The 143,202-nt window shown below is 38.3% G+C and overlaps 9 protein-coding genes, 2 non-coding genes and 1 pseudogene across 17 annotated transcripts in view; 4 read left to right on the forward strand and 8 right to left on the reverse strand.

Annotated features, from left to right (window-relative positions):
* Positions 1-4,221: 4,221 nt before the first annotated feature.
* lemd1 (LEM domain containing 1) lies at positions 4,222-13,256 on the forward strand. Its single transcript, XM_051662705.1, has 10 exons — positions 4,222-4,587; positions 7,773-7,884; positions 8,280-8,417; positions 8,563-8,627; positions 8,957-9,019; positions 9,268-9,375; positions 9,864-9,959; positions 10,039-10,125; positions 11,557-11,621; positions 12,434-13,256. Exons 1-10 carry the CDS (start codon positions 4,396-4,398, stop codon positions 12,729-12,731), a joined length of 1,224 nt encoding a protein of 407 aa, XP_051518665.1. The 5' UTR covers positions 4,222-4,395; the 3' UTR covers positions 12,732-13,256.
* A 444-nt stretch (positions 13,257-13,700) lies between these two features.
* LOC127420247 (N-fatty-acyl-amino acid synthase/hydrolase PM20D1.1-like) lies at positions 13,701-18,423 on the forward strand (annotated as a pseudogene).
* A 4,882-nt stretch (positions 18,424-23,305) lies between these two features.
* On the forward strand, positions 23,306-36,527 carry pm20d1.2 (peptidase M20 domain containing 1, tandem duplicate 2). The gene is made up of 13 exons (XM_051662644.1): positions 23,306-24,238; positions 24,477-24,563; positions 28,860-29,095; positions 29,188-29,274; positions 29,875-30,008; positions 30,112-30,231; positions 30,394-30,469; positions 30,621-30,682; positions 32,664-32,742; positions 32,841-32,912; positions 33,154-33,319; positions 33,441-33,540; positions 33,651-36,527. The coding sequence occupies exons 1-13, from the start codon at positions 24,019-24,021 to the stop codon at positions 33,778-33,780; spliced, it is 1,569 nt and encodes a 522-aa protein (XP_051518604.1). The 5' UTR covers positions 23,306-24,018; the 3' UTR covers positions 33,781-36,527.
* Positions 36,528-38,504: 1,977 nt separating this feature from the next.
* Positions 38,505-50,031, reverse strand: LOC127420389 (acidic mammalian chitinase-like). The gene is made up of 11 exons (XM_051662653.1): positions 49,917-50,031; positions 49,807-49,833; positions 49,503-49,707; positions 44,979-45,035; positions 44,718-44,883; positions 44,245-44,369; positions 43,877-44,000; positions 42,041-42,223; positions 41,814-41,930; positions 39,863-39,995; positions 38,505-39,726 (listed from the first exon to the last, which is right to left on the reverse strand). Exons 1-11 carry the CDS (start codon positions 49,942-49,944, stop codon positions 39,452-39,454), a joined length of 1,440 nt encoding a protein of 479 aa, XP_051518613.1. The 5' UTR covers positions 49,945-50,031; the 3' UTR covers positions 38,505-39,451.
* Positions 50,032-53,389: 3,358 nt separating this feature from the next.
* Positions 53,390-81,158, reverse strand: LOC127420366 (neurofascin-like). Of its 4 annotated transcripts, XM_051662588.1 has the most exons (29): positions 81,046-81,158; positions 78,650-78,734; positions 75,126-75,193; positions 70,966-71,084; positions 70,761-70,866; positions 70,069-70,259; positions 69,845-69,967; positions 67,118-67,288; positions 66,665-66,776; positions 66,041-66,225; positions 64,407-64,538; positions 64,182-64,325; positions 63,967-64,078; positions 63,559-63,722; positions 61,603-61,750; positions 61,383-61,507; positions 61,158-61,259; positions 60,838-61,050; positions 60,631-60,707; positions 58,172-58,397; positions 57,477-57,592; positions 57,089-57,299; positions 56,883-57,005; positions 56,627-56,800; positions 56,405-56,536; positions 56,184-56,250; positions 55,824-55,835; positions 54,981-55,016; positions 53,390-54,727 (listed from the first exon to the last, which is right to left on the reverse strand). In XM_051662588.1, the coding sequence occupies exons 4-29, from the start codon at positions 71,081-71,083 to the stop codon at positions 54,496-54,498; spliced, it is 3,552 nt and encodes a 1,183-aa protein (XP_051518548.1). In that variant the 5' UTR covers position 71,084; positions 75,126-75,193; positions 78,650-78,734; positions 81,046-81,158; the 3' UTR covers positions 53,390-54,495. The 4 variants fall into 4 exon arrangements, with proteins under 4 accessions (XP_051518548.1, XP_051518545.1, XP_051518547.1 ...); XM_051662585.1 differs by lacking the exons at positions 78,650-78,734; positions 81,046-81,158 and adding an exon at positions 77,411-77,573; XM_051662587.1 differs by lacking the exons at positions 78,650-78,734; positions 81,046-81,158 and adding an exon at positions 75,325-75,455.
* A 7,502-nt stretch (positions 81,159-88,660) lies between these two features.
* On the reverse strand, positions 88,661-90,621 carry LOC127420417 (uncharacterized). Its single transcript, XM_051662699.1, has 3 exons — positions 90,070-90,621; positions 89,629-89,817; positions 88,661-89,397 (listed from the first exon to the last, which is right to left on the reverse strand). Exons 1-3 carry the CDS (start codon positions 90,223-90,225, stop codon positions 89,206-89,208), a joined length of 537 nt encoding a protein of 178 aa, XP_051518659.1. The 5' UTR covers positions 90,226-90,621; the 3' UTR covers positions 88,661-89,205.
* A 2,119-nt stretch (positions 90,622-92,740) lies between these two features.
* On the reverse strand, positions 92,741-104,532 carry LOC127420378 (nascent polypeptide-associated complex subunit alpha). Of its 3 annotated transcripts, none has more exons than XM_051662637.1 (8): positions 104,447-104,532; positions 103,466-103,541; positions 94,370-94,455; positions 94,078-94,155; positions 93,831-93,977; positions 93,418-93,546; positions 93,120-93,242; positions 92,741-92,857 (listed from the first exon to the last, which is right to left on the reverse strand). In XM_051662637.1, exons 2-8 carry the CDS (start codon positions 103,533-103,535, stop codon positions 92,843-92,845), a joined length of 648 nt encoding a protein of 215 aa, XP_051518597.1. In that variant the 5' UTR covers positions 103,536-103,541; positions 104,447-104,532; the 3' UTR covers positions 92,741-92,842. The 3 variants fall into 3 exon arrangements, with proteins under 3 accessions (XP_051518597.1, XP_051518596.1, XP_051518594.1); XM_051662636.1 differs by lacking the exon at positions 104,447-104,532 and adding an exon at positions 104,341-104,359; XM_051662634.1 differs by lacking the exons at positions 103,466-103,541; positions 104,447-104,532 and adding an exon at positions 94,858-96,379.
* Positions 92,959-93,035, reverse strand: LOC127420614 (small nucleolar RNA SNORD59). Its single transcript, XR_007893829.1, has one exon. It is a non-coding gene; the product is annotated as a small nucleolar RNA SNORD59 (small nucleolar RNA).
* LOC127420612 (small nucleolar RNA SNORD59) lies at positions 93,625-93,702 on the reverse strand. The gene has a single exon (XR_007893828.1). It is a non-coding gene; the product is annotated as a small nucleolar RNA SNORD59 (small nucleolar RNA).
* A 2-nt stretch (positions 104,533-104,534) lies between the features above and the next one.
* LOC127420368 (tuftelin-interacting protein 11-like) lies at positions 104,535-113,491 on the forward strand. 2 transcript variants are annotated; one of them, XM_051662597.1, is made up of 14 exons: positions 104,535-104,595; positions 105,215-105,427; positions 105,658-105,814; positions 105,908-106,061; positions 106,228-106,355; positions 107,635-107,790; positions 107,880-108,071; positions 108,509-108,823; positions 109,056-109,162; positions 109,249-109,417; positions 109,516-109,759; positions 112,495-112,637; positions 112,747-112,912; positions 113,020-113,491. In XM_051662597.1, exons 2-14 carry the CDS (start codon positions 105,219-105,221, stop codon positions 113,379-113,381), a joined length of 2,502 nt encoding a protein of 833 aa, XP_051518557.1. In that variant the 5' UTR covers positions 104,535-104,595; positions 105,215-105,218; the 3' UTR covers positions 113,382-113,491. The 2 variants fall into 2 exon arrangements, with proteins under 2 accessions (XP_051518557.1, XP_051518555.1); XM_051662595.1 differs by having other exon boundaries at positions 104,537-104,696.
* Positions 113,492-113,643: 152 nt separating this feature from the next.
* Positions 113,644-120,559, reverse strand: LOC127420394 (DNA primase small subunit-like). Its single transcript, XM_051662662.1, has 13 exons — positions 120,368-120,559; positions 118,592-118,749; positions 118,088-118,194; positions 117,871-117,944; positions 117,616-117,752; positions 115,586-115,644; positions 115,358-115,472; positions 115,106-115,192; positions 114,840-114,975; positions 114,612-114,681; positions 114,361-114,467; positions 114,136-114,234; positions 113,644-113,991 (listed from the first exon to the last, which is right to left on the reverse strand). Exons 1-13 carry the CDS (start codon positions 120,474-120,476, stop codon positions 113,972-113,974), a joined length of 1,278 nt encoding a protein of 425 aa, XP_051518622.1. The 5' UTR covers positions 120,477-120,559; the 3' UTR covers positions 113,644-113,971.
* A 14,122-nt stretch (positions 120,560-134,681) lies between these two features.
* Positions 134,682-143,202, reverse strand: part of LOC127420408 (rho-related GTP-binding protein Rho6-like) — a 14,248-nt gene continuing 5,727 nt past the window's right edge. The window contains exons 3-5 of the mRNA XM_051662686.1: positions 136,226-136,335; positions 135,991-136,125; positions 134,682-135,886 (exon numbers count right to left, since the gene is read on the reverse strand). Of these exons, the coding sequence (XP_051518646.1) occupies positions 135,641-135,886; positions 135,991-136,125; positions 136,226-136,335 (491 nt within the window). The 3' untranslated portion in view covers positions 134,682-135,640. The remainder of the gene's footprint in view (positions 135,887-135,990; positions 136,126-136,225; positions 136,336-143,202) is intronic.

Here is a 143,202-nt window from a genome sequence, read left to right on the forward strand (position 1 = left end):
GTTACAGCCCGTATCCACTAAAGGCTTGATGTGTACTCCCCTTGACACTCACCGGTATTCTATTCGCTCTGGCTCAATCGGGGGCAGCCCGTGGAGTGTTGGGGACCTGGACCACAGTTCCCAGCTCTATTACTGGGCATTAGTCCCGGAAGTGCCCTGGATCCCCGCAGCAGAAGGCCGGCCCAGGCTTTACGTCCACATCTGTGTCGGCGGGTACATCCACCTGAGGGGGAGAGTGACGAGACACCACCGGTGGCAGGACAAACCCCCACGAACGAGGAGCTGGCTTTGGCGGCAGGTTTCCATGCCTCCGGGGTACTGGGATGGGCTGCAGTGAAGGAACAGAGTGAGAGGAGAGAGGGGAACACAGGGGGAGGGGAGAGAGAGAGTGGGAGGACTCTTCCGCTCTCTGATATGCTGACATATGGTCCTCCGCCAGTTGGATGGCCTCCTCCAGCGATGCCAGGCGGTGGCACTGGACCCACTCCACTGTTCCTTTCAGTAGACGACGGATCAGCTGCTCCAGCACTATGAGATCGATGACTCCCTCGGCATCGCGGTCCTCAGCCAGCAGCCACTTCCGGCAGGCGTCCCGGAGCTTTTGAGTAAAGGCAAAGGGGCAGCCACGCCCATCCATCTTCATCAACCGGAAGAGTCGCGGCCGGGGCTTTTTCCTGATGTAGTAGGCTCCGGATCACGTGCCGGTCCTCTGCTTGAAATTGGAGCACCTCCTGGAATCGGCGATCCTGGTCCTGGCGTAGCTCAAGCAGGGCCTGATGTTGTGCATGGTGCATACTGGCGAGAGACTTGATGACTTCCGCCAACTGCAAGGACTCCATGCCGGCGTATTTCCTCCAATTCTCCCGGGTTTCGGCACCAGTGTAATGTTCAATGATGGGAGGGAAAGGAGGACACAGGAAACTTGGAACTTCAACTCAAAGGTATAACTTTAATTCTACAAACTCAAAATAGCTTTTCAGCATCACACTCATTAGATCATGGTTTTGTATAGTGGTCTCTTTTTGACTGGTAGCTCTATCTCTCTCTCTGCCTCATCTCTGGCGTTGTCCCCTTTTTTATCGCTCTCCCCAGTGCTTACTGCAATCAGAAACAGGTGTTAGACATTATAGTGCTCAGGTGTAAGCACCCTTACCGCTTTCTCTCTCTCCGGACGAATGCTCGACCACACCCCCGCCGCCAAAATAAACAAAACTTTCGTCGACTTTTGCTGCATCCCACAGCGTGGCACAATGAAGAAATATGGAATTTTGGTCACAAACATGGTGGCGCAGTGATATAGTGATGTCACATGAAACAGGTCAATACTTCAGTCAGACACTGAGTGTCCTGTGTGACACAAATCTCGTCATCAGCAGAGTGCTCGAGCACTGAACGCGTGCAGCCCGATTTTTCTAACCGCGCATCTTTGAATGTGCAGACTGCGCATTTGCTTTGAATTATTTACACTAATTAGTGGATCCACAAGGTGGCAATACACATTTGAGCCATTGCTGTCACAAAGAAAGGCTAGAAGACATAATCACCGGTAAATAACGAGACGAAGGTAAAAACAACAACAGTAGATATGCACATCAAGAGCTCGTGTGTGAGGAGGTCAGGAGATAACTGCATTTGTATAACTTGAGTCTAAAGGAATATAAAGACATCTTTATGAGTCTAAACTCCTGAAGAGAAATTGTCCAGTAACTCATAGCAGTCGTAGCATGCATGCGCCAAACATCTGAATATGCGTACACTGTCAAATGGAGTATACTTTGACAGGCTCGAGTTCGACTGTACGCAGACGCTGAGCATTGACATTCACTTTTGGGAAACACAGCCCTGGTACGTTGCCTTGTCTGAAAAACAAATTGCCGGTTCAAAACATATGCTGCGTCCGAATAGCCGTACTTCCCTACTATATAGTATGACAAAAACTGTATGCCAATGGAGTAGTATGTCTGAATCTACAGTATTCATGAAGCAGTAAGTAAGATATACCTGGATGACCTACTATTTCCAGCGAGATTTTTAAGTGCGGATCAACTGGACACTTTATGATTGTATAATCCCTCGGGAGCAGAGGTGGTCACGTTCAAAACACTGGATTTGAAGAAATGGCAATGAACTGAGAGTCGGGCAGCTCTTCTCAACTGTAAGTGATGAATATACCAAGTTAACTGTTCCTTGTGCTTAAATTGTACTTGTTTGACAAAACCAGAGTAGATTATTTTTGCGATTGTTGTTCTTACGCCATATATTCGGGTCTTTAGATAATGCTCATGTCACCTGAATGAAGTATGTCAGACATATATTCATACAACTCGCATGCAAACCTAAAAGAAACATATGTTTTGCTGGCAGATAAGTGCATTCTTCATCAAATACAGTACGTGGTATTGATGGGTCTTTCATGAACTAATCTTTAATGTGACTCAAAAGAATGAGTAGTCTGAGGTGCTTTCACACTGGCATTTTAGTTAGAAACAGAGCACTGTTCGCATGAATAATTGTTAATATGAAAGCTGTCATGCGGACCTGGGAGTGCACAGTGGTACCGAACCCGAGACTACAGGAGGTGGTCTGAGTTCGGTTGCAATGGAACTGTAGCGCGATTCGCGTGAATGTGAAAGCAACTCGGACTCGGGTACGCACTCGTTCAGGAAGTAAATTAACCTGCGCATGCGTTTTAGCCATCTATCTATCTATCTATACCTCTTATAAATACTATATATATATAAATACTATTATAGGTTATAAATATAGGGTATAACAGGAGATGACAGTGGTGATAACTTCACCTTGGACACGAGTGAGTAAGCGTGCAGTGTAAACAAAGATGCAAATGATGGGGGGAGATGGGGCACCGGGAACAATCGCACTCGGAATCGGACTGCAGCAAATGTGCCTAGTGTGAAAGCCCCCTCTGAGAGTGATTCGTTCATTTTGTGTTGGCCGCCTCCGTTTGTTCATTACGTGAAAACTGCATAATCGCTGTACAGGAAACAGAAATGATCAGTTCACCTTTCAACTCTTTTGGTTTGAGTTGTTCGTTCTTTTGTCATGTGACAGTCATATACGCTATGCATTGCACACACAGGAAACAGAAAGATTAGTTCACCTCTGGAATCATCTTGTCCAAGTCATTCGTTCTTTTGTCACGTGACATCGCATAGCGTATACGACTGTCACGTGACAAAAGAACGAATGACTTGGACAAGAAGATTCCAGAGGTGAACTAATCTTTCTGTTTCTCATAATTTGACCTTGGCTGCATTATCATTTTTTCCTTATTGTGATTACAATAAAAGTTTGCGTTAATAGACGTGTTGGGGGGGATTTGGCTATTGAAAATGTAACATTTTAATTGAATTCTGTTCAAATTAACAAAATAACTTGAATAAAGATTCGTTCATTTTGCTGAACGAGACTCAAAGATCAAAGTCAGTAAAATGATCCGACCTTCCCATCACTGGCACGCGTTTCCGGATGCAGTGTGACCGCCCCTTGTTTTTTGTTTTTTCAGGTAGGGAAGTGTTTTGTTTTAATTAGCTATTACATTTATCTTTATTGTTGATACATTTTTTTAATTCAAGCTCTGGTCTAAATAATTGTTACGAGAAAAACATGGAAACACTAACGATAAAATTATGTGATTCTCCTTGCAGTTGCCATTTCGTTGTAGAAATGGCGGGAAAACACCGAACTTGTGACGTTGTCACTATTTGGCAGAGGACCTCATGTCAGCACGCGGACATTTGAATACTATCCAGGTAAAATTAAACCACAATTTGGTGCTATTTTTGTTTTGTTTTTTGTTTTGTTTTTTTTTCCACTTTGTCCATAGCAATTACACACCTGAATCTAGCATGGCGAGTTTCTTAAAGCGAAATGGCAAAAACCAAAGGGAATGTAACACGTGTAATAAATTCACGTTAATCTAATCTGTATTTGTTAAATACCAAACCTAAACAATCTAGCTTTTCATTTAATGCCTAAATCAACCGCAAGCCACTAATTTGAAAACCCTAAAATCTTAGACAACCTCACTTAAATGTTGTTTGATACTCACGTATGACTTAAATGGTTTCTGCTTGAAAATGGTTGGTTTTAATGAATTGTTTTTATGGTGGAAAGCGTCTGGCTTTTTAAACGAACCATATGCATGAATGGATCAACGGGATTGTCTGAGCTGTGTAAATAGTGAGGCCTCTGTGTGATGAGTGAACAGCTGTTGGTGGCACGGCTGTTTGGACTTGGAGAAAACCAGTGAGCTGCCTACCTATAGACCGCCTCTTTGGAGGAACAGCCGACAGTTAATTCAGTGGTGGACCATTGGAAATAATTTTAAATTGTATTAGCTAGCTCTCACGCCTGCTGCAGTTTCTAACTGACATGCCGGTGTTTGTGGAAGACCCCGCTCAGTTCTCCAAAGAGAGACTCAAGTCGGAGCTGACAGCGCATAATGTGGAGTTGCCCCCAGCGGAGAGCAAGAAACACGTATATGTGGAGCTATATCTGAAATACGTGAAGAAAAACAGCACTGATTTCTCTAGTGATGAAGAGGAGGATCACCTTAATGACAGCGTGAGTTAAAGAGACCAGCCGTAGAGGTCACATTATTAATCTTCATTCCCGAAGACAGACTCTCTCTCTCCTTGACAGTGTTTTGAAATGTAGTACACTATCTCGGATATTGCAGACTTTTTTTTTTTTTTTTTGTCTTAGGATTCCCCAAACTGTTTTCTATGCACAACCATTTGTGTATCCAACGGTTGCTCACAAGGTGGCGTGATTGAAGTTGAATGATTTGTGCCGTGAATATTCATACCCATATGTTCTTTGCTTTCATGCCAACACAAAGCTGTCAGGGAATTTGTAGGTCATTGGCTGTCAGCTCCCAACTGCAATGAAATAAGTATGCATGTGTGTCAAAACATCAAAGATTTTGCAGTTCTGTTAAAATTGGCATTCTTTTTTTTTTTTTTTTTTTTCTGACATTGAAACATGAGTCCAAAGAGCTGTAGAATTGGGCTCCAGCTGTCTCTCTCTCTCTCACACACACACACACACACACACACACACACACACACAGAAAGTAACTGATCTCTAGCAGCATGCAAGACCATTGCAGGTGTGTGTGGGTCAGGGGACCCTCAAAGGGGGCTGGGGAATCTGGGTCAGAGCCATCTTATACTCAGGTGTCAAATTCTTAGTATATGATTAGAAGCACTGAGCTCACTTGTCTGTACATGATGACCAAAGTGTTGTCACCCTCTTGCAACACGTCTTTGCTTGGTGCATGAGTTAGCAGTTTCATTTCTATACTTAAACTATGTTAGGGGTGTTCAATATGGCCAAAACATCTAACATTTTAGAATCTTATTTTAATTATAATCTATTATTATTATGGTGTGGATCAACTGTGCATGTACAAGATGTTTAGAATCTGTTTGGTATGTGTAGTAAAAACCAAGATGTTTGAGCCTATATTTATTTTTTACAGCAAGTGCAATAGCCTCAATAGTTGTAATAGCTTCAAACCATCAGTTTATGCTGGGGTGATAGATTCAAGGAATATTATGGGTTTAGTACAAGTTAAACTCAATCATAATTTTGATTACCAAAAAAGTGAGGCACTTATAATGGAAGTAAATGGGGGCCAATTCATAAACTTTAAAATACCCACCGTTTCAAAAGTATTGCCACAAGACACAAGCAATGTCATTGTTGTTTACATGGTTTTAGTGTAATAAAATAGAATACTAACCATTTATTTGTAAAGTTGTATCCAATTTTAAAATTTCGTTGCCATGACAGCGTAACGCTGTAAACCCTAAAACGACCGTAAAAACGATGATTTAAACAACAGCTCAAATAATACACAAGTTTTAACAGAAGATTTAATGTAAGTGCTTTTATACAATTATAAGCTTCACATTTCTGCCTTTTAAGCCCTCCAAAAATTGGCCCCATTCACTTCCATTTTAAGAAACTCACTGTAACCTCGATTTTTGCTTTTTTTAAAGGAGGTAATCAACACCGTGGCACAAATGCTGTTGAATGAACTTAACTTGTATTGAACCAGAAATATTTCTTTCAAATACACACTGTTTCAAAAGTATAGCCACAATATGTAAGCATTATACACGCTGTGGCAAACAACATTGCGCCAAACACCAGTCCAAGTATACAAAGATATAATCCAATTATCCAGGTGCGTAGATCCAAAAATATGCAAACGAAAGGAATGATGAATTCGCACTCGAAAACGGGCTAAATCTCACATCAGTTTATTTCTACAGAGGCCCCAACAGAGTAAAAAAAATTAGCAAAAAAGTGCCAAGTGCAGAAGCAAAATGTTTTTGGGTTTACCCCTTCATAAAAATACCTATGAGCACACACCTGCAATCATTTATAGTACAAGCCTTTACCGTAAACATTCTAATATTAAGCATGTAACTGGTTCAAACATCAAAAGTCAAGACAAGTAGTTGTATATGTTCCAAGAAATAAAAACACATTACATTTTAGGATCAAATATACATTATTTCCAATTGATATAAAAACAATATGTACATTGATATAGTAAGGAAATTTTGTACAGCCCCATTGTTTCTAATTTTCATCCATTAAATAAATAAATTGATGTGAGATTTAGCCCATTTTTTAGCCTATTTTATGTCTTGGTGTACTCAACATGCCACAAATGCTGTCGCTTGAGCTTGTTTTGTATTGAAACTGGAACATTGCTTTAATGCAATACAGTGTTAATGACTCCGAACAGATGGCATTTCTGTGATATTACATCACAATAATGCAAATTGCTTTTTTTTGTTTATTAATTCACTGTCAAATTTCTCAGTACTACTGTAAATTGAGAACATCATGAAGTTATCGTAAGCCATCTTTACACTGCAAAGGTGGCACAGAAGCTGCATCCGAATTGGCATTTGGGTGTATTTACACAGACTGTTTAATGCCGCTCTGAGATGGCATATTGCATTTACACAGTGATTAAAACTGCATTAGTACTGTTCTGAGATTAATGTTTTAAATATAAAATTATGAATAGACATTTTAAATGAAAGAAAATATTAATTTTAAAAATTAAATTAAATTATGAAATGTATGCTCTATCATGACTACAACAAATAAGGCTTCTATGATGCTGCATTTCATTTACACAGAACCAAAGCAGCATCAGAACTACTTCTGATAATCAGGGCTGAGGTGGGTCAGAGCAGCCATCATTTAGTCTGGCTTTTAGGCTCCATTGCATCTTTACAAATAATTTTGAGCAGGCATAGAGCAGTCCTAACTTGGCTGTGAAACTTTCTATGTGGACTTTGTACATACTTGATTTAATGAGATTTAAATCTTTTCTGTGCTTCTGGACTTAAACTAGTTTTTAATCATCTACTGTAAGACACAGCAAAAGTTTTTGCTCAAGTTTGCTAAAAACCGAAGAACTCTCTTTAGCCTTATGGCTTGGGAAACTACTACAGCAGCTAATATTGGATGTGGGATGTGACCCCTTTTCAGAATCTGTCAATGCAGATGCGAAGGCAGAAAAAGCCTCAGAACAAGAGTCTGTTGAGGATTGCGAGAATGGAGGTTCACCCTTTGGCAAGCTAGTGTCAGCGTATGTTTATTAGATTATGCTAAAATGTGCTGATTCCACACTGTGCTGTGATGAAGTGCTATAATTTCACTGCCTCAACAGTATTTTTGATTAAATAGTGTGATGTTGTGTGTATTTCACTGTACAGTCAGAGGAAGAGAGAGAAGAGTCATTAGTCATGGCAGACCTGGGCTTACTGACTGATGATCAGCTGAAAGCCAAACTGCTCCAGTATGGATTCAAAACTGGACCCATTGTAGGTCAGTCCATCCAAATTAAAGACCTTTCCTTTTAAAATGGAAAAATAAATAAATAAATAAAATGGGAGAAACAATCTGCATCAAGCAGAATTGCAAAAAAGTTTCCCAACATTCAATCTGTCTTCCATTTGGTCAGGCAAACAGATAGTCCAGCCAGCCCATAACTCAATCCACTGGTTTTGAGCCAGTGTTGTTGTGCCAGGTTGGGTGGAAGGCTCAAACAAACAGAGCTATGTTTTGATCGTACCCACAAATGGCTTGCTTACTGTATAGTTGACAGCACATTTAGCTGGGATTGGAGAAAGTGTTTTAACTTTAAGAAAACTTTTAACTCTCTGGCATATCAGATTGTAAAGAGTTTATCTGTCTTTAAAAATGTTGTGTGTTGTGAACAGCTTCCACTAGAGCCTTATATGAAAAGAAGCTACACATGCTGATGGACTCTCCAGCACAGGCATCACTGCAAAGGGTTAATGGCACAGCTGATGGAGGCCAGTACTCTGACAGCGAGGAAGAGGAGGATAAGGAATCTGGTAGGCAACAGCATTGTATGACTCCCAAATGGTTTTTTCAGCCTTAAATTTATTTTTATTCATTTTATTTTCTGTAATGAGTTTTTGTTATTGTACTTGCTGGTAATACATAATTTTTTTTTTTTTTTTTTGTATGTATCTGTAGAGTCTGAGATTCTTCCTGAAATGGTGTCCAAGACTGAGAATGAGACCAGCAAAACGACTAGCAGAGTGAGTTCACGATTCAGCATACACCTATGTTCATCTTTATCTTAACTGACTGCTCATCTATAAGTGTGTTGATCATTAACATGGATAGCTGTCCTGTTGATCAAATCTGTATGTGCAAAGAGGTCAAACAGCCTGCTGTCATTCACTTTCTTTGTGTAACATGATAAATTATGAATGTGGCTGATGCCTAGAGACGGACACTGTTCATGTAATTTGATGGAATGTAATAATGGAATTTCAGTATTGTGAATAATGGCACCAATTTATGATTAGAGTCGGTATGACATTAAATCATGATGTATGTTATACTGTGTTTTCTGATTCCACAGCTGGGGAGGTTCTGTCAGAGCAGAGATTTTTATCCACAGTGCTTTGTACCCTCTGGCGGAATGGTAAATGTACATTCTGAACAGTCTCTTCTTATACGTTTCTGCAATGGATAAGGGGCCAAAGGCACAGATTTTGATTCTTTCACACACTGCTCTGCTATGTAAAATAATATCAGATTCACGTGACTGTTTGGTTTGATTCCATTGCACTAAATGATTGTGGGGTTTTTGCTATTACAGCTGATTGAGTCATTTGTCAATCATTTGTCATATTGCTTCATAAACACAGTTTGGCCCTTTGTAACATGCAGGGAAAGACTCAGCACAAGTCATCCGACAGCAGCCAAAATGGGTCTTTGGTTCAAACTGGGTCACCGTACAGGTCCTTCAGCATCTCCCAGATGGTGGAAGAGGGGAGTGTGTGTGTGTTGAGAATGTGTGAACTAAGAATATCAGTAATTTTGCAGCCTCATGGCCATGGCCAAATCACAGTTGTGCTGATATTCAGTACAATAACGTGATTGTGAGTGTTCTATTACTTTTATTTTTAATTTGGCCAGTTAGGTTTTTTTTTTCCACTAACAAAAATGATTCCAGAAGAAGCAAAAGCAGGATCAACAGTTCCGTGTCGCTGAGCAACACACAGACTAGCAGCTTGCCTGGAACACCGCAAACACAGACAAGCGAAGTGATACAAACAGTGAAGCATCCCAGTATCAGCGTTCTTGGAACTCCACTTGACAAATCAGATTAGAGGACCAGAATTAACTGTTGTATGACGAAAGTTATGGGATAATTGTCAATGGTCCAGTGTATAGTATATGTCTAGTACATTTGAATTTGGTTTGGTTACGTAGTTTTGGGAGTCTTGTGTGTTGTTGTGGGATTGTACTCATTTTGTCTGCAGATTGAGAACAGATTCAGTCCTCAGTCACAACACACAGAGATTGAGAGGAGATCCAGTCAGAGAACTGAGCTTACGGTGGACAGCAGAGCCCTGCGGGTTTGTGGCCACACACACAATAACTTGTCTACAACAGCAATGCTCAACAAATCTGACAAAACTCTGCTTTTCTCATCAGAACTTCATGAGGCTGGACAAAAACACCATGACTGGCAGATCTCTGTGTTTAACACCTCAATCACCCCATCAGAAACAAACTGTCACAGTAACTGCTTTTTTCCCCCTTCAACCTTACTTCTCTCTCCTCAGGGTCTGTCTTTGTTTGTTTGCACTGTTTCAGTGGATGTTTAATTCAGCAGACATACTGCATTGCCAGAAGTCTAATGGGCTTTCACACTCCTCCTCTGTCCTTCGGGAAATCCCTCTGAATTCTCTAGCATTTCATTTTTATTATTGCTTCATTTCCTTTCCAGATCTGAGTGTTCTAACTTGAGTGAAATGTACAAAGACAAAACCCAAACATTGGCATCCTTCTTTTTATTTAATAGTTTTTAGACAGTCTGTTTTATTTTCTCTTTTTCCTCCTGATTCAAAGGCAGGCTGTTGAACAAAGGTACTGTAATGCATAACCATAGTGAGTCTGTCAGAGGAAAGTGCTCAGAACTCATTTGAGTCATATCAAAGGGCTTGCTTTATTTTTTCTGACACTCATGTGCCTTAGATCCTGTATTGTTGAGCTGCTGCTGCTGTTCTGTGTTTTCACTGTGTCCATCTTGCTTTTAATAATTTGTGTATTTTCCACATGCCAGCTTTTTTTTTAAATTTATTTATTTTTTTTAATCTGTCACATTTTGTTCTTGAGACTGGGCTTGTATTCCTCTGTCCCTTTTCATTCTATCCTACAAGTTTTTTGTGACACCTGGTTCACTCTTTTTCTCCCATACCCTTTCCATGTCTTATGCAAGGTGTACTCTTTAAAAGACCCAATGAAATTGGTTGAGGATTGTAGTTTTCTTGTGTTGATGTATTTCCTATTAAAATAGAAAGTTTGGGCAGAAAGTTAAACATGATTCGCTCTGCTTTTGCTTCTCAAAATTAGGTGATATATATATTTTTTTTTTTTTTTTTTTTTTTTGGGGGAGTGGAGTATTCACCCCCAAAGGCATCAATATTTTTTGTCAATTTTCCCAGAAGAGACAGACCAAATTTAAATGCTTATACCTGCTAATTTCAATAAGCCTAATTTTGTCAGCTTTTATGAATACCCTAGCACATAGATGGCCTCAAAGATGACAGAAATGGACTAAAAGCCACTAAACTCCTAATTTGATTTAATTGGTCATTTAAAGGGATAGTTCACCCAAAAATGAAAATACTATCATGATTTACTCAACCTCATGGCATTCCAAACCTGTATGACTTTCTATCATGGCACACAAAAAGTAGGCAAATGTTAGGGACAGACAACCTTTAGTCACCATTCACTTTCACTGTATTGAAAAACAATACCATGAATTGTGAATGATGACTAAAGCTAGCATAATTTCAGTCTAACACTTGTGTTCTACAGAAGAAAGTCATACAGGTTTTGAACAATATGAGGTTGAGTAAATTATGTCAGAATTTTTATTTTTGGGCTGAACTATCCTTTCAATTCAATGTGCTTTTCTGATTTCATCTGTGTTTTGGCCTCCAGGAACCTGCAACCGATGTTCTTACAGAGATGTTCGCTGGCACTGTCAAAACTCCCACTGGAATCTAGTGAGTACCACCTGTGAAATTGTTAAGGCTAGGGTATATAACAGACGCATGTTTTGTTTTCGGATCTTTAGTGTTTCCACTCGCAACGGAGTATGATCTTAGTGGATAATGTGATGTTTAGCATATTAAATTTGTTAAAAAATAATCAAAAAAGCATGTGGCTCCATAGTGCTGATACTTTAGACATTGCCTCACTCATCAAATTTTAAGGTGTGGATGGATGTTGTGAAACTACACCACTATCACTAGGTAAGCTGATATAATTTTAACTTCGAGTTGTGAAAGCCAACAGCTGCACAAGGTGAACTCATTTTTGCTCCAACCTACACTTAAAATGGTTGTTGTTCTCCATCTTGAATAGTCGTATTGGTAGTATCTTGTGGAGACCCGAACCAGACAACAGCCCAGCGGCAACCATGGCGCCGACCAGTGTTTAGTCAGGAAATCTGTGGATACCCAAAATATACTCCTTTGACTGCGAGCCCAAATGAACACGTTTGACGCATGCCCACTATGACTCCTTTGTCACACTGTTTTTTATCACAGTCTAACGGCACATGCATGCGCAGACGATGCGCATAGACGCGGACTCCACATGCAGCCTTGTTTTTTGAGACACGTGGACAGTCCGCGTCTTTGCGCATCATTGGTGCATGTACCTGCCGTTGACTGTCCTAAAACACTTTGCACGAGATGTACCGGCACATGGAAATCCGAAGTACACTTTGGCCTATATATTTTTTTTAAATTATTTGATCAGTAATTTTGACAACCTATTTTCATTCTAATGTCTTTGTTTTTCCTGTCTCCAGCGCCACGAAGAGACGGCCTATAAAGGGAGCCGCAGGCCGTCCTGTGCAGTTTAAATACCAAGATTTGCCACTACTGAGTCCCACTACACTGGAAAGGCAGGAGATTCAACAGCACCTGGTGCCTTTGTGGGTTCAGACCGTGGTTTTTCTACTGGTGGTGTGTCTGTTCTGCCTCATCTACTTGTACATGAAAAAGCCACTCTTCAATCCGTTTACTGCTCTGCTGGATGGTCTACATGAAGAACCTGCTTTCATATCCAACTCGCAGGCCACTCCCGCAACTGATGCTCCAGCTTAGGTTAACTATACTGAGAAGATACTGATGCTTTAAGAAGTTATGGAAAGATCAGTTCCTTCTAGTTCATCTCAGGTTCTATTCAGCTAAGCGTCCTCTCTTCTGGATTTTAACTTCTAAATTCATCTCTGTTAGAAAAACTGTGTGTAATTGCGTTTACGAAACTTCCTGCTTAAGATAATCATCCTTGTGAACTGGTCTCAGGAAACTTGGTATCATTAGTCTTCATGAAATTAAAGGAGCACTATATCATAGCATCACTCAGATGCAGCATTTTTCTTACCACATACATTGTGTATGTTGTTGTAAGTAGTACTGTGCATGGAGTGTATGTTTTGCCTGGTTGATCTTTTACCAGATATATGTATTTTATACAGGTTGTTTTCCCCATTTGAAAGTTGTTTGGGTTATATGTACTGATGTGTTCATTCAACCTGGAAAACTTACTGAACTCTTGATGGAACATTGAATTCAATTTTAAAAATTGTGTACTGGGTTTATTTGTGAATAAATACATTTAAGATTAAGTCTGTGTGTGTGTGGTCAGTGGCAAAGATTTACAGTTTTGTTTTTTTTAAACAAATATTTTGACAAAGTAGAATATAACTAGGTATGGAAGTATATAAATGACAAATGTCTTTGGAACTGAACTGCACTAACTGAAAAAAAAATAATCACTAAAGTGCTTGCATTTTGGGGGGGATGCAATTTCACATGGCTGTATATTTAAGCTGTGAATATTTCAATTGATCACTTCCCCATTAAAAATTCAATAATAAATATAAATCTTCCAAAGTTTAGTTCCAAAATGTATATATTTTTTTCATCTTTATTATTCAATCAGTAATATTCGGTCCATTATATTTCACTTTGCAAATTCACCTCTAAAATTACCACTTTGTGGTAAAGCCTAGTAGCAGTGAGTGAAGATTGTGCATCTGTACTGCACCCTGATCATGCAAAGATAGTAAGATGACTGTCATTCCTACTGAACTTACTGAAAGTTGAAGGCCAAATTCACTAAGAGGACACTTTTAAAGTTTTTGATAAAGTTTTTGATTAAGTTTCAGTTTTGTTTCTTGTTATAGGTCGGACATTTTCATTTAAGGTGAACACAAAGCTTGGACAATGGGAAAATACAACCACCATTTATCCTGATTTAAGTCCTGAACAGGGAAAGGAACTGCTGGCAAATTTTAAAAGTAAAACACAAACTACAAAAACTACAGTCAGTATTTGTCACAAATGTATACCCTTTCCCATCCTTTATACTTTTTTGTGAATTATTTGTTTGAGGGAGGCGTTTATTATGTAGCATTTATAGGGGTATTTGTTATTATAATGTGTAGTTGATATACACTATATTGCCAAAAGTATTCGCTCATCTGCCTTTAGATGCATATGAACTTAAATGACATCCCATTCTTAATCCATAGGGTTTAATATGACGTCGGCCCACCCTTTGCAGCTATAACAGCTTCAACTCTTCTGGGAAGGCTTTCCACAAGGTTTAGGAGTGTGTTTATGGGAATATTTGACCATTCTTCCAGAAGCGCATTTGTGAGGTCAGACACTGATGTTGGACGAGAAGGCCTGGCTCGCAGTCTTCGCTCTAATTCATCCCAAAGGTGCTCTATCGGGTTGAGGTCAGGAATCTGTGCAGGCCAGTCAAGTTCTTCCACACCAAACTCGCTCATTCATGTCTTTATGGACCTTGCTTTGTGCACTGGTGCGCAGTCATGTTGGAACAGGAATGGACCATCCCCAAACTGTTCTCACAAAGTTGGGAGCATGGAATTGTCCAAAATCTCTTGGTATGCTGAAGCATTCAGAGTTCCTTTCACTGGAACTAAGGGGCCAAGCCCAGCTCCTGAAAAACAACCCCACGCCATAATCCCCCTCCACCAAACTTCACAGTTGGCACAATGCAGTCAGACAAGTACCGTTCTCCTGGCAACCGCCAAACCCAGACTCGTCCATCAGATTGCCAGATGGAGAAGCGTGATTCGTCACTCCAGAGAACGCGTCTCCACTGCTCTAGAGTCCAGTGGCGGCATGCTTTACACCACTGCATCCGACGCTTTGCATTGCACTTGGTGATGTATGGCTTGGATGCAGCTGCTCGGCCATGGAAACCCATTCCATGAAGCTCTCTACACACTGTTCTTGAGCTAATCTGAAGGCCACATGAACTTTGGAGGTCTGTAGCGATTGACTCTGCAGAAAGTTGGCGACCTCTGCGCACTATGCGCCTCAGCATCCGCTGACCCCACTCTGTCATTTTACGTGGCCTACCACTTCGTGGCTGAGTTGCTGTCATTCCCAATCGCTTCCACTTTGTTATAATTCCACTGACAGTTGACTGTGGAATATTTAGTAGCGAGGAAATTTCACGACTGGACTTGTTGCACAGGTGGCATCCTATCACAGTACCACGCTGGAATTCACTGAGCTCCTGAGAGCGGCCCATTCTTTCACAAATGTTTGTAGAAGCAGTCTGCATGCCTAGGTGCTTCATTTTATACACCTGTGGCCATGGAAGTGATTGGAACACCTGAATTCAATTATTTGGATGGGTGAGCGAATACTTATGGCAATATAGTGTATGTGTTATTTTCCTGTTACTGACAAAAAAATAATAATTCTCATGACCACGTTTACATGCAGAATATTCGGAATTGTAATTTTGTCATATTTCGAATATGTAGGCCTATGTGTCGTGTAAACGTGTTAACCCAATTGCCTTAACCAGATTATATATTCCGATTACTAGAATAAGACATCTGTCATTTGGCTATATGAATTATAATTAGAATTATTTAGTTGATTAAATTACTGCTTAGAATAATTATTAATCAGTTGGAAAAGAATGTACATGCTTATGCGAATGCCGATTACCATGTAAACAGAAATATACTGATGGTCCAATTCTCATGCATTCCGTTCATCTCTCTCATAGAGGCAATTCAGATTCCCACAGTGTCATTTTAAGAGACAGCAGAACACGAGCGCCCTGCATGAATTTGACCTGCTGCTGAGAAGGGGTGAGATTCTTAGATCCAGCACCAAATGAGCAATGTTCTCCAAAGCATGGGACCACTTGCTGTTAATTTCTTGATTCCTTTTGCGTGATATTGATGATATTAATTTGTTGTGTTTCTCACAGTCTTCCCAAAGGTCTTCTCATCCAGCCTTGTACAACATGAAGCAATATCAAACTACAGCCACCTGTTTACAGTGTCAGGGAGTGATCCCTATTTGGAGCCATATATGCTACTGGCACACAATGATGTGGTGCCAGCTGATGAGTTGGATGGATGGGACGCTCCCCCTTTCTCTGCACAAGAGATCAATGGCTTTGTTTGTGGGCGAGGGACCATCGCTGATAAACAGTCCTTGATGGTATGGTGAATAAATAGCAGTGAAGTGTGTCATTTCTGTGACTTTAGCGACACCAAACAGAATAATGATTATTTTACAGAAACGGATAGTTATGCCCCAAACTCAGGCCACTGGTTGAGCCAATGTTGCTGGTCAGGATGCTCAGACAAGCAGAGAAATGTTTTGATAGCGCTACAGTTTTACATGTTTTTTTTGGGGGGGAAATCAACCTACAAATTTACTTTGCATATTAAGCTGAGATGGAAGTATTTTAACACCTTTAAAACAATGCTACGTGTTCAGTGCAATCTCCTACTAACTGCAATAATATGTGCTCTTAAAGGGGATCCTTCAGGTGATGGAATATCTATTGGAACTAGGTTACACCCCACAGCAAAGCTTCTACATTGGTTTGGGTCATGATGAAGAGGTCGGTCTCAGGGTCATTTCTGCACAACTTCAATATGCTAACCATAATTTAGCAGAAAGTTTCTCTTGATGCAGCCGTTTATTAATTTCTCAGTTACTTGGCTTACATGGTGCAGTAAATATTGTGAATCTGTTGAAGAGCCGTGGGGTGACGCTACAGTATGTTTTAGATGAAGGTCTTACAATTATGGATGGTATTGTAGATGGCCTGGATGGACATGCCATTGCCCTGTGAGTCACATAATTTAAGGAGCAACTGCAGTAATGTAATCATTTGATATTATAGTGTATAATGTATGCCTGGTGTTTGTGTGTGTGTCAGTGAGAAGAGCCAAGCCACAGTAAAGCTGAGTGTTATTAGCACTCCAGGACATTCATCCATGCCTCCTAAAGAGAGCAGTATTGGCATCTTGGCTTCAGCGTTCAGAAGGTCAGAAGAAACTTCTAAAACACTTTAATATTTAAAACCTAATTTATCCCTGTCGTTTGCAAAACATCCTCAAAACCACTGTGTTACACCAAGTTATAAAGTAAGCTAAAGATAATTTAGCCTTTTTTGTCATAACCTTTCCCAGTTTGGAGAAGAACCGGATGCCCAAACTCTTTGGCCATGGTCCTGAGCGTGCCACATTTGAGCAGCTGGCACATAAGGTACAACAAAACATATCACAACACATCATGCATTTCACTTCTATAATAACTGAATTGCTGTATGTACAAAAAGCTGTTTCTCATCTTTTGTTTTGTAGTTTGGCTTGCCTCACAGAATGGTCATGGCTAATCTTTGGCTTTTCTCTTCACTGCTCAGCAGGTAGGCCATATTGCCTTTTTCACTCACTACAGTAGCTAATGAGTACATGCACTGATCTGTGGTAAAGTACATTCTCACTACATTTGCAGTATTTTGTAAGGACAGCCTGACACAAATGCCTTTGTGAGGACAACTACTCCTGTCACAATGTTTAACTTGGGTGTAAAGGTGGGCTGTAATTCACATCATTCTTATGACATGCACATAAAATCACTCTAAGCATAAATGTATATGTCTGATTATTTCTCTCTCTGTCTTTGACAGATTAATGTCATGCCAGCATAAGCTGAGGCTTTTGTCAATTTTAAGAGGTCAAGCTGTTACCAAAACAATGGTTTTGGCACATTTAGTTACTCTTTTAAATTACTCAATAAGTTGTTTATAGATTTTCCTTATTCCTTTTGAAGGTTCTGAAGCTGATTGAGTCCACCATATCAGATAAGCATGTAAAGGTGGAGCTGGCTGACGGATTCAACCCACTGCCCATCAGCTCCTATGATGAGCAAATGTTTGGGTACCAGATCATAACAAAAATGGTGCAGGACATTTTTCCTGAGGTCACCATGACCCCTAGTAAGTCAGTCAGCATTGTGCACGAAGAACTGATATTTGCTCCCTCTGCAAAGAGCTCAAGGGGCTTAAATGCTCTTTACATAGATCATTGACTCTTGAAGAGCCTGCCTCTACTCTTAGTTTTGTCAACAGTGTTACTCTATGATTTCCTCTCTCAGGTATTTGTATTGGCAACACTGACAGCCGTCACTACACAGAACTGTCTCCAGACATTTATCGTTTTGCCCCGTCATGGTACAAACCTGGTGATTCTGCAATGTAGGACACATGGGAATGCCACTCATGGTGACGCAGCAGGCAGACTCACATATGATAAAGAACTTCAAAGAACTAAACTGTTTGCACTCCCCCTTTAGATTCCATGGTGTGAGTGAGAGAATCGCCATTCAGAACTATGAAGAGATTGTGCTGTTCTACTTTCAGCTCATCCAGAATAGTGACATCAGAAACCTGTCATCACCTCGCACCTGACATAAATTGATCTCTTGCTGTGGTGTTTAAGATGAATTAACTTGAATATAAAATCTGTACAAAATGTTTATATACTGTAGACATTATGGCACTTTCTCAATAAACATTTATAGTATTTGCCTCTATAAATCACATCACAAGGCTGTTGTTGAACAGAAGTTTTTGGTTGTTGGAATGTTCCATGTGCCTAGAGTCCACCTTAGTCAAGTCCGAGTCTTTAAACAATCGAGTCTGAGTTGAGTCCGAGTCCAAAAGGGGCCGAGTCGGACTCAAGACCGAGTCCATAACAGTCCGAGTTGAGTACAAACAAATCGGTTCATGAATCTGAATTAAAACTGTAACCGTAAACTCAACATCAATATTTTAAGCTTATTTTAAACTTCACAATTAAGAAAAACAGTTTGTCAATATAAATGTAACAAAAACACCTCTGTTGCCTTTCATATTCACATTATGATTAGTATCCTGCTGAACAAACTTCAAAGTGGTTTCAGAATGAAAGCATATGCTTTAGGTGTATGACAACAAAACTGTCCTTCAACACACGTCTTATTCTGCTGACATTTCAATTATTTGTTGCTTTTTCCCCTCCACTCAAACATAGACTAAAGAAAATGAAAGCTGCGTTAGTCATTAAAACCAAGGTTATGTTTCGAATTTTAATTTAGTTTTTACTTCATTTTCAATCTGTCAATTCAATTTAATTTAGTTTTATTTAAAATTATCCCTATTATGGTTAGTTATATTATAATAGTCTATACTGAGATTTCTTTCTGAATCTTTTTTCTCTATCTGCCGACTGATTTGGGAAAATACAGTACATACAAATGAGTCAACACAGTAGTAATTAGCACTCGCTGAGAAGTTACATCTCACAATTTGACTGCAAATGCTACATCCAAAAACACTGGAAAAGCCCACTGCTAATATTAGGGCCATTTTGTCATGGACATTATTTTCTAGTTAATTTGTGTGAAAACGCACAATGCAGGACAGTTCTGTGTGCTGCTCGTGTACCTAAATCCCTGATGCTTCCATGTGCATCTCGCAACTGCTGCTGCAGAAGATTAAAATATATATATATATATTTGATATTTGCTTGAACGGCAGCCACGTTGGTCTGCAATCAGTCTGAAATCTTTAAATACCAACCAAAGAAAATTTAACTGAGCTCTTATTTAACTGCAAAAACATGGAGAATAATAATTTGAGTCATAAATTTAACAGAATTGTCCTTCAAAATTGTCAGAGATGTAGGCTAAAAAAGAAGTGCATAAGTTACCGGGTGGTTTATACTAAAAATAATTTTTCAAAAAAATAAAAATGTCATAACCAACTAAATTCATCTCGTAACATGAAGTTTAGCTTCATACACAAACTCTGTCATCGAATAATACATTTATTTTATAGTCTATAATTAAATTAGAAACAAAATATTTCACTGCTCAAAATATCCTAATATTTATTGTGCATGGTTGAATGTTGTGAATGGTGGACAAATGCTGTAAAAGAATGTATTTTAAGCAGCTTGTAAATGCTGTTTATCTGTTTAGAGTTGCTCTCTGCTTTAGCAATAACCCTTTTTCCCCGACTATTTGAAAAGTTAATTCATCAAGCTATTGTGGACCAGTTCAAGCTGACAACACTGTGTGGACCACAAGAGACTACAGAAGCCTACATGTGTAGATACATAAAATAATTAATATCCAATATTAATACTATTTTATATATTTTTATTTTGATGTGCTGTTTTTAGTAAACTTTGAGAGACATAATGTGGGTGACTTGACTCAATGAAGTTCTTGATTTTAAGTTTTTAACCACAATGAAACCGCAATGCAAGCACCGTCTTGGCTGCACAAACGCCACATGCAATTTTACCAGTTGTCAGGTCCCGTGTCATGTAAAACTGCCTTGTTTAGTTTCTATTACACTGGATACATACCCGTCTTTATGTTTTCATCATGCCAGCTACCTCGATAGTCGATGTTATACAGTAGTCTCTGTAGTAACATTCAAGAGTATCAGTTGATTGATGAGTGTGCCTGTGCACGTGCGAATGTGTGTGTGTGTGTGTGTGTGTGTGTGTGTGTATTCTTAAACACAGTGAAACAACTCTGGCTACATCTACGACTTCAGCGGCTAATACAGCTGCATGCAGACAGAGATGTGTTCGTTAATTTCTGTTTTGTTATTTTTATTTTCATTGCATCACAAATGTCATGGACTCAGCTGGACTCGGAAAAAAAATCCAGAGTACCAAAGGCTCGAGTCCGAGTCCAAACTAGAGGACCCCAACTCTACATGTGCCTTTAAGTGCCTGATTCAGTTTTGAAAATCCCTGTTTATTTCCTTAATTTACCTGAAATAATGTGAAATTGCATAATAATGAAGATTTACTTCAAGGATGAGTGCTTTTTATTAGGTACTGTAGGTTAGGTATTTCCCCTGGATGAGGGATATACTAACATTTCGATATGTTTTATTTTTAGTTAAATTGTCTTTATACAGCTCACTGATTCTGTGGTCAAAGTGATGTTTAGCCATGCCGAGGCAGTCTGTGAGCTGGCCAAATTACAAGGTTACCCGTACAATATCACTCTATCACTGTGAAACATGTAGATAACCGATAAGTTACATTACCTGCCTTTCATTTTCCTACCATGGAATGGTAGGAATAGCCTGGTCTTCTTCCAAATCTGTGTTTCCCAGTTGTTATTTTAACCCATTAATCCCAAAATTTCCCCAGTTGAGTGGGTACATGCAATCAAAAATGTTATATGAAAAAATTAAACTTGATTTCATTGCGTTCTATCCATTTAAATTTGTAAAATAGAAGTTTACTTAATACATTTGAGTTGGGACTACATGAATACTTTTTGTGGTATTAATTTAGCATTGATAAAACTGGGCAGGGGTTTAAATTTCCAGCATGGGATTCAAACAGTAGATTAAATGTTAACATTAAATGTTACAGTATTTTATGTGGATTAAATAGTTTTTTTTTTTTTTTTTTTTTTTTGTGGATTTATGTTGGAACCAGTGAGATTAAATGGGTTCATTTTAAGAATTCACAACTTCAAAAGGACAATGCATGCATTACCCTGCCGTTTTGATAGCTGTATGTGTTGAACAATGGTACTCCCAGTATCTTTACTTTTAACGTTTTTTTTTTAATTTGTTTTTTTTTTTTTTTATTTAACAATCAGATATGCTGTTTACTTGCTATTTTATTTAAGCTTAATGTTTTAGTGTTGCTTTACATGATGTTAATTCCTTGGCAAGTCACAGTACATGCAGCTGCTATTGAAGACGGTCCCTGCAGGGCATTTTGCGAATGAAGGACCTCAGGTCAACTGAGTCTGCATACATCCTTTCGGGCTTGCCAACACAGAACTCTGCTTTTGTGGTTTCCTATTGCAGGTCTTAACAGAATGTCTTAAGTACAAATAAGAGGAACATGCAGGTTATTACATCATGTAATATTTCGCATTGGTAGTTTGGTGTCATTGTTTGTTGTATTTTTGACTTTGATATGCCACAATGTCAGTGATTAAAAATCATAAGTTAAAATATGAGATGTACTAGTATTCACTTGTTTATCGAGCTGGCTGAAGAGAGGGTTGTCGCCGGGCCCACAGAACTATCCTTCAAGGTCATTAAAATTGATATAACAGATAAGGACTCGGGATAAGGCAAGTTGTTTTGAGTGCCTACTGACACAACCTTTATGTAGTTTATAACCTCTGTTATGTATTTTACCTTGTCTCATAGCCCTCCTGGGTGTCAAATTCCACTCAATAATTTCTCTTGGTTGCAGATTGAAATTTCTGACCTTCAATCCATTAAGGTGATTCTGAAATCATTAGACTACAATGTTACGGCAGATTCAACGGACTGTATGCAGTACTGCGGTTTCACTTTGTACTGTTTTTTTTATTTTTTATTATTACATGAGTTTGAATGTTAACCTGAGTCTTTGGTTGACCTTATATGGAGTCAGCATCTCAGGTAGAATTCAAACCCCAACCAGTCAGTCATTCATTTACTTTCCTGTTGCTTGTTACCTGTCTCTAGTTGCCTGCAATGAATCTTATAAAACATGTCATCTATGCCTGGGCTCAAGAAGAGAATCTTGTTATTAAATGGTCGTGTTACTGGCCAGAGCTCTTTCCTAACTTGAAGGTAGAAAAGCGCAGTGGGAAGGATGACTATCCAGTGGAATCCAGTGAAAATAAATGAAACAGTCAATGAACTAAATAGTCTTATCTAGGAAAACATCTAATGATCCACAGTTTATTTTCATAAAGCTTGTGCTAATTTGTAAACATTTACAAAGAACTGAGATTCATTTATATTAATGTATTAATTTGCTGTATTTTATTTGTATTTTTTATTTTATTTATTTATACATATTTTTTTTTTTGTCGTGTGTTTGGTTATTTATACATACTCCTTTTTCATGGGGGCAATTTACCCCCAGTTTACTGAAATTTTAGTTATATATACACAATAGTTATCAAACTTTCACACTGAATACTTTCTGTAATTATACCATTTGTTATGTCAAAGCACACTATGACATAATTTTTTCTTTTCCCCAATTTGGAATGCCCAATTCCCAATGTGCTTTTAAGTGCTTGTGGTTGTGTAGTGATTTGCCTCAGTCCGGGTGGCGGAGGACAAATCCCAGTTGCCTCTGCATCTGAGACCGTCAACCCGTGCATCTTATCACATGGCTTGTTGAGCACGTTGCCACGGAGACATAGCGCGTGTGGAGGCTTCACGCCATCCACCGCGGCATCCGTGCTTAACTCACCACGCACCCCACCGAGAACAAACCACATTATAGCAACCACGAGGAGGTTACCCCATGTGACTCTACCCTCCCTAGCAACCGGGCCAATTTGGTTGCTTAGGAGACCTGGCTGGCTGGCTGCTAGTTTGAATGCCCTGGGATTCAAACTAGCGAATTCCAGGGGTGGTAGCCAGTGTATTTTACCACTGAGCTACCCAGGCCACAATGACAATACTTTAAAAGTATAGTTTACCCAACATTTTGCCATTGCAGTCTCTGGGCACGATCATGATTTCAAGCTCGATTACACTTCCTAATGATTGACGCACGGGCAGAGCACTAGATGGCGCTATAGGAAGTGTAATCAAGCTTGAAATCATGATCGCCAAGAAGACTGCTGTCAAGATGTACAGTGAAAAAGGAGTTACATTTTGGCCTGTTCTCACCCAAAACCAACTGGATCGCTTCAAAAGACATTGATTAAACCACTGGAGTCTGATGGATTATTTTTATGTTGCCTTTATTTCCTTTTTGGAGCTTCAAAGGCCTGATCACCATTCACTTGCATTGTATGGACCTACAGAGCTGGAATATTCTTCTAAAAATCTTCGTTTGTGCTCAGCAGAAGAAAGAAAGTCATGCACATCTGGGATGGCATGAGGGTGAGTAAATGATGAGAGAATTTTCGTGTGTGGGTGAACTATCCTCAGTATGTGCTCAGTTCTATTCCGAACCAGCAGAAGGCGCTCATGCTGCATCATCGGCGGGGATATTAGATAAACATGGACTCTGATCATGAAATTAGTGTTATTCTTACTTCCTGAAACATGACAGGCCACAGCACAAGATGGAAAATATTTATGTTTTTGAAAGTACTGCTGCTAAGTGTTGTATTTCTGATAACAGTTTTGTTTCTTGTTGCCGCCGTGAGGACATTTACATATGATGCGAACGCAGGGCTTCAGCTTGGAAAATGGGAAAATACAACCACCATTTCTCTTCATATAAGTCCACAACAGAGAAAGAATCTGCTGGCAAATTTCAAAGGTAAAAAGCGAAGTAGAAACACCGATGAGTCGGTCATTGTGCACACAAACTCCAAATGCTTACACCTAGTTTACAGACGGAACACTTCACATCACGTGAATGGGTTTATCATGCGGCCAGTTACATACAGTCAACAGATATGTCTCGAGCTCTGCATGTTGGTGATAATTGCTAATGTACATGTTCTTGATACAGTATTTTGGTTGCTTCTCATGCCTTCTTTTAATTTCATTCATAGCGGCAATTCAGATTCCCACGGTGTCATTTACCGAGACAAATCTGAACACGAGCGCCTTACGTGAATTTGACCTGCTGCTGAGGAGAGGTGAGAGATCCAGTACTTTTCCCAAGCATGGGAATACTTTTTGCCAGGGTCCAATATATATATATATATATATTTGTTTGTTTTTGCAAAACCTGCCAATGTCCAGTGAAGTTTACCTGTCATAAATAATTCTTACTCATCATAAAACTGCGTTTTGCATAATTTCCTTAAAAATATATTTTTGGTCGAATGACAAAGTCATTATTTTGCCATTTCCCTCATATTTAGGCAGGGGTGCCTTTAGGGTTTTTGGGCCTCCTGACAACTTTGCACTCCAGGCACCCTTTTCTTTTCGAAACCAGCACAATTTTTTTTTCTTTTATCATTAAAAATGATCATTATTAATAAATGTGAACATAATCATGATTGCACATTCAAAAAGAGACACTAAAAACAAATTTGAGTTTGAAAAGTTCATGAAAATAACTTAATGCATTTAATAGTAGTAACTATACAATTAAAAGGACATAAACATTAGAATGTTTGATCATGTCATTTTAGTGAGTGGAAATATTGGATTTTTATTTTTAAATGTTGATTTAAGTAATCTCTTGGAATATCTGAAGATAAACACCCCCACACAACACTACGCACAACACTACGTGCCAGGATGTGTGCGAGTCCCGCTGCGCTGTACAAATGGGAAGCGCTTTTGGGATAAACCCCTAAACATCTTCAGGATCATCTTTTATTATCAAGGAAGAGCAGTCCTCCAGTCTTCTAACCAGTGCAATTGGCCATTTACAACAAAATCATGCAGTTCAAGACTCAAGACTTGGGTGTTCTGCCGGGCCCCCTGTCTGTTCAGGGCCTTAGAATCGTTCTAACTTTCCCCCGTTACGGTGCCCCTGTATTTACGATATGATATGACACACATCATTATATTATTCATTCTCTCCAAACTTCTCTGTCACAAAAACATTGATATCCATCATGGTTTTGTTCCTCAAATGTTTTATTTTGTGTCGCCATATAAAGTTATGACTGAAGTTATGACAATAATACAAAAATATAGTAAAAAACCCTGTTTGTTAAACAGAAAACTTTGAGTAAATGTTAGGCATGTGACAGAACAGCAAGCCAATCACTGACCTTTAATCTGTAGAGCGCAACAGTGCCCACTAACTTTTAATCCGTCTGGGTTCCGTAAGTATTTTCGCCATTTATTTTTGGCATAGACTTTTCATAAAATCCTCCATTAAAGAGTTCTAAGCCATGAACCAAACCCACCAGCTCCAAGGTGAATCACAACATTATAATCTTTGATTTGAAGCAAAAAAGTATTTGAAAATCGGACAAAAAGACAAAAGTACAAGACTGTGTACTTAACGTCTTTCACGAGGGCACGAACTACAATCCCGTGAAGCGTTGCAAATGACATAAATAAAAACAATGGAAATATATAAAACTATTGATTTTAGGTTGTTTTAGGTACATTTATTACAAAATATTCTGATATCTATAAATATATAGTTTAAAGGTGAAGGGAGACAGACTCGGTTGCGTCATTCATAGTATGGTGGGCGGTCGTTCCTGAGCTTGTTTCGCGGGCTTTGTTGGCCACGGTTCTCTTGACTGGTGGATCTTTTTCTGCTGGACCATGGGTAATGTAGTTGTTTACCAGGAGTATGGAGACAATTTTTAAACATGAAATTGAAATAATGCAGACTGATGGCTTCAATGGAAACATACACTATATTGCCAAAAGTATTCGCTCATCTGCCTTTAGATGCATATGAACTTAAGTGACATCCCATTCTTAATCCATAGGGTTTAATATGACGTCGGCCCACCCTTTGCAGCTATAACAGCTTCAACTCTTTTGGGAAGGCTTTCCACAAGGTTTAGGAGTGTGTTTATGGGAATATTTGACCATTCTTCCAGAAGCGCATTTGTGAGGTCAGACACTGATGTTGGACGAGAAGGCCTGGCTCGCAGTCTTCGCTCTAATTCATCCCAAAGGTGCTCTATCGGGTTGAGGTCAGGACTCTGTGCAGGCCAGTCAAGTTCTTCCACACCAAACTCGCTCATCCATGTCTTTATGGACCTTGCTTTGTGCACTGGTACGCAGTCATGTTGGAACAGGAAGGGGCCATCCCCAAACTGTTCCCACAAAGTTGGGAGCATGGAATTGTCCAATATCTCTTGGTATGCTGAAGCATTCAGAGTTCCTTTCACTGGAACTAAGGGGCCAAGCCCAGCTCCTGAAAAACAACCCCACGCCATAATCCCCCTCCACCAAACTTCACAGTTGGCACAATGCAGTCAGACAAGTACCGTTCTCCTGGCAACCGCCAAACCCAGACTCGTCCATCAGATTGCCAGATGGAGAAGCGTGATTCGTCACTCCAGAGAACGCGTCTCCACTGCTCTAGAGTCCAGTGGCGGCGTGCTTTACACCACTGCATCCGACGCTTTGCATTGCACTTGGTGATGTATGGCTTGGATGCAGCTGCTCGGCCATGGAAACCCATTCCATGAAGCTCTCTACGCACTGTTCTTGAGCTAATCTGAACGCCACATGCACTTTGGAGGTCTGTAGCGATTGACTCTGCAGAAAGTTGGCGACCTCTGCGCACTGTGCGCCTCAGCATCCGCTGACCCCGCTCTGTCATTTTACGTGGCCTACCACTTCGTGGCTGAGTTGCTGTCATTCCCAATCGCTTCCACTTTGTTATAATACCACTGATAGTTGACTGTGGAATATTTAGTAGCGAGGAAATTTCACGACTGGACTTGTTGCACAGGTGGCATCCTATCACAGTACCACGCTGGAATTCACTGAGCTCCTGAGAGCGGCCCATTCTTTCACAAATGTTTGTAGAAGCAGTCTGCATGCCTAGGTGCTTCATTTTATACACCTGTGGCCATGGAAGTGATTGGAACACCTGAATTCAATTATTTGGATGGGTGAGCGAATACTTTTGGCAATATAGTGTATATGGTAGGTCTGTCTTTAAAAGTTTCTAAGTTATCGTTTAAAATCAGTTAGTGTATAGAAAAAATTAATGGGATTTTTACTTCCGAAACCAGACTGTTGCACTCTATGTGACCGTTAGGATCTCTTTGAAATGATTCTCTCACGTCGATTACCTCAGATTATTATTTGAAAATAGAGAGGGTGCAACTGTCAGTCTGACATTGTAATATATTATGATGACAAACTGGCATTTAATTCAGTTTTTTATGTTCTCGCCAAAGCAAATTTTTACTTGAATTTGGCTCTTGGTCAGTTTTAAAGGAGTTGCTAACCCAAAATGAAAATACGGTCATCATTTACTTATCCCCATGTTGTTTCAAAGCGATATGATTTGTTTTTCTCTGTGAAACACAAAAGGCAATATTTTGCAAAATGTCCAAGCTAGTCTTTTCCACACAACATAAGTAGACAGTGACCAGAGGCAGTCAAGCTTCAACAAGGACAAAAAAAAAAAAAGAAACTATATAAAAGCTGTATGTAGTATATACCAGTGGTTCTCGACCAGGGGCTTCAGCAAACTTCCTCAAAATGACTTAAAATTATTTTAAATGAGTTAATAAGCTATAATCTGTCATTATTGTCATTATTACAGCAGAAGTACAGTAAGGGTGACTTTCAATAGTTTGTTGGGGGTTGGGGGGGGACTTGGGGTCAAAAGGGTTTAGAACCACTGGGTTCTACGATTTCTGCACTTAAGTTCCAAGTTTAAATTTATACAATAGTTTTGTGTGACGAACAGCCTAAATGATGTTGATTGATGTCATTGACGTCAAACCTGATGATGTTATGCACCTGAGGACCAAGTTTTGAATGTGTGCCAGATTGAATGAGATTTGTGCGCTCCGGAAGGGAAGATTTTAAGGGGAATAACGATTGAAATGTTGGTCTGTTCCTCACACAAGCTATTGTAGCCTTTGTCTTCAGAAGACTTGGAATATAGTGCTGGAGTCTTATGGGTTAATTTTATGGTGCTTTTTTGTCATTTTTAAAGCTTAACAGTCACTGTCTGTCAACTTTCAAATGGAGAGAGCAGCTTGGTCATTCTACCAAACATATTTTATGTTCCATGGAAGAAAGACATCATAATGGGTTTTGAATAAGATGTGGGTGAGTAAGTAATGATCCCTTTTAGCAAAGAAGTGTCCCTTTAAACAATACGATTTCAGTACAATTCAAAGCTAATTTTTGCTTGTAGTTGACTAGTGTTAATTTGGACCCTTCCTGTTGCTAACCTATTAATTGCTCTTGCATGGCTTAAGTATGAAATGTGAAAATTCCACGAGAGGTTGTGTTATTTAAGATTTGTTTCTTTCTAGTCTTCCCAAAGGTTTTCTCATCCAGCCTGGTCAAACATGAGGTGGTGGGCAACTACAGCCATCTGTTTACAGTGTCAGGGAGTGAGCCAACCCTGGAGCCTTATATGCTGCTGGCACACATCGATGTAGTGCCAGCTGATGAGGCGGATGGGTGGGATGCTCCTCCTTTCTCTGCAAAAGAGCTCAATGGCTTCATTTATGGACGAGGGACCATTGACAATAAACAGTCTGTGATGGTATGGTGAATCAGCAGGGCAGTTCTTCTTTAAACAATAGTACATGTGTTTAGTCTTACCTATTCTAACTGTAATGATATGTGCTCTTGAAGGGGATCCTTCAGGGGTTGGAATATCTGTTGGAGAAAGGCTACACCCCTCGGCGAAGCTTCTTTATTGGTTTGGGTCACGATGAGGAGGTTGGTCTGAAGGTCTTTTCCACAACAGTGTGTCATTACCAGTATGCTAACTGTAATTATCCTGGGTCATCTGGTCAAATTATGTCATTTATCAGAGGTTTTATCGAAAGTGACTTTATGGACAGTCCCCTGGAGTACAGTGGTGATGGCTCATGGATCACCCACTGTAAAAATTTATTATTACAGAAAAAGGATGTAAAGATGCTACAGTAAAAACCTGTTTACTAGTTAACTGTAAGTGAAACAATGATATTATTTTTTAAAAGACTTCACTTGTAGATTTACTGTAATATATATATATATATATATATATATATATATATATATATATATATATATATATATATATAATATGTACTGTATAAAAATTCTAAGGAGGTAAGAATTTCCTACATTTTCGGTAAAAATTTATAGTATAATTTATTTCATAAAAAATATACTTTAATGTTAAAATACTATTACAATTCTGCATTTATGAGTAAAAAGTATGAAAAATAAACAGTCAACCTGTGCACCACAACACCACAGATGTCAGGTTCTTTTTTTTTTTTTTTTTTTTTTACTATAGTATAATTTTTTTAATATATTTCATTTTGTTAGGTGAATGGTTTACATGGTGCAGTGAATATTGTGAATCTGTTGAAGAGCCGTGGGGTGAAGCTGCAGTATGTTTTAGATGAAGGCCTAGCAGTGCTGGATGGTGTCATAAATGGTCTGGATGGACCTGCTGCTCTGTGAGACTATATTATTTTGAGTAATTCTACTAATGTAGCTATTTTATTAGTATATGTATTTTTAGTAAGTGTGTATTTTTTTTGTCTTGTGTGTATTTTGTAGAATAGGTATCAGTGAGAAGGGCCAAGCCACAGTAAAGCTGAGTGTTATTAGCACTCCGGGACATTCATCCATGCCTCCTAAAGAGAGCAGTATTGGCATCTTGGCTTCAGCAGTCAAAAGGCAAAAAGAACCTCTAAAACACTTTAATATTGTGAACATTGAAAATTTAAGTCCAATTAGATTAATTAATTAATTTATTTATTTTATAAGTTATTTTCAAAACAGTTGCATGACAGCAGTATGGAAGTATGTAATTTTATTTTTCATAATAACTTTTCCCAGGTTGGAGGAATATCCGATGCCAAGACTATTTGGTTATGGTCCTGAACGTGGCACATTTGAACATCTGGCACATAAGGTAAAAATGATTAAAAAAAAAAAAATTTAAATAACAAACAGGTTTTGAATGTCACAACCTGTATTATGTTTTACAGAGCACCCCTATAAATAATAAAGTGTTTTATGCATTTGTAATAGACTTTATGCATGTCTCTTCTTTTGTTCTATAGTTTGGCTTGCCTCTCAGATTCATCATGTCTAATCTGTGGCTCTTCTCTCCACTGCTTGGCAGGTAGTTAGCACTGATTGTCTTAACTTCCTGAGACCTGAGTGTGACTGCTGTGTGCATTTTCCATTTCCCTTTTTGATTTGTAACTAGTAGCACATAATAAACAGGTGCTACTAGTTACAAATCAAACTATTTGCTCTAAAAATATTCCTAGAGCAAATAGTTTTCCTAAGAATTGATGGCAACATATGTGGACAGCGGGACTAAGTTGTGAATTTGTAAATAATACCAAGCTATACAAAGTCTTTTTCAAGATTTTATTCATCAAATGTTTTGTTGAGTTTTGGTTATTCATGTTTTTGAGACATTACAGACATTACATCAGAAATAAGCATAAATAATTCAGATTCAAAGTAATGGACAGCATCATCCAATCACTGCCAACCATGTTAAAATAAAATTATACATGATAAACTCTGAATCTATGTACTGCCATGTCTGCCAAACATGTTGAGTGGTCCAAACATCATCTGCAGCCTGAAAATGAACTTTTGGTTGAATGCACTTAGCTGCATAGAAAGCTATAGGATGCTCCCTATTTAATGATGGACTTAACCTCCAGTGTGCTGTCTATCTGCACTGGTCTCAGAACAGTTCGAAAAGCACCTTATTTTCCTCCTAACTCCATATAAAGCCTCTGAAAGCAACATTTTTCAGCTTTTGGATGAACCCATTTATTCTCAATGTGATCATGCATAGTAAATCTAGGATTTTTAAGGAAAAAATGCACTAATGTACAGCAGCATGGCGTTTGGTGATAAGTCGCTCAAATTAAAAAAATGGCATGTCGGATGAAACTAGAGACTATTCTTTTGACTCATACAGCTTTCAGTGTAAAAACTTATTTAGCCTTCTTACCAGATGTAGTTTTGTTGGTGTTTCTCTCAAAGACAAACTCCACTTTGATCACCGCCATGTTGTTTTGTCACAAAGTTTAACCCTTTACTGACAGCCCAGAGTGTCCTGAACTGAGATCTGTTGGTTTAAATTTATTGAAATTCTGCATTGCATATAGTGAAGCCAAAATATAATGTCCACGTCAGAGTTTCTGCTCTAATAAATATTGGTGCTGGCCAACTTGTTCGGGAGTAAGTTTGCCAGACAAATTTGAAAAAAATCTGGTCATCTCATTTCGGTGTTTATTTTGCAGTGTAAATGCGATGGACTATGCATAATAATATGATACAGGCTAATTTAAGACACATTCAAGTCAACTGAACAATAAACGTTTGTTCATTATAACTGCTTTTTCATTCCCAAAAACCCCCCAAAAAACGTCCGTCATGGAATTAGCATCTAATTTAAAAAAACATTCAACAACGGGGCAAAACTAAACTAAACATTCATTTGCCACATATCTTTTCGTTTATAAAGAACTATTGAAAAAACAAATCGTTTCGTTATGTCATATAATTTCTCTTGGCTAATTACCTTTGCTAATTTCGACTATTTTCCGTCCGATTTTTCATAGCACAATAGTGCTTTGATGCCAAAGTGAAGTCAAATGTGTTCAGTGTTTCCCTACAACTTGAGATTCCCATAAGCCTGATGTCCTTCTCTCTAGAAGACAGCAACGCAAGGTATTAATGCGATTCTGAAGTGAGAAGCTTCACTGCGGACATGTAAGATGGGAATAATGCAGGCTGCTTATGTTAGTATGCGGGATAGTCACGGATTAGGACTCCAGAAGCTTCGGGAAAATTTAAACCTCAGTGGCAGTGAGGCACTGTTATCAATGCATGGCATCACACTGTACACTTGTGGTATCGATAAAAGGGGTTGCTGATGGCATCATGCTAATATTTTCACAAGATATTGTGTCGGACATTGAATTGTCGGACATTAAGATATTTTATCGGTCAAAAAACGGTAATTACGCAGAATCGCGTACACATGCGTGAGGTTAATACTCACTAAAGTAACTTATGTCATATCATGATATATCTTTATTTACATCTGTGGCCCTTTCATATTGCACTTGCAGGGTGTTGGAGAGAAAACCTGACACAAATGCTTTTGTGAGGACAACAACCGCTGTCACCATGTTTAACTCTGGTGTAAAGGTGGGATGCAGTTTTTCTGCTTGTAACTCAAAGTCATTCTGAGTTTTAGCATGAATAGAGATTACTAATTATTTCTCCCTCTCTGGCTGCTCTGACAGATTAATGTAATCCCATCATATGCTGAAGCTTTCGTCAATTTGCGTATCCACTCAGCCCAGACATTGCAGGAGGTCAGAGGTCACCCAGTAGCCACAGCAATCATGTTGACTCATTCAACCAGCTCTTAAGCTGTTCAAGCTCTTCAGATAGCACAAGTTCATAGATGAACTATTTACACCTTCTCAAACCAGTTTCAGGCGATTCACTGTCATCAAACACTATGACTATAGTGAAATTTTCAGTAACAAATGTAATTATATCCTAACTTAAAAATGTTCATTGTTTATTATACCCCCTCTTTTCCATTTCTAGGTTCTGGAGTTGATCGAGTTCACCATATCAGATGAGCGTGTGAAGGTAAAGTTGGTCAATGGATTTGACCCACTTCCCATCAGCTCCTATGATGAGCAATCGTTTGGGTTTCAGATCATAAAAAAAACGGTGCAGGGCATGTTTCCACAGGTCACTGTCGCCCCTGGTAAGTCTCTACGAAGAGCTCAAAGGGCTAAAGTGCCAATTACATAGATCATTGACTTTTGAAGAACCTGACTCTACTCTTAGTTTTGTCAGCAGTGGTACTCTATGATTTTCTCTCACAGGTATCTGTGTTGGCAACACTGACAGCCGTCATTACAAGGACCTCACTCGAGACATTTATCGCTTTGCCCCGTCATGGTTCAAACCCGGTGATCCTCAAAGGTAGAACACAGGAAAATGGCTCTCTTTGTGGAAGAGCACACCTTCTTATGTAAACAAACTGATGGAGTTAACAGTTTTTATATGTCTAATTAAGCATATTCATCCTTTAGATTCCATGGCGTGAACGAAAGGATTTCCATTCAGAACTATGAAGAGATTGTGCTGTTTTACTTTCAGCTCATCCAGAATAATGACATCAGGAAGTTGCCATTACCTCACAGTAGCCAGCATGAGTTGTAAGTGTGGTGAGGTGTTACTTACAGCGATCTCTGAAAAGACCCAGTTTTTAGACACTAAGCTGAGGAAGCTTTGCTTATACAAAAAACACAAAAGAATTACAGTCTGTAGATAATTACAAGATCTAAATGCTTTAAGGGTCTAACTTTTTAGTCATAAAGGTTCATTCTTTCAGTCCTTGGCAATATTGCTTTTAAACACACAAAAAAATACAAAGGCTTTTATATCGCCGTTTATCTTTACTGACATTATGTATCCAAACAGAACAAATCTCTTTTTCTCACCCCAACAGTTGCAGTTGGATTCATAATTCAACACTATGTATTCCTACTTGAACTCTATTATTATCTTAAATTCTAAGTAATGGCATGGTGTCATCCACAATTTGTATTTACAATGCAATACGATGATTACTTATACAACATTAATGCTACATTCGTCCACATTAATCTAGATAAATTTGAAAACACATCTTTTTCTCTACGTTTTGGCCTTCCGTACACACTAAGACAGCATTTTTGTCCAGCGAAAGTTGATTTTTCCGAAAACGCTCTCCCAAGTGGATCAATTTGAAAATGTTGTCTTTGCGTTGTAGTATGGACAAGGAAAACTGAGATATCTGAAAATGATGATGTATTTGTTGTGATGTGATGCAGTGATGTGATCCATTTAATCAAAACAATCAAGATGGCGGCCCTTGTTGTGCCTGCTTTCCACTTTGATAGCATTGTTAAAGATAAATGTTACTTTGTACAACCTTCACATTGCATACCTTCAAAGATGATGGGAAGTTTACTCGCAATTGCTGTCCTGGTGTCGTATTGATTTTTCATTCCCTATTATGGTTATGTTTAGGGATAGGAGTAAGGGTGGCCTTTAGGGATAGGGACCAATGACTCTCTACTATGGTTAGGGTTAAGGGTGGGTGTAGTAGCGGCAGGGTTCGTACAGATCCTTGAAAGTTTGGCAAATTCTTGATTTTCACAGTTAGGTTTTCAAGGTTTGAAATATGCTTGAATTTTGAATATGTTCCTTGAAAATGCTACGAACCCTGTAGTGGGCTTTAGGGATAGGGACCAGTCAAGTAGCAGGAGTAAGGATCTAGTGTTTCACGGCCACGCTTACGTTTTTTTTTTTTTTTTTTTTTTTGTATGAGCAGTAAGGGAATTTAAGTATTTTCAGACATTTCAGTGTGACAAGCTACATTTGGAAAACCTTTGAAAACTGCAGTGTGGACTGAGAGCATTTCTAAATGAATTAATGTGGATGTAGTCTTAATCTGTTGGCCGAATGACAAAATAAACATAAGTAAACAACACTGACCATGACCAAAAGATAGCCTAAAGCCCAGTAAAACACTAGACGTTCAATCAAAACATCAGTCAAAGTCCATATGTGACTGTCCGCCAACACATACACTGAACAAGCCAGCTATAGAAATGAATCAGACAGGAATGGGCATTATGATCATGAGTAAATCATTAATGAGTGATAATTAGTTGGGCATTTGTTTTTGTTTTTTGATTGCCACTGTGTTTAAAAGTGTTTTAGTGGGGACAGGCGAAAAGGGGTTCAAATGGACTTCGTAAAACTGAAAAAATTACAAATGCCAGCTACTGTAAGGTATTTTCTGAGGAAAATAATACAGGTTGAACAAACATCTTGCCAGTTTACTCTGTTTAGGTGCTCTTCAAAACATACTGTTAATATCTGACATACTAATACATTTTTGTTTGAAAATGCATTGATTTTGCTACGTTTACACCACTGTAATGGCATTTTCCTCCACTGAAAATGGAGACTTTTGAAAATGTTCTTCATAACCTCTTACTTTGGAGAACGAAAACTGAAAACAAAGTTTTCAAAGAAAACTGATAAGTGTGTACGTGGCCTTAGAGATTTGGACCGACCTTCTGAACAGAGTGATCTCAGACATAACTTGAACACTTTCTATAGTTATTATTCACAAACATTTTGCATTTGTGCAGATTTGATTGAAGTTGAACTCTGTGGTACATTTTCAAATGGATGCAGTATGTTCCAATAGAAGATTATAATTACATTATCAAAGTTGTGACTGAAGTGCTTTATTATTATTACTAAAATCTTCCAAAATAGTTAAATAATGTTGTGAAATGTTTAAAGTGTGGCTCTATAAATATTTTTGTTTTTGCCTCTGGATATAATTTTCATCACAAAGCTGAAGCTAAAAGGAGATAGGGTATTGGTTGTTGAATGTTTACTGGAGCACTATTACATGTGTACCAATGCGCTTATAACTACCAAAAATCAGTTTGTTCAAAAGATCCGACAATGCAAGAAACCAGCTTTTACATGAGACTTGAAGTCATCAGATTATTCTCTGCTTTTGGCATCACAATGTAAACAGGCATGTGTACAACACTTTTGCACATTGATGGTAAGAACTCCGGTAAAGGTGTTTACATGCAATGCAAATTCAGGATAACAGGTAAAAATCTACCTGTGTCAATCGGGTTTTGCTTAAACCATTTATGGCATTTAAGGTGTTTACATGACCACACATATTGTCAGCTTACTAAGCATAATCAGTGTATGATCGTGCATGTAAACACTCATTGTTACCTTGAATCCCTACTTTTGTTTTGCACTAAACTGATTTGTACTGAAATAATAGAAAATTACTGTAAATGATTTGCTTTGATTAATTGAACTTTCATGATGCATAATAAAGATTTTTTTTCTTAGAAACATGTTGATGGGTGTTTTCTCTCATTTTTTTAAGGGTACGGCACATTCTAACATTTTAATGTGTTTTAAATTAGATGTAGGCTTTTTTATGTGTAAAAATTAGCCATATCACAAGGCTAGCAATGCAATCCCACTCAAAATGTGAAATAAGTAATGCTGTGAAGATTAGACTTATTTATTCAGGTTAGTTTTAATCAGACAAGTTTGACTTTGCTCCCTTCCTAAAATATGTATGTAGCATAATATTATTGTAAGAAAGATCTTTGTATTATATTCTCAGCTGTCTATATGGCATTTGAAAACAGTTCAAGTATTAAAGGGATAGTTCACTCAAAAATGAAAATTCTCTCACCAATTACTCTCTTTCATGCCATCCCAGATGTGTATGACTTTCTTCTGCTGAACACACAGATTTTTAGAAGAATATTTCAACTATGTAGATCCATACAATGCAAGTAAATGGTGACCAGACCTTTCAAACTCCAAAAAAGCACTTAATGGCAGCATCCATATGACTCCAGTGGATTAATATACAGGTGCATCTCAATAAATTAGAATGTCGTGGAAAAGTTCATTTATTTCAGTAATTCATCTCAAATTGTGAAACTCGTGTATTAAATAAATTCAATGCACACAGACTGAAGTAGTTTAAGTCTTTGATTCTTTTAATTGTGATGATTTTGGCTCACATTTAACAAAAACCCACCAATTCACTATCTCAAAAAATTAGAATACATCATAAGACCAATAAAAAAAACATTTTTAGTGAATTGTTGGCCTTCTGGAAAGTATGTTCGTTTACTGTATATGTACTCAATACTTGGTAGGGGCTCCTTTTGCTTTAATTACTGCCTCAATTCGGCGTGGCATGGAGGTGATCAGTTTGTGGCACTGCTGAGGTGGTATGGAAGCCCAGGTTTCTTTGACAGTGGCCTTCAGCTCATCTGCATTTTTTGGTCTCTTGTTTCTCATTTTCCTCTTGACAATACCTCATAGATTCTCTATGGGGTTCAGGTCTGGTGAGTTTGCTGGCCAGTCAAGCACACCAACACCATGGTCATTTAACCAACTTTTGGTGCTTTTGGCAGTGTGGGCAGGTGCCAAATCCTGCTGTAAAATGAAATCAGCATCTTTAAAAAGCTGGTCAGCAGAAGGAAGCATGAAGTGCTCCAAAAGTTCTTGGTAAACGGGTGCAGTGACTTTGGTTTTCAAAAAACACAATGGACCAACACCAGCAGATGACATTGCACCCCAAATCATCACAGACTGTGGAAACTTAACAGTGGACTTCAAGCAACTTGGGCTATGAGCTTCTCCACCCTTCGTCCAGACTCTAGGACCTTGGTTTCCAAATGAAATACAAAACTTGCTCTCATCTGAAAAGAGGACTTTGGCCCACTGGGCAATTCTCCTTAGCCCAGGTAAGACGCCTCTGATGTTGTCTGTGGTTCAGGAGTGGCTTGACAAGAGGAATACGACAACTGTAGCCAAATTCCTTGACATGTCTGTGTGTGGTGGCTCTTGATGGCTTGACCCCAGCCTCAGTCCATTTCTTGTGAAGTTCACCCAGATTCTTGAATCGATTTTGCTTGACAATCATAAGGCTGCGGTTCTCTCGGTTGGTTGTGCATCTTTTTCTTCCACACTTTTTCCTTCCACTCAACTTTCTGTTAACATGCTTGGATACAGCACTCTGTGAACAGCCAGCTTCTTTGGCAATGAATGTTTGTGGCTTACCCTCCTTGTGAAGGGTGTCAATGATTTAGTCTTCTGGACAACTGTCAGATCAGCAATCTTCCCCATGATTGTGTAGCCTAGTGAACCAAACTGAGAGACCATTTTGAAGGCTCAGGAAACCTTTGCAGGTGTTTTGAGTTGATTAGCTGATTGGCATGTCACCATATTCTAATTTTTTGAGATAGTGAATTGGTGGGTTTTTGTTAAATGTGAGCCAAAATCATCACAATTAAAAGAACCAAAGACTTAAACTACTTCAGTCTGTGTGCATTGAATTTATTTAATACACAAGTTTCACAATTTGAGTTGAATTACTGAAATAAATGAACTTTTCCACGACATTCTAATTTATTGAGATGCACCTGTATGTATTCTGAAGTGATGCAATCACTTTCGGTTAGAAACAGATCAATATTTCAATACTTATTTACTATAAATCTCCACGTTTTACTTTAAAGTGGAGATTTATAGTCAAAAAGGACTTAAATATTGATGTGTTTCTCACCCACACCTATCATATAAAAGACATGGATTTAACCACTGGAGTCATGTGGATTACTTTTATACTGCCTTTGTGGGATTTTTGGAGCTTGAAATGTCTGGTCACCATTTACTTGCATTGTATGAATCTACTGAGCATGATCCATCCATATTCTATAGCCACTTGTCCTATATAGGGTCGTGGGTAGTGCTGGAGCCTATCCCAGCTGTCTCGGGCCGAAGGCAGGGAAACACCCTGCACAGGTGGCCAGTCCATCACAGTGCAGACACACACAGACAAACACATTCACACTCTTACCTACGTGCAATTTAGAGTTTCCAATTCACTTAACCTGCATGTTTCTGGACTATGGGGGAAACCCACACGAACATGGGGAGAACATACAAACGCCACACAGAGAGGTCCTGGGTGAGCTGGGACTCGAACTAGAGACCTTCTTACTGTGAGATGACAGTGCTACCCAGAGTAAATGGTGAGATCATTAAAATTTTTAGGTGAACTATCCCTTTAACACAAAACTGTAAGATTTATCAGTGAAGTGTGTAATTTCTGTGCCACTAGCGTCACCAAACAGAATTGAAAAACATACTGTATATCACTGTATAACATTGTGCACATTAACAAAGAGAGCTACATTGCAGACTTAACAGTCTTAACATTTCCATTGCAGAAGTCTTACAGTAATACACACTGGATTACATAGGATTAATTCTCAGGCCAGTCACAGCACATGCAATTGACATTGAAGATGGTCCCTGCAGGGCATCTCTGTACAAATGTCCTTCCATTAACACACTGTATGAAGGACATCAGGTCAGCTGGATTTGCAAACATTCCAACCGGCTTGCCTACACAGAGCTCTGTTCTAGGTGGTGCTGTTGGTTGAATATAAGGTCTTGTGGAATGGGATGCAGCAGGAGACGCTCTTGTTGAAGTTTCACCAAGCTGATATGTTGTATTTGGAGGTGGAGGAAGTAATTCTGGAGGATAAGATGAGCATATTATAGGACAGAGGTGGGTTATTTGATGTTTCCTCTTATTTTTCAAATCAATACTCTGATTTATATTATCTTACTTAGAACTTAGAAGGCAGTCACACTAATATAGATTATTTACCAGTATTAAGAAGAGTTTGGAGGTGGCTGATGAGTGGGTTCTTGCCCTGCCCACAGAACTGTCCTGTAAAGTCATCAAGATCCAGAGTCCAGACAAAGGCTCCTCCAAACTTATTCTCTTTTAGGTAGCGCACCTGAAGAAGATACAGTTGAAGTCAGAAGTTTACATACACCTTAGCCAAATACATTTAAAGTCAGTTTTTCACAATTCCTGACATTTAATCATAGAAAACATTCCCTGTCTTAGGTCAGTTAGGATTACTACTTTATTTTAAGAATGTGAAATGTCAGAATAATAGTAGAGAGAATGATTTATTTCAGCTTTTATTTCTTTCATCACATTCCCAGTGGGTCAGAAGTTTACATGCACTTTGTTAGTATTTGGTAGCATTGGCTTTAAATTGTTTAAATTGGGTCAAACGTTTTGGGTAGCCTTCCACAAGCTTCTCACAATAAGTTGCTGGAATTCTGGCCCATTCCTCCAGACAGAACTCGTGTAACTGAGTCAGGTTTTTAGGCCTCCTTGCTCGCACATGCTTTTGCAGTTCTGCCCACAAATTTTCTATCAGATTGAGGTCAGGGCTTTGTGATGGCCACTACAATACCTTGACTCTGTTGTCCTTAAGCCATTCGCCACAACTTTAGAGGTATACTTGGGGTCATTGTTCATTTGGAAGACCCATTTGCAGCCAAGCTTTAACTTCCTGGCTGATGTCTTGAGCTGTTGCTTCAATATACACAACATAATTTTCCTTCCTCATGATGCCATCTATTTTGTGAAGTGCACCAGTCCCTCCTGCAGCAAAGCACCCCCACAACATGATGCTGCCACCCCCATGCTTTACGGCTGGGATGGTGTTCTTCGGCTTGCAAGCCTCACCCTTTTTCCTCCAAACATAACGATGGTCATTATGGCCAAACAGTTCAATTTTTGTTTCATCAGACCAGAGGACATTTCTCCAAAAAGTAAGATCTTTGTCCCCATGTGCACTTGCAAACTGTAGTCTGTAGTCGTTTTACTGTGGATATAGATACTTGTCTACCTGTTTCCTCCAGCATCTTCACAAGGTCCTTTGCTGTTGTTCTGGGATTGATTTGCACTTTTCACACCAAACTACGTTCATCTCTTGGAGACAGAATGTGTCTCCTTCCTGAGCGGTATGATGGCTGCGTGGTCCCATGGTGTTTATACTTGCGTACTATTGTTTGTACAGATGAACGTGGTACCTTCAAGCATTTGGAAATTGCTCCCAAGGATGAACCAGACTTGTAGAGGTCCACAATTTTTTTTTTCTGAAGTCTTGGCTGATTTCTTTTGATTTTCCTATGATGTCAAGCAAAGAGGCACTGAGTTTGAAGGTAGGCCTTAAAATACATCCACAGGTACACCTCCAATTAGCCAATTAGCATATCAGAAGCTAATTGGCTAATTGCCTAAAGGCTTGACATCATTTTCTGGAATTTTTCAAGTTGCATAAAGCCACAGTTAACTTAGTGTATGTAAACTTCTGACCCACTGGAATTGTGATATAGTCAATTAAAAGTGAAACAATCTGTTTGTAAACAATTGTTGGAAAAATTACTCGTGTCATGCACAAAGTAGCCACAACAAATTATTTTAATATTTTCTGGAAAATATTAACTTTATATTAATTTAACAGTATATTTCTTCTCTACCCAATATTAAAGTTTTCTATTAGATTATTAGAGAAATTGTCAATTCTGTTAAAAAAAATATGGTTCAAAAGCAGCTTTAAAGGACATATTGTCATTCGACCAGGGTTGTCTTTTTCACAAAATTATATGCAGATTTCTTACTGTTAAAATACATAAATACTCCATAGAGACCCTAGTGCCCTATTGAGGACCCCTGTTTGAAAACCCCTGATTCAAAGCATTTTGTCAGAAATTGCAAACATTTTATGTAGTTTCTAACCCATCACATATTTTACCTTTGTCTCAAAGCTCTCCTTATTATCAAATCCAACCCACTCCTGTCCTTTGGCTGCATATGGAACTTTCTGATCATTAATCCATTGTGTGGTGGCTCCTTGAAGAAAAGTACAGACCTAAAAGAAAATGATTGGCCCATAACTATTGTGATTTTAAAGTTATTGCAGACCATAAATATGTCACACAATTAAATGCATGAGTAGGAAAATGAGGCTGAAGGTAAGACCTCATAGTATGACCAGAATCCAGCCTCCCTGGTGTATGTTCCAGCTGAAGCAGGACCACTAGCTGGAGCTCCCACTTCACTGGCTGTGGACGACAGATGAAATGTTCGCCCATATACTGCAAACCCCATCCTTAACTTCTCAACAGGGGCACCCTGATCTCTCCAGTATTTCATTGCAAAATCCTGCATTGTCATGGTGAATCAATTATTCATTTTGCTCCCAGTCACTTGTTCACAGCTTCCTGCTATTTGCAATCACTCACAGTGTCATTCACATTTCAATAAGATTGTTACCATATTTTTTTTTAAAATTATGACAACCTACGAATGGATTACTTCTGTTGTTTATACAAATGAAACATTGATAGAAGAAAATATTAGAACATAATATTATTCACCTTAAGGGCACACTTTATGTCATGCACATTCACAGATGTTATATTCAGGTTTGGGGAGTAATGCAATACATATAACGGGATTACGTATTTAAAATGCAAAATATAAGTAACTGTATTCCACTACAGTTACAATTTAAATAATTGGTAATTAGAATACAGTTACATTAAAAAAGTATTTTGATTACTGAAGAGATTACTTTGCATTTTATTGTCATTTGTTTCATTTAATGTTTAGACTATTCAGTTGGAAAACATTTATACATATAATTGATGTGATCTGAGGATCTTTTGAAAAGTGGTGAAACACTTTCTTATGATGGGTTACATTCATACGAGCACTTTCACACTGTTGTAAGTGAAAAGGTGGATATGACATCATTGAGGAACTTTCCCTTGGGAGCTTTATAGAAGAGCTACATAATGTTTCTACAGCTAAACAAAAAACAGTTAGAAACACTTTGAGAGATGAAACATAAATCCAATAAATACACGATTACATGCCTTGTCAATGCAGTTAGGATATTTTTACAAGAAATGCTAACCAATGTAGCCTTTAACATTGTATAGAAAGCTACAAATAATATATTTTCTGCCTCATTATATGAACTGAATCCACATATGTTCAGAAAAGGATGTTGTTGTGTACACTATGTGGAGTTTTAAAGTTTGGACCAGCATAAATAGTTAACCTTGTATAAATTGTAACATTTAACTTTATGCTAAGCTAAAATGCTATTTCTTTCCTTTACATGCATCTGTTACCAGGTGTGATTATATTTAATAATTAATTCTATATCGAAAATGCACATTGGATTCTTATTCAGAATTAAATATTGTTTTTCTGTAAAAATATCTAAAAATCCTTAAAACAAGAAACATTTACTTCAGTAGCAAAATATTGATATTTGATATTTTGGCTTTTTTTTCAGAGAGTTTTTTTATTATTATTTATTTAAGTGAATTTTCTTACTTTAGTTACTTGTTTATAGTCAAAACAAGTGAACAAATCTACCAGTGCTGAAGAAGTAATCCAAAGTATTTAGAATACGTTACTGACCTTGAGTAATCTAACGGAATACGTTACAAATTACATTTTACAGCATGTATTCTGTAATCTGTGGCGGAATACATTTTAAAATTAACCCTTCCAACCCTAGTTATTTTTGGAGGCTTAAGGGTTTATTGGGTGAACTATCCCTTTATGTCGTTCCAAACCTGTATTACTTTATTCTATGGAACACAAAAACCTCAGTCACCATTAACTTTTACTCTATGGGGAAAAAAAAGATGCAATGAAAGTGAATAATGACTGAGGGCGACATTATGCTTAACAACTCCTTTGGTGATCCACAGAAGAAAGAAAGTAATACAGGTTTGGACCAACATTGGATTTCATTGAGGTTTTAAATTGAAAATAAAAGGTGTAAAGCCTTCTTACTGTATTAAAGTAGATCATGTCCCCTTTATCTCCACTGCCACGATAGAGAGGACTGTTGTGTCCAGTGAACCTTTCCCATGAGCCATGGAAGTCATAGGTCATGACACTGATGAAGTCCAAAAACCTAAATCACCAGTGATCAACTGCAAGTTTATACATCAGTCTGACTTTAAGAAGACATTCAAGAAAGAAATTAGGCACACTGTGTGATTTTTGGCAATCTGCATTGCATGGATCTGCATTTAAGCTAGTCTGTCTGAAGTGTAAAGATATGATTCAAAGTGAACAAAACTAACTATGAACATTTTTAGTACTATACCTCAAAAAACTTCTAAATAAATAAAATGCTTAAACTTCAGAAGACATACTTAGCGATTTCTGATATTTCATAACCGGTATCAATGGTTCCTTTCCCAGCAGCCACTGCAGCAGTGAGCATGAGTCTGGAGTTTCCAGTGGCTTCACTCTCTGCCTTGTAAGCTTCCAGGAGTTCCTGTTATGGCCAAATAAAAAGTATTTTTTATTTCTTTGTATTCAAATAAATCTTTTCCACTGTAGTAGTTTATTTTGGAACATACATTTGAATTATAGCCTAAATGCCAGGCTAATTGTTTCTCTGATTCTCTATTTTCCTAATTATTTTCTCACTGTCTTAGATACCCCTGCCAGCACACCAGCATAAAAAACACAACATATGCTGGAGTCCAATGATGGTCTTATTATAATGACTCAAACAGTCAAACTATAAAAGTGCAAATCATAGTTTGATGTTAAAAGTCACCTCAGAATTCATTGTGTGAAGCTTTGTACACATAATACAAAACTGTAAATGCTGAAGTACCTTGCAAAGCAGAGTGAATCTTTGCTTGTCCTCTGGAGGACTTCCACGGGATCCAGGATATTCCCAGTCAAGGTCCAGTCCATCAAATCCATGAGTCCTCAGAAAGCTGATGGAGGACTGTATAAAAGTCTGTCTGTTTTGTGGTGTGGACACCATGGCACTAAACCTGAAGTGATGGCAAGAGGCTCCATAAAAAATAATTAAACACAGCTCTATTTAAAACAGATCCTTCAAAGCTTGATATTCAAGCAGGACACTTACTGAGCTGTGCCAAAATTCCATCCTCCAACAGCCAAGAGTGTTTTCAAGTTGGGATTTCTATCAAATCAAATATTTGTATCATGTGGACTGAAATGCTCTCTGACAAAATAAAATCACAGTCAATAACTTTTCAAAATCACATATTACACAATACCTGCAGCATAAGAAACATGGTAGCAAATAGTTTTGTTAGCTTGTATTCATTTAGAAAGATTAGATAAGCAAGACAAATAAATCAGGTTAAATAACATGTAGAAAGGCAGATAAACAGACATACATTGTACATGTGGATAGACAGATACACAGACGGATCGGACGGACGGACGGACAGATAGATAGATAGACAGACAGACATTTACTTTGTTGGTAGACAGATAAAGGTACTGTATCTCGTCAAAATAGGCATGTTTTATCTGGTCAGTATTTATGCAGTATAGCAAAAAACAATACGTGTTACAGCTATACTATGTTTACCCTACTGCTAAATAGGACTAAACACCCCTGGAATCTGAAAACATACATAATAGGGGAGACCAGGGTTGGTTGGCACACTTTTCATACTTTGTTGAATATCTCTGGCGGAACAAACGTTAAGATGCCCCAAGTAGGTGCAAATGAAAGCTTAAGTTCTTAGATAATAACACATTCAATGTTACCAAGTATTTACTGACTTCTGTTAATTAATGCTCAAATTTATGTTGTGCATTTGGGTAAAAGTTGGCACACTATTAAACACTATAGTTTTAAACCAGGACAACAGAACAACACATGTTTGTCTTCTATCATTAATATGATTTATTTTATTCATGATTATGATTAATATATTCAAATGTACAGTTTGGAATATGATTTTTTTTTTACTTATATAAACTTTATAAATAAATATTAGTGCTGTCAGTTGATAAAAAATTTTAATTGCTATCAATCATATAATTTTTTTTAATTAATCGCGATGAATCGCAGATTTTGAAAATGCTGAAATTTGCCACCATATACACCATATAAATGCATTTCCATAGGAAAGAAAACAAAACAATATGTAACAACATAATGCTTTATTAAGTCCTATACAGTATAAAGATAGAAATGCACTAAAATAGCTACAATTTAAGTAACATTAAACGTTTCACAAAGTCTAATTAGGAGTTTGACTAATTGAAAGAACAAGTCCCCCCATAGGGTAAATATTCATTGCAATGGGCATTAAATCTCTTAAAGTCTCATCCTCCAAAATATTAATCATCCGGTAGGCTGTGGCTATCCGCTTTGTTACAGCAATCGTGAAGCTGCGTTCATGATTCATGCCAGGGCGTCAACGCCAGCATCAAGCGCCGCTTTGAACTCCACATGAAAAGCGCTTGCAGACAAAAATGTGTCATTCTGCGTTTTGTTGATAGTTACGACTTGGCGTGTTTATGTGGTAATTAAAATGCAGCTTACATAGGCTGAAAAATACTTGATTTCTATCACAAGTCATTGGGATTGGGCTTGTTTTGTATATCAAATAGCACTAAGAGATCCTTTCTCCATCATTTGATCACTGACAGGAACGTGCTGTTGCTGTGTGTGTTGTGTAATGACACCGGGTGGATACATCGCAAAGGTTCCTCCCTTCCAATAAGTGTTTATGTTGGTTTATGCTGTATTAACGGTAAATGAGTTAATCGCAATTAAGAAAAATGAACACTTATACTTTTTTTATTAATTGCATGCGTTAACATTCATTCTGACAGCTCAAATAAATACATAAATCTTTACTTAAATACATTTATTTTATATAAATGTAAAAAAATAACATAAATGAAAGGAACTAATTGAATCGTTGGCTTGGCTTGAACTGTGTCTATGTGTAATAGGCCTTATTATAATAAGTATTATTATTATTATCATTACACATTATTTTACGTTATATATGTGTGTATTTAGAGGTATTAAATCAAATCAAATCAAATCAAATCACTTTATTGTCACACAGCCATATACACAAGTGCAATGGTGTGTGAAATTCTTGGGTGCAGTTCCGATCAACATAGCAGTCGTGACAGTGATGAGACATACGCCAATCTACAATAAACATCAAATTAACACAACACAATTTAAACATCTGTTATACATAATTAAACTCGACTTAAAACATCAAATTAACACAGCACAATTTAAACATCTGTTATACATAATTAAACTCGACTTAAAACATCAAATTAACACAGCACAATTTAAACATCTGTTATACATAATTACACAACTTAAAACATCAAATTAACACAACACAATTTAAACATCTGTTATACACAATTACACTCAACAATATACAATAATAACATACATTGCACAGTATACAATATGCTGTTTTTGTTTTTTGTGTTTTTTTTTTTTTGTTTTTTACTATATAGATACTATATAGATACACATTATTCAATAAAAATTAAAATATATATGAAAAAAGTATATATATAGAATGTACAGTATTGTACTGTATTGACATTCAGGCTGTCGGTTGATAGTCAGTTGTTAAGAGAGACATAATATAATGACAGTAATATAATTTATGACAGTCCGGTGTGAGATAAAAGAGTAATAAAGTGCAGGGATGATGTATTTTGATCGTGGGAGATCAAGAGTTCAGAAGTCTGATTGCTTGGGGGAAGAAGCTATCATGGAGTCGGCTGGTGCGTGTCCTGATGCTGCGATACCGCCTACCTGATGGTAGCAGTGAGAACAGCCCATGGCTCGGGTGGCTGGAGTCTCTGATGATCCTCCGAGCTTTTTTCACACACCGCCTTGTATATATTTCCTGGAGGGAGGGAAGCTCACCTCCGATGATGTGTTTGGCAGTTCGCACCACCCTTTGCAGTGCTTTGCGGTTGTGGGCAGTGCTATTGCCGTACCAGGCGGAGATGCAGCCAGTCAGGATGCTCTCCACAGTGCAGGTGTAGAACCGTGTGAGGATGTGGCGGTTCATTCCAAACTTCCTCAGCCGTCTCAGGAAGAAAAGGCGCTGATGAGCCTTCTTCACAACGACTTCAGTGTGGACGGACCATGTGAGTTCCTCAGTGATGTGGACACCCAGGAACTTGAAGCTGCTGACTCTCTCCACTGGTGCCCCATTGATGGTGATGGGACTGTGTTCTCTGTCTTTTCTTCTGAAGTCCACCACAAGCTCCTTTGTCTTACTGACGTTGAGGGAGAGGTTGTGCTCCTGACACCAGTGTGTCAGAGTGTGCACCTCCTCTCTGTAGGCTGTTTCATCATTGTCAGTGATCAGACCTACCACCGTCGTGTCATCAGCAAACTTAATGATGGCATTGGAGTTATGTGTTGCCACACAGTCATGTGTGTACAGGGAATACAGTAGTGGGCTGAGAACACAGCCCTGCGGGGCTCCAGTGTTGAGGGTCAGTGATGAGGAGATGTTGCTGCCTATTCTAACCACCTGGCGTCTGCTTGACAGGAAGTCCAGGATCCAGCTGCACAGCGAGCTGTTTAAGCCCAGAGCCCGGAGTTTCTCATCTAGCTTGGAGGGCACTATGGTGTTGAATGCTGAGCTGTAGTCTACAAACAGCATTCTCACATAAGTGTTCTTTTTTTCCAGGTGGGAGAGAGCAGTGTGTATTGTAGATGCAATGGCATCATCAGTGGAGCGGTTGTTACGGTAAGCAAACTGCAGCGGGTCAAGATTGAGTGGTAATACAGAGCAGATGTAATCTCTGATTAGTCTCTCAAAACATTTGCTGATGATGGGGGTCAGAGCAACAGGACGCCAGTCATTTAAACAAGTTATTTTCGATTGTTTTGGAACAGGCACAATGGTGGATGTTTTAAAGCATGTGGGGACTACAGACAAAGAGAGGGAGAGGTTGAAAATGTCCGTAAAAACACCAGCCAGCTGGTTCGCGCACGCTCTGATGACGCGGCCCGGAATGCCGTCTGGACCCGCGGCTTTGCGGATATTCACCCGTCGGAATGATCGGGTTACATCCGCTACAGAGACGGAGAGTGAACTAACCTCTGTTAGTTAGTTTACCTATTAGGTTGGTAAATAGGGTGTATGAAGGTTATAAATTATTATCTATTCTGTTTTTATACCCAGTGTGATAACCCACCTTAAAATCAACGTGCCAGTAAACCCCACTCACACTTTTTTGATAACTGATGTTAGCCAGAAGTCATAGCTTATCACAGTCTTACAAATCTTATATCAAAAACTAGCTGATACCCATCACTATTAAATAATATATATGTATTTAAAAAGTCTTTCTTGGTATTATTTCTATAACATTTTAAGCAGATAAGTTTAATTTTTGTTTTGAAATAGATCAAATGAAAAGTTGTCTTCACAATAACATATTTTAACATTCAGATGCCCTGATAGAATCAATAAGTGTAGGTCAAGAAAGTGAACATTTAGATGTTACACCTTTTTGAAAATAATTTCAGAATGACCAGAAATTAACTCTGTGCCTACCAACCCATTCTCCCCTACATAACATAACTGTAGAGTATATAACATCAGATCATACATACATTTTCTTCAGTCCATTGAAAGATTTGTAGAGAGTTTCATCATTCCATTCATAGGTGGTCAGCTTATTTGCCTGATTAATAATGGAAAATGCATAAATTAAATGAGTGCAAAGGTGTGGATCCACATTAGTTGGCAGGTACTTGCCGACATCAGGTCTGTACTGAGACCAGTTTGTAAAGTAGCATATTAGCTGGGTGGCCAATCCTGAAATTAAAATAATAATAATGTGATTTAATATGAAATAATGTGAAATGGAGAGTATTATTTAGTTTTATGAAACAACAAACTAAAAGAACAACTTACCAAATTGACACAATGCCAGGGAGAGGCCTGAAAGGAGAAAAAATTAAATGAAAACAAATAAATAAATCATTACATTGACAATACTTTGTGTAAGATCAAGAATCACCTACCAGCTAGAAAAACAAATTTGGCCATCATAAAGTGACAGTTGCAAGAAACTATCCACTAATGCTATGTAAAAGACGAAAACAGTGTTTATATTGTTTCCTCTAACCCCCCACACACAATCCCTGCATGATACCAATGATTAACCAAAACACACAAGAACGCAATTTCTCAACAACAAAAAAAAAAACTCTTGCACCATCATCTGCCCTAGATGGTGTCAAACATCACATGTTCGGGGGAATTTAATAACAATAAAAAGGGTTTATTAGTGGACCTACTGTAGCGCCATCTTAAATTTTTTATGACTATGAGGCTGAGATATACGCGTATAGTCTCTTCAATGGATTGTTCTGTTGTTTAAAGTGTTTTGGATTGTTCTGCTGACGCAACATTGAAAACAAAAATACCTTTCAAAGAAATTTCACTAGTTTTGAAAAATTAAGTGTGTTCTATGAGCTTTTCAGTGCATAACACCGAAGAGATGGCAAGTCTATCCTTCACAGCCTCGTTTTCATTCACGCCAAACCTCAAATGACAAAACTGTGCATTAGTAGGTACATATGTTATGATAGTAGGACAGTATTTGGTCCATAGTTTCACCCAAAAATCAAAATTCTCTTATCATTTACTCACCCATATGCCATTCCAGATGCGTTTCTACTGCTGAGCACGAATACAATTTTTAGAAGAATATCTCAGCTCTGTAGGTTCATAAAATGCAAATGAATGGTGACCAGAACTTTGAAGCTCCAAAAATCACAAGGCAGCATAAAAGTAATCCATATGACTCAAGTGGTTAAATCCATGTTCTCTGAAGCAATATGATAAGCGTGGGTGAGAAACAGATCAATATTGAAGTACTGTATTTTTGTATTTTTGTACTGTATTTAAGTATTTTTGTTGTTTGTTGTAACAAACAAAAAAAACAACAAAAAATCTCCACTTTCACTTTCAAAATGTTAAAGGTTGTGAAAGTGAAAGTGGAGATTTATATAATAATAATAATAATAATAATAATAAATAAAAAAATAAAAAAATTAAAATAAAAAAAAAAAGTCCACTGTTTCTGAATAAAAGATCCTTATTTGAAAATTGCTTTGGATAAAAGCAACTGGTTAATGTAAATGTTATACCACAAGTTTCTAATTACCTATTTTGTTGACTAGAAATTATTTGAGATTAGTTTCATCTCAACTTTTTTTTTTTTTTTTTTTACAGTGAATGATGAAACAACTGTAATACAGTCCTTACCAATTATTCAAAATACAGACAAATATTCTTGCCATTTTTGAACTACATAAAAACTATTATTAATTAGCTACTTAAAACTTCACATACATTTTTATAAAAAAAAAAATATATGATATATTTATATGATTCATTTATCTGATTATACTGATTTTATCCTGTTGTCACACAACACAAATCTTTACAATCAGCTTTCATCAATAGTGTATGATACACTATATCATATTATTATATAATATTTGATATAATAATATCATATCTATTCCACTTCTGAAAGTTATAAAAAGTCAATATCAGTGTTAGGTATTTTCTTTATCTTTTTGGCCCAAATTAACACAATTTCTCACAGCTGCCACATTTCTTGTCTTTGTAGTTAGAAACCAATAACAGCTGGATGAAGTATAATTATAACTGTAAATCACCTTAACAAAGAAATAATCTCTGCTTGACACAAATTAGACCTGGTTGTTAAAGTCCCATGGTCATTGGAGACTGTCAACTGAATTAGGCTTGCAAAAATTTAATTGCAGAGGATTGGTATTTGATCAACTGATAATAGAGTCTTAAAAACTGCTTTAATCATTTAACAATTAAATTAGAGAAGTTGCAGTGTTGCATAAATGTGATTATCATAAAAACAGAACATGACAACATTCCACCCCACAGATGGTGAACTTACTCCCCTTCTCTGGTTACAAAATGTGCTTTTAAAAATGTAACACCACACCACAACTAAACTAAAAATAAATGACATTCATTCAGTTTAAACTGTATGGGTTTAGAACTCAATAGAACATTTAGCAATAAGAAAATGTCACAAGGACATCACACAATGTTCTTAATTTAGCACAGGAAACATGACTCATGGATGAATTATATCTTTGGACATTAGATCATTTCACATGATTATTAGTATAGGTAGTGTAAGACAAGCCTTTTTCTGATTCTTGTGAAATTGTATTTCTTGAGCTTAATAATATTACACATACACTGTGGATTTTCAGTGTTTGAATTCAAGTATGAATGCATGTGTTTCTACACTCACTGGCCACTTTATTAGGTATACCTGTACATCTACATATTCATGCGATTATCTAATCAACCAATCATGTGGCAGCAGTGTAATGTATAAAATCATGCAGATATGGGTCAGGAGCTTCAGGTAATGTTCACATCAACCATCAGAAAGGGGAAAACATTTTATCTCAGTGATTTCGACCGTGACATGAATGTTGGTGCCAGACGGGCTGGTTTGAGTATTTCTGTAACTGCTGATCTCCTGGGATTTTCACACACAACAGTCTCTAGAGTGTATAGAGAATGCCGCAAAAAAACAAAAAACATCTAGCGAGCGGCAGCTCTGTGGGTGAAAACGGCTTGTTATTGAGTTCAGAGGTGAATGGCCAGACTGGTCCGAGCTGACCAGAAGGTGCCGGTAACCCAAATAAACACACGTGCTATGCAGAAAAGCATTTCTGAACACACAACACGTCGAACATTGAGGCGGTTGGGCTACAGAAGCAGAAGACCCCTCCGGGTACCACTACTGTCAGCTTGGAACAGGAAACTGAGTGGGCACAGGCTCACCAAAACAGTAGATGATTGGAAAAACATCGACTGGTCTGACAAATCTGGATTTCTGCTGAGGTACACAAATTATAGGCCCACTGCAGTCTCAGTTTTCCGTTCTTGGCTGACAGAAGTGGAACCCGATATGTGGGTCTTCTGCTGTTGTAGCCCATCCTTCTCAAGGTTCGACATGTTGTGCATTCTGAGATGCTATTCTGCTCACTACAATTGTACAGAGTGGTTATCTGAGTTACTGTAGCCTTTCTGTCAACTTGAACCAGTCTGGCCATTCTCCGTTGACCTCTCTCATCAACAAGTTGTTTTCATCCACAGAACTGCCACACACTGGTTGTTGTTCTTGTTTTTCCCCGCACCATTCTGAGTCAATTCTAGAGACTGTTGTGCATGAAAATCCCAGGAGATCAGCAGTTACAGAAATACTCAAACCAGCCTGTCTGGCACCAACAATCATGCCACGGTCCAAATCACTGAGATCACATTTTTTCCCCATTCTGATGGTTGATGTGAACATTAACTGAAGCTCATGACCCGTATCCGCATGATTTTATGCATTACAATGCTTTCACATGATTGGCTGATTAGATAATCGCATCATGAATAAGTAGATGTACAGGTGTACCTAATAAAGTGGCCGGTGAATGTATGATTGTGGTTTGATGGTCAGTGGACAGTTTCTATACATATTGTTGAAGATTTAGGTCAGTTTGCTCTGCCATCTGGTGGAAAGTATAAGCCTGTCAGCCTTGTGATTCTAGCAACTGGAAATTAGGTCAAGTCCAGTTGATCTAGAAAATAATGCTCTTCGGTTATATCACAGCACTGTGTCTTTCAGAACGCAAAATGCACATTCATGCTACAGTTACAAACAGCTCTGTGTGATAACTGAATCATTGTTTACGCTAACATATCTAACTCCAAATATGGATCACAAAAATGCAGTTTATCTGTGTTTGCCATGATAATACGTGCAACAATTATTGAGCAGATGTTGCCTTGAGTGATACTTACTGCAGTTATGACAGTCACTTCATTGATTTCAAAAGTTTTAATAACACTGCAACACTTATGATAGTACTCTTACCAGATTACAGACTAAAATATACAATGAACATCATGCAGCTCATACTGTGATATGCATGAGTTTAAAACAAGCAGCTGAAAGTTAGACTGAATTCTGTCTAAGAATATATGGTCTGTATTCTGTTAAGGTAACCTACCATTACTACAAGGAATTGCAGTACAGATACGCAAACACACATACAGAAAAACATGATATTGTTAAATGTAAGATTAGCATTAGTTTAAATTATCAGTGATATCAAACACTGGTTATTTAACAAAGTATTGTGGGAGTTCGGTACATCCAAGATTTCTACAGATATCTGTGTAAGTAAATGTCTAAATTGACTCTGAATGTTATTTTGGAAAATGCGTGAATCAGCCACATCTTTTCTGTCTTCTTATCAACATGATAAACACATCAGGACGTCCTTGTCTGGCTTCCCCTCACATGATTTGTGGATTTTAAAAACAAATCTGATTGGTGCTTTTAAATCCCCAGAAACACAGCTTTACTCAGCTTAATGGCCAAACAACTTCTAAACACACATTTATACATCATTTCCAGCCTGTCCAACGAATAAAACATAGTCAGTTTACTCTCAGTCTTATATTGTGAGGTCACCTCAGCTGTGTAAAGGCAGTTTATAATGGTGGGCATCCCACCATTATCTCATGATTTCTCTAAGCAAAAGAGTAGATGGCCACAGGAGATGTGGGATCAGAGTTGTCATGGTACAGGCTCCTGTCTATGTTCCTCTTACTGACGCCTGTGTATTCTCCGATGAAAGAGCCATCCTCGTTAAACTCAATCTCTTCCCCCTCTCCATACTCCATGAGGCTGTCGTCACTGTTTGTTCTCCTCCCAATGTGCTCGGTCACAGCTTGACTGCGTCCTTGTCGACTTTCCTCCTCACTGGTGCAGAATACAAATTAAAAACACACATACAGGTATTGCTGCACAATCACACAGCGGGGTTCAGAAGTCTGCGATTCCAAATGTTATCTATCTAACCTCAAATGGTTATGTTGGTAATATAATTTGTAATGGAATAAATGCATTAAATTAGATAGATTAGATACTTTGGTGCATTGAAATGAGGTTGTGAAGGAAGTGAGGTGATATTATTCCACTCTGACTGTAAAACAAACCGTAAAGTGAAACATACCGTCTAGAGTAGGGCAGGGTGGTCACTCGTGTTATCCTGCAGTAGATATTAAATTAATAAAGTTGCATTAATGTTCAGTATTGTGTGGAGAAGCCAATAGATTTACTCAGTTTGCCTTAATGTTGAAGCCAAATACAGAAATATAGCATAAAACATGTAACCTTCTACTGAAGTCAATACAAATTTGCAATAAAAATACATTTAAAATGTTGTACGTTCCTATGTTGAAGGAATATTCTGGGTTCAGTACAAGTTAAGCTCAATCGACAGCATTTGGCATAATGTTGATTACCACAAAAAATTATTTTGACTCATAAAAAAAAAGCAAAAATCACTGGGGTCAATTTTGGAGGGTCTAAAAGCAGAAATGTGAGGCTTATAATTTCATAAAAGCACTTACATTAATTCTTCTGTTAAAACTAATGTATTATCTGAGCTGTAAAGTTGTTTAAATCATCACTTTTGGGTTTTAGGGTTTGTTGGCATTACATCATCATGACAACGAAGTTGTAACATTGGCTATAACAGAAAAGGTAAGTAAGCAATTTCATCACACTAAAATCATGTGAACACACATATTATGTCTTGTGTCCATACTTCTAATACAGTGAGTATTTTAATGTTTACGGATTGGCCCCATTAACTTCCATTGTGTGCCTCACTGTAACCCAGATTTTTGCTTTTTTTAAAGGAGGGCCAAGTCAAAATTAATTTTGTGGAAATCAATATTATGCCACAAATGCTGTTGATTGAGCTTAACTTGCACTGAACCCAGAATATTCCATTAAGTCTTGTTTTAAAGAAAATAAGAGAAAAAAAAATTTACACTGATATGTATCATACCTTTCAAGAGACCTTCAGTGGTCCAATTGCAAAAGGCATGGGGGGAGGGGGGGGGAATAAAGGAGGAATGAAAAGAGTGAGAGATGTTTGATGAATAAAGGGATGAATTGGGAGGGGGCAGAGGGACAATTATTGTGGCATACTGTACATACTCCTAATCAACCTGTGCAATTATGATAATGTTATGATGTAAATTATATGATTAATTACAGTTTTCATGTACTTTGAGTGCATCACTGAAAAAAACTTTGCCTGTAGTAAATACAAGTAAACTTAAAAAAATCTAATGAAAAAGGGATTTTGGCTCGTTTGTCTTCTGTATTGTCAATTTATAAGAGGCTGCTTTTCAAACAAAGTTACCTGTAATCAAATGTTCCATTCTCCCTATCATCCATTGGTTCCAGTGCAAAATCCTTTTTGTCCCGCACTAAAACAAAACAAGACAAGACACACAAAAAAACAAAAAACAAAACACAAAACAAGATTTATTTTGCCATGTATCTTAGGTGCTTCTAATAATATGGTCAGTTTAATAGATTGTTTTGTTTTTTGTTAGGGTGATCTCTCTCACTTCAGTTTACCTGGGTACTTTCCTCCTCGACTCCTCTTGATGAAAAAGACAATAAGCATGATGAGGACCAGAAGAGCAACCGCACACATCAAACCAATGAACCAACCCTGCGTCACAATGTCCACTTGCTCCCTTGTGTGCTCTGTTTACACAAGAAAACAAACAGACATCTTCAAGAGTTAGGAATCATTTTCAGAGAGTTTCTAGGTTGATCTTGTGAATGTTCTCTTACCCTCAGTTGTAAAATGGGGTGATTCCTCTGTGAACGCCTCCCCGACCCCAACCTGGGTCTGAGCTGCCAGTGAGAACTTGTATCGTGTGTATCGGTCAAAACGACGGAGTGAGAAGTAGGTGATGTTTGGAGGAATATATTCCACCTGGATTCTGTCCCCCAAGGTGATGTTTACTACAGAGGGAAACTCATCAGTGCCTAACTCATTGGAATTGTAAGTGCGTTCAAGATTATGTGATGTGAGTGTAAGACTCACGGGTCTGGTATTTGAGGATATATCCAGTCAGAATGCCATTGGGTTCTGCGGGTTCTTCCCAGTCCAGGTAGATGGTGTCGTAGTGCCTGTGCATGATTCTGAAAGATCTGGGAATCGATGGCACTAGAGTGAAAGGGAGATGCATTTGGTCAGGGCCATGTCTGTGTGTGTAAGATATGTCAATGTCAGGCTGTTCAGTTTCATACCTCCTTCAGGCGTCTGAAACTCAATAGTGTGGCTAGGCGGACCTTCATAGCGGTTATTGGCCACTACAATATAAATCCTGTAGTTACTATAAGGAACGAGACCAGTCAGGGTCCCAGACAGACGTGGTCCATTAGCTTTAAAACTTTTGGTCTTAATTCTCCTGCTCAAAGTGTGCCAGGGCAGACGACTGCTCTCTCTCCAGTAGTAAACCTGAGAAATCAGCAACAGCTCCATCACTGGCCCATATCATTGAATGTATGGACATTATTTGAACTATGCAGGGAAGAAGCCACAAATCCTTCACATTTTAGTAGCTAAATCTTACAAGTACAATGAGTGATAAATAATTAAATCATCATTATAAATGTCCATATTTTCAAGTCTTACTTTGTACTCCTTTATTTCACCCATGATGTCAGCACGTGCCACTGGTTCCCAATGGACTGTCAGCTTTGTGGTCTCAATGTCTGATACCCACAGCTCAGATGGGGCAGCAATAGGACCTGTTCGAGAAACCCAATTTGAGAGAAGCATTGACTGCGAGTTCTTTCTTTAACATTTCTTTATGGAATAAATTTACATTTTCTGTAAGTTCTGAACTTAAGTGCTTACATAAGGGGGTTTTTGATGTTCTGATACACTACAAAAGTATGTAAACACTGGACATCCCCTTCTAATTAATGGGTTTGGCTATCGCAGCTACGCTCATTACTAACAGGTGCATAAAACAAAGCATACAAAAATCTGTGTGCGTGTGTAGATTTCCGCAGATTTGTGACACAAATTTCAATACATCCCCTGCAAATCCCAGCCGCCATATTCCAACATCTAGTGGAAAGCCTTCCCAGAAGAGTGGAAAGTGTTATAGCAGCAAAGTGAGGACGAACTCCCTATTTATGACCATGGATTTGACATTTCATTTTTAACAAGTACCTATGGGTGTGGTGTTCATGTGCCAACATATAAAATGTAATGTGTTTTGGTGAACTGAATCTTGTGTTTTGTGTTTTTGTGATGTAACAAGCAGTGTTTTGACAGTTTCTAACCGATGTTTTGAATTTGTAAGTTGTGATGCAACTTACGGTCCTCTCCAGAGTAGCCAATGACGATAGGGGATTCTGGGCCAGATCCAAAGAAGTTGATGGCCTGAACTTTAATCTCATAGGGTGTGAAGGTGTCAGTGTCATAGATGATGTAGCTACACCACCAGTATGTTGTGTAGTTCTTCCACTCCTCCCTTGAATCCCTTCGTCTCCACCAAACCATGTAGCCCAGTTTTGGGCCATTCCATTGTCTGTACTCTAGTGGCTATAGACAGAACAAAAACATCACAGTAAGGGACTTGCCAAGGGCAAAATGTGAATAAAAATGGTCTTTGTCAAGTAAATAAAACAGTTGCTCACCAGTGGCCAGCAACTTTATATGGAACTGCAACACAATACATGGTTTGAAATATTTCACCTAAAAAATAAAATTCTCTCATCATTTACTCACCCTCATGCCATCTTAGATGAGTATGACACAAACAAAGATTTTTAGAAGAATGTCTGTAGGTCCATACAATGCAAGTGAACGGTTATTAGGCCTTAGAAGCTTCAAAAATCATATAAAGGCCACATAAAAGTAATCTATAAGACTCCAATGGTTAAATCCATGTCTTCTGAAGTAAGCAGAAAGTTGTTGGTTCGATCCCCACAGCCACCACCATTGTGTCCTTGAGCAAGGCACTTAACTCCAGGTTGCTCCAGGGGGATTGTCCCTGTAATCAGGGCACTGTAAGTCGCTTTGGATAAAAGCATCAGCCAAATGCATAAATGTAAGTGTAAATGTAAGTGATCCAGTCGGTTTTGAATACTTCCTAGTGCTTGACGCATGCACAGAGCGCTAGATGGCGCTAGGAAGTATTATTGAACTTAAAATCTTGATCGCCAAGAAGACTGCTGTCAAGATGTACAGTGAAAAAGGAGTTACATTTTGGTCTGTTCTCACCCAAAACCAACTGGATCACTTCAGAAAAGATTGACTGACTGACTTTATCTACTTTTAGGAGCTTTAAAGGCCTGATCACCATTAACTTGTATGGAGCTACAGAGCTGAGATATTCTTCTAAAAACCTTCATTTGTGTTCAGCAGAAGAAAGAAAGTCATACACATCTGGGATGGCGTGAGGGTGAGTAAATGATAAAATAATTTTCATTTTTGGGTGAACTATCCCTTTAAGTTGAATTGTAAGAATAATAGTCTGACCCTAAGTAACCGTGTTCTGGTCAAAACTGACCGATTTACTTTTTTCTTTCGGAAAACTGTATTTCATCCAGTTGGAATAAAATTCCATGACTTTGTTCACACAGGGCATCTGAACAAACACATTTTTAAAGATAATTTTCATAAAATTTTATTGGTTTTATTTCACTTTGTTACACCTGTGGTGTTCCCAGTCTAAAGTGACTGGCCACTGGAAATTAATAGATTAGACTACAAAATACAGAAATATTAAGTGTTCAGGAGCATCCAAATGAGCACATATGTGGATATGTGTTTGCACACACAAAGTCCTCGGACTTGTGCGTGCACACACACACAACGTGTGTTGAGCGCCCTGTTATGCATCATATTTCCATGTACACTCTTTGAGGAATATTTCAAGATCTCCTTATGATATTATGTTATGTATGGGATTGTTTGAATAGGGACAGTCTGCTTTAAGTTACGATATGTCATGCATTTTACTAATTGAGACCTTTCCAATGATATATAACACAAGGCTATCTCATCTTTTTTGTTTTTACCAACTCTGAATATATTTGTTGTAATAACAAATTTGCAAATTATGAGAACAAAACTGTTTTTTTGTTTTTTTTTTAGCCAATTAAAAGCATTATTTAAGAATTGGTAGGATCGGCTATATACATTGCAAAGTCTAGATTCTAAGCTTTAAAATGTCACCTATTTTGTTTAGATCAAGCAAGAGGTTATTATATAATTACATAATTATAATTATTTTTATTTTCAACAGGGAGTGTCTCCCACTAGCCTGGTATAAGTTCAGTTCAATGAATCCTTCTATCAATAAAAAATATATATCTTTTAAATATGTAAAAAAAAATAATAATAATAATAATAATAATAATAAAAGATTTAATGCAATATCTAAGGATAATATATGCAATATAAGAGATTTATTAACAATCTTAGTGGACTGGTCATTTTTGACTGGGAACACAAAAGGTGTTAGCAGAAACGAACCCAACACAAGGGTTAGTTCATCTCTGGTACCTAAAGTTTTTTTTTTAATCTAAAACGCCATGTAGCAATTATGGAATATTTCTGGCATTAAGCCACCAAAACGAAAATAAGAGGAACAAAACTATGAGTTTTCCCATTTCCTGTGCCAGTTGCAATCTCATCTTGTATATACACTGTGAAGAGCATTGCATTTCAAATCATGCACACCATGTAAAACTTTTGTTTCTGAACAGGCAGGGTTTCTGAAATAATAAAGAAAAAAATGATTGGCATCCATCAATCATCTGTCCATCACCTCCCAGCTGATTTCCATGTTATTTCTGAACACTCCACTCCCCAGTCCTTGGATGTTTCTTGGAATGGCATCAGGCACTACAGACATAAAACACACTTCTATAATATTATAATAATAACAGATCTATATTGTACGCCCATCCAGCTAATATGAAGCAGTAGACCTAAGAACTGTTAACAGAAGCTCTTATTATCTGAAATGACCTACCAGCCCCACCAGTTTGGTAGTATGCAGATGGCCAGCTGGGTTTACTGGGACCTATACCATTTACAGCAATGACCCGGAACCGGTACTCTACAAATGGTGTCAGCTGTAAAACGACAGAGTTTAGGTTGCCAGGGTAACCGGTCAGGTTCTTCCAGCCACTCGGTATCAGCCAATAGTCAGCAAGGAGATCTTCGGTATACTGAACCAAGTATTCTAAAAGAGAATTCATACAATATCACATTCTTGTGAGGCTATATGGTTGTATAAAATATATATTTTTTAATTGTGTGCACACTAGGATTAATCTCTGTATTGTATACCTTTAATAGGACTGTGATTGCTCAGTCCTGGTACCCAGGTGAGTCTAACACTCCTCTCTGAGGGGTCAGACACCTCTAAATCAGTGGGGGGGTCTGGACGGTCTAAACACAAAAGTATACAGCATGTACTGTATATGCATTTCTAAATTACCACAGTTTACATGCATACAATTGTGTGTGAGTATATGTATGTAACAGAGAAAGAAAGAATATACGTGTAGGTACCCATCACTGTGAGTTTAGCTGAGGCAGTAACCTCCTCCAGTTCACTTTTAACTCTGCAGGTATATATGCCTTCATCCCTTCTGTACACATCAGCAATGCTCAGAGAATCCTCATCCTTCGTCATCCTACAGAACACACACACATAATAGTCAAAAATATTATCTTTTAATTCAGCAAATTGTTTCAAGATGGCCAGAAATAACAGCTCAGTTGTGTTTACCTCCTTCCCAAGATCAAGAACTTCTTGTCTTTAAGCCAAGTGACAGTAACCTTCAGAGTCGGATCAAATTTAATCTTACAATCAAATCGAGCCAGACTCCCTTTTATGACTACAGCATTGTGCGGGGCACTGATAATTTTAGTGGGCTCTACAAAATAAACACAGGTTTAATCTATTAACAAGTATTTCACTTTACACAGTATTTTAAATAAAATAAAGACAACCACAAAATAGATTTTGATTTTTTTATTGAAATAAAATTCGAGAATAATAATATACAAATAATATTAAAATTCAATTTTTATTTCATTTAAACTTGATTGGTTAATTAATTAAGATTAATTGTCTCATTTTATATAATAAACCAATTATACATACCATATTTAGTTCTGTCCTTCTTGGATGTTTAACATTGTAAAATGAAAATTCTATTTTTGTTTTATTTATTTTTTTTACATAATTAAAATACAGTGGCAAGAAAAAGTAATCATTCAAACATTCACAGTGAAGTATGTGAACTCCTAGACTAATGACATCAACAAAAGCCAATTAGAGTCAGGAGTTGGCAAACCTGACATCAAATTAATGAACCGAGATTGGAGGTGTGGGTTAAAGCTACTTCGACTTATAAACAGCACTCAAACATTTTTTGTATGCTATTCACAAGAAGCATCTGCCTATGTGGACCATGCCTCAAAAAAAAAAAAAAAAAAAAAAAAAAAGATCTCAGAGGAACTACGATCAAGAACAGTTGCCTTGCATAAAGCTGGAAAGGGTTACAAAGTTATTTCAAAGACCTTAGATATTTGTCTGTCCACAGTTAGACATATTGTCTATAAATGGAGACAATTTAGTACAGTGGCTACTCTCCCTAGAAGTGGCTGTTCAGCCAATATAACTCAAAGGGCACACCTCAGAATGCTCAGTGAGGTAAAAAGAATGCTAGAGTGACAGCTTAAGACTTGAAAGTATCATTGGAACTGGTTAACATCTCTGTTCATGAGTCTACTGTACAGAAAACATTAAACAGGCATGGTGTCCATGGCAGGACACCACGAAGGAAGCCGCTGCTTTCCAACAAAAACATTGCTGTGCGCCTGAAGACCACCTTGACACTCCACAATGCTACTGGGAGAATGTTTTTTGGACTGATGAAACTAAGGTTGAATTGTTTGGGAAGAACATGCACCACTACGTATGGCGTAAAAAGGGGCCCGCATTCTAACATGAAAACATCATCACAACGGTGAAGTGCGTTGGAGGAAGCATCATGATTTGGGGCTGCTTTGCTGCTTCGGGTACTGGACCACTTGCCAACATAGAGGGAAAATGAATTCCCAAATTTATCAGGATATCCTACAGGATGTCAGGGTGGCTGTGAGCCAGCTGAAGCTCAGTAGAAGTTGGGTGATGCCACAGGACAATGACCCAAAACACTTAAGTAAATCCACTACAGAATTGCTTCCAAAAAAGAAAATCCACTTTAGAGATGCTGTGGAATGACCTCAAGAGAGTAGTTCACACCAGACATCCTAAGAATATGGCTGAGCTGAAGCAGTTTTGTAAGGAAGAATGGTCCAAAATTCCTTCTGAACATTGTGCAGGTCTAATCCTCAGCTACCGGAAATGCTTGGTTGAGGTTATTGCTGCCAAAGGAGGATCGACCAGTTATAAAATCCAAGGGTTCACTTACTTTTTCCCACAGCACTGTGAATGTTTAATGGGATGTGTTCAATAAAGACATGAAAGAGTATAACTGTTTGTGTGCTGTTAGATTAAGCACATTGTGTTTGTCTATACTTGTGACTTTGATGAAGATGAGATCACATTTTTCGACTAATTAATGCAGAAAACCAGCTAATTCCAAAGGGTTCACATCCTTTTTTTGCCACTGTAGATACTAAACTCAAAATTTATATCTGACATTTCAAAGCCACATCTGTACCAGAGACTAACCTTTGACCTCCAGTTGAACCTCCTTCTCATCTCGTCCAATGACATTGCTCGCAACGCATACATAGGTTCCCTGATCTTGTAGCTTTGTGTTTCTGATTTCCAATGTACCATTTGGAAGAACACTGTAATGACCTGTTTCTAACATACCCATTCCTCCTTTTGACCTTAAAAAGCACACATACACACAATATATTGAAAATATTGTCTATCCAGTGCATTTCCATAGTCATCTTTTCTATTTGTAAACATCTGCATTGCAAATCGTACATTTCCATGCTACCCTGTGTTACAGACTTTTGTGTCTGTCATAGTCTTGTGATATGTGACAAAAGTGAAAATGACTGACAAGTTTATATAAAGAACTGACTTAAATGTTGGCAATAAATGACAAGACAAAAGCACAATTACCACCGTAGGTCAGGCTTAGGAGAGCCAAAATATGGGCAGTCTAAAAGAGTATGATTGCCTTCTGTCGATTTAACAAGCTCATCTCTGGGTCCCAACAGTCGTGGTTTCATATCTACAGACAACAGTCAGGTACAAGCACTGGTTAAAGTTAGTGGTACATTAATATTCTAGTTTCTTTTTTTTTTTTTTTCAATTCAGCCTCTTCTATCTCTTACCCATTACAGCCAAGAAAGCATTTGCCATGATATAGCCATACTGGTTTGAAGCATTGCACTGGAACACAGCAGCACTGTCTGGAACCACAGACTGAAATGTCAAAGTGTCTCCTGAAACCTGTCTGCCTGGACTCCTAGGGGCATCTGAAGTGAACAGAGAGATTGTGTGTGTTAAAAAAGCTTTCAATTGCAGGTGTTTTCGCATAAATTTGTTTTTTCTCTCACCTATGATAGGCTCTCCATTAACCAGCCATTGAATCTGGGGCCGAGGAATTCCATCAGCTCTACAAACTATACTACCACTGTCATCACGAGACAAAACCAGACTCTCAGGTTTCTCCACCCAGAATGGAACCGCTGCACAAGTTTCAGATTCAGAGAAACACAGATTAAATTGAAATTGGATATTAAGTTAGTTCTTCCCATTCTTAAAAGTGCACTCAATAATTTTTTCCTCATTAAAAATGCTTAACTCCTAAAGACATGAATTGTAATTTTACAATATATGTAGGAAATCACGACCACTCACATTAAAATGAAAACTCTAGACATAGCAGTAGAAAAGCTGATTTATTCTTCATGGAGGGGGTCCGCACATGGGGGCTGCCATGTTAGAATCACATGACCAGCCGAATACTACTCACTTAATCTCAGTAACCATCTTGTTATTTGACACATTCACTCATTGATTAAAGTAATCATGACTGACTGTGAATACTACATTTCTACAACGGCATCTGAAACTGAAAACTAATGATTTTAAATGATGCTGCATCCAAGCCGCTAGGTGTCACTGTAAGTCCAAAATGACACATAGACAAAAGTTACTGAGTGCACATTTAAAAGGATAGTTCACCCCAAAATTTAAATTCTGTCATCCTTTACTTACCCTTATGTCGTTTCAAACCTGTATTACTTTCTTCTGTGAAACACAAAACGTGAATTTTTGAAGAATATTCTAAACTCTTTTCCATATCTTGAAAGTGAAAGTAGCTTTCTCGGCCAAACCGGGCCAAATTTCAGTCTGTTCCTCACACAAAGCTCGTATGGCTTCAAAAAACTTGGATTATAGTGCAAGAGTCGTATGGGCAACTTTTATTAAACTTTTATGGTGCTTTTTGTCATTTTGGAGCTTTATTTATTGGTGTTCCATGGGAGAGTGAATTTCTTTATTTCTTTATTTATTTTTAGCACCATGTCAGCAACAAGGCTATCCACATGGCGAGAACAGATTAAATATCAAAAAACATAAAAATTAAATAAGGAATTTTAGATTTATGTTAGACAGAAACTCTAAAATATTTTTAGGTGATACATTTTTAAAAATATCTGTTAAGCTTGTTTCTGAATAAAACCTTTGTCTAATAGTATTAAAAACAGCGCAATCCAATAAAATCTGTTTAATAGTCAGTATAGTCTGACAGGGAAGACATGACGGAGGTTCTTCACCTTTTAATAAAAACACATGTCAGTCTTCAATGACCTATTCAACACCTAGTATATACAATTTGATCATGTCTATTTTTCAAGTTAAAGAAAAGATTATTGGTTATACTAGGGTTTACTTCATAAAGCTTATTGTTTTTACATTCATTCCATTCCATCTGCCACCTGTTAGAGATATAGGAATTTAGTAAGGGTTTTAGGTCTGAGGGTGGAATACTACACTCTGTGATTTCTAGAGTAAGGGCTTCCATGGGAGAGTGAAAGTCATATGGGTTTAGAACAACATGAGGGTGAGTAAATGACAGAAATTACATTTTTGTAGAACTATTCTGTTAAGGAAAATCCATATTTCAATGAAATAAGTCAGTAGTGATCGATATTAACGATTATAGTAAAGGAATAAAGTATTCTACATTTGACCCTGACAGTGATGACGTGGTCCAGGCTGCCCATCCTGTTTGAAGCAGTACAAATGTAGTCTCCTCCATCGTCCATGGAGATCTTCTTTATTCTGAGTGTTTTATTAAAGTTCTCCAACTTCTTTTCAGCCATGGACAACTCCTCCCAATTTTTGGTCCATTTGATGGAGGGAGTTGGACTACAACATAAAAGAGAGAATCAGTATTGTTTTAAGTTGAGTCTTAAATGTTGCCGATTAAAGATGTCTTATAGAAATTAAACGTTAAAGGAATAGTTAACCCGAATGTTCTGTCATCATTTACTCACCCCTACATTGTTCCAAACTCACTTTTTCTCTGCTGTGGAAAAAACGTGAACTGCCACTCTTTTCCATATAATGAAAGTAAAATTCAAAATGTACGTTTTGTGTTCCACGGGAAAGAAAGTCATTCAGGTTTGCAATGACATGATGGTGAGTAAATGATGACAGATTTTTAATTTTTATGTGAAATGTTTCCTTCATAGAATTCAACTGCTCTAAGAACATTGCCTTTAAATTATGACAGAGATGATTTCTTTAGATACTCTGCACCATGCCTTCTTGACAGATATTTAACCAAAAGGCTTTAAAGACTCACACTCCAGCAGCAAAACACTCCAAAACAAGTTCTTCCCCCAACATTGCGATCATTGTGCTGGCAGTTCCTTTGGGTTTCATAAACTTGGGTGCTGTATGGGCTGCCATGCGAGCTAAATAAACAAAGTAACACACCTGTAAACGAAGAACTCCACACTGAATAAAGGAGCGCTCACAAACTGCCAAACCAAGCCAAAGCATGATTAACTTGTTAGTAGATCAGTAATGGCCTGCTGAGTATTTACCATAAAGAGGCATAAGAAAGAGTCCTAACTCACCACTGTATTAGACTGTTAGATGGTTTTAATCATTGTTCATCTGCAACTGAATACACATAACCATAGACATAGAGGGAGAAATATTAGATCAGCCATTTTAGACCCAAAATTGTAATTCAAAGGCAAAATCAAAACCCAGTGTAATTATATTTAAGTATGTAATTGAGCACACAGACCTGTGAGCACCTGTAGGATGAGAGGTGGTTTCTGTTGGATGGTGTTCGTAAAGGAGAAGCGGGCAACACAGACGTAGTTTGTAAGAGCGTCCTCTGCTACGATACTGGAAAAGTACAGATCTCCATTCTTAGCCATTGATACTCGACGATCCTGAGGGATAGGTGCCATTGCTATGGAATAAAGAGAAACTTGTGGGTAGTTGACTTATGAAATACTTTGGGAAGTTGAAATGTCCTGCGATGTGACATGCACATCTAAAACTGTTTTAAACAGCATTTTTTCCAATTCTTTTATAAAATTGTGTATGCAGCTTTAATGACCTCATATTAATTGTAAGACGAATATTTGTACTTTCATTCATACTAAAGGACCATTTAAAATGAACTAGTGAATGCAAAAAGGTGATTAAAAATTGTGAAGTGCTTAAAAAAAATAAAAATAAAACGGTGACCAGTTAAAGGACTCAACTGGTTAACAATTGGTTTTGCTTCAGGACCCAAATTTTACATTGGATTTCAAGTAGTGACCCAACACAGAAAAAAAAAATTGCCTGTATTTAATGTATCCTGGGTCGTATTTTCTTTTACCTTGCATTGTTTTGTTCATGGTTTTTAAGGTCATCAAGTGACATTATTATTGTTGTTGATTTCAACAACAAAAGATGCACAAGTCCCCACCCCTTTAAACATTGATGGGCCTATTTATTTATATGAGCCTATGATATTTAGTATCAGGTTTATTTCCTAATATCAAACATAATTTAAGCAGAACATATTTTACACTGGAGGGAAATTTTTTCCATTAGTCTTTGGATGTAGAAACTTCAACTACAACTGGCATAGTTGTAATGAAAATGAGGTATAATAGATTCTAACTAAAATACCACAGTTACTGTTACTACTGTAAATTGTGATAAATTTGAGTAATTTTAGTAAGGCTGGCGCCACAATCGAGTGAAAACCCGGCTTCAATCGCACCTCGCAAATGCGCATTTCAGATGAGAAGCATCAGTGACGTGCACAGAAGGGGGGCAGCAGGGGCACAAGCCCTGCCCCTTTCGTTAACAAATCTAAAAGTGCCCTTTTGGTCATCCAGAAAAAAAGAAGAAATTGTAATAATTGAATTAAAATAGTTAAATAAAACACAATTAAAATCTCGTAATAATCTCACAATAACATTAATAAGGTATTATTATTATGAGATTTCTTTGTAAATCGCGGGTGTATTAAAGAAAACGAAGCGGAGTTGCCTTTAATAGTGCGTGCAGATCGGGGGCGGATTCTAATCACAAGTGATCCTCCCAATGCCCTACTCTCTCTAAAGTGCAGAGCCCTTGAAGTGGGTACTCTGAAGGAAACATGGCATTACTGTATGAATGTACCCTTTGCTAACAGCCTTGATGAAAGGCCCTCCGAGAAAAGATTCATTTTCTCACTTTAGATTTGAACGAGCTTTCGAGTGGTGTCCCCTCCCGCAGTAATGCCCTTCAAGGGAGCAATAAATGCTGTTTGGAATTCACCCCGGAACATCAAAGTGCCGTTACCTCAGACGAGTAACAGGTCAGATAAAAAGTCCACTCCATGTGTTGTGTTGTATGTTCATCAAAATAATAATATTGCTATCACATTTCCAACATTGCACACTTGCCGTGTAGACAGATTTATTAATTATAATGGGAGGGGTCGCACCACTTTCAGTGTTAGAAGTTCAATTTGTCTTTCAGTGAATACTGTCATAAACTGAAGGAGCTGTCTGATTCAGCCAAAGTGAAAGCAGCAGAGATGACAGGATAAAGTGAGGGAGCAGAGATGAGAGAAAGTGAAGAGTGATGAGACAAGAAAAACATTAGAGCCCTAACAAAAAAAGACACTGTGCCGTTACCAAGGTAACCATGGTACATATTGATTATTCATATTTCATGATACTGTCATGGTACTCCAAGGTACTTCAAAATATACCATGGTTTTACTATGACACATGTCACAAACAAGGGATTATCACAGACCATGTCTGAAAAAATATATAATAATACCATGAAATACCATGGTGCTTTTTGTGAGAAATATAACAGAATAGGCTATTACTTGTTATATATAATACAAGAAATGTGTATATAATACAAAAAAAATGGTTAAATACTCAAAAAACAAAACAATAAAAATAGTTAAGTATATACAATTACTACTCATTAAAAAAACAAAATCATTGCCCTTTTTTATCCTTCTGCTCCTGTCCCTGCTAAGGTCTGTACACACCACTGAGAAGCATATTTATTTTGTATAAAGCATGGAATGCGAAATTAATATAATTTAATTTGCACTGGTGTCCTGAAATGACGCTTGGGTGGCTGCCGAAAAATGTTCAATGGAGAAAGAACCATGGCATTGTTCTTTCCCTGCTGCCCATGACCCTATCGAACCGACCTGCGACCTAATTTTGGGTCGCGACCCACCAGCTGAGAAACACTGACCAAAGATATCCACTTTCTCTTTTACATTCATTTAAATTTTAATTCAATATCTTTTTGTTGAAAAAATCCCATGGACACATATTGTGTCATAAAATTCTTAAAGATGAAGAATGGTACAACAGATACTAATAGTTCTTCTTACTTCTTGCATGCTTACTTCTTCACAATGTCAGTGGTAACTGTATAGCACAAACTTTGGCTACCACTTTGGCAAATTAATGTGTTTTATATCATAATGATTGAATGATCTACTCACTGCTGTTTAGCCAGTAGGTGTCAGGTTTTGGAGGGCCTACAGGAGGGTTACATGGAAGAATGAGTGGAAGTCCAACCACCACCGAGACTGGTTCCAGATATTCTTTCAGCCATGTACGGGCCTCTGAGTCATACAAAGACATGTACATGACAATGACAAGTTGACAGATCAATGGACTAATTGATATTAATTGTTGTACAAGCAAGTGCATTGTAAAGGCTTACTGGAGACACGTAGGTGGATGTGACTAGACAAAGCCGAGCCAAACTCGTTAGTTGCTGTGCACTGATACAGGCCCTCGTAGTCATCAGGGCGACCCCAGAAGAAAATCTCCAATGTGCCAGAACGCCTCCTCATGCTGACCTGAGGATCCCGCGCTACATTTAGGTAAACTCCATTACGTGTCCATGTGAAGCTTCATACAAAACAGAGGTGAGTGTGAGGAAACATAGGCACAATTATCCAAAGTCATACTGAAATGCTCATTATCTGTGACATACATGTGATACATTTTATGAACTTTGTGTCCCTTAAAATCAGTCAATATTTTAGCACTGTCAACAGATAGTGGGATACAAAGCATGAGGAGGCATAAGCCAGTTTATTTGGAAAGAAAGATCTATTTGGCACAATTCTAGGTTGGTAAAAAAAAGTCCTACAAGTTCTACAAGGCAGCCAATGAAACAATTTAAAGGTATGTGTGATGTGTTCTTTTGTTGCTCTTAATCTGCGCAGATAAATGTTTTTTCTTTTTTTTTTTTCCAGTGCAATCTTGTGAAAACCAGACAAGAGTCCCTTTCCATAGTCCAGTTTCTTAGTGATAAAAGCATGCATCAATCTCTCACTGCCTGCTTCTGACAATGGCTGCAATTTCTGAAAATTTCTGTTGATCAGAAATCAGGTGTTGGATACTCACACTGGAGGTGGATTCCCTGTTGCCTCACACTCCACTACAATGGGGTCAACTGGATCTACAATGTAGTCTTGAACACTCTCTTTAATGATCATTGGAGGCTGTCTGACTGTGGGGACATAAAAGTGTTACATTTTATCAAATTAAAAGACAACATACTGTATGAAGGTAAATAATGGATTGATGCAGAACAGCTACATTGCCTCACCATCAGGTGGTATTTCCATTGCTAAAATCCATGTTTGCTGTAGAATAATTAGTATAGCAGGAATCCTCCAACATTTCAGAGCTCTCATCTCTGCTGTGGACATCATCTGCCTTTTCATGCTATGACAACAGAGAAAATGTTAACACCACTTCTAAAACCGCAACAATGTATTCAGTACTAACCCAACGCTTTTCTTGAATCATCTTGTTTGAATGTATACCATTTTATAGCCCACAACATTTGTAAATTCAATCAATTGCTGTTGTTTTGTTTTTTTGGGGGTTAATGGTGGACTACACTGAAAGTGACTCACTCAGTTTATCATGGCAAAAGATCTGGAAATTAACATACAAATACTTTATTTCTAATAAAATTAAGGAACTAATTTACAAAATAACTTAAAGGTACTATCCAGTAAATGCCCCATCAGAAGATTTATCAATACTATATATGATAAGTGTATCTTTTGCAACACATCAGTTGAAGACATACAGTTGAAGTCAGAAGTTTACATACACCTTAGCCAAATACATTTAAAGTCAGTTTTTCACAATTCCTGACATTTAATCGTAGAAAACATTCCCTGTCTTAGGTCAGTTAGGATCTCAATTTTAATAATGTGAAATGTCAGAATAATATTAGAGAGAATGATTTATTTCAGCTTTTATTTCTTTCGTCACATTCCCAGTGGGTCAGAAGTTTACATGCACTTTGTTAGCATTTGGTAGCATTGGCTTTAAATAGTTTAACTTCGGTCAACTTCTCACAATAAGTTGCTGGAATTTTGGCCCATTCCTCCAGACAGAACTGGTGTAACTGAGTCAGGTTTGCAGGCCTCCTTGCTCGCACATGCTTTTGCAGTTCTGCCCACAAATTGTCTATCATATTGAGGTCAGGGCTTTGTGATGGCCACTCCAGTACCTTGACTTTGTTGTCCTTAAGCCATTTTTCCACAACTTTAGAGGCATACTTGGGGTCATTGTCCATTTGGAAGACCCATTTTTGACCAAGCTTTAATTTCCTGGCTGATGTCTTGAGATGTTGCTTCAATATATCTACATAATATTCCATCCTCATGATGCCATCTATTTTGTGAAGTGCACCAGTCACTCCTGCAGCAAAGCACCCCCAAAACATGATGCTGCCACCCCCATGCTTCACGGCTGGGATGGTGTTCTTCGGCTTGCAAGCCTCACCCTTTTTCCTCCAATTATAACGATGGTCATTTTGGCCAAACAGTTCAATTTTTGATTCATCAGACCAGATGACATTTCTCCAAAAAGTAAGATCTTTGTCCCCATGTGCACTTGCAAACTGTAGTCTGGCTTTTTTATGGCGGTTTTGGAGCAGTGGCTTCTTCCTTGCTGAGCAGCCTTTCAGGTTATGTCATTATAGGACACATTTTACTGTGGATATAGATACTTGTCTACTGGTTTCCTCCAGTATCTTCACAAGGTCCTTTGCTGTTGTTCTGGGATTGATTTGCACTTTTCACACCAAACTACGTTCATCTCTAGGAGACAGAATGTGTCTCCTTCCTGAGTGGTATGATGGCTGCGTGGTCCTATGGTGTTTATACTTGCGTGCTATTGTTTGTACAGATGAACGTGGTATCTTCAGGCGTTTGGAAATTGTTCCCAAGGATGAACCAGACTTGTGGAGGTCCACAATTTTTTTTCTGAGGTCTTGGCTGATTTCTTTTGATTTTCCCATGATGTCAAGCAAAGAGGCACTGATTTTGAATGTAGGCCTTAAAATACATCCACAGGTACACCTCCAATTGACTCCAATTAGCCTATCAGAGGCTAAATTAGGATTTACATCATTTTCTGGAATTTTTCAAGCTGCTTAAAGGCACAGTTAACTTAATGAATGTAAACTTCTGACCCACTTGAATTGTGATATAGTCAATTAAAAGTGAAAAAATCTGACTGTGAACAATTTTTGTAAAAATTACTTGTGTCATGCACACAGTAGATGTCCTAAACGAATTCCCAAAACTATAGTTTGCTAATATGAAATCTGTGGATTTTTAGTTTTAATGACTTCAACCTAAGTGTATGTAAACTTCTGACTCCTGTTGAACATTATTCTGTTTCTTTTTGGATTGACTTAAAAATAGACATGGCAACACAATTTTTCAAAACTACATTTATAACCATGTGATATATTAATTTGTTTAGAAAACCCATATATTTCAGAAAACAAGAAATAAGTCCTTAATCTCCTAATTATATATATTAAAAAAATAAATAAATAAAAAACGTTTTATATTCACAAAGCAAGTCAATCAAAAAAGTCTTCTTATAATATATTTTGCAACACCGATCTTAAGATTTATACTGAAGCCCTTTCAAATATGACAACACGAACCCCTAGACTTATGAAAACTGTGAAACTTTTAAAGTTTTTCAAGTTCATGTAATTGCCCTTTTATTTATTTTACCTTTATTTTATTGTATTTATTATAACGGTCTTTTTTATAATTTGTTTAATTGTACACATATTTCTGTATTGTGTACTTTGTTTAAATTTAATACACACTGCAGCTAAATAAGGTTGCCAGTTCACCTTCTAGTGCAGTTCGGTCTTTTACGGGCATAACTGCATTCTACAGCCGAATTAACTCCGAAAAATTCAGGTAGTGACAACCGCATTTTCATAAATTCCACGTGTGTACAGAACCGAACTGAACAACTCTTTGTTAATGACGCGATCAATAACGTGTGTGAGATCTGTCTTCTCGCAAACAGGGGTATGTTTTATCGCTCATTCATATGAGTGTGTCTTTCCCCTGTAGTTTCTCTCATCAGCCATGCGGTCTCTTATCTGTCCATTATACAGTCCAGATGACGCGCATAAACGAAACACGACGATTATGTTGACGGCAGCTAACTAAACATTGCCAGATGATAATACGGCTCGGGAGTATAATCTCTTTGCTTAGAAATGACGAACACAAAACGGGTTAGACTGGTGGCATTTATGTTTCTTGTTCACAGGTGCAATTGCGGAAGTAATTCCTGTATTCCGTACAAACATGGAATAAAACATTTAGGGATTTGCTCCCACATTTAAATGCGGTTATCACTGCTGAAACTTTGTGATGTGTACACTCCTCGTGTGATTCATAATGCAACGTTTACGGAAACCCCGCCCCCATCCACTGTCCGCAACTGTGATTTGCTGCCCGTGATGTATCTATTTGCAAATTTAAAGGGATAGTTCACCTAAAAATGAAAATTCTCTCATCATTTACTTACCCTCATGCCATCCAAGATGTGTATGTCATTTCAGTGCAAGTGAATGGTTACCACAACTTTGAAGCTCCAAAAAGTAAATAAAGGCAGTATAAAAGTAATCCTAATGACTCCAGTGGTTAAATCCATGTCTTCAGAAGCGATATGATAAGTGTGGGTGAGAAACAAATCAATAATTAAGTCATTTTTTTTACTACAAATTTAACTTTAAAGTGAAAGTGGAGATTTATAGTAAAAAAAAGTATATTAAACCACTGATTCGTACAAATTAATTTAATGCTGCCTTTAAGTGCTTTGTGGAGCTTCAAAGGTCTGGTCATCATTTACTTGCATTGTATGGACCTACAGAGCTGAAATATTCTTCTAAAAATCTTCATTTGTGTTCAGCAGAAGGGGATGGCATGAGGGTGAGTAAATGATGAGAGAATTTTCATTTTTTGGTGAACTATCCCTTTAACGTTTGCATCAATGCATCAAATTGCAATGTGGATGAACAAATGACCAAAAACAAACCAAAATTATTATCGTATTCTTAAAGTATTGTTTTCATGACTTAGATAAGAATTTCCCAAAAGGCATTTGTTGCCAGAACATTAATCTGGATAAACAAATTTTACGAAATTAGAATTTTAAGTGCCTTTACATTAATAATTTAAAAATGCTGCAAAATAGGAGTCTGCCTAAAATAGCCTAATTTACAAAAAGCATTTCACTGTACGAGCTTTAACTAGATTAAAATGATAATTTCAGATGATTTCCTAATTTGAGAAAAAGTTATGTAAAGCTACTTAAATTTTATGAAATGCTGGTGAAAGACTACTGCTTTCACATTCAGTCTAAAAACACCTCCAGTTACATACATTTAGCAACACATATGTACTCAAACCTAGTCTGACCTACCAGCTGTACTGTAGTATCCAGGATTCACAAAATCTTCTTTATCTGTGCCAGCAGGTCATTTTACAATGCTAAAAGAAAATCAAAATTGTATGAAAGAAATGGTAGCCTACCAGAAATAGTATCAAAATCAAATAACTGTTCATTATATTACACAAAATTACATGGTTTTCAGCAAAGTAGTACATTTTGAGAAGGTTACCTTTTGCATCTGGCCTGCAGATTATTTATGGTAATTAAGATGCCATAATTTCAGCATATCCTAAAAGTAGAACTCAACTTCCAAATGTTTTTCATTTGTATTCTAACAGGTCCAAAAATGATGAATATCTAAACAAATGTTTCCTGTAATGTATATATCTCCAACTAACATCACTTTTCATTGTCTTCATCCATTTACCCACTCTCCCCATTGACCATGAATGATGCTCCACCCCTACATCTCTCCTCGTCACATTCTTCTTCTCTCTCTCTCTCTCTCTCTCTCTCTCTCTCTCTCTCTCTCTCTCTCTCTCTCTCTCTCTCTCTCTCTCTCTCTCTCTCTCTCTCTCTCTCTCCACCTCGCAGCATACCTTTAATCACATCCTTCAACATCTTCAGCTAACACTAACATTGTGGTGTCTTAATACAACAAAGTACAGCAGAGATGAGTTGGGTGAGAGTGAAAAATGCTTTATAATAGAAACAGTGACTCAATCAATAAATAAGAATTAATTGATAGAGTATTTTGTATTAGTAGATTTGTATCTATTGTTATTTTTTTATATCTTATTATATTTATATTAGCAAAAACTTAAATAGCCTGTACTTAGCTCAAAGATATTTAGCATTCTTTTTGATTATGACATCAGTGTGTGGGCCTCATTGTTTGGTCCTGAAAAACGAAGCTAACTCAATGAAAGAAATGTTTGTTTCTCTGTGAAAATTTCAATGCAGTCATGCGACTCATGACTGCACCTAAATGAGATTTAAATGGTTTTTAGATTATGAGTTTTCGATTTTAGAAACTAATGCCCTTTTGATTCAATAATTCAGGCATCCACCCTTTCAGTAGACTTAAATTGTATTTTACTGTAGAAAAATGTAAAATGCATTCATGTGAGTTATAATGGTCCAGTAAAGAAACAGATCAGGTAGTGAATAAGGTCTATGTCACAACGTCACAGAGGGCAGAGCTTGTCTCAGGAGAGTGGATGGGGGTGGAAAAGGATCTCAACCACTGAGACACATTCCCAACCCACAACAGCGCTCAGGCATCCAGGGACACATAAAGTACATTTCACTGTGCATATACAGTTGTACTGTACCCTCCACACATTAGCTAATAAGATACTGAGTGTCATGAGAGAACAAAAAAGTTCTTGAGTCATATCACTAAGTGAACAGAGACATGAGTATGATCTAATTCTGGTCATGTTCTCTCGCCCTTCAGAATCCTAAGCAGTGCATCTGACATCACCAGCGTTGCAGTGCCATGCACCAAACTGTACAGCGCAGGGCATGGGCCTGAATGAACTGCTTCCTCCAGACACAGGACAATGAAACCTCTGTCCACATGGACACAGGCTGCTAGTTCTGTTCTTACAGAATATCTTTGAGGGTTTTATCAGTTCAGCATTAAAGTGGCACTGCATCTTGATTGAGAGAGCAGATGCTTGTTAACTTTTCATGAGACTTAAATCTTATTTGAGTCTGAATGTAAACATATTTGTATAATTTCAGAGCACATACTAAGATGTTGGATTCTGGCAAAATAAACGGACAATTTTTTTTTTTTTCAAATGTAATGTTTTAGATGACTTTATGTTTTTGACTATTTGTGAGCAGGTCAGCAGTGGTCTTAGCACATGCTAATGGCTAACAAATAGTCAAAAACATACAGTCATCTAAAACATTACATTTGAAAAAAAAATTTGTTCTGTTTATTTTGCCAGAATCCCCCATCTTAGTGTGTGAACAACAGAAGACAATGTCAACAATACAGACACATTAGCTTCCTTAAGGCCATTTTAAAATGTATGCTATTACTAATTAACATAACATCTGTAAATAATGTGCCTGTATTGTTGACATTGTCTATTGTTGTTCACCTTTAGTTAACACTAAGCAGCTGAGCTGACTCACAACTCTCCTGAAGTCAGAGAGGATGATGGAACTATAATGAAACATACTGTACAATGTTTATCGCTCTGCTTTTACACCCAGTCATGGTGAAATGAATATTGCTATTTTCTCCATATATAGGCATATTTCTTTACTTATTTCCTAAATGAAGAGGATGTTCTTACCTGAGTTGATAATTCAATAACCTCAGTGTTCAGTACAAATGGAAAAGCCTGTGCCGTTTATATCCAATTTACTATTGCACACTCTGTGCTGTGGATGTCCATGTTTTGTCTTCTAAGCCATGTCAAACTGAAATAAAATAATTTGGATTCCAGAGAGAGAATTTTGTTCAATTGTTCCAGAAAAGAAACAAAGCACTTCAAATAGCAAATAAGGGCTCTGCTTACTGATGTTCCAGTCACCACTGGTCACATGAGTGATGATGACCGTGTGGCTTTTTCAGTCCATTTAAACATTGAAAACAAAAAAATTACAAAATTCACCAAGGTTAGTATCTGTTACTAAATTAATTACCATCACACTGTCACCACGGCAGATACAAGCAACAATGTTAATTGTTTCTAGCATCTTTAATGGCACTAAGGGAGCCTCTACAGGATTTACACAATGAGTGTCACAGTAACAGTATCTGAACTTTGTATGGGTAACATATTAGGTCCTGAACAATAATTCGACTTTAAATTACCCATTATCTGTTATTTCATTTTAGAGAAATGAAAAGATTAAAGAGACAGTTCACCCAAAAATTTAAAATCTCTAATAATTTACTGTCCCTCATGCCATCTCAGATGTGTATGACCTTTTTTCTTCTGCTGAACACAAACAAGCATTTTTAGAAAAATATCTCAGCTCTGTTGGTCCACACAGTGCAAGTGAATGGTGATCAAAACTTTGAAGGTCCAAAAAGCATATAAAGGCAGCATAAAAGTAATCTAAACAACTCCAGTGATTAAATCCATATCTTCAGAAGCGATATGATAGGTGTGGATGAGAAATAGATCAATATTTATGACTTGAAGAGCTGCAAACTTCTGGCAAACATTTGCAGCAAATCACAAGCTCATTTACATGTGAAAATATTGAGTTTTTGTTTGTGCCAAGTTCGCGGCAAAACTGCCATGAAGTCTTGATTTTTTTAAGGGTTACCTCATAACGTGTGAAAACGTGCCCCGTTATCACAAATGGTCAATGTGTGTTCAATGTACTATATATTGTTTCCGGGGCAACATAGGTGAAAATGTTCATAGGTTTTTTGTAGTCCAAACTTTAAGGTATGTGGCTATAAAGAAATTGACTTAAGAATAAACCTAACCTGAGAAATATTTACTAAGTGTGACAAATAGCCCCAGATCCCCATTTAGGTCCTGTATATGTGTATAGCTTTTTTCATGTATTTTTACCTGTGCTAACTCCACATATAGTTGATAAACTAGTTTTCCTGTTTCAGCCTCCAGCTGTTCGAGTACTTGAAGTGGAACTATCCCTCTGTAAGGCAGAAAGCATTTCTAATGAAAAAACATCTATGCATAAACACCAATTTTTGTACTATGAGGACACAATAATCATCTTTATTCTGAAAAACTTGAAATACTATAAAAATGTTCACAGATATTCTTTATAATCTAGCCCTAAAAAGCTAATTGTAGAAGATGTATTATGTCATATTTGTCCAAATTACAGCACTCAATTGTATCAGGATGTTGAACATTCAGTAATTGTATGAGGATTCCTACTTTATCCCACCTCCATCAATAGAATCCACTCTGATCCCACAACCTGGATCTACAGTACATAGCTACTCAGAGCTAGAGTTCCCTATTGGCTTCCTGAAGTTTTTCATTCATCCAAAAGTTCTGGCGCCTTCTAAGGAGGTGCAGTGCTGCTTTTTCCTGGATTTCTTTTTTTTTTTTTTCTTCTTATCTCCCCAATTTGGAATGCCCAATTCCCAATGCACTCTAAGTCCTCGTGGTGGTATAGTGACTCGTCTCAATCCGGGTGGCGGAGGACGAATCTCAGTTGCCTCTGCGTCTGAGACCGTCAATCCGTGCATCTTATCACGTGGCTTGTTGAGCACGTTACCGCGGAGACATAGCACGTGTGGAGGCTTCATGCTATTCCCCGTGGCATCCATGCACAACTCACCACGTGCCCCGCCGAGAGCGAGAACCACATTATGGCGACCACGAGGAGGTTAACCCATGTGACTCAACCCTCCCTAGCAACTGGGCCAATTGGGTTGCTTAGGAGACCTGGCTGGAGTCACTCAGCAAGCCCTGTATTTGAACTCACGACTCCAGGGGTGGTAGTTATTTTTCCTGGATTTAAAAGAAAATCAATAAAAATTAAAGCTGCAAGCAGCGATGAACAGGCCCTCGCACCCTGGTGCACGTTGGGGCTGCTGTGCCAGGGGAATGTCACTCCAAATTTTTTTTTTAGCATTTTTTAGCACTTAAATGTTGTTAAGAGTGTATCCCAGTGTAAAACTTGTCATTTCCTGTTGCCAGTAGGTGGCGCTATGACTATAACTGAATATTGGCATATAGAAGTGTTCAGGATGGGACTCTTATAAAACATATAAAGTTTGGAGCAGATTGGACATTTTATGTTTGAGTTATAACAACTTCTTGTTTCATGGACATCAAACTTTGTCTGGCCGCCATGGACAGAAAAAACTGAAAATCTTCAGAAATGGCAAAAAACTGGTTCTAAGAGACTTTTTTGTACATGTTGACATGTTACATATGCCTACCGATTTCCTTACGTGTAAGTGAAACGTAGCGTGAGGGCTGCTTCATTGAAATTTTGTAAGTGGCGCTTTCGAGCCATTTTGCCACAATTTATTCCAAAACCAGTATCAGATGTAAATTTGAGTTTTCGAGCATGTTTAGGCCTCAAAAATGTGACTCGTTTCATACCGAACTTTGTCAGGCCGCCACGGACACGCCCTACAACGAAAACTCAAAAGCTTCTCAATTTAACATCAACAAGGCCTTTAGATTAAGACTGACTAAATATAATGTTGATCTGATTAAATCTCTGGGAAGAGTTTGTTAAAGTACAAGATCTGGAATTGGCTGTTGCCAGTAGATGGCGCTATGACTATAACTGAATATTGGCACGTAGATGTATTCAGGCCGGGACTATTATTAAACATGTGAAGTTTGGGGCAGATTGGACATTGTATGTATGAGTTATAACAACTTCCTGTTTCATGGCGAAACATCGTATTTTGTCAGACCGTCAAGCAGAGAAAACTCAAATGCTTTGCAATTTAGCATCGCCGAGGCCTTTAGATTAGAATAACCAAATATGAAGTAGATCTGATGAAATATCTAGGAGGAGTTCGTTAAAGTACGAAACCTGGAAATGGCAAAAACTGAGCAAAAATGTAAGAAAAAAATAAAAATGGCTGACTTCCTTTTGAATTTAGGGCATGGGTCCAAGAGATATTTTTGTAGGTATTGGCATGTTACACATGTGTACCGATTTTCATACATGTAGGTGAAACTTAGTGTAAAGCGCACATTGTTGAAAGTTTGTAGGTGGCGCTATCGAGCCATTTTGCCACACCTAATTCTGAAACCCATATCAGATGTAAATTTTCGCCACTTCTGATGCGTGTGCAAAGTTTCATGAGTATGTTTAGGCCCTCAAAAATGCGATTAATTTGGGGAAAAAAATAATAAACGCATAGAAGAACAATAGGGTCCTCGCACCATCGGTGCTCAGGCCCTAATAAAATCCGAATTGCTACAGTTACCTACAGAGTTCTGAATTAAGTGAAGGTGTATTGTACCTGCCACAACACAGCCTTGCATGCTGGGTGCTGAATGAGGTGAACATTCAGTTCCTCCACACAGGAAGTGATGGATGAGGGTACCATTGCTTCTTGTAGGCTATTAAGTAGAACTCTAGCGGTTTCCTCTGCCTTCCTCCTTCCCAAAGCCTAGAAAACAGAGCATGTTTGGCCTGCATTGAGCCAAAGCAGACAGGCTTGACAAAGCAGGTCAGCAAGGCTTACCGTTTTATACAGCATGGCCTCTGGAGCCCTGGATACAGCTGTGGTCTGTTTTGTTCAGTTTAGGTTTCTCAGTCCATCTCTTCCTCCTCTAAGACTGCAGATCCCTTGAAGTAGTGGTTGATATGGCTGGTCATGCAAGTGTAATTTTCCCAGAAGCATGTGGTCAGGCTTCTCATGTGAAACAGGCCTTTGGGCAGAAGTGGCAAAGTAGAGGTATCCGCGCTCTCTAGTGACTGGTCCAATGAAACAGAAGACATCAGCATTTGTGTCTCAGTAAGTGACATTTGATGATCAACAGAAGCTTTCCTTTGGTTGTGGGGTGATTCTTCAACAGTATCTGCTACGTTTGCTCCAAAGTATCGGTTGATGTGACAGACAAAGTGGAGGTATCCTTCCTCCCAGGAACTACACACATAGTTATTAATCTTTGCTGCCAGTGTTCTTGTTGGTGTGTTGTTGTCTATGTTTTGCAGTTCCGTTTCCCAATAAAGATCACTCTTATTACCTACAACTCTTCGCTTTCTACTTCTAGACCTTTTGAAATCATCATCTAGTGACACCTCCATATGGATATGTTTTTCTGGACTTTGAAAGAATACAGAGTTGTATAAATATGATTGGCCACATAGTTATAACTCTCGCTAAATCTGGTTAATTAAGTTAATTAAGTGTGGTAATGTCTCGGTTACTTACGTAACCTCGGTTCCCTGAGACGAAGGGAACGAGACATTGCGTCCTTCCACATGACCTAGTTGAAACTTCTCTACAATAACGGCAATAATCTAATATTGGCTATGGTGTTTGAGCCCCGCCTTTTTAGGCGCAAAGCTGTCTGCTATAAAAGCATGTGTGCAAACACCATTCCTCAGAAATTTCTGACTGAGGGACAAGGTGCGCATCGCTCGCACCTCAGCGTTCGCAATGCCTCCGAGACGTTCCCTTACGAATCAGTACACTTGACACTGCATGCTAACGCATATGTGGAACAGTATCCCATCATGGCGCACTACATTCCTTTTGTGCGTCCTCCATAGCACACAAAGAGTTGATCAGACAGACTGATCTGGCAGGTGCACTCAACGTATGTGTGTAGCGCCCACACAGGGCATAACAAATGCAAGGATTGTTCCTCATCCAAATTAAATGGAGGAGGAAAGAAGGCTTGAAGGTGAAACACCTGCGCCCTGAAGGGCGTGGTTAGACCCTTAGGCACATAGATTTTCTGGGTTTGGCAGTGGCTTTTGAAAGACCGGGGCCAAACTCCAGACATGAATTTTCAATTGATCGTGCATGTAAGTCACTGACATGTTTTACTGAGACCAGAGCCAGCAGTAGTGTGGTCTTAATGGAGAGCATGCGCAAATCAACAGAGTCCAAAGGCTTGAAGGGGGGCCCTGCGAGTGCTTTTAGGACCAAAGTTAGGTCCCAAGTCGGGACTGTAGCCGGTCGAGGTGGATTTAATCGTCTTGCTCCTCTAAGGAACTTTATGATTAAATCATGTTTGCCTATAGTGGTGCCGGCTTCAGATGCGTAATACGCAGATATAGTTGCCACATAAACATTGAGCATTGATGGAGTGAGTCCTGTGTCTAATCGCTCTTGAAGAAATATGAGAATTTCATGTATGGGGCAGTTTACTGGGTCTTTGCCATGTGAAAGACACCAATCAGTGAACATATTCCATTTTAGAGCGTAGAGGCGTCTCGTGGACGGTGCTCTGGCCTGTAAAATGGTGCTCATGACTGAATGCATCAGTTCTGGCGCGTTAGCGTGCTCCATTCAGGGGTCACACATGCAGGTTACACAGCTTGGGCTGGGGATGCCAGATTGTGCATTGCGCCTGAGAGAGCAGATCCCTCCTCAGTGGTATTTCTCACGGTGAGCTGTATAACATCTCCATCATTTCCGGAAACCATGGCTGATTGGGCCATTTCGGCGTAATTAACAGAACTGCTTCCATGTCCACTCTGACTTTGTTGATGACAGAATGATGTAGGCGCACCAGGGGAAGCGCATACTTGCGTTTCGCCGGCCATACGTGGACCCGTGTGTCATGGCGACATATACACACCACTACTGTTGTGTTGTCCAAACGAATCAGAATGTGTTGATTCACAATAACGGAATGAAAGTTACCGCAATGCACATGAAAATTAAAAAATTAGGTATAGTAATTGATACTATATAGTTCACAGGGCTGTCTTTGTTTGGGCCACGACTTGTGTGGCTTTACCAGCAGCTCGGCAGCGACATTGGGCGGCGCTGAGGCAGCTGGTGTGGGATTTTTAGCTGGGCGCTGGACCAAGACAGCCGTTGTGATGAAGTACTGCTCCATTTTGGCATAAAATGTCTCATAGCCTGTGAGATCTACGGGACACGGTCACTTGATGGCGTCTGAACTGCAGGAACCATTCATTAAGGCAAGAATGTGTAGGCTTCTTTGGAGGAGACCACTCGATATCGAGCTCTTCGACCCCCCTTGAAATGATGGTCATCTCCTTGTCAGTGGCGCGTACACGCTCCTCACCCTCGCTGGGGGAAGGGGCGGTAGCTTCATCCACTGACCACTCGCCTGATGCAGCAAGAGACATGACATCGTCATCATCCCAGCGTCAGAACGAGACGAGGCCGTGTGCTCCTGCGGATGGCCAGAGCTCATCACGCCAGTAATGTATTGGAATAGACGTGTTTACATGAAGATTGAGGGGCTCGTGCGCCGTGTGTCAGCACAAGGACCACCTCAAATTCATCCTGCTCGACCTCGCGGCCCTAATATGCCTCCTTGTGTGATCCCTGGGGTGTCACAAAAGAGGCGGGTGTAAGGGTGCGGGAGGCTGAATTGTCCCTCAGAACGAGGGCGATTCATGAGCGAAGCATCTTGAGACTAATGCCCTCACAGTGAGGGCAGTCTGTCTCCATGAGAGCTGACTCTGCATGGGCCAGACAGTGAATGCAGCTCATGCTGATCTGACGACGGGATGTGCCTCTCACACAAGGAACACTTACGGAACGACATCTTTAAAAAGACGTGAACACGTAAACAACTCTTCTGAGTGATATATATATATATATATATATACACACACAATATAACAATATACAATTGCTTATAAGGATACACAACTGTTGAAGCACTGCGGGGAATCAGGATGCTTAAGGGGCGAGGCACAGTGATGTTTGTCGGAACACTGCAGGGAAGCAGAGAGTCTTCTCGTTGCTGTGAAGATCCAGCCCGTTGACTCGTGTAGTCAATGGTGAAGCAGTAGAGGGCTTCTAGATGAATTGTTGTCTTGAAGGAAGAAAATTATGAGGAATTTTGCTTTTATAGCAGACAGCTTCGCGCAGGGCTGAAACACCATAGCCAATATTAGAATATTGGCATTATTGTAGAGAGGTTTCAACTAGGTCGTGTGGAAGGACACTCCCATATGCATTAGTACGCAATGTCAAGTGTACTGAGTCCTAAGGGAACTATGGTTTAATTAAATCCCATGGTTAAACTATAGTTAATGTTTGTAAGGGTAAGCAAAAGAGAAATCTAATAATTTTCTGCTTAGGCTCACAAATGTTAAAAAAATAAATAAATGACTTGAATTATGACTAAAAATTATATTTTAAATTACCCATTTTATCCCAAGAAATCGAGAGAAAAAAACCCCCAATTTAATAGAAATATCGGTACTGGTATCGGTATCTACGATACTGGACTTGAAATTATTGGTATCAGATTGAAAAGAAAATAACTGGTACTGCCCATCCCCAGGGAGAAGGACCTGGCTGCAGCCTGCAGAATGAGGCATGGCTACATATGGGGCGGAGCTGCACGTGTCGCCCCGCCCATAACATAACATTCATCTTTCATAAACATACATGATAGGAGAGGTGGTCGTGGTTGCTGGTTATCATTGTTTGAGAGATATTGAATAGTTGAGCCAAACAATTTGATTATAGTGCTTGCTTGTATGTGATATTCAATCCTAAATTCCATGGATTTTATCCTACGTTAAAAGAGAGGAACAAATCAGGATTTATAAAGGCTGAAACTGACGTGAAAATGTTCTTAAACAAATGCCAACTGAAGATCATGCATATGTGTTTTTTGTGTTTGGTGCTCATGCATTATTAACAGTTATAGCATGTATGCTTCATGCAGTATGCCTTACTTTCCGCTGTAACTGACTATTTATTGACTGGCATTGGTTTCTGTGTGCATGTCAGTTAAAAAGTAATTCTTAGGCTGACGATATAACGCACACATTTTTGGAGCGAGGATGAGAGATAATCATTTACAATCCTTCAAAGAAATGAATATGAATCAATATTGAATATGAGGGAAAGCACCGCAACTATCTCAAGAATGGAATAACAATTTTCATCAGTTCATCAGCCTCTTGTTTGCTATTGTTGATGGCATAAATTAAAATGACTAAATTCATTAAATGCAGAGTAATAAATCCAGCAGATGCAGATGGCGTGCATAAAGCAAACTTGGTCAATGAAAGAAACTGTTATTATTCATGTAAAATAATCACTCATGATGATGAGCTGTTATGGTAGAAACGGGAAACTAAAAGTGCACAACTGCTCTCTGTTTATTCGAGAATTGCATACAAGCACATGCCTTATGAACGAATGATTGAACGAACGAACAACATGGGTTTTGTATTCTGTCCTACCAAATATTAGGGTATTTGAAAATACGTTTATATGACATCTTTATAACTTGTGTGAGAATTGGAGTGTAATTTACAGTTAATTTACAGTAGATGGTGCTGTTGGTTTTGATAACTCATATGTTGGGTCATAAATTAAAATGTTTCTATAGCAACACTGATACAATGTTTTTATTTTCACTCTGTGGTGATATTAAAAATTAACGTATTTTATAATTAATATAATTCATATTTAATTTCTCTAACCATGCGTTATAATGAAGGCTTTGTGCAATTGCACAACTTTTTGATTTACAGATTTGAGCGAATCAGTCCTACTACATTTGTTGAAATGACATGTGAGGTACAACAGAATTTCATATCACTTAAGAGCAACAGAACTAAAATGATCAGGCTACACTATCTCCTATCATATAGGCTACACCAATAAAAGATGACCGAGCCAATGAGAGTAAGTTATGGGCGGGGCGACACGTGTAGCCACACCCCAATGTGTTGCCCCGCCCCGTTCTGCACACTGCAGCCAGAGATACTTGCTTTTTGCTACAATCTAGTGGTGATTTATGTTTGTACGCCCCCTCCTGGTTAATTAAATACCATAATACAAAATGTGTCTTTCCCATTAGTTATAAAACCACAAAGTGATTCTGCTCCAAGTGAATAACTTGTAATCAATTGTAAATCTTTTTGTGAATGACAACATAACCATGCTCAGAACTTTCATTGAAATAGGGCACTAAAGGGTCAAAAGAAGGTCAGAAAAATATGAACCCCTAGTCCATATTTATAGTTGCCTGTTGGGTCACATGGCAGACAGGAGAGAGGTGCCACTCTTTGCTTCTCTTTTCTTTGTTGTGATTTATGAGGATTGGCAGGGGACTTTATGTCACATTGTGCACACACAGTTCCACAACAGGTCAATTTCTTTGTGCTTAGTCATGTGGAATCAACAAGTCCTGACTTTAAATGCCAGGCATACTGAAAAACTCAACTTTCTAATTTGTTCAGCATGTAAAATATTAAGGCTTACATTAATGAATGCATACTAAAATTAAATGAGTATTTAGACACATCTTTTAGTATCCAGAGTTATCTTGTTGTTAACAGACATGTATTCACCATGAACTTTAATTGCACTAGTGTTCCATCGGTTACTTGAAGAATAAAGTATTAAAAAAATATATTTTCTATAATAGAACAAATATAATAATAAAAGGTGACTGAAATTTTAATGACTGATAGAAAGTAGATAATACAACTGGCATTAATGCACCAACATTCAGATAAAAATCTGTGTATTCATACTTTGGGATATCAAGGGTTACTCAATGTGTGCAGTTGTGTTTACAGTCCCTTTGGAATTAACAGGTAGTTTATATTGTTTTAAATATAAGTTCTGATTTTGAATTCTGTAAAGTGCAGTAAAAGTTTAAATGTGCTCATACAATGATCAACTTGTATTATAAGCAGCATATTCTTAAACAAGACAGAAGGTCAAGTTGGGCAGCTTGAGTTTAGCCCAATGCAGCAATGCACACTTAACCTTGAGGATGACTTTGAGGTTTGAAGCCCTTGCAAACGAACTAAAGATAATTTGGCTCTCTCCTCTTCTTGTGACCTTGTCTTTAAAGTTTGAAATTGATCACTTTCTTTCCAAAATACACATGCATTGCTTGTTGTCACTTGGATGACTTCCTGTGGGGTTTACACTTGTTACTGTTGTGGTTAAAATTCTGATCCCACCCTACTCTGTGGTAAGAATCATACTGGTCAGTTTATAGTTGAGAGCAGCTCAAAACCTGTGGCCAGCCCCCATTAAAGCACAATTTGTTCTTCTGCACCTAATGGTTGATCGTGCACCTTCAGAGTTCTTATAAGTGTCAACACTATGATGTTATTATTACCCTCCCACTTTGAATAAATTCCTGTATACACGTCACATTGGTTTTAATAGTTTAGATGCTGAGGTAATTTTGATTGCTATGAAGCTCATGTACAAATCCACATGCAATGTCATGACATGGACCATTCATAATTTACTGATATATAGGCCTATGTATATATGCCATAACTGCCTTGCTAAATTTAGTCCTACATTGAGAAAATATTGTAAAGGCTACAACACTTTCACTACGTAACAAGCACAAAAATTGGACATTAATGTTTTTACACAACAAAGAACAGCTATTTTACAATGCTATAACTATTTAGATCATCACCTGTCATTAATGATAAATTTGTACTGCTACAGCTATTTTAAAATCAAACTTTTCAAAATGTTGCTAACAATCTCAATAAAACAATAAAATACAGTAACTAAACCTGTGCTGGTGATGTAAAGTTTGGTAGACTGGGTAAGTGTACATATTTAGTAGCAGGGACTAAGAACGAAATGTTTTTCATTTCGGTTCGTTCTGAGCAAAAACTGTATTTTTAAGTTCCGGTTCAAAAGTTCTGCAGCCTACTTTCCAAAAGGTTACCGGTTAGAACAAAATAAAAGAACAGTTAATAACGTTCTTTTTAAAAGGACAGTACTCTGCGCTAAGGTGGGGGGGGTGAAATACCAGTTGCAGTGTTGCCAGATCTCGCAAGAGAATCAAGCAACCTGGTCTGGAAAAACAAGCCCAAAATAAGCCACTTGCCACACCAAAATAAGCAATTAAATTGTTTTCCTGTATGGTGGATTTATCAGCATAGAAATCATAACAAGCAGTTAATTAACAGTTAAGTATAATTTTAATTACAGACCTGTAAAACACAGCAGCAAAATCTGTATTGCTTCATATCTAACAATAATTCAGTGAAGACTTGGAAACAACTGTGAAATGTCCTTTTTTTTTTTTTTTTACCTCTAATAATGTTTTCCTTGTATCTGGATCAAACGTGCATGTATATGTAGTAATTATACATAGTTGTTAAAAAGGTCTTTATCCACAGAATCACTCCGGAACAATTGAAAATAATTTTGTTCCTGTTTTCGGTTACGTTCTGCAAAACATTTCTCATGTTTTCAGTTTTCGTTTTCGTTCCTTGAACCGTTTTTAGTGCCTGTTTAGTAGGCTACAGATTTCAGATCCTTTTATTTCATTAAAAAAACAAATTGAAATTACTTATTCTGAGCACATAAGATATTTACCTTTTATTCATACTCAAAGTCCTGTAAATATCAAATGCAAAAAAAGAAAACTGAATCACTGTTATGAACAATAGCTCCATTTACATATCATTATAGTGCTGAGTCCATTTTAAAGTGCTCTGACCCTTATCTCTCTTTTTTTACACAGCGCCCAGTTGTGCAGCCTTCTCTGCCGGTCCACTTCAGTCTGTTTCTTGCAAACACATCATAGGCTCGGTCCATTAGAGGCCTAATCAGTGGGAGAGAGATGAACCTGCCAAGCCAATCCAGACCCACTGCACTGTACATTACTGTGAAAGCTGGCACACCACGGTGAATCTGAAATAAGAATAACACACAAAAGCACTGAAGGATATTAAAGATTTTAAGCACAAATGTTTAATTGTAATAAATAAATAATAATACAATTTTTTTTAGGAGAACCCCTCTTCGAAAGCAACTTGTTTAAAATTCAAACGAAGAAAACAATCCAACATCCTGTAATGCATACATTTCTATAGAACCCTGAAACTTTTTACATGATGAAGAGGAAAATATTCTTTCACTCACCTTGTTATTCTTATCAATGACAGTCATTTCTTCCATTGCCGTCTCATAACTGACACTTTCATATTTACTCCCATCATATTCTGGCAGTGAGATGTCCACAAAATGTACTTTATCTGCTCTGTTTCTTTGAAGAAACTGAAGAAAGCGGATTTCTTTCACGCATATTGGGCACTCTCCATCATACAGTACCTATCTCATGAAATAAACAGGATATTTAACAATACACATGGCGATAATGCTGGGTCTTGAGCTCCAGACTCAGAAAAGGAAAAATTGATAGCAGTTTAGTTATTCCTGGGCTTCTTCCAAATTTTCATGCACAAGGAAGTCCAATACAAGTCTATGTGTGAGCATAGCATGCAACTAAACATTTAGAGCCCAATGCAATTGGTATACTTTAGTATATTGATATTTATCATTCCAACAGAAGCCAATTCTCACCCGTATGTTTTCAGAGGAGCCTCTCTGATGACTGCAGAGCAGCCGCTGTGAAGTAAACACGCTCGTCCTGGATCTGATACAACGTAAAGCTCGGAACCATGATGTGCTGACAGTCATCTTAATCATACAGTGCCCCGAGTGAGAGGAAATTTTCATCTACAGTCTAATAATTGCACATATGGAGTCACATCATTCACTGACCTGCGCAGTTTCGATGCATGTTAGCTCGCTTGCTAAGGTCACGCTTTTACACAACACGTTTAGGTAACACACGAGCTGAGTTTAATTAGTTCTCATGTTTGTGTTTATGCAAGTATGTGCGCTGGAGGCAATTCAACATTCATTGTGGTGCAAGTTTAATTATTGTAGGGCTTTGATATGCCATTCATATTGCTCAAACTACACGTGAAATCTTGTTCCGACTGTTCCTTATTGCTGGATGTTTTTCCAAAATAAAAGTCCTTTTAACACCATTATAGTCTTCAAAGCGTCACCAAAATCTATTACATATTACAATTTAAACACTTTGCTGATTTAGGGCCAAGCAAGAACATTTATGTATTTTCCCTTATCGCCCTTGAAAGTGTTTCCAGGAAGCCAATGATTATAAAAATGTCGATTTTTAAGCATATTTCCTTTTTGGGACGAATTTCACGTGACTAACAAGCCGTGACACACGCACGCACACACACACACACGCACACGCACACGCACACACACACACATATATATATAAAATAAACGTTCTCTCACTTTCAACTGCTTTTACTTTCAGCAAACTTACCATGTGTAAATATTTGTATGAACATAAAGATTCAACAACTAAGGCATAAACTGAACAAGTTTCACAGACATGTGACTAACAGAAATGGAATAATGTGTCCCTGAACAAAGTGGGGGTCAAAATCAAAAGTAACAGTCAGTATCTGGTGTGGCCACCAGCTGCATTAAGTACTGCAGTGAATCATCTCCTCCTCATGCACTGCACCAGATTTGCCAGTTCTTGCTGTGAGATGTTACCCCACTCTTCAACCAAGGCACTTGCAAGTTCCCGGACATTTCTGGGGGGAATGGCCCTTGCCCTCACCCTCCGATCCAACAGGTCCCAGACATGCTCAATGGGATTGAGATCCGGGCTCTTCGCTGGCCATGGCAGAACACTGACATTCCTGTCTTGCAGGAAGTCATGCACAGAACGAGCAGTATGGCTGGTGGCATTGTCATGCTGGAGGATCATGTCAGGATCAGCCTGCAAGAAGGGTACCACTTGAGGGAGGAGGATGACTTCCCTGTAATGCACAGCGTTGAGATTGCCTGCAATGACAACAAGCTCAGTCCGATGATGCTGTGACACACCGCCACAGACCATGACAGACCCTCCACCTCGATCTTGCTCCAGAGTACAGGCCTCAGTGTAACTCTCATTCCTTCGATGATAAACGCAAGTCTGACCATCACCCCTGGTGAGACAAAACTACGACTCGACAGTGAAGAGCACTTTTTGCCAGTCCTGTCTGGTCCAGTGAAGGTGGGTTTGTGCCCATAGGTGACGTTGTTGCCGGTGATGTCTGGTAAGGACCTGCCTTACAACAGGCCTACAAGCTCTCAGTCCAGCCTCTCTCAGCCTATTGCGGACAGTCTGAGCACTGATGGAGGGATTGTCCGTTCCTGGTGTAACTCGGACAGTTGTTGTTGCCATCCTGTACCTGTCCCGTAGGTGTGATATTCGGATGTACCGATCCTGTGCAGGTGTTGTTACACGTGGTCTGCCACTGCAAGGACGATCAGCTGTCCTTCCTGTCTCCCTGTAGCACTGTCTTAGGCGTCTCATAGTACGGACATTGCAATTTATTGCCCTGGCCACATCTGCAGTCCTCATGCCTCCATGCAGCATGCCTAAGGCACGTAAATGCAGAAGAGCAGGGACCCTGGGCATCTTTCTTTTGGTGTTTTTCCAGAGTCAGTAGAAAGGTCTCTTTAGTGTCCTAAGTTTTTATAACTGTGACCTTAATTTCCTACCGTCTGTAAGATGTTAGTGTCTTAACGACCGTTCTACAGGTGCATGTTCATTCATTGTTTATGGTTCATTGAACAAGCACGGAAAACATTGTTTAAACCCTTTACAATAAAGATCTGTTAAGTTATTTGGATTTTTACAAAATTATCTTTAAAATACAGTGTCCTGAAAAAGGGACGCTTCTTTTTTTGCTGCGTTATTTATATATATATATATATATATATATATATAACAAATTGCTTTAAACAAATCTTGCAATTCTGCTATGCTGGGTCTCTGAGGGTTAAGTTTTGTGAAATTGGGTCCTAAAATGAACCTGTGTGACCTTCTCCCCATTGTATGAATGCATTTTAAATATTTGCTAAATTGTTAGAAATATTTTCACTATCAGTAGATATTTCAGAAAAAGTGCCTTAAGACAACCTTGACTGGTCATCTTTATTTTGAACAATTAAAATGTTAACAAAATGTAAAAAAATCTATCCTCAGACATTAAGAAATTAATGGTAGGGCCGGCTATTTAGGTTAACATTTGCACGTTTATTTTCCCTTGCTTTATGCAAATAATGTTTTTAGCTTCTCATGATAAATGTACCTTATAATGATAAATATAATTTACATCAATACAAAAATCCACTAAAACAACAAACTGAATAATTTCATCAAGCCACACCTTTATTTCTCTTGGGTATAAATTGTACAAACAATAGTGTAGATCAAATCAGCAACATCTTAGCTTGACCCAGTCCCTGATCTCTACATTGTCAATTCCTGTGAAGAAATACAAAACATGAAACTGAGCAAGACAACTTAATATCATGACATTGTATTTAATGCATTAATAAATTAATGCAAATGCACTATATATGAGCTCTTCTCAGAACAGATGAATTGGCTCCAGAAAAAAGTCAGAAGAACGAAAGTCATACTGTTAAATCATCACAGAAGAGTTTTTAAATTCATGTGAAGTGTAAACAAAACAAAATAATGCATTTTATTGATTTGCCTAAATTGGGATATATTTAAAACTCACCATAATAGCATTGACAATGTCATTATTGTTATTCTTCAGTGCACGCACAGCCTTTGCCCTGGACACATTGGCCTGTGACATCACTAGCTCAATGTCCTTGACCTCCACTCCAGTCTCATCAACCTGTAAACAGTTAAAAATGACTCAGTAAAAATAAATTCATTCTTTTATCATTTTAAACCAATATCAAAACACATACATACAGAGCAAATAAATCATTTCAATGTCACTTAAGACAGCAAAACCTTTCATGAAGTCAGCGGTTATATTCTGCAATAACAATGGCATTAGCTCTCACCTCTTCCTCTTCACTCTCCTCCTGTACTGTGGGCGTCTGTGTGTTTTCCTGGATGTTTGAAACAGCTTCTCCTTGCACCTTGAACTTCTCTGCAGCAGCTAACTGAGCTTGCTGGGAAAGGTCTTCAATCTGTGAGGAAAATAAACCATCATGATTTTAGCTTGCTTTGTGAGGCTCAGTTAGCACCACCATCACTGTAACGGTTTCCTCTCTCAGGACAGAATTTTTTTGACTTCATCAGTCTCAGAAGAACGAAAGTCAAACTGTTTAAATCATCATAAAGAGGATTTCTAGCCTAGGTTAAAAGGTAAAGTTGCCATGTAGAAATACAACTGTTTTCAGCCACAACAGGGCTAATAGCTTAAGAAATGCACTCCAATATTAAACTACTTAAAGTAGTTTTTTGTCTTTACCTTGGCCTCACCGAAGACAATGTATGTATCTGAAGCTGGACTTTTGTAGACATCTGGTTTGGTGATGACAAATAGAATGTTCTTGGACTTGCGAATGGTTACCCTAGTAACGCCAGCAACTTGTCTCAAACCCAATTTGGACATGGCCTAGCAAAGAGAAGGTTAAAAACAGTGAACGTATTCATTATGAAGAATTAGAAGTTATGAGATTCATGTAGTTTCTAGGATTCTTGGTGGAATGGCACACCTTTCTGGCTTTCTTCTCACTTCGGCTTTGTTTTGCTTTGCTGACAGGTTCCTCGTCAATTTCAGCAGCAGCTGCAAGCTATGGGAAAAAAAACAGTTTCAGATCAGTTTCATGGAAAACCCTCAATTGTCTTAACTCTCCCCTAATCTCAAGATCAAAGGAAATGATTTCTAACGGTGAAATTAATAATAAGTTATAATTTCCACGTGTGAGATGAAATAGAAGTGACCAAACTGCAACGTGTAGATGCGGGGGGGAGGGGGTACTTAAACAAGCTGATACAGTGACTTACCTGTGCCTGTTGTGTTTGTGTCTGTGCAGAGTCCTGCTCCTCCAGCTCAGGAACAGATTCATCACTGTCAGATTCAGTGCCAGACCCTAAAACACCCAGAAATATTTCAAATCTTCAAACTGGGAAAACTGTGAACATAGTTTTTTTTTTTTACACAATTTTAAACAACCTGGAAGACGGAAGTAAAAGTAAATGACCATTCCACTTCAGAATGAGATTATATAGTTGATAAACTCAAGCAAATCCCATTTAATTATTGGCCCAATGTCCCTTTAACACCCAAACTGAAACTCTTCTGAAACAGACCACTGTTTTTGTTAAAGGACAACCAGTGATATATGCCCCAGAGTGCATTCAACAATCCAAAAGCATTTATATATATATATAAAATAAAATAAAATAAAATAATAAAAAAAGCCTATTTGGCAATATACACGAACACAAAATTAAAAAGACAAGGAAACAGACAGACAGTAAAGGAGAGATACCCTTGTCGTTCCTGATGACTGGCTCCAGTATGGATGGGGGTTTAACTGGTATGGGGACATGGGCAGGAGGAGCCTCACCTTTAGAGTTGGGGGCAGTCTCAGCTTTAGGGGGAGCCTCCACTTTAGGGGCAGGGACTGGCTCCACTTTAGGGGCAGCTTTATGTACATGAGTAGGCTCACTTTTAGGGGCGGACTTAGCTTTAGGGGCAGGGGCTGGCTCCACTTTAGGGGCAGGGGCTGGCTCCACTTTAGGGGCAGCTTTATGTACATGAGTTGGCTCACCTTTAGGGGCAGACTGAACTTTAGGGGCAGTGTCTGGCTTAGCTTTAGGGGCAGGAGCAGCCTCCGCTATAGGGGCAGCGGCAGCCTCCACTTTAGGGGCAGCGGCAGCCTCCACTTTAGGGGCAGCGGCAGCCTCCACTTTAGGGGCAGCGGCAGCCTCCACTTTAGGGGCAGCGGCAGCCTCCACTTTAGGGGCAGCTTTATGTACATGAGTAGGCTCACCTTTAGGGGCAGACTTAACTTTAGGGGCAGTGTCTGGCTCAGCTTTAGGGGCAGCTTTATGTACATGAGTAGGCTCACCTTTAGGGGCAGACTTAACTTTAGGGGCAGTGTCTGGCTTAGCTTTAGGGGCAGGAGCAGCCTCAGCTTTAGGGGCAGCCTCCACTTTAGGGGCAGCTTTATGTACATGAGTAGGCTCACCTTTAGGGGCAGACTTAACTTTAGGGGCAGTGTCTGGCTTAGCTTTATGGGCAGGAGCAGCCTCAGCTTTAGGGGCAGGAGCAGCCTTAACTTTGGGAGCAGACTCTTTATTGGTAGCGACAGGCTCAGTTTTAGGAGCTGCTGGAGTTACTACAGGGATTGTGCTAGGTAGCATGGGGGGGAAAAAAGGCATTGTAACAGGATTCTCAGGTGGTATGAGTGGTGGGAGATCATCATCTTGTAATACTGAAGGCGTAACCCAGGGAGCTGGCTTTGGGGTGGCCACAGATGGTTTATGTTTTTGAGACTCTGCTTTGCTCGCAGGGGCTGGCTTCACGTCTGGCACTGGAGCAGGGCCAGGTTTAGCTGCTGCTGCTTTTGGAGGTGCAGAATTATTGGGTTCTGAAACCGCAGTGGTTGATACTTTTGGAGCCTTGGGAGCTTCAGCCACTTTAGGTGGACTGGAGGCCATATCTGCTGTAAATGATTTGGGTGCAGGGGCAGCAGGTTTGGTGTTGACTTTAAAAGCCACAGGAGCCACAGCAACTTTGGGAGAGACAGGGGAAACAGCTGCATCTCCAGCTGGTTTTGCTACCGCTGGTGCTGATATAGCAAGAGGTGGCAGAGCTGCAACTGGTGCACACTCTTGAGCAGACTTAGTGGTGGTGGGAGGTGCAACCAAAAGCTCATGTTCGGCAGGTTTGAATATTCTTTGCTTTTTGTTGCTTTCCCTGTTTGCCAGCCTTTACAACCTTGGGAGCAGTTTGGTCAGTTTTTCCAGTAACTGGAGTGTCAGCTGGAGGAGAGGCCAGGGGGGAGCATGGTGGGGTAGCATGAGGGCCAGAGGCAGTTTTGGGAGAGGTGGGGGAGCTTGAGGAGGCAGATAAAGAGGAGCGTTTCCTGCGTCCAGCAGGAACAGGTTTAGGAGTAGTGGTGTGAGGAGATGTAGACAGCTTGAAGTTAGTCTTGCCCTCTTTAGGCTTTGCCTGAGAGGGAACAGGGGTCACAGCAACAGGGGGAAGCACAGGACCAGCAGGTGTGGCTAATGGAAATAAATGGGCTAGAGTGATTTTTTGGTAATCACAAAGTTGCATGGTGTAAATCTTCACACGCATGCTGATTATGGGGGATGCCTTCAAGAAACTGCACAAAGGCGTTATATTGCACCACAAACCTTTTGCAAAATGATGACAAAACACACCATAAATATGTGGTTAGGAACTGTGAGTCTCTGTAAACATGCATGTACCAGCCACGAATTGTCAATGAACCACAGTACCTAAAAAAAAAAACTATTAAAACATTCATATTAAATAAGTTAAACTATTAATAACAGAGTATTTGCCAACACATCCAAGTCCAACTGACCATTACTGATGAAGTACTAAAAAAAAAAAATTGCAAATGTCAATCATTCATTTTTCAAAAGCAATTGCAATATTGCCCATTCAGCAAATAAAGATGTGAAAGATAAGTGTAAAGAAAGTGAAACCGTAAACTCAAAACTGGGTGGCCTTCACCATTGGGCTATTTCACTAGCACATAGGCAGATAAGCTAACTCCAAGAAATAATAATTAAAAATAAAAAACCTTAAAAAAATAAAACTGTATATTTGTGTGTATAAAAAGTGCAATGAAATGTATAGATATTTTTTAAAGTGCTTACAGAAATGAACTGTGTGGAAACAAATCTGATAAAAGTCTTACGCTAGCAGCAGGTCAGACTTTTAAATGACCCACCTGAAAAGTGTTGAGGGATGGAGGGCAGTACGTTTAGAATGCAGTTTTGTCTGAATGGAGAGGGCTGTGACAGCATTTAACATTAGAATAATTTCTAAAGAAAAAACTGGTATTCCATACCAGACTTCTTAAGGCCTGTTCACAACAAATCTGTGATGATTTTGCGAGACGAACAAATGCAACTAAAACTATTTCACTCCTGTACAGTAGGCGGTGCTTTTGTTGTACCAGCCTTCTGTCCACACCCTCCAGCTGAGATTAATATAATAAACATTTATTTTCCTAATTTGGCATAACTGTCATTATGTTCTTTCCATGATGTTTATGCATTTGAGGAGTATATAATCTGTGTTTTTTTTATGCGAGTGAGGTGAGTAAAAAGCACTGTTTCATATTTATTTTCACAAATATTTTGCTACAAGTAGGTCTATATTCCAGACTCCCAAACCCACCTTCTCTTTTTATAATGCCTGGATAATATAACACAAGGTACAGTGATATAAATGGAATGTGGAACAATGTACATCGAGAATAACAGTATAATATAAAATATGATGCATATTAAAAATATTAAAAAACACTGCTCACTGTGTTTTCTTTATTGCAATACTTTGTTACATTTTCCTTGCAATAAAAATAGCAGTGTTGTTCTGCAATTTGTTTGTCTAAAACAAGGACATTGAAATTCATATTACATAATATACATTAAGACAAAATACCATAAGCAAACTTTCAAAAACAGACCGGGTTTATGTTTGCAGTACAAGTGTTCATGAATTGTAACATTTAGAAGTATATAATTTTCTGGGAGTGTATCAACTGCACGTCCAATGCCGGTGTTTGCCAGTTGATTAGTGCCACCAACGCGCTGGATTGAGCAGCTGCAGCGACTCTGGGGAAAATAACAAAAAGCTCTTTTCTCATTGGTCAGTCAGTTTTCATTGCAGTCTGAAGAAAAATCTGACCACTCTCAGTGACCTTCTGATTTTTGGTGGACGATTTGTCAGACCCGCTGTGAATAGTGCCATCGGAATACATTGTTACCGTTCAAAAGCTCGTTCGGAATGAACAATCACACCAGAAAAATGGGTTTGATGTGAACAGGCCTTTAATTTGCAAACACGCAGTTAACTGCATCTCCTTTCCTCCTCGTAAGGATCGATATGCCTTTTGCAAGTACATTCCTGAACGTAAACAAATCCCTCCAGAAAATACCACAGAAATCAAACCTCTGAACCAACACAGTATCTAAATTTATCTGCATTATCAGAATGGACAACAATAAAAATAAACAAATACAAAAAACTATTCAGTTTTATGTAAAGGTTGAAATAACTCAAATTTTGTTAAAGGTTAGGACAATGTAGAGTTGATTTGTCATGCAGAATTGGTTTATGTTCCATGCACACAGATGTAGTGATGCACAGGTTCTCAACAATCACACCTTAACTTTTAGTGCAATACTAGTCAGTGCAGGCAAATCAAACTCTTGGGCTAGTTCTTGGGTCCTGGTCTAGCCTTTAATATTTCAAAACCAACTAATGTTCTCAGTATATATCACATAACCAATCAATGTGCCTGTACTTAACCAATTCATGTAGCTTCACAAAACTACACTAGAGTGCTTGTTTGCTATGATAAACAGAGCTAAAGAGTGCATCATTTAAATCACACTGACCTAAAAATACAATAAAACTCTTGGGATGTGTCTCAATCAGCTCCCTTGTTCAGTAGTCAAGGCACTGACTAGGAAGTCAGACATTTCTCTCATCCATAGTGCACATGAAAGGGAAAGAACTTGTACATTTTAAGCTTTAATATGATTAAAAATACACTCCTTTGTATTTTTATTTCTTAATCCATGTCATTTATCTTTCATAACACTGCACATTTTAATACATCCCATGAAAATGCACAACTGTGTCATTTAAACAGCTTTTGCTTTTTTGTGTTTGCTTTTGTAGTTGATTAATACCAGCTCTGTTTTAACGTGCAACTTAATAATCGTGTTGCAGGTAATTGAGTCATAAGTGCCCCATTGTTCACTGTAGCTATGTGCAAAACTACCAATTTTTATAAGCGATTAGTCGTCAGTTGTTTGAACGACTAGTATATGTTATAGGGTCATGAAACACTAAACTACATTTTCTGAGATGTTATCAGTGTTACACATGATAGAAGACAAAGTATCCATTATTTTAAATTTGAAGACGAAAGTGGTTATGATTTTTTGTGCTATTTTCCTCTTCCGGGTTTAAAATCAACATTGAGTCAACGTCACACGTTGTGACGTGTCCCTGTATATAGTGCATCGTTGCGTCATCAGTGTCTCATTAATGAGACTGCGTGGCCTTATCCTATGAGAACGGGCTGTCTCATGATTCTTCATTAAACCATGTGACCAGCCTCGGTGTCAGTTGACAGAGTTGATAGTACCGACGCGAGTCCCCACCGCGCGCTGCTGACAGAGGGACAGGATAGTCTTTCAATCGTTGCCAAAACCCTTTAAATGAATGTGCAGCACGCATCTATTAACATGAGTGTTTTGAGATGTGCGGTGAGGTGGACTGTCTCTGACTGGAGCTCATTTGAGATGCGGTTTATATTGATTGTCCCAGACACACACACCCTGTCAATCCATCCATCCTTAATGCAAGTGTGTTAACCGATCTAAGCACTTATATTTGTGAATTAAGTTCTTGGAATAAGTCTCAAAAGTTACGTGTAAAAAAACATTCATATATTTTGAATACAGAGTACATATGGATTGGGATTTATTTGTGCATTAAATTACAGATATAAAATGACCAGTGTGATTCTGTGTACTGTATTGTGAGCTTACAAAACAGTGTTTACTTTATTTGTACATTCTGTTATGAGCAATTGTGAGAATCTTTGATGCTGATAACTGCATTAGTGAAATAATGCTGAGTGACTAGATCAGACAGCTGTGTTCCTTCCCTCACTCCAATGGCTGTATCTTTTGAAAATGTTTTGAGAACTCAACTGTGCTGAAACAGGCGGTGTTGTGATCCTTAAAGGGGAAAAAATGGACGGTGTTCAACGTATTTAGTTAGACTTAACTTTGCCAGCTATACAAATCTTACAATTTTTCATACTTTATCCTGATATTTAGTAAGAGCTGGCATGGGCAACTGAGATGACAGATAGCTCCTCTCTTTCTCCCCTGCCCCACCCCACCAACTAGGGGAGGGAGGGGCCCTTGTACTCACAGCTGTCCACGCCCAGTTGAATTGCATTTTTCAAAATGGTTGTGAGATGGACTTGAGCTGAAAGAGGACTGTTTCATGACCCTTTAAGGATAATGTAGAATTAGGCTCTGTTATGTTCACATGACCTCGATCAGACATGTTTCAGAGGGATATAGGGATGCTAAGCGCAGCACTTTAACATGGTAACAAACGCATTTTCAAAAAACAGAGTAAATAACTATAACATCATATTGCACACAACTATCCAAGTAAGAAAAGTAAGAAATAAGGCTCCAACACAGAGCAGCACAAAACCAATTATGCGCATGCTGAATGCAGAATGAAGTGCTTCAATGTAACTGGATCGATCAGGGCGATCCTCACTGCACATTCAAAAGCGCAGAACTGCAAGATAATATTGCGGCTACACATCAAGTTTGACTTCAAGCAGATTAAACCTTTATTTACTGCAACTATTTATTTAAGCAGTGTCAGACAGAATCAGCAAAAGACTTCAAAGGAATAGTTCACCCAAAAATGAACATTTGCTGATAATTTACTCACCCTCAGGCCATCCAAGATGTATCTGAGTTTCTTTCTTCAAAACAGAATTTAAGATTTTTAGGATTTCATTTCAGGCCTCCTCCTCTAAACAATGCAAGTGAATGTACTCCAAATAAAGTTTTTCTGCACCCAAATGATTGATTATTTTTAGAAACAAAACAATACTTATATACTTTTTAACTACAAATGTTTGCTTCCGTACATCTCTGTGACGCCCGCTAATGAGAGGGATGACGTAAGCTCGTTGGTAAGGTCACGCATCACGTGGAGGAGCAGACAGGAAGCGCGTCATTGTCTACAAGAGAAGGAGAGCTGTACAAAAGTTAAATTGTCTTTGCTGTAGATTTGTATTTGTATAAGTGTATTGTTCAAAATGGTCATTTGGCGTGTGTATCCTGGATGCTTCCTCCTTCAGAAGCCCCAAAGAAAATGCACGCTGGGAAAAATATTAACTTTTCATCGATTGCCTATACGTGATCATGATCGATTGAAGCTCTGGCATATCACACTGAACCTGGATATCAGTACACCCCTACATTCTCTCAAATATTGGAGGGTGTGCAGTGAACATTTTACCCCTGAGGATTTCAGACCATCGAAAGAAACAAAGGATCGATATCTGAATTCATCGGCTGTGCCCGTGCTGTTTTTCCAGCAAACTCAAGTATGTGTGAAAACTGTGTCATTGTCACGCCTTCCTCGGGCTCTGCACCTCCCTCAGTGCTCACTCGCTCATCACTGCCTGCATAAATATCTCAACTTCATGCCACTTCACTATCAAGTCTCACACAAAGGACTCGCAGTGTTTATTTACCTGTCTGTATTTGCTCTTGATCTTCGTCGATATCTGTTTAGTGCTTACCCTGCTGTTTTGCCTGTTACCTCTTCTTCAGTTCTGTAGACATCAACCTTGTGAAACCCTCTTCAGTTTGAGAAGCTTCTCTTCTGTGTGATATCACCTGTACCATTGATCTCACTGTGTAAACCCTGTGAATCTCAGTAAATGCTCTTGCACTTGGTTTCACTAACTACAACTTGTGTGGCTTGAATTCCTGACAGTCATATAGCCTATATATTTCTGCTAAAGAACAAACACAAGTAGATAACGCAATGGCATTGCTCCGAAATAAAGGATGGTTATTTACTGCAGTAATGTTTTTTTAATTATTATTTGGAAATTATTTTTAATTTGATTTTATATTATTTTGAAATTGTTTTAGAATGTTTTGGTTTGTGAACGGCGCTTGGTCTGTGCAAGTTTCTCTTGTAAACAATATCTCCTCCTCCACGTGACGTGTGACCTTACCAACGAGCTTACGTGATCCCTCTCATAGAGCGCACGTCACAGAGATGTACGGAAGCGAATATTTGTAGTTAAAAAGTATAGAAGTATTGCTTTGTTTCTAAAAATAAATCAATCGTTTGGGTTCAGAAGAACTTTATTTGTCGACTGGAGTCATGTGGATTATTTTGATGCACCCTAAATATGCATTTTGGACCGTCAAAAAATGGAGTACATTCACTTGCATTGTTTAAAGGAGGTGGCCTGAAATGAAATCCTAAAACTCTTAAATTCTGCTTTGATGAAGAAACTCAGATACATCTTGGATGTCCTGTGGGTGAGTAAATTATCAGCAAATGTTCATTTTTGGGTGAACTATTCTTTAATCTCTCCACAGGACCTCAAAAATACTGGAGCATTACTCACAGAAGAGGATTTAACGTCCGACAGTGATTGTCTTGAATTATGTATTGTACATAAAAAGACTAAACCTAAAGCATTAAAGATACGAAACTTCTTGCAGAGGGTTTTACCATGCTGACTGTAGTTCAGTGTTAAGCACAACAAGTTCTCCTCATGTAAAAACGTTCTCCAATAAGTCACGTCTCTCAATTAATTTGAGAAATGCGTCTCCCATTAAAACCACCACCACTAAAAATATTAATGTATAATTAATTGCCAAATAATTGACAAGTCAGTTGCTGGATGTCTTGATTAGTTGACCACCCTGCCACAACCCTAGTTATGAGAGTCAACACCCTTGCCAGTGCCTGAATTCGTGTTCACAATATACTGTTCAGGAGCGAGATGAGACACACCCTAGTTGACTCAAAAAGCATCTCTGCTTAAAAAACATGACCACTCCAACCAGAGGAACTTGCTTTGTGAAGTCTCTACAACAGCTGGTAGATGGCCAAAACTGGAATGTCAGAAACAGGTGCGAAAACACAAAAACCAAACTGTCCAATCTTTCAATAGCCTAATTGTATTATATGGAGAAAAACTGCCCAATATATATATATATATATATATATATATATATAGCTCCAGGACCCTTTGCACAAGCCACATTTAATTTCAGACATGCACATTTAAAGATAGTACTCACCCGTCTCAGCCTGTGGCTGCTGCATCTCCTGCTCCGTAACAGGGACAGTTTCTGTGGCTTCGCCTGGCATTCTGGACTGCAACAGAAATACAAATCATTACACATGTTATATGGATCTCATAAGTGAAGAAAATATGTGTCAAACTTAGATGGCTTTTCTAAATTAAGTGTAGCGACGCACTAGGCCTCTTCCTGCTAGGCCTCTACTGTCTCACAGCCTGAATTAAACACACATAATACCGATCTTACATGATAACATTTCTCAGGTCTCCTGCACAGAGACTCTGAGTTCTATCAAACGTTCAAATGCAAACTAGAACATATTCAGTACCACAACTACACAAAGGAGCAGTGGAAGAAGCCATTCAGAGGTGCGCGTATAGTGTGATGGGCATTCTCACGTGTGTCACCGAGAGCAGCACTGTCACGCCGCCGCTGAATGAGACAAACTCAGTGAGCGCAAATGAAAACAAAACAATGTGGACTAAAAAGATAAACGACCTCTGACTCTGTACAGTCAGTGGCTCTGTACAGTCAGTGTAATACTTTCACAGTATGTGCATATTTCTATCCTAAGCATGTTATTCAATGGCTTGTTTAGTTGGCGAGATAAACTTTCCAATCAGTGATTACTGGCACACAATGCAAATTCCATTTGTCTTTACGTTACATTAATTTACCACAAATATCACCATAGTTATTTCTAATAGGATTTTTTTTAAACAATGTCCTAGAATTACAACGATTTGTTACACACAAAGCCCCCAGCTCGTAAGAGAGAAGGCAGCGCGTCTCGCTTCCCCCATTTTGAAGTCAGCTGGTTGTCTTCATTAAAGTATTTCCTCAAGAGACACACCAAATAAATAAATACTTACCATTAGGCACAGAGGGATAGTAAGGCATCAATACACGTACAGTTTGAGGGGTCAAAGGCGCTTAAGCAACATTGGATGACAGTAGATTTAATACAGAAGTACTCACTAGTTCAGGGCACAGGATCCACGATGGCGGTAAGAGAGGATATCTGACTACTGCGTCGCTCTGATGTCATAACTCTGCTTCCGGTACGAACAGGAAGTTTCTCTAGAACGCGCTGCTTGCTTGCTGGCAGAGAGAAGCCACATATTTAGGTTAAATGTTGTTTATATGTTTTTAGCGCTCAGTTATTCAAACACAAAAGTTACATCGGTTGATTGAAATAGCAGAAAATAGCACAATAACTGTTTTAAAGGTAGGCAGGTGTTCTTGTTTACAGCAAATATCGCCGTAAATGGCAGTTCAATACTAAACTGAATAAATGTAGCGTTAAAAACGTTCACATGACGTACTAATATTATGAAAACACTCACTTTTATCCTATGAGTATGAGTTAAAAGACACAGCGTGCTGTCTTTGTTTTTATCCAACAACATATTAGCCTTTCCAGAATCGTACATCTAATGTTTTGTTTCATACAATGTGCACTCGTATTGCACATCCTATTTATCTTACTAAAATTTGGCATTTGTACATGTTTTGTATTGTGTGTCTTGCCAGATGACGATGGTGTTTTCCCTATGTCTTGAACACAACATTAGGGATTTATTGTCCTTACCACCATCACATTTGGCTTGCTCACTGGGGGTTTAAAGGCACGAGCTGCTTTGAAACAATATGCATTGTGAAAAGTGCTACACAAAAATAGTTTGACACTGTACCTATTTTGCTATTTCACATTAATCACACTTGATGGATCTTTTGTCCTCACAGCGAGATGTCTATGTCCCATTTGTATGGGCGGAGGGGAGATGATGAGGGGGAGGATGGTGTGGAAATTGAAAAGTTTGAGATCTCTGAGTGGGACTTGGCCAATGAGTTCAACCCAGAGAGACGGAGGCACAGACAGACGAAAGAAGAGGTGACTTATGGGATCTGGGCTGAACATGACTCTGATGATGAGAAGCCCAGCTTTGGAGGCAAGAGGTATGGAGCCGTTGTTTATAATGAATGTTTGAGCTCATCAAACTGTTATGCTGTCACTTTCATTGCATCTTTTTTCCATACAATTAAAGTGAAGGCTGTCAGTCCATAACATTCAGCCTAACATCAAGAATGAACGTCATACAGCTTTGGAAAGACATGAGGGTGAGCAAGTGACTACAAAATTTTCCTTTTTCAGTGAACTAACTCTTTATATATTTGTAACCACATAGATCGAAGGACTTCTCAGCTCCAGTAAACTTTGTGAGCGCTGGCCTACGAAAGACTGCAGCTGAAGAGAAAGCAGAAAAGGAGGATTCAGATGACTCCAACCAAGATGGAGATACACCTCCTCCAGCCCGCACTTCTGCTCCCAAAAAACTCCAAACGGTACAGTGAGATGCCTATAAGTCTTACACAGCCACAAGTGTTTGGTATTGGACTCTGGGCCATGGAAATATGTCTTTAAATTTATTTGTTCAGGGTGGGAGATTTAAGACATCCCAGATGTTTGCTGGTGGTATCAGGGCTGGACAGGACCTGGGAACCTGGGAGAAACACACACGAGGCATTGGCCAAAAACTCCTGCAGAAGATGGGCTACGTTCCAGGAAAAGGCTTGGGCAAAAATGCTCAGGGTAAAGCAAATCAGTCCAAAGCCTTTTTTTTATACCTCAGACTGATTCTGTCTGAGTACGGTTAGCTTATAGTGAATTATGGTATGTTTCATGTTTTTATTGACCTGGATTTATTTAAGGAAATCTTTTTACAGTATCCTGATATGTGATTATATTTTGTCTGCAGGTATTGTGAATCCAATTGAAGCTAAGGTGCGGAAGGGGAAGGGAGCGGTTGGTGCGTATGGTAATGAAAGGACTCGGCAGTCCTTACAGGATTTCCCAGTTGTAGACTCTGAGGAGGAGGAGGAAAAAGTAAGTCAACTCTAAAACAGGAGTGGTTTGGAGTTAGTTATTTTGGGCCGTCTGTGCCAGTGTACAGTGTAACTAGTGCCTAAACTAATGGCAAGCATAATACCAAAGTTTGAGATTGACCATATTTTTACATGACACAAAAGCACTTTTGCTATTAATGATGATGACTGCATCAAACTGTATATATATATATATATATATATATATATATATATATAACCAACCCTTATATAACTCAATAAATATTATTGGGGTGGGTAAAAATATAGATTTTCCGATGCATTGCGGTCTTCGTTTGATCGATATCGATTCTTAAATCACAAGAACATTCTTTTACTAAGAATGTTAGCAACCCTCCACTACAATGAGAGGGAATCGCTCGCATTAGAAACTACATTTTGTCATATGTGAATAAAATGTATATTGGCAACTAGCTGGTAAATGTTTAGATTTCACTCACCAGTGACTTCAGTGATTGTGTAGTATAGTGGTGAAGTATTCAGCAGCGAAATCCTTTCACTGATGTTGAGAGTAAAAGTGTTTCCGTATAATGTGTGTCCAAAGACGAGATACACATGACCCATTTGTCATTGAATAATGTCTCTTTTATAACCCTTTCTGTTGTTTACAGTCAGTTGTTGATCAAAAACACAAAAAAATAAACATTTAATTCTAATCAGGCATAGCACAGATGAGATATAGCTGTTTGAGTCTCTATCATTAACGTGCTCATTTACAGATGATGTTTACAGAAATTCCAGTTTTCTTAAAGAGACAGTACTGTTTTTCAACATGTTTAACAAATCAATGTAAATAGTACAAATTATGTAATTAAACAATAAACATGTAACAGAAATAAAATATGCAATACAGTATCATATTTATTGATTGAATACATGGATTTGTTCATTTTTAAAAAGCTAAAATGTGATAAAAATGATGAAAAATGAATAAAATATAATTGGTAACATCAATATTTTCATAATGTACCTAGTTAGAAGGTCCCCTGTATAATTAACAGCATTAGCTGGGAGATTTTTTTTTCATATGTAAGAGAAAGGGACATTATAATGGAAATATACCCATAAAAATTTTAACGAATCAAGAGCGTGTGAATCGGAATCGAACTGAGAAATCTGTATCAATACTCAGCCCTAGAAAATATAGTGATATACACCATTGTTTAAACAAAACTGGAAAAAATGACAAACACCAAACCATCAGAACATTTATGTCTAGGCTCAAATCAACACTTTTTATTCTTAACTCTCTTTTGCAGGAATTTCAGCGGGAGTTGGGGCAATGGCGTAAAGAGCCAGGAGTGGCGAAGAAAAAGCCTAAATATTCTTACAAGACCGTGGAACAACTGAAAGCTCATGGCAAACTGGCCAACCAGAGCATGAGCAGACCTGCTGGAGAACTGGCTCAGGTCAAGGTAAGAGTGCATCAGGTGTAGAGTAATGGTCAATAAACACTACAATACATTGCACATTCAACAATTAACCCACCATACCTCTGTTTCAGGTGATAGATATGACGGGCAGGGAGCAGAAGGTGTACCATAGTTACAGTCAGATGAGTCAGAAACATAGTGTCCCAGAGGAAGCCCCTTTGAGTGTGAGCACACAAGAAAAGAAGAGCTCTGGCTTCTCTCTGCCAGAGCTGGAACACAACCTCCAACTTCTCATTGAGCTCACAGAGCAAGACATCCTACAGGTACAGAACTCGCACAAACAAAACTGATCTACTGATGAAATGGGCAAAATAAGATACTTTGTCAGTATCAGTATACACTACATCAGTGGTTCGCAAACTTTTCAGACCAGCTCCATGTCTGAGGAGATCAGTCCAGGCCAACAAATTACCACCTGATGCTCGATTCTAATGGTGAAAAAGTTATATTAAATTGGTGGTGAATAGAAATTATAAACAAAGCATGGAAAAAAATGGGATATTTGTGTGGTGTACCATTATGTCAGACACAGTGAAATCATTTCTGTTACATATTTTCCTCCTAGCAGGACATTTAATATAACCTTTAACATCTTCTAATATTTAAATGCATAATTTGTTTCATATTAAGTGCCTTGTTTTTGTCTCTGAATGACACATCCAACAAATTCTGAACAAAGTACTTTGTGTTAAATGTGTAGAGTGCTAGGCGTCTGCAGCATGAGAAGGACACTGTGGTGACCCTTACCCATGAGAGTGAAGCCCTGCAGGGCAGGCTGGCAGAGGAGGAAGAGGCTCTTTGTCGGTTAGAGCGGGTGCTGGACCTGGTGGAGCGTTTTGAAGTGGGTGAAAAGGAGTGCAGTCCTAAGCTTAACCTTCAAGAATGTGCTACGGTCTTCCAGCAGCTGCAGACAGAGTTTTATCAGGAATATAAAGCTTTGGGATTAGGAGATTTAGCTGTATCTGTAGTGCATCCTCTGCTGAAAGAGAAACTCCACACATGGGATCCACTGAAGGTAAAAACTTCAATCACTACACTGTCTATATCAGTCTTATAGTAGTCTTTTAATCTGATAATTGATAATCTGTTTGATTATATTACAACTATTAAACGAGCAGTACAACAATAAAGTTTTTTTTGGCTTCACCACAAAAAATGATACATTTTATTATTATTATTATTTCTTTCTGTATTTTGTGTCCACCCTGTTTTTAAGCACTGAACTGTTTATCTGTCTTTATCTATAGGATTGTTCAGATGGTTTAGAGGAAGTTGGTCAATGGAGGGCCATTCTTGAGAGCTTACAGTCTCTTCACGGCGGACCAGACCCTTCTCAGATGGACCCTTACCACAGGTAATCCATGTGTGAGTCCTGTATATGTGGTGTGTCTGTGGATATGTAAGCAGGTTAGTTGAGCAAGTCCTTTTCTGTGGCTCCAGGTTGATATGGGAGGTGTGGGTTCCCGTCATGAGGAGCTGTGTGTCTCAGTGGCAGACCAGAAATGTGGGGCCCATGGTGGACTGTGTGGAGTGCTGGGCCCCTATGCTACCACTGTGGATTTTGGACCATGTTCTGGAGCAACTTATTTTCCCACGACTACAGAGAGAGGTTTGTGTTTTACATTTGCATCTGACCAATTTACATTGTGTATTCCCTTATCATACTTGAGAATCTGAATCTCTCTCTCTCTCTCTGTTTTTGGATAGGTGGACAACTGGAACCCACTGACAGACACAGTTCCCATCCATTCATGGATTCATCCCTGGCTGCCCCTGATGCAGGCCCGCCTTGAGCCCCTGTACGCACCCATCCGCAGTAAGCTCGCCCATGCCCTACAGCGCTGGCACCCCAGCGATTCCTCCGCCAGACTTATTCTGCAACCCTGGAAAGATGTCTTCACACCTGGTGCCTGGGAGGCCTTTATGGTCAAAAATATCGTCCCCAAACTTGGTATGTGCTTATCTGTTAGACTGTCTGAATTAGTGCTGTAACAACTAATTGCTAAAAATCTATAATAATCGCTAATGAAAATAATCGATATGTGGCGTGCATGGAGAAGCTCTGTCAGTGCCATTATTTTGCAGAAGTGAAAAATGCATTTTCATGCTAAAACTCTGAGACAAACTGAAGTAGAAAAAAATCACGACCCAAGTTGTCCAGTGCATGGCAGCACTTTATGCTAAACACTTTAAAGATCACATGCATTCAGTTTAATGTGGGCCGGATGCCATTAATGTGCTCAGAGGTAACACAGGAAATAAAATTAGGCTCTTATCCGATTAACCGAAGATTAATCAATTCTCAAAATAATCTTTAGCTGCAGCTCTAGTCTGAATTTACATTGTTTGTGTCTGGGGTGACCAGACATCTCGATAAAAATCGGTCCTGATTCGCACTTTTGACTGTCCTGATTTTCCAAGCCCTGCATTCCAATGGAGTTACAGTCTGGATGCCATTTATCCCGATAATTAGTCTTTACTTTTAGTGTTATAAATGTGTAGTGAGTGGGTGATCTTTGTTCTTTGACCCATTAATAAAAGAACAACATTTGTTGCTTGCTCAGAATATTGAGGGGCAAATTGAAAACATCCAGCGTGCAGTGGTGTAATTGCGCCAATGAAGAAACAACAGAAATAATTTTATACATGCTCAAATTTTATTGGCTACCATCCGTTTAAAATAATTTAAACCATCTAGTAGCTTATTAAAAAAAAACGTACTTGCGTTTGGAAATCTGACTAACCATTTCCATTATGTCATCTTATAACAGTAGGAGAACTCTTAAAGAAATGTTCCAGGTTCAATACAAATTGAGCTCATTCGACAGCATTTGTAGCATAATATTGATTCACAAATTTTTTTTTTTTACTCGTCCCTCCTTTTCTTTAAAAATAGCAAAAACCTTGGTTCCAGTGAGGCACTTATAATGACTGTAAAAATGATGATTTGAACAACTTTACAGCTCAAATAATACACAAGTTTTAACAGAAGCAAGAATGCAAGTGCTTTTATAAAATAAGCTTTTTGAAAAAAAGCCACATTCACTTCCATTGTAAGTGCCTTACTGAAACCCAGATTTTTGCACAAAGTCTTTTGAGCTTAACTTGTATTGAACCCGGAATATTCCTTTAAAGGGATAGTTCACCCAAAAATGAAAATTCTCTCATCACTGATCACGTTTATATGCACGTTCTTACACCGATTATGCTTAAGCCGAGAAAGCATGCGGTCATGTAAACACAATAAACCACGTTTCTCTATCGGCGTCAAGGCCATAAACTACTTATGAATAACCCGGTCGACACGGGTAGATTTTTGCCCATTACGCCGATTTTACGTGCAATGTTACCCGGTGTTCTTACCGGCTCATCCAATGTGCGCACATGTTGAGCGCATGCCTTTTCATGGTTTGTCGTCAAAAGTAGAGAATAACGCGATTATTTAAAATGTCATGTCAACGTGGATCCCTTGCCTTGTCAGAGCTGATTTTAGAGAGTAATCAGCATATTGGTGTGCATGTAAATGTGCTCATTTACCCTCATGCCATCTAAGATGTGAATTACTTTTTTCTTCTGCTGAGCACAATAACTTTGCTCTGTTGGTCAATACAATACAAGGGAATGGTGACCAGACCTTTGAAGCTCCAAAAAGGGTATAAAGTCACCATAAAAGTAATCCACACGACTCCAGTGGTATAATTAATGTCTTCGAATACACTTCTATTACTTGACGCATGTGCAGAGCTCTAGATGGCGCTGTAGGAAGTGTATTAGAGCTTGAAATCTTGATTGCCAAGAAGACTGCTGTCAAGATGTACAGTGAAAAGGAGATACATTTTGGTCTGTTCTCACCCAAAACCAACTGGATCGATTCAGAGGACATTGATTTAACCACTGGAGTGATGTTTATGCTGACTTTATCTGCCTTTTGGAGTTTCAAAGGCCTGATCACCATTCACTTGCATTGTATGTACCTACAGAGCTAAAATATTCTTCAAAAAAATCTTTGTGTTCAGCAGAAGAAAGAAAGTCATACACATCTGGGATGGCATGAGGGTGAGTAAATGATGAGAGAATTTTAATTTTTGGGTGAACTATCCCTTTAAGCTGACTTGAGCAAAATGTTTGCTTTGTGTTGGATTTCAACATCAACATGAGAGTTAAAGTTTTGACTTAACTTGTGTGTTCAAAGATTAGATGCATCCAAGCCATAACAGCACCATCTTTGATTTTTGCTGCAAGGGATTGACTTCAAATTCTTCAGTGGGTTGTACTGTTGTTTAAAGTGTTTTTGGATCATTTCGCCAACAAAACGTTGAAGAATATCTTTCCAAGAAATTTCAGTAGACAAAAAACTCCAAACAACATGAGTTGTGGAAAATTAGATGCAATCTAGGAGCATTTTGATAGATTTATACAGTGCATGTAATTGAAGAGACTGTACGTCTATCCCTCACAGCCTTGTTTTCATTCCCGTCAAAAATCAAAGATGGCACTGCTGTGAATGTCAATTGTCAATAAACAATGCTTATTTAATCTCCTTTCTGCTCTTTATAAGCTGTTGTAAATTAATGCAAAAATATTTACTTAAAAAAAAAAAAAAAAAAAAATCACACCAGGCCAGATTCAAACTCGTGGTTATTTGGTCACCGTAGTCTGTGTGAGTGTCTAAACTTTGTGTTGCAGCTTTGTGTTTGGGCGAGCTGGTGGTGAATCCTCATCAGCAGGTGTTGGAGCCATTTAACTGGGTGATGGACTGGGAGGGCATGCTCTCTGTCTCCACCATGGTGGGACTTATGGATAAGAATTTCTTCCCCAAATGGCTACAGGTCTATACATATTATGCTAACGATAATAAAAAAAATAAAAAAAAACCTGATTGGTATAATGCCTGAATATGGCTTGTATTTTAAGGACCTTAACATTTTCATGTTGCAGGTGTTGTGTTCCTGGCTCAGTAACAACCCAAACTATGAGGAGATCACCAAGTGGTATCTGGGCTGGAAGAGCTTGCTCTCAGAGAACCTGCTCAGTCACCCACTGGTCAAAGACAAACTGAACGAAGCTCTCGACATTATGAATCGTGCTGTTGCTTCTGGACTGGGTTAGTCATGCATGCATATTTACAAAAAACACAAAAGTGTGTCATTCTACCTTCCCATAAATCTATACTGCATATGAACCAATTTTCTATTAAAACTCTTTTTGCAGGTGGGTTCATGCAACCTGGGGCAAGGGAGAACATTGCATACCTTATTCAGACAGAGAGAAGGAAAGATTTCCAGTGTGAGGTGCAACCAGAGCGCTGTGAAGTGGAGAATTCTGTTCCACGCCCACCAGGCACTGCCCAAGTACTAACATCTGTACCCACTAACTTCAAAGATTTAGTCCAGACCAAGGCTGAGGAGAACGGCATTGTTTTCATGCCACTTGTGGCCAAACGGTATATGGGCAAACAGCTATTCACATTTGGCAGAATAGTCATCTACATTGAGCGTGGAGTGGTTTTCGTGCAAGGTGAAAAAACTTGGGTTCCAACATCCCTACAGAGCCTTATTGACATGGCCAAATGAGACTGATGCTGTATTGAGTGGTATTAAGACAAACTTGAGTGTTTAACTATGTGTACTGCTGTTTTATACATTAAAGAACTGGCTTTGAAATAAATTAGTGCTTAAATGAACCTAATGCTTGACTGTATTGTATTAAGCTACCAATCACTATGGCAAATTTGGCCTAAATCCAAATGCATTGTCACAACAACTACTTTCACTTGTTGTTTTGGCCTCCATTTCACAAATAATTGTAATTATTGAAAAAGAGTGTGAAAGCAGATCTTGAACAAGTTATTTTAATGAACAAAAATCAGGAAATAATAACAGAAAATAAAGTTACAAATATTAGAGAATGACATGAATAAAAAAAAAAAATCATATATATATATATATATATAAAATGTTTCTCTTCTTTTTCGAAGAGAAACTGGAAATATTTCATAATTTCAACAGTTTCTACAAGATCCACCAATGGAAAGTTTCAGAGTCAAAAATTGCCTTAGTTCTTAGTTCTAAGCATCTATATTCTAAAGCAGAGTGAGCAGACCAAAGTGTAAATGTGTTCTGCTGAGCTGCTGATTCCTTGTTGTAAAGTCCCAGCTCTTCACTTAGAACTCCTTCTGAAGATCTGCACAAACAATTCAAAGTGATTCCAGTATGTCAGTCTCACAAGCAAGAGCCACCAAGATCCAACTTGCTCATGTAAAGCCTGAAACAGTATTTTTAGGTGATGAAATGCAGAGGCAGAACTGAGGCTTATTTCTGAACTCACCACTCTTTCTTAACATCTCTCCTTTTCGAGACCGAGCCATTTCCTCCAAAAACCGATCGAGGATCTTGACATACTTGGCCAAGCTGGTGCGCTTATAGTCTGAGTGAATATCAACAAAGGGTGCCTTTACAAATAATCAAGAAAATGTTTAGAACATTGCCAGGAGAATTAGATACCTGTCTTCGGAACTACAGGGTAAATATATGACAAAGCTTGAACCCTCACCTCTGATTCTGCGGTGTTCTCCAGCATCTTGTTCATTCTCTTTGTCCCGAATTTCATCTTCCTTACCTTCATCTGCTCTGGGTTTCTCCAGCTCCTCACAAATCAGACTACAGATAAAACAGTGAGTCATCACTTATTAAAGATAAAAGTGCTTCAAGAATTTCAGTAACCATAGCAGATGTGAAAGCAGTCGTTAAATCCAGTTGTGTAATGACCCAGCAAACATTGATACTGATATATTCTGTATTTACCTTATTGTAGGCACCTCAAAAGGATCAAATGTGTCCAGTTCTTTCAGATCAATTGGCACAGAGATTCGACCTGAAGACAGTACAGATGAATGTGTTTGCTGTTGTTAAACCGAAAGCTGAGAACGTTACGCATTTTTAAGAAACCTGTAATAAAAATGTTCTGAAATAAAAGACCATAAAATAAAAGTGCTGTGCTTTTGTTTGTTCGTTCTCCCTTAAGGTTCTCACCTGTCTTGGGGTGTACACTGAATGGACTCTTCAGTAAGTGGTTGACTCCTTTACTGACGTTTACATCCAGGCGTGGGTAACAGTACTGCAGCATGATCTCCTTATTGAAGTACTGTCCACCCTTCCTACTGCTCGACTTCACAGGCACACATAAACAACCAAAAAAATATTCTGGGAAACTGAACTGTATATTACGCGTCTACAAAGAAGAGATCCAAATGCTGGCACCAGAGCAGTTTTATGTAGGATCATTAGGCTCATATTACCCTTTTATTTTCGACCAAAGTACAGAGTATGTCCCATCGCTTCATTGGGTTCTTCTCATTCTGATAAAAAGTCATCAGCTCCTTTCTGATATGTGTAGTCAGACTTAAAGAATAACAGACATCTGGGTTCCTCTTATAAAAGAACCAGTTATACCAATCAAATCCTCATTTGGGTCATAATGAAACCCTTCACAATGTGCTAAATAAAACATGACAATCACAACTGATGAACATGTTTAATAGGAATGAAAGGATATCTTCAGGTAGCAGACCGAGCACTTTGTCTACACTCTCCTTACTGCCCAGTATGTCCTGTCCCACAATGGCATACTGTGGAAAATAGCGTTCCACGACAGTCAGAGAATGACTAAGAGAAAGAAAGATAGGGAGGGAAAATTATGCACTTAAAGTTTCTATATATCTGGACCTATATACTCTATCTGGACCATGCATAAGAAGGTGGATGCATGTTTTCTTTACCTAATGAAAGGATGGATTGGATCCGATAGCACAACTTTCCTCACCGTCTCCTCACCACCCTAAAAACATACACATGACACTACTTAACCCTTACACTCATCAATAGACAACCCTGTTCCATCTGTTTGGGTCAAATTTGACCCGAAACATCAAATATGGAACCCCTAATTTTTTTAAAGAAATGTTATAAAACCATTTTCACTAAAGTTTAAAAAAACAAAAGTTATGCATTTCTTTTGGGATTTTATGGTATTTGTGACCTTTATCTCTAAAGAACTCAATTACTCCATTCATGTCCATATAAAAAAGCACATTTTATGTTAATTTCACTTCAATAAAAAACATTTCAGTAAACTGAAAGTTTGTCAAAACATCAAAATATGTCAGGCATCGGGGGTCTCTGGTGATATCTGCAGGAATGAAAATAACAATTACATGAAATGACAACTATGGCTAGTAGATGGCTTCAGTGCTCCATGCATTGGCTGATCTCTATACTGTAAGCCAATGTTGTAACAAACTTGCTGTAACCGATGTTTAATGGAATGGTATGCAAACATGTTCCTTCTTCCTGAAAGATATCACTGAAATAAGTGTCCTGAGATATCTCACCAGTCTCTGTGACACCACTAGACTGTGTAAACAGCAAACAAAAATGTGGCCACGGACACATTCGTTAATCAGCCAATCAGAAGACTTTTGATGTGCTTTCTGCCTGTCTGTCATTTTGTGTGTTATAAAAGTATAGTACTTCAAGCAGCTCATTCAGGTTTAATGTCATATTCACATTCATAACAGTTGTCAGCTGAGGGTGCTTTGTTGCTACTGTTGTGTTTGACAACCATGAGAAGGTGACGGTCTCAACGCTTTCTTTGGAAGGCAGTGTTTTGGAAAGAGGGGGCATGTCTAATTCAACAGCCAAGTCTTAAGGAAGTTCCAGAACGGCTTAAATCGCTTACAGCACCTTTAATTTCTAGATATTTTCACAAGTTATGCACTGGATATTTATTTAGACATGATAAAAATCAATTATTGGTAAAATGGTAGCATTTTGTTTTAAAACCACTTGTGTTGAAGTGTGAGATTTTGCAATTATGCCACAATATGCTTACAGTCAAACCTGACCATGGTGTGCAGCTCCCACACCCAAGTGTAAACTTTCTCACAGTGGGGTCAGACTAAGACTTTGATCTGACCTTGAAGTGTGTGTGTGTCTGTGTTCAGTATTTTGGCTGATTGATTTTTATTTGACAAAAGTAAAAAAAAAAAAAATAGCTCCATTATAGTCTCACCCATGTACTTTGTGTGTGTTCTGCACTGAAGGTGTGTTATAGTCTCACACCTTCATTTCTTTTTTTTTTCTTTTTATCCCATTTTCTCCCCAATTTGGAATGCCCAATTCCCACTACTTAGTAGGTCCTCGTGGTGGCGCGGTTACTCACCTCAATCCGGGTGGCGAAGGACAAGTCTCAGTTGCCTCCGCTTCTGAGACAGTCAATCCGTGCATCTTATCACGTGGCTCATTGTGCATGACACCGCGGAGACTCACAGCATGTGGAGGCTCATGCTACTCTCCACCATCCAAGCACAACTTACCACTAATCGCGACCACGAGGAGGTTACCCCATGTGACTCTACCCTCCCAAGCAATCGGGCCAATTTGGTTGCTTAGCAGACCTGGCTGGAGTCACTCAGCACAACCTGGATTCGAACTCAGGACTCAAGGGGTGGTAGTCAGCGTCAATACTCACTGAGCTACCCAGGCCCCACATCTTCATTTCTGTGTGTGTTTTGCATTATTGCCGATTTTTATTTTACAATTTTGGTAAAAAATAACCCGAACAGTGATTAAAGGTTTATGCACTGACATCATTTAAAGCTGAACATTGTAAACTTCACCAAACTGGTGCTGTGTGTAACCTTGATCAAGATTTATCTTAGTGAAATATTTAAAAAGGATACACTGGACTATACTATGTACTACTGTAGAACTAATATCCAGTATTATCTGTTATGTCATAATTAAATACCTTGACTAAACTGAGGTACTCTGCCACGGCAGACCGCGCCGCCACCGAGAGCTTCCTAGCCGCATCATCACAAACCCAGCAATGCACTCCTCTCCTGCCCGAGTACACCCACAGAAGATGCTGGAATCCAAAGTCCTCTGAAGCACACACACACAGCAAAAGGTAACCCTGCCTTAACTTTGTTCCATTCATATAGGTACCTTAATGTTATACATTACTCAATTTGTAAATGTTCTATTGAGCAATTCCACTCACCCCGCAGTGCCCGGTCCAAAATATGGATAGCAATGGTCATCAGCGTCCAACACTTTGAACATATATCAGCAGCACTGAAGAAACAATTGAAGATTATTTGAAATGCACATAAAATGTAATATCAATCAAAGTACTATTTCACAAGTTTATATAGCTTTATATAGCCAACAGTAAGATGAAATTGAGAGAGAAAGGACATAAAGAGTCATCTGTTTACCTGCAGCAACGTCTGACATCATCATAGTCTGTCATGTCAATATCAAACACCAGCTCTTTCTCCAGGGCCTGGAAGGTTCCAGACTTCACAGTGTTGTGTTGACTGGGCTGTCAATCACAGAACCAGACAAATTACAATCTCTTCACTGACAAGGTATTTAATATTCACCATGAAATATGAAGCAGATATATGAATGCCTGCCTGTTGATGAATGTAAAGTCCTATTACTGCCTTTGCTGGCGACTATATATGTGATGTCATTTTTATAACAGCCAGCAATCGCATCTGATCACATAGCAAATATTACAGCGCAGCAAAGATTAAATAAATATTAATTAAATAAATGTTATGTAATATTACATAACTATATCATAATACAAATAATGTATTATATCACTATATTTCTCTAATATTCTATTAGAACTACATCCTAAGTAAACCCATATATATAATATAATAGTAAATAATTATGGAATGTATTGAATCTGTGATTAGATAGATCACCCTGTGGCTGTAGACTGCTCCAATATCAATCTTGTATGGAACAATTTTCTGCATCTCTTTCTCCAGCTCATTCTGAGTGCTAAACGACTGATATCTCACATAAATGTCATCTTTCAGGGTGAAGGAAAATTCGCGGTTCTGGAAGTAGTTTTTAGACACTGGAAGATATATACACAGACAATAAGAGCAGTTATAAATCGCACTGTTGGTACAGATTGCTACTGCCATAAAGTTGGCTTGACATTAAGTTGTTCTGAAATAGTCCCAAATTTAGGGACCGTCTCTAAAGTTACATCCGACATTGGTGTACACATTTCTAACTTCAATAGCATTTGAAGCATATCACCTACAGTCACAAAACCAACTCCAAAGTGTTCATCTAGGTGTCAGCAATAATGCACACCTTTTAGATTTTTCAGATCTATTAAAATAAACTGTCAAATCAAATGTAAACATTGATGTGTATCCCTACTGTATAGGATTATACACAAAATATACCATAATTTAAAGCTCAATAGCATTCGAAGAGAATGACTCACAGTCATACAACCAACTTCAAAGTGTTCATCTAGGTGTCAGTAATAATGCACACCTTTTAGATTTGTCATGTTTATTCAAATAAACTGTCAAATCATATGTAAACATAGCTATGTGGGTAATGTAGCATTGATTACATATTTAATGGGCATACTATATTGTTTACTAGTGTGTGTGTGTGAGAGAGAGAGAGAGAGGGAGAGTGACTGACTGAGAGAGTGAGTGAGTGATTACTGGGCAATTTTATACAATTATTATTATTATTATTATTTTCAGATTGAATGTCACCGCTGCAAGAGGTGGTTCCATGTGGCATGCCTTTCTATGACAAGCAGTTCAACAGGGCTCAAAAGGTTGACTGGAAGTGCTGCCTATGAAAATATGTGTGAATTCCTGTGGCTCCCACCCACAATCTGTCTAAACATGTACATAAATAAATACAATTGTACACAGTTCCCAGTATTGTATAGCAATTTTTTTGTTTCATTTTGTTTTAGTGGTTAATTAATGTATTCAATTAAATTGCAACTGAATAAATTGCACTCAATTACAAAAAATGTCTGTTGAGTCCAAAAGGCTGTTATCTGGTGGCCAGCTGACAGAAATAAAATCCAGATCCTGACACCAAGGCCTATTAAAATACTGATAGATCGGAATAATTATTTTTAAAAATACCAAAATCTAAAAGGCGCGCATCGTAGCTGACACCTAGATGAACACTTTACACTTGGTTGTATGACTGTAAGTCATTCTTTTCAAATGCTATTGAGCTTTAAATTATGGCATATTTTGTGTATAAGCCTATATAGTAGGGATACACACAGCAATGTTTACATATGATTTGACAGTTTATTTTAATAGATATGACAAATCTAAAAGGTGTGCATTATTGCTGACACCTAGATGAACACTTTGGTGTTGGTTTTGTGACTGTAGGTGATATGCTTCAAATGCTATTGCAGTTAGAAATGTGTTCACCAATGTCATATGTAACTTTAGAGACGGTCCCTAAATTTTCGACTATTTCTGAATATCGAACGTCTAACGTCAAGCCAATGGCAGTATGTGTAATATTAATGATGAATATGATCATATTAATGCAAATATTATTGACTTAATAAAAAAGTGCGCACATTAGTTTCATTGAAAAACCTAAATACACCAACTGTTCAAAAGAATATGTTCAACACGCACACTGTCTGATTAGAAGTTAGTTTAGTGGTTCAGAGATGTACTTACCTCCGCCATAACTTAACCAGCGATAGTATTGTGGAAACGGGAAAATTCTGCGGTAATAAAGCGGCAACAAGTCAGGTAAACAAGCTGCATCATAATCTGAAGTCGACATGTTTCTCTTAGTTTTCAATGATAGCTGACTTCTCCCGCAAAATCTGAAACCAGCGCGGGAAATCGAACGTCAACAGGAAATGACGCAATACGTCCTCATTCGTTGATCTTGTCCATCGCTCCCGGTTTATTTACATACTCTGCTGCCGCCCGAAGGCTCGGAAAACAATGGCTTATGATTATATTCATTCAAAAACAAACTTTTACTTGTTTCGTGAATTTTAAAACCAAACACAAACTAGCCACTTAATACCCATATTTGCTTAGCACACACAAAAAGTTTTTCCCTCATTGGTTGATACATGGAATAAACGGTAGCCTATCAGGTAGGCTATATACATACGTATATAAATACATTATTTGCAAGATGTTTGGAATACAAATGAAACACAATGTCTCACTTTTGAGATGATGAGTCAGCCTATGTTTTACATCTACGCTCAGCAATACAAGACCTTTATTAACTAACTTTTATTCAACTCCCTTTCCCCAACTTATTCTGTCGGTCTTTCCACAGGAGGACAGATATTCCTCAGTACTGGACAGACCAGGCAGACTGAACCAGCCCGAAGTGTTGCCTCCATGCGTACTGATATTTCTGCAGCTAATCCTAGATCTGATCTGCTGAGTTCAGCGTCACTGCAGTAAACAGGTGATGGTATATTTAATGAGTTGTATTTGATGCCTATTTGTCTATGCACAGTTGTCTACATGCAAATGGGTATTGGGCCATTGTCGCGAGTAACAGTGTTATCCTGGGCCCTGGACTGGGGTCAGTGAATGAGGGACCCCTCCAAAACTTCTTAACACCTTAAACTATAGTGCATTTTTGGGCTGCCGCCTGAAAATGTTCACACACACTGTGGACTAATTGCAAAAATGTTGTCTAATTTTCGGTCTGTTCCTCTCACAACACTATCATATGGCTTCAGAAGAATTTTGATATTAGGCACACGTGTCCTGAATTACTTTAAGGTGCTTTGATGTGTGATTTTGGAGCTTGGACAGCCACAGTCATGATCCCCTCGTCCCTCAATCTTGTGTTTCACAAGTGAAAAAAGTCATACTGGTTTTGAACGACGAGGGTGAGTAAATGATGGCAGAAAGGTCCGTTTTTTATTTCAGTGGTAATTAAAATTTGTCAGTATAATTAATCATGTTTAAATTATTGTACAGAGGTCCTGTCCGCAGCCGAAAGAGCGTATAGACGGCACTGTCACGTGATACTTGTTACTTTTTTTTTTTTTTTTTTGTACTGGCCAAGATTTTACAATCACAGTCGTTTAATATAACTGGATGAGGATTTAAAAAAACACCTTTATAGAGACTTATTTCCATTCACATGTTTGAGTCCTTTGAATTATCAGTTTATTAAAAATAGCTGTCTGGTGTAAAAATGTCTCCAATGAGATATAAAACTTTGATAGTTAAATGCGGATGAATCATGGAGCTATACATCACCTGGAGAGAGCTATCCGTTAGCATCCCCATTCATCTCTATGACTGCTCAGCTAGCGCAGGGTTCTCAGAAAGCTAACGAAATGGAGGCTGCCATCTTTGCTCATGTCACGTGACTGATCACTCGTCAATGGGAATATACAGGGAAAAATATCAATAAATTTCACGCTTTTAAGAGCCCTTCAAAAACAACCCGACACCGGATGAAGATGTGCTATAATGTAGTGAAATAATTTAAATTGAAATGGTTCTTGGAATATTTTTTATTTCGTCATAAAACACGGCTAGTTTTGAATGGCTGTCTATGGGGAAACATGCTTTTCCCCATCGGGTGGTGTAGTTCCAGCATCTACCAGCAGGTGCTAACAGGGACCTGCTAACCAGCCCTGGGATGAATGGAGGATTCGGTTTTCTGAGCGGCCAAGAGCCACCTGGAGGAAGAAAACTTTGTCTCATGAAATACAACAATAGTCTGGCTGACAACAGATTTTTATGCATTTATGTAACAAAAAGTATTCACAAAATAACAGAACAACCTAGTGACAAAAGTTCATAATTTAAGGAAGAGATTAACTTTTTTTTTTTTTCAGTTTTCATTGTATTTAAAAAAAAAAAAAAAAAGTGACATGAAGTTGAACAAAATGTAGTTAAATCATTTAAAAGCTTTTTTTTTTCTCAGTAAAAAGGTGAAACATTATTTTCTTTTTAATCAATGTCAATTCGATTATTTGGGGAGTATTTCTTGTTTTAAAAGGGGGCGTGAACCAAAAAAATTTAAAACCACTGGTGTAACGCATTTCAGCCCTCACAGATGTGCTCGTCCATTGATCATTCAGTCTAATTTTCAGTTCATTCACCACCCCCATCATCGAATGGTTTCATCGAATGTTTTGGCCTCTGAGTGGACTACAAGCTCAGTCTAGGTGTCATTAGAAAGCTGAATATGAAATTCTACCATTTGCGATATATAACATTTTATCATCAGTAGTCGATAACATATTTCTGATGATTTATTTAGCATGCTTTTCCTGCTGGACTGAATATTTTGTTCTGGACATCTAAGATATAACATTGATTTATTCACCCAAGCAAACTCACAGACAAGTAAATAATAGCCCAGTATGCAGAAAACTGCCTAAGATAAAAACAGATATAAATCTTTGGCTACTTGGGGCTTGCAGCAGCAGTTATTGTAGCATAAACGAGACGTTTGTATTTGATGTCTTACAGAAATCATATTTCACTTTGTGATTCTTTTCATAATCTTTCGAACTGTGGTATTAGGGCAAACAAATAAACTATTTAGGCACATTCCTGAGAATGAGACCTTTAATTTGATATATGACTTGTCCATTTAAGTGCTATGTGAAAGACTTTTATATTCATATTAATATTTCTACCACAGTAATAAACAAATAAAAATATGTTGTTATTTTATGTAAAATAAATGCAAAAGTGAGGATGTTCTATGGAAAGTTCATATTCTAAGCTTTCATTTGATACCACATATCATATGCCTGACCTATGTATCAGGGGACTTAAACATTTTAAGTGTAAACTTGTGGCAATATAGCGCCCCCCCATCATAGAGTTTAAGGGGACAGGCAGGCCACCCAGAAGAATTTTGTCCCAGGCCTCTTATGCATATTAAGGAGGTATGGGGTCTTTCTGCAATAAGACTCGTGAAAACATTCCAAAGAGTTTTTTTGTATTTTGCATGAGTAACTGAAGATAAATCCTATGGAGTGTTGCTCACAGGAGCACTTGTGCAAATAAGAGCACTTGTGTCTGAGTGTACCATTCTCATTTCCACCTCTCTCTAAAGATCTTCCTTACTAATAGCACTTTTTAATTTTCATTGTTTTTATTTTAGTCAATTTTAGTACATTCACGCAAAGCAAAGCCCATGCATTCCCTCCAAATGTTATTAGAGAATTTGTACATTCTGTCTTAAATGTGTCGGGGATTTCACCTCTGTCAGCAAGTCACTCTATTAATTACTACCAGCCTCCCGAGTGGCTCAACAGAGACATCCTCATCAAGCAGCTGGTCACAGCTACTTTAGGCATAAAATTCTTCCATAAAGAAGTGCTTTCCTATCATCCTTCACAGGTTCATTTTTAGCACTTTGAATATAAATGTCTTCCTGCCCTTGAAGGTATGTAATTATTTACTGTAGAAACAGCGCCCTTGATTTCCTAAATCTCTAAGCTAAATGGTACTTTTTACATTTAAAATGTCTGAGGCCTTTAGTAAAAATGCTTCTTTTTTGCATATATTTCTAAAGTAATACAAATGTCTTAGTATTTGGTATGACGACAGTGTTATCCAAGCCATGACAGAAATAGACTGCAATGTTGCGGGGCAGGATGTGGGGCTTGTAGAGAGGGGAGAGAGGGTTATCTGGGCGACAGGACGAAGCATGTCAGGGCTTCAGCAACAGAACTCCACCGACACATGAGTCTATTGTTTTGTTCACATCCTCCTCCTCCTGCATTGGTGTTCTCCTTGTGTGGGTGGAAAATCTCAAAGCCGGCTTTCCTTTTTAAAAGAACTTCCTCCAAAACAGGTGCTGAAACATTCCTTCAGTTTCCTGCAGACTGATGATGGGGGTTTGTGCTGGAGAGACAGGCTCTGACACACTTATGAAGATCTAGGGAAATGCCTACTGTCTGCTTTGTTGAGGGCAGGCTTTGAGTTTAGGTTGTGATGTTACGGTTCACATCAGTTTGTTATGGTTCAACACCTTGTGACAGCTGCCTAGGAGTATCATGAGCAATAATATGCAGTCTTTCCAATGATCACTATTTGAATATGTGTTCATACAAATCAAGTGATTTGCAAATTAGGTCATCGTATCAAAGGGGTCACATGGGTAGGCTTTAGATTAATGATAAACGTAGGCCAAAGGTGTTTTATGTTCTCTATTGCTTTCATCTTCATCAGGAAAATGTACGTGTGCTCAAAAGAGTGGCGGTATCCATTAAATATTTCATGTCTTACAATTTTCTCTTTCAAACCAGTGAAAAGTAAACACGTGTCTACACACAGACACACTCTTTTACTCAGACTTTGCTGCTGTTGCTATGACTACATTCTTTTTGCACTAAATGTGTTGTCTGACACTGTAAAGTCAAGTGAATACTCATGTCTTCATACCTACTCTCGCTCTCGCGTACTCTCTCTCCTCTCAGGCACACACAAGGTTGTGGGAAATAAGGCTTTGTCTTAGCTTGGAACACAGCTCTTAAAGTACAGCCCACAATCAAAACAGTACCGATCATTCTGGATCTATGTGAGTGAATAGTCTGCAGTTTTCTTAAAATACACCCCTAATCAACGTTTCATTGTTTGGCATCTTGTGAGCAGACTCGATTTAGATACTTAATTCATAACATATCATACACATGGAATGACTATCAGGCTTTATTGTTGGATATCATTGTTAGTTTCCTGTTATTACAGGAAAAGATAATATCAAAGAGATACAAATACATACATACGGTTTTTTTTCATGTTAGAAAAATACCACTATTTCTACCATATTGCAACAGATACGGGCATTTCAGGAAGTTGCCACACCCAGCTTTGAGTGTGGACAGTATTGCATGGGTAATGCACCCTGACCTAATTAGTTATTTACTGTTTCACGCATAACTGGACTCCGTATGGTTAAATGTGTAGTTCGAAAACATACAGCAAATCTCCGTTCTTGATTTGTACTGTACCCATTCCAGACTAACACACACATCAGTCAAACAGCTTTAGCACAAGATACCAGCTTTTTTTAAATTTTTTTATTATATATAGGTTTAGCTTACTTGTACATTTTATATTGTTTTTTGCAACATAGTCTTATGACAACTCGTAATAATTTGTACAAGATCAAATCAATACAATACAGGCATCAAATTCTAACTATAGCCCCCTATCCAATTAAAGGAATAGTTCACCCAAAAATGAAAATTCTCTCATCATTTACTCACCCTCATGCAATCCCAGATATGTATGACTTTCCTTCTTCTGCTGAACACAAATGAAAATTTTTAGAAGAATAGCTCAGTAGGTCTTCACAGTGCAAGTGAATGGTGACAAGACCTTTGAAGCTCCACAAATCTCATAAAGGCAGCATAAAAGTAATCAATATGACACCAGTGGTTTAATCAATGTCTTCTGATGCAATGCAATGTAAAAGGGTGAGAAACAGATCAATATTTCAATATTTAAAATCTTTTTTTTATTTATTTATTTTTTTTTTTACTATAAATCTTTCACTTTCAGAAAATGTAAGAATGTTTTATTGTAAAAAAGGACTTAAATATTGATCTGTTTCTCACCCACACCTATCATATCGCTTCTGGAGATATGGATTTAACAACTGGAGTCGTATGGATTACTTTTATGCTGCCTTTGTGATTTTTGGAGCTTAAAAGGTCTAGTCACCATTCATTTGCATTGTATGAACCTACAGAGCTGAGATGTTTTTCGTTTGTGTTCAGCAGAAGAAAGAATGTCATACACATCTGAGATGGCATGAAAGTGAGTAAATGATGAGAGAATTTTCAGTTTTGGGTGAACTGTCTTATTAAGAAAGGAAATGTTGGTGAACCGATTTGGTTATTCATTCCTTTATTCATGCTATGCAAATGACTGATGCATATCAATAACCTGTAATACAATTCCCTTGTCTCGTTCCAATTTCTGAACTCTGATGTTTTGTTTTGTTTTTTGCTTCCGTGATACAGTGCAGTTATTTTCCTATTAAAATCGTGGTTAGGTTAAGGGTTTGGGTGAGGGGATAGTCTTTAGGTTTAGTTTTGGGTTAGGGAAAAAATCGCAAGCACGTTCATTCAAAACCCTAATATTTCCTTTGTTTTGTGGTACACAAAAGTGATTTTCCTCTTGTATTCATGGTTAGGTTTTGGGTTTGGATAAGGGGTTACACTTTATGGTTAGCTTTGGGTTAGGGGTTAAACTCAGGAAAAATCGTAGTAACATGTTTATTGTTTTGTTTATTTTTCTCTGTGTGAGTAAAAGTTGTATATAGTCGTTTTTGAGTCAACTCCAAGTACCATTTTGCCATCTTGTACTAATTAATACGACTTGTTGTGAGACCCGGTTGGTTTGTTAACGGGCTAGGTTCAGGTCAATCTTAAATCAAGCACCAAGGCAAGGGACATCTGGACATTTTGCAGCCTTTAAAATGGGTCATATTTTTTTCTGCCATCAAACACTAAAACCATGTTCTTCGACCTACATTTTCTGCTGTAACCAGCAAAACACAAGTTTGTGCTTTAAGCTTCAGACACTTTTCTCTAACCTGTCCGAACATACCCCACCCCTTCTCCCTCTCTGGCCCAGAGACCCAGATGCAATAAAACCATGGTTGGCTAATTAAACAGCCAAATGTGCTCATCCATTATCAACATACCTCAGGGGCTCACCATGACACACTGTACATATGTGTGTAAGTGTGTTAGTTTATAGAGAGTGAGTGATAGTGGGGGATGGGTGTACCTCTTGGGTTTTGGGGGAGCCGAGGGGATCCCCATGGCAAGAAAATGCCTACAGTGACAAGAGGTGTGTTTTGTATGTGTATGAGGGCGTATGTGTGCACTCATTTTGTTCTGTTGCCAGTGCAGCAGAAATCAGCATTCCAAGAATTCATAAAAGTCTAGACTAGTCTACATTATTAAAATCACATCATACTGTTAAACAGAGGGTAAACAATGCACTGATACTTGCCCTACAGTTTGGTCAAGTAGTAAATATAGGGCCGTACCAGTGACAAGAGACAGAAATGTAAGATTATGTGAGTTGAGAGGTTTCACTTTGTTTATGCTAATATCTGAATATAGTTATTATGCTTATTATGCACATTCATTTTTCCTGAGGCCACAAGGCCTTCAGTTGTACAAGTGTGTGTGTGTGTGTGTGTGTGTGTGTGTGTGTGTGTGTCATACTCTTAATGCTCCACTGAACAGTTGACTGGGCTTGTTCCATCTAAACATCTCTAAAGTGAAGAGCCCCTTACAAACCTTAAAGGGATAGTTCACCCAAAAAGGAAAATTCTGCCATCATTTACTCACCCCCATGCCAACACAGATATTAATTACTTTCTTCTGCTGTACACAAAGATTTTTTTGAAGAAATGTATATTTAGTTCTGTAGGTCCTCACAATGCAAGTGAATGGATACCAACATTTTGAAGCTACAAAAGCACATAAAGGCAGCATAAAAGTAATCCATATGACTCCAGTGGTTAAATCCATGTCTTAAGCGAGATGATATGTGTGGGTGAGAAACATACAAATAAGTCTTTTTTACTTTAAATTCTCCTCAGTAGTCTGCTCAGTAGATGGCGATATGCACAAAGAATGCGAATCGCCAAAAACAAAAGAAGAATTTGGAAGTGAAAGTGAAACTGGAGATAGTACAAAAGGACTTACATATTGATTGGTTTCTCACCCACACCTATCATATCTCTTCAGAAGATATGGATTAAACCACTGGAGCCTTATGGATTACTTTTATGCTGCCTTTCTGTGCTTTTTGAGCTTAAGTTTTGGTCACCATTCACTTGCATAGTATGGACCAACAGATCTGAAATATTCTTAAAATCTTCATTTGTGTTCAGCAGAAGAAAGAAAGTCATACACATCTGGGATGACATGAGGGTGAGTAAATGATGAGAGAATTTTTATTTCTTGGGGAACAATCCCTTTAAGACTATGTGGTGTGATTTTGGTCTAACATGTTCTTTAGATAATGTGGCTATAAAAAGGTGAATAACAGCAGAAAGGTGCATACAATTGAGTAGACGGCTTATTTGAAGGCCTGAACACACATGCTGAACACATACATGCTTTCTCCCTAGAATGTATCTATCTGTTTCACTACGATCCCACATTCTTACTGCAGTCTAGGTAATCCATGGCATTGTTAGCGCTGTTGTCGCAGTGGCTGGTTTGATGGAGCGTGTGTGTGTGTGTGTGTGTGTGTGTGTGTGTGTGTGTGTGTGTGTGTGTGTGTGTGTGCATGCATGTTTTTATGGCAGACTGCAGACAGCTCATCAGTAATTGGGGAAAATAAGTCTCTCCCCATCATTTCATCCCCTCTTTTACTGCTTTCTCCCCAGTCACTTTCTCTCTCTCTTTCTCTATCTGGTGGATGTGAGTCATTGGTAGTGAGCCTGCATTCTGTCATTCCCTTACTATACACCCTAGAGCTTTAGTTAGGGGGGGAGATAAAGAAGAGTGAAACTGTAGGCATTAGGGTAAGGAGGACTTCAAGCAACTAGGAGCTCTGAGTTCTCTCCCTATAACCATTCCCTCTTTGAATCTGTATTTTTCTCTTTCCTTTTCTTTCATAGCTCTCTTCCTAAACTGACTCTCAACAGGCTCTTGTGCTATATCCTGCAGTTTAATCCAGGATTGTGCACTCTAACAGTGTTTACATGAAATACCCTTTGAAAGCAATGCCTTTAAGCCTTGGCTGTTCATGGTTGGTTTGGCTTAATGTGTTAAATGAAAGAGCTGAACATGGCGTGGGTGTGGTTCAAGCACTCTATAATATAATAGTGTGAACATGTGCCACGGAAAGAACTGAAATGTCTGCGGAACATGATGTAGAGGAGTATGAACTTTGTGAACAGATGGAAATTTTAATGAACTTAAGTTTAAAGGGACAGTTAAAGGTGCTCTAAGCGATTTTAGCTGTTCTAACTTCCAAGAGACTGAGCCGTTGATTTAGCCGCACCCCCACAAAACACCGCACCGATACCGTAAGAAACCGACACAAAGCATGTTCCCACGTGTGTCAAACTCAACTGTAGCAAAATAGCGCCCATAACTGACACATTATGAATCAGAATATGGCATTAAGCCTCAATAATTTGCTGCAACGACAACACTATGAGAATATCCAAAATGACTGACAGGCAGAAAGCGCCTCAGACGGCATCTGTTTGGCTACAGAACGAATATGTCCGTGCTCCGCAGGCACTTTTTTTTTTTTACTATTTACAGAGATTATAACTGTCACAGTGATAGTGTGATATCTCAGGGCAGTTATTTCAGTGATATCTTTCAGGGAGTACGATTATTTTTTGCATACCTTTCCATGAAAAAAATCGCTTACAGCACCTTTAACCAAAAAATGAAAATTCTGTCATAATTTACTTACCATCATATCGTTCCAAACTCTCATGGCTTTCTTTAATATGCAGAACATATCCTGGTCAATCTTTTCAGTACAATGGCAGTTGATAGTGACTCACTTTAAAGCTTCAAATAGACCCAAAAGTACCATAAAAGTAGTCCATACAGCTCATGCATACATAGGTTTTTGTGATAAACAAATGTAAGTCTTTTTTTATAGAAAATATTGACGTCCGTTGCACGTTTACGAGTGCACGAGAGAAGCTCATTAACAGTGGCAATATTTAGCTAAAGCTTTTTTCTCCCAAATAATATAACTAAGTAATATCACCATATACTCCTTTTAAGGGCTGGGTATTGCCTGGCACCTCACAATATGATACATTTTGCAATACATATGTCACGATTCAATATTTTGCGATACATCACAATATCATAATTTGATTAGATTACGAATCAATACCAATAGGTATATTTCAGTTATATACTGATGTCTAATGAAGAGCATGTCGCTCGAAACATCAAGTTTTTATCTCTTGGTGAGCTCACTAAATTGATTTGGAAGTAACAGTGTGCCAACTTTGTTGTGTGTTTACATGATATTAATACACACATAGTTTAATATAAATATTGATACATTGATCTAAAGTATCAATAAAATATCATCAGAAAAAGTATTGGACATTTATCTTATATGAAATATTAAGAGAACCTAATATTACATCTTAATCTGTGTGTCAGATGGGATATTTATTTAAAAAAAATAATTTGCACACATAAGCAAACCTGAAACCAGAAAAATAAATTCCATGGGATTAAATAATTAAATGGAAAGAAGAAAATGGAAACCAGACTATAATCAACACCGATAATACAGTTTTTTAGACTCATAAATTTTCTCAAGAAGGTACTAAACATTTTCCTGTGTATACACCGATCAGCCACAACATTAAAACCACCTGCCTAATATTGTGTAGGTCCCCCTCGTGCTGCCAAAACAGCGCCAACCCGCAACTCAGAATAGCATTCTGAGATGCTATTCTTCTCACCACAGTTGTACAGAGCTGTTATCTGAGTTACCGTAGACTTTGTCAGTTCGAACCAGTCTGGACATTTTCTGTTGACCTCTATAATCAACAAGGCATTTCCGTCCGCAGAACTGCCACTCACTGGATGTTTTTTGTTTTTGGCACCATTCAGAGTAAATTCTAGAGACTGTTGTGCGTGAAAATCTCAGGAGATCAGCAGTTACAGAAATACTCAAACCAGCCCGTCTGGCACAAACAATCATCCATGTGATTATATAATCAGCCAATCGTGTGGCTGCAGTGCATAAAATCATGCAGATACGGGTCAGGAGCTTCAGTTAATGTTCAAATCAACCATCAGAATGGGGAAAAATGTGATCTAAAATGTGATGATTTGTGGCATGATTGTAGGTGCAGATGGGCTGGTTTGAGTATTTCTGTAACTGCTGATCTCCTGAGATTTTCACACACAACAGTCTCTAGGATTTATTCAGAATGGTGCCAAAAACAATAAAACATCCAGTGAGCGGCAGTTCTGCAGATGAAAATGCCTTGTTTGTGAGAGAGGTCAACACAGAATGGCCAGACTGGATCAAACTGACAAAATCTGTGGTAACTCAGACAACCACTCTGTACAATTGTAGTAAGAAGAATATCATCTCAATGCTATTCTGAGTTGCGGGTTGGCGCTGTTTTGGCAGCACGAGGGGGACCTACACAATATTAGGCAGGTGGTTTTAATGTTGTGGCTGATCAGTGTATATATAAAGACAGAATGAACAAAAGAGAGTAACAATTTAGAATTGTTACAACTCATTGAGACACTTAAAGTATATAATAACACTTTGAGGCAGATTACATGTTCAGCTGCTAAGAGTGCAGTCAGTGCCACCTATTCCCATTAGGAAACTTGACTAGTGGGTAAAATATGATTGAATATGTCAGAAGTAAAACAAACACACAGTTATTTTTACTGAACAAATCAGGGTTTTAATTAATTTAAGAGTGACAGATCACAGACAAGGGGGGAAAAAGAACAATATTCAATGTAAAATAGATGGTCTAAAATAAAGGAATAAAGCAGAACCAACAAAAATTAACTTTCATTAATAAGTTATACATTACATTGCAAACACAATTGTCTGTTTTTAAATTGTTTGCACAGACAGTATTTAAAGGGCTGTACAAAAATGACTATGCACAACATATTTACGTCCAGACTTATGTAACTAAATAACGATTGTAGAAGTCCACCACATAAAACAGATAACATATAAGAGTGCTACTTCACAAGATAATAGTAACAAATTCATATCAAGATTATGGCCTGTAAGATGAGTCATGTATTGAACTATAACTATAGCCATGATGACCCTATCTCGCAAACCATTTGTTATGCTACATAGAGACAACGTGTCCTTATTTTCACTTTGTTTACATTCTGTTTCTCTATTTTTCTCTCTCAATTTCTCTTGAGTGATTTTTAGATGTACAGTCCACCTTAACAGACTTGTCTGTTGCTAGGCAACGGTGTAGAATTGGGGATTAGTGCATGTAGCATGATGTGATGCAGGTCTGTATGAACAAACTCCCAGGGTGGGTTGCACCAATAAGGATTAAATTAAAGAACTAATCCAGGGTTTGTTGATACAAGTTTTATTTTACTTCAAGCTGTGTTGCACCACTTAATATTAAATACAGTTTAACAAATCAGAGATACAAATTTTAAGATTAAAACCTTCACCTGCGATTAATTTTGTCCGCCATGATGGATTCTGAACCTAGCTGTAGTTAGTAAACAGGCAATCTTAAACGGGTAATCGTGCCGCCACCGAGATAAGCCAATATACTCGCACCCTGGATTTGAAAGCATGAATCGTGGCCGATGGCCCAAGATTTCGAGCCATAATAAACATAAATAAAATGATAAATGTCTCTTAGAGGGCTGACAGCACATCAACAGTTCGCTTACCTAGTCATTCTTGTTTAATTGTAGGTCTGTTTTTTTTTTATTTTTTATCTAAACTACCGAAGATGCACATTTAAAGTTAATCCCTATGGTGAAGGGGAGTATGTCTACTGAGGTGGAACGCTGTGTCCTGCCAGACACGGGCGGAACGTTGTTATGGACCATGTGCGACACGGACAGGTTCAGCTGTTGAGCACTGTCTCCACGATGCAGGCGGGGACTGAGTTGGGGTAGCAAGTGGCAAAGCTCAATTTTAGGGTGGTGGCTGCCACCCCGTGCCACCCTTATGGCCCAGCCCCTGATCAGGTTGAGTGAATAATGAGAGAATTTTCATTTCTGAGTGAACTATTCCTTTAAGGCAAGACTAGATTTTGTGTAGTATTCTCACTCTCATTCTCCAGATGGGAATTTAGCAAATTTAGATTGACTGAATCTGCAGTTTTTGCAATATCAGATGCTACAATTGACAGATTTCCATAACCTCCAACATTTGGGGGCCAATGAATGAAGTTTACAGATAGATTTTAATTAAAAAATAATTCAAGACAAAATTATATGCTGTCCTCCTACAAAACCCAATACTTTTAAACCCTCGAAACACAATGCTCACTGTGATGTGTAATTCTGATGCAGTTATTTGAATTATTTGGCCTTCCCTTGAGCTTTGAGGTGCTTTCAGACAATGTTAAATGACAAAAATGAGAAGACAATAATGACAGATAGCCAAATAATTCAGTTCAATAAATGGGAAAAACAAAATCATCTTGGAAATGTGATAGGGTGAACACAAGTCAGACAACTAGCAAAGTGGGACACTTACATTTTAATGTTTAATAATTGTTCTGTATTCCTCTGTATATTGTAATGGAAATCTTTAGCTAATTAAAATGGTATTGTGTAAGGGGCTAAGCCACCTTGCATATTTTAAAAAACGCTAATGGCAAATGATCAGAAAGTGTCCCATTTTACCTAAAATCACCCTACTTTACATAAGTTATTTCACAAACTAAATCATACTACATATGATGAACTTCTTGAGTGGAACAAAAAATCTGTTGTCATCTGACAGATTCCTCATAATGCCCTCCAAGTTCTCAGTTCATTTCTACATGGCCATTTATAAGCCCAAAGTGAGGATTTAGTTGTTTTACGATTAAGCATTACACAACCAGGGTGGCAGGATTTAAGACCGAGATTACCAGAATGAGGTTTAGGATGAGAGTATAGATCTCTTTGACAGTGAGCTGACTAAATGCACCAGAATATGAAAAATTAGAATGCACTTTAATGTCTAACCCACATAGTAACCAACATAGTGGCAGCACAACATGGCAGGAAAAATGTACTTATCTGTTAATGAGAATTGGGGGTTGGAACAGATGTTAAGATTACTTTAGGGGGAAAGTCCAGTTTAAAAAATGAAAAACATCAACAGGCACATTCCAATTGTCCTCTCACTTATATAACATTTATCAGATTTGGTGGACTGTCTGCAATGTCTATCTGTCCCCTAGTAATCCTCCATCATCCCTGTCTCTGACCTTCTTAGTCCATCTTCAAAATTACTTCAGAGAATGATCTTATTTTCTTTCAAAAAAAAAAAAAAAAAAAAAAAAAACGGCTGGAAGGTGTCTGTGTGGCAATAAATCCTGCATGAGCTCTGCTCTATACTGAGAAATTGCCTGGGAAATCCTGTCTCTAAAGGGCAATGCTTGGCTTCACCTCACAGGTTGAGATTTATGACCCATTCTCTAGTGGCAGAAAATGCATGAAGGACTTCAGTAGACATGAAATAGAGAGTGAAAGAGTGTGTGTCAGCATCTGCAATACATTTTGATTCAACAAATGTGATTGGATGCTCCATCTAGCTGCAGATTCATAACACTGTCCTCCTTTTTCAGAAGGAAATAAAATCTTGTTTTGCTTCTCCCCTCAAGCTTTCATGTCTTTTTAGATCATTCACTCATAGAGCTTTTTACAAGTACAAAGCATAATCCTGTATTGAAACGGCGACAAATGCCAACTTGTACTCAATCGTCCTTTTACTTTTCAGTATCCTTGCCTGACATGTGCAACCAGTTACTCTCACATCCACATCCATTAAAGTGCATACTGTGAAATAGAAACACATCTGCTTCCTTTTAAATATTTGATTGTTCACATCTCAAACCCCATTCCCATACATGTATGCACACTAACAATTAAGACAAACCCGAAATGTACAGTATTTTGCAATGTCCAATATGCACCGCATTTCCAATAACCCCTCTTTGTCTGATTGATCATTAATACAAAATTCAGTTCATTTATAAAGCCAAATGCTGGTAAAGGGAAATCAATCAATAATTTAGCATAAGGATGTGTAACCTTCAAAGGCATCTGCTCTTTGACATAGGGATGAGCGTGCTTGTGGGTGGTCTGTCAGGATGGAAGAAGAAGAATATGATTGTTGAGAGGAGGGGTCATGACCTCCCCTCCTCTCAACCCCCCCCCCGACAAACACTCTCGAAGGGCGAAACATATTTTTGGAGCTAGAGCAGCAAGTGTAGGCTCACATGATGGAGCAGCTCTTGGTTCTCTTCTTGCTGAAGGAGGAGGTCAGGAGCTCTGCCTTGCTGGGCAGGTGAAGGAGGCGTTTGGAGAGTCGACGTGTGGGGCTTTGCTTTATGGGTGCCTGCGGTTTGTTGAGGCATGTGATTGCAGCAGAACGAAACACACTGTGGATGCTCTTCTCAGATGTGAATGCAGAGCATTCCAGGTACACCTCCGCTCCAACCTGCTTTGCCAACAAGGTGCCCTAAATACAAAAAGAAAGACAAGATGGTTTAGAATGACAAACAGAAAAAGAGAACAAAAGAGTCAAGGAGTCTGATTTACAAAGGGAGGGTGCGATCGACTGACCTGCTCATGGGAGATGGGCGTTAGTCTCTGATTGGACAGCTCCATTAGAGTGCAAACATCTGTGCGAAGGTCTGTCTTACAGCCAACCAGAATTATGCGTGTACTGGGACAAAAATCCATGATTTCTGCCTTCCACTGCAGGGAGAGTGCTGTTATTGCATTGCTATAACTGGTAATAAACTGGAAATAGATTGTATTTTATTTATTATTAAACAGCCAATCAATGGCTTTTCACCTTTTTCAATGCGCTTTCAACGGTGTCAGGTCGACTTATATCAAAGCAGAGGAGAACAGCATCTGCGTCGCTGTAGCACAGAGGTCTGACATTATCATAATATGGCGAACCTGCAAGAACAACCATATAGAAAACATCAATAACTATAAACTTCGTGTCACATTAGATACTTATATGGGAGAGAAAGGAATATTCTAATATTATTGGGGAGATTTGGATTTGTGTCAGAAGAAATTCCACAATATGACTGCAAATAATAGGACACTCAACGGAGAGTGCCCTCTTGTTAGTAGCTGAAACCCTGCGACTGGCAAGCGTTAACTCCAGATCATCTGTCCTCATTCTCCTTGAACTGTCCACTGTTTTTGACACCGTGAACCACCAGATCCTCCTGTCCACCCTCTCTGACTTAGTCATCACAGGAACTGCGCTTGAATGGTTTGAGTCATACCTCACATCCTTCAAGGTTTCCTGTAGTGGAGAGGTGTCCAGTCACACCAGCCAACCACTGATGTTCCTCAAGGATCAGTGTTTGGACCTCTCCTCTTTTCGATCTACACTACATCAATTGGACCGTTCATTAAAGGGATAGTTTACCCAAAAATTAAAATTCTCTCATAATTTACTCACCCTCTTGCCATCCCACATGTACAGTATTTGACTTCCTTTCTTTAGCAGAACACATTAGAAGAAAAATAGAAAAATATCTCGGCTCAATAGGTCCTTATAATGGATGTGGATGGTAACAAGATTTTTGATGCTCTAAAAAGCACAGACAATCAGCATTAATGTTATCCATACGACTCCAGTGGTTAAATGAATGTCTTATAAAATGATACGATCACTGCTGGTGCGAAAAATATCAATATTTAAGTACTTTTTAACTATAAATATTTGCTTCCGTTAAGCAGCGGTATGCACGTTCACGAGAGGGCTGAGATCACGCGTCTCTCGTGTGACATATTGGCTTTGGCATGTTCATGAGAGAAGTGCCGCATGCACAACACACCCAGAAGAGCAGCGCTACTTACAACTAAGTAGGAGGAACGCTGTACAGACCGAACACTGTAAACAAATTTAAGGCAATTTAACAAAGATGTCAGAAGATTATGATTTAAGAGAAGAAGATGAGATACAAGTTTTTGCATAGCCATATTTATTTGAACCTGAGTGCTCTGAACAGGAGCACAGGGAGATGGAGGAGGCTGGACCAACAAGCCTCAAAGAGACAGAGAGCTCAGGAGACGTGGTGGTGCACATGTACGCAATTCCAACAGAGGTAGAGAGGTCTGCTGCAATGAATGGAACGTTGCCATGCCATCGCACATGACGAGACAAAATCTACATCTATGCATTCCAAAAATTTTGAATGTATACATAATTTATTGCATTGCCATATATTTAGGGTGCAAAACTACGGTATGAGTGGCAATTGTTCTTGACACTTGACCTCAGCTACACTTTGAAAAATATTTGATAAATGTGTATTCCTTTTAAATAAAGGAGTGCCCTGCACCAGTGTCTGTCAAAGGCTCAGTTGCAGCCTCTCATGCCCATCTGCTCTTTGATCTGGAGAGTGTGTGAAGAGATGCCTGAAGCAGCGAGAGCCAAATGAGCAAATTCAATTAAAGCTTCTGTAATTAGTCGCGATTAGAGTGTGTTTGTTCTTGTATGCTGATGAGTGTTTGTGTGTGGGTGCATGGGTTCATCTAGCACTCTGCCAATGTTCCTCCTGAGCGTCGCCACCTCAAGGGGCTGTGCGCAATTAACAAAGTTTAACTGGCTCAATGAGGGAATAAATGGGAGATGTTTGATGAGCACTGATTGGCTTCTCAAGCTGTGATCTTCCATGCAAAATTCTCAGTCAGTTCTTGTGCATGATAAAATGCAGTCCCCCTACAATTATCCTTCTCACGTCTGATATGGATTCAGTGTTCAAAGTTAGTTTGTTTAAGGGTGTTTTCACACCTAGTTCGTTTGAGCACTCCAAGCGCTCTCAAAGCAGTATAACATGTATATGTGAACAACCCAAATGATCTAAGACCCCCTAAAAGGACTCAAAAGCGAACCGTTGTGGGTCCTTTTGTGGTTCGATTGATTTGTGCTATGTGAAAAAGAAGAGGTACCAGTCCGCTTGTCATTTCGTTATGACGCAAGTACCTTGAGGCTTGCCACACAAAGTTGCATTACATAATAGCCTGTCTGCGATTTAATCTAACCATGTTCATTGTACTTCATATTCCAATCACATTTTACTGTCAAAATAAGGGAAATTTAAGTGAAAACAGAAATACCATGATTATCATGACCGCGTTTTTGTCTCATTTTTCGTTTTTGTCGTATATTGTGAGCACTCCAAATGAACCGCAGACCAGCCGCAGTCACAGCAGAGCAGCGCATAAAGATGAACCACTCTTAAGCACCCTGATGCTCTCACTGTTTGCAGAGGTTTGCACCAAACTCCCGCAAAAATACAAGTGAGGATTTTGATAGTTTCACTTTAATTTAACATTCGCGTAATGTTCTTGGTTCATGCATGCAGGAGGATATGCTTGCTCCATTTCTGTGATGATAGATGAAGAAACATATTTTCTAATACACACAGAATCTCAAACGTTTTCCTTCATGCGAAATAAGGGCTCATGGGTTTTATCGGAGAGCCTTAAAATAATGTGTGAAAGTGAAGAATGTAGGACAGAAATACAGTATTGCTTAATATAATGTAATTGGCTGGGTTGTCTTGGTTTCATAAATAACAGTGTAAATGTAAAGTTGACCAAAAAGAGATAATGCTGCAGGTAATGCTGCAATTTAAATTATGAGCAAATTAAAGTGTTTTTTGACCTTGGATGCATGTAAATCTATTGTATAAGACCTTTAAAACAAAATTAGGCACGTTTAAAAACCATAATAGATGCTCTTTAAATTTCCTTCTTGCCATGAGTCCATTCTAGATGAGAACCTATCACATTTTTTTTTTAAAGTGAACAATATAACTAGATCAAGAAGTTGTGCTTTGAATAAAATTTGTAAACATTTTATGTCAGAAAACAAGGGGGAAATATAACCAGTAAAGAACTGAAGTTTTTACATTTTCTGAATAGAAAGTTAAATGTGGTGCTTGGCAGTGCAAAACACCACCATATTGCTAGGATGTTCTGGATGGTTGCTAAGGTGTGGTTGTTGGAAAAAAAGAAAGAAAACAAATTCTAAGTATGTGCAATATAGCGCAGCAGTGCCCGCCTATTTTTCCAGCCGTCTTGGTTCTGGAATTTTTCCCATTTATTTTTCCATAGGGATTTCATAAAACACTTTTAAAGAGTTCTAAGCCAAAACCAACCAGCTCTGAGGTGAATCACAACATTAAAGACTTTGATTTGAAACAAAAACGTATATGAAAATTTGACAAAAAGTCAAAGGTACAAGATTGTGTAGTTAACGTCTTTCATGAGGGCATGAACTACAATCCCATGAAGCATTGCTAATAACATAATTGAATTAAAAACAATGGAAACTTATAAAACTATTGATTTAAATTGGTTGATTATAAGTTATTTTGTTTTGTATTCAGATACAGTATATTTGCAAATATATGAAGTAGTTTGACCGACTTGATTGCATCATGGGAGTGAGTGGTCGCTACAGAACTTGTTTGGCACACTCAGTTCACCGTGATTTTCTGATTGGTGGATCTTTTTCCTAGAGGATCATGGGTACTTCACCAGAAATTCCACTGTTAAACACAAATTAAAAAAATTAAGATGAATTAATGCAGACGGATGGCGTATACCATCGATTAACAACCTCAGATTTCACGTAGGTCTGTCTTTATAGGTTTACGAGTTATCGCTTAAAATCAATTCCCCTATGGTAAACAAATGACTGCTGCACTCTGTAGTAACAGAGATGCTTGGCTCAGCAAGCATCACTAATTACAGACTATGTATGAGCAAATTAAAAGTTATAATTTTAAGGAAAAGACTCTATTTTGATTTACTAGGTGGTAAAATACCAAGTGAAAAAAATACATCAGAATTATCTCATATTCTGTAAGGAGCAAAAAACCAGGATTAGTGAAAAAAAACAAATACTCTACCTTATAAGGCACCTCTTTTAGAGAGGCAATATCCCATCCACTCATGCTAGCAAGTGGGTACTTAGTCAAGCATCCAGGCATGGCAGTTAACATAGATTCAGATTAATCAGGAAATCACTCAGTTGTTACACAATGTATGCAACATGACCTTGAAGAACCCAGCTCTGCACTCTGCATGTAATATGAAAGCAGATGTGGGATTTAAAAATGTTAAACCTATACTCTATTGCAAAGATTAATTTTACAACAAAAACAAGTTTTTTTTTTTAGGGGGCATGATGTAAAAATTAAATAAAACAATATCCAAACATAATGTAGGAAAAGTGCACAAAAAGAGAGATAATTATTTTTATTTTTTACATCTTTGAAATGCGAACCATAATAATGTTTAGGAGAGAGACCTAAAAACTGTTGAAAAAAACAAACAAAGGTTTTCACCTAAAACTCCATAACCTAAACACACAAACACTAAGAAAATAGACTATTACTAGAACATTTTATGGCTTTGTAATAGATCAGAGTTTGAGAGTTTCAACTATCTGTCAACTACCTGCCTACTCTTAATTATACTCTTAATCAAACACATGCACAAACACTCGGACTAAAGATTCCCTGGTCAAATGTCTCTATTCTTTAATACATCTAATATGCAAGGCCACAGGCAATGGAACAGGGGCTGACCTCTGTAATAGGGTGACCATACGTCCTCTTTTTCCCGGACATGTCCTCTTTTTCGGACCTTAAAAAAGCATCCGGCCGGGATTTCTAAATTTGCGAAAATGTCTGGGATTCAGCTTTAGTTGCATTATGATGTGCATCTGGTCTGATACTTCATTGTGTGTGCACACATATTTGCATTGCTTTAACACCTCTTTGTAAGTCCCGCCTTCTCGCACACCAACTGGTCAATTATAAGAGGCTTGCAGCAACTATTGGCCAAATTCCTGCCTGTCAATCTCTCCGCGAACGCGTAAAGTGCTGTTGTGTTCGGCATCAAACAGTTGCTTGACCGCAGCAGCAAATGACAGCTGAGTGGAAACAATGCCCAAACGAAAGTGCAAATTTACAGAAGATTTACACAAAAAATTTCCATACTTTCGTCCAGGTCGAGATCCGTGTGAAGCAGAATGTTTGACATGTAAAGCTGGCACTTATGTGTTAGTTGCTAATAAAGGTGCAAGTGATTTAGAAGCGCACATTAGCTCTGTGAAGCATAAAGGGTCAACAAAAGGTGAAAGTTCATCAAGTAAATTAACAGACTACTTTTTGTGACCAGATAAAATTATCACATTGCTTCATTTTCCATGGCCATTCAAAATAATAATAATTGTAAATGAAGGTACACTTATGGCATCAAATATTTTATTTTAGTACATGGACATTCAAAAGAATGTTGGAAATGTTTGTTTATTTATTTATATATATATATTTATGTTATGCTAATAGAGTGTCTTTTTCGCTGTATTAAAGTTTGCATTCATAGTAACACTATTTTGAACCCTATTATCTCCCCCCCCCCCCCCCCCCCAAGTAAAAGAAAAAAGGTGTCCTCTTTTTAGAAAACCAGAATATGGTCACCCTACTCTGTAATCCATTTCAAAGAGGACAGTATCTCTTTAGCCTCATCATAGGGCTTCGTCCTTCACTCTGAGACAATCCACAATGAGACATTCCAAAAATGATAAACCTTGCACTGTCCTAGCTCAGATTATTTCAATAAACAATCAGATTTCTTCTCTAACCTGAGACAGACAGAAATTGAAGATGGCACACTGCCAGCGTCTGACGCTTCAGGATAGGTCTCAGGTGTTGCAGCTGCCAGACCCTCTCACCCAGTTACTACAGCATCACATATGTCAGCTTGCATTTCCTGGGTTTTCCCCCTCCACCCTGACTCAGGGCTCAGGTGCTGAAAGTGTGTCTTTCCTGTAATATCAAACCGAACTACTAGCCAAGCAACAATCAACACAACAGTCATAATGCACACAAGCACACACATGTACAAACATGTATAAAACACAGTCAAAAACAAAGGTGGCAGGGGGAACTTGCAGCTATGAAATCACTATATGGGTCAATGATGTGACACTTATCTTTTTCAAAAATACAGTTAGAATACATAGAAACTGCAATTCACACTAGACAATTACTTGAATACACCTCTTCTATGATGAACATGATTTCAATTACTGAGTTCAAAGGCATTTTGATATTTTTTTCTGGGGCTTATATTAAAGAAATCTCATGAGGTGTAACCGTCTGGAGACAGTAAAAAATAAAACGTAATGCAGAATAATCTTTTATTATTATTTCCTAAAACAATATGCAGCAAAAGAGTTTTGTTTTAAAATATTATTAATATTTTGTCCTGATACCAATTATTTGTATTTTTTTTTTAATTTTTTTTTTGAGTACGAGTACTGATACTTTCTTTCTGATATTTGCAGATACCGAGTCCGATACCTGTTTTTTTTATTTTTTATTTTTTTTTATTATTATTTCTTCTGAACTCCATATCAACAGATTACTTCAATTTTATCAGCAAAATGGTGTTTAAATAAATTAGTTAATTAAAACTTTAATCAAATGAAAATATGGGTGGTCTCCTGGGTGCCATGTGAGGGTCGGACGTGTGAACGGCGAGCTCTGCGCACTTTGCTAGTTTTAATAATATTTGTGTCACAAACCGGTGAGATTTGATACACCCTGATCCTTAATTGTTTTGGGAAGACAATATGTCAAAGAATTAAAAATCCTCAGGCTCTGGAGATATTAAAAGACACTTACGTGCTCGGGCTGATTCCCCTCAGCGGCAGGCCGGAAGCCCCGGACTCAATTCGGACGGTGAACTGAAAGAAATCCGGCGTGAATTGATGAATGT

The sequence above is a fragment of the Myxocyprinus asiaticus genome, chromosome 29 (genome assembly GCF_019703515.2).
Source record: "Myxocyprinus asiaticus isolate MX2 ecotype Aquarium Trade chromosome 29, UBuf_Myxa_2, whole genome shotgun sequence".
Lineage (NCBI taxonomy): Eukaryota > Metazoa > Chordata > Actinopteri > Cypriniformes > Catostomidae > Myxocyprinus > Myxocyprinus asiaticus.

What these genes read in the sequence shown, in the direction of transcription:
- lemd1 (XM_051662705.1), top strand. Translation starts at nt 4,396, where the DNA reads ATGCCGGTGTTTGTGGAAGACCCCGCTCAGTTCTCCAAAGAGAGACTC. An exon ending in AGGATCACCTTAATGACAGC is followed by an intron (nt 4,588 to 7,772) that starts GTGAGTTAAAGA and finishes TTCACTGTACAG; the next exon opens with TCAGAGGAAGAGAGAGAAGA. An exon ending in AGATGGTGGAAGAGGGGAGT is followed by an intron (nt 9,376 to 9,863) that starts GTGTGTGTGTTG and finishes TTTTGTCTGCAG; the next exon opens with ATTGAGAACAGATTCAGTCC.
- pm20d1.2 (XM_051662644.1), top strand. Translation starts at nt 24,019, where the DNA reads ATGACAGGCCACAGCACAAGATGGAAAATATTTATGTTTTTGAAAGTA. An exon ending in GTTTGGGTCACGATGAGGAG is followed by an intron (nt 29,275 to 29,874) that starts GTTGGTCTGAAG and finishes TCATTTTGTTAG; the next exon opens with GTGAATGGTTTACATGGTGC. An exon ending in TTGGCTTCAGCAGTCAAAAG is followed by an intron (nt 30,232 to 30,393) that starts GCAAAAAGAACC and finishes AACTTTTCCCAG; the next exon opens with GTTGGAGGAATATCCGATGC.
- LOC127420389 (XM_051662653.1), bottom strand. Translation starts at nt 49,944, where the DNA reads ATGATGGCCAAATTTGTTTTTCTAGCTG. An exon ending in TTCAATGGACTGAAGAAAAT is followed by an intron (nt 45,036 to 49,502) that starts GTATGTATGATC and finishes TTGATTTGATAG; the next exon opens with AAATCCCAACTTGAAAACAC. An exon ending in AGGAGAGCTTTGAGACAAAG is followed by an intron (nt 39,996 to 41,813) that starts GTAAAATATGTG and finishes TATCTTCTTCAG; the next exon opens with GTGCGCTACCTAAAAGAGAA.
- LOC127420366 (XM_051662588.1), bottom strand. Translation starts at nt 71,083, where the DNA reads ATGAAAAGGCAGATGATGTCCACAGCAGAGATGAGAGCTCTGAAATGT. An exon ending in TGCTTTCTTGGCTGTAATGG is followed by an intron (nt 64,079 to 64,181) that starts GTAAGAGATAGA and finishes TGTTGTCTGTAG; the next exon opens with ATATGAAACCACGACTGTTG. An exon ending in GTGAAATAAAGGAGTACAAA is followed by an intron (nt 57,300 to 57,476) that starts GTAAGACTTGAA and finishes CTGATTTCTCAG; the next exon opens with GTTTACTACTGGAGAGAGAG.
- LOC127420417 (XM_051662699.1), bottom strand. Translation starts at nt 90,225, where the DNA reads ATGAAAATTTCCTCTCACTCGGGGCACTGTATGATTAAGATGACTGTC. An exon ending in GCTCCTCTGAAAACATACGG is followed by an intron (nt 89,818 to 90,069) that starts GTGAGAATTGGC and finishes TTCATGAGATAG; the next exon opens with GTACTGTATGATGGAGAGTG. An exon ending in TCATTGATAAGAATAACAAG is followed by an intron (nt 89,398 to 89,628) that starts GTGAGTGAAAGA and finishes TTCTTATTTCAG; the next exon opens with ATTCACCGTGGTGTGCCAGC.
- LOC127420378 (XM_051662634.1), bottom strand. Translation starts at nt 96,031, where the DNA reads ATGGCCTCCAGTCCACCTAAAGTGGCTGAAGCTCCCAAGGCTCCAAAA. An exon ending in TTGTCTTCGGTGAGGCCAAG is followed by an intron (nt 93,547 to 93,830) that starts GTAAAGACAAAA and finishes TTTTCCTCACAG; the next exon opens with ATTGAAGACCTTTCCCAGCA. An exon ending in AGGAGAGTGAAGAGGAAGAG is followed by an intron (nt 93,243 to 93,417) that starts GTGAGAGCTAAT and finishes AACTGTTTACAG; the next exon opens with GTTGATGAGACTGGAGTGGA.
- LOC127420368 (XM_051662597.1), top strand. Translation starts at nt 105,219, where the DNA reads ATGTCTATGTCCCATTTGTATGGGCGGAGGGGAGATGATGAGGGGGAG. An exon ending in CTTGGGCAAAAATGCTCAGG is followed by an intron (nt 106,062 to 106,227) that starts GTAAAGCAAATC and finishes TTTTGTCTGCAG; the next exon opens with GTATTGTGAATCCAATTGAA. An exon ending in TCTTCCCCAAATGGCTACAG is followed by an intron (nt 112,638 to 112,746) that starts GTCTATACATAT and finishes TTCATGTTGCAG; the next exon opens with GTGTTGTGTTCCTGGCTCAG.
- LOC127420394 (XM_051662662.1), bottom strand. Translation starts at nt 120,476, where the DNA reads ATGTCGACTTCAGATTATGATGCAGCTTGTTTACCTGACTTGTTGCCG. An exon ending in CTTTGGTCGAAAATAAAAGG is followed by an intron (nt 114,976 to 115,105) that starts GTAATATGAGCC and finishes GTGCCTGTGAAG; the next exon opens with TCGAGCAGTAGGAAGGGTGG. An exon ending in AGAACACCGCAGAATCAGAG is followed by an intron (nt 114,235 to 114,360) that starts GTGAGGGTTCAA and finishes ATATTCACTCAG; the next exon opens with ACTATAAGCGCACCAGCTTG.